General features: G+C 46.7%; 1 long non-coding RNA gene across 5 annotated transcripts; it reads left to right on the top strand.

Annotated features, from left to right (window-relative positions):
* The first annotated feature begins 7,261 nt into the window (after positions 1-7,261).
* Positions 7,262-123,091, top strand: LOC149126637 (uncharacterized). 5 transcript variants are annotated; one of them, XR_016234047.1, is made up of 6 exons: positions 7,276-7,334; positions 72,351-72,491; positions 72,576-72,665; positions 91,749-91,918; positions 105,240-105,394; positions 121,609-123,091. It is a non-coding gene; the product is annotated as an uncharacterized LOC149126637 (long non-coding RNA). The 5 variants fall into 5 exon arrangements; XR_016234048.1 differs by lacking the exon at positions 72,351-72,491 and having other exon boundaries at positions 7,262-7,334; XR_016234046.1 differs by lacking the exon at positions 91,749-91,918.
* The last annotated feature ends 941 nt before the right edge of the window (positions 123,092-124,032 follow it).

Here is a 124,032-nt window from a genome sequence, read left to right as displayed (position 1 = left end):
TTCTGAGAATAAAATCTGCCTCTTATTGAGCGCACACTCTGTGCACTGTCTCACAGCCCTACAACAGTCCCCTCCCCATCACTGGTTTTGCTGTGACCATCCTATAGTGAGGAATGTGAAGAATGGAAAATTCAGAAACGTGTTGGAGGACATTGAGATAAGAAGGCTCCCATGGGGCGATTCATATAGCTCACACAGAAGTTCTCGACAAAGACAAGAAGGGGCAAGTGGAGAGTTTGGTAAGTGGCTTTAAAGGAAGGACCCAGGGCTGCAGGTGAAAGAGACAGAGGGGCTGTTTCGAGGAGAGATAGGGAGCGTGGGGGAAGACTACAGATCCTTCCCCGACTGTCCCAGCCCCCAGCTGTCTTCCGTGCGGTCACCTGATTTCTGCTTCCGTGGTGCTGAGCAGGAGCTGAGCTATTTCAGAAAAAAAAAAAATAATGTAGTCAAGAGCCTTCCAGCAAAGCGCAGCGAGGACTCAGCAGAGGGCGGCTGGAGATGAGTCAGCCCCAGAGTCCGCCCCCAAGGCGGTTTCACAGTCTGGTAGGGAAGCAAATGGCAAATGCATGGGTGTTTGCTTTTCAAAAAAGTTCACCGAAAAGGCACAGGGTACAGGTTACAGGGGAGCGTAAGCCCCGCACACACACTCGCTCCTGTGGTCTGAGAATCTCCAGTGTCCCAGTGCCCTGCTCAGCAGTCGCTGGCGGGCGGCCAGCGTGGGAGTTGGTCCCTGGCTGGCTTGGGGAGTTGAGGCACAGACCACCCACTGGGGCTCAGGATCCCCTCTGCTGCCCTCAGCTGCCCCGCTCCTCTTGGGTCTCTTCCTGGTCCCTATACACGGCTTTTGCCCCCCCCCCCCCCCCCCCAAGTCAGCCGTAGAAGCAGCGAGGGTCAGAGGCCCGTGCGATTTGTGGGAGAGAATGTTGCACTGGGAACAGGGCACTTCCAACCTCAGCTTTTCCCCCAGGATGGGGAATGGGCGCCCTGTAGAGATCTATGGGCCCCACAGCGGCGCACTTGGTAGGCCACATTCCCGCCCGGTCAGTGGAACGTGACTCAGCAATAAAAAGGAACGAGCTGTTGATGGACGTGTGTATGTAGTAATCCGAGTGACTCTCAGATAATTAGGGCAAGCAAAAGCAGCCGGAGAAAAAGAATAGCCCGTACTGTACGAGTCCATTTATGTAAAAGCCGGGGAAGTGAGAACTAATCTACAGTGACAGAAAGCAGAGCAGTGTTTGCCTGGCAAGCGGGAGAGGGGAGGGCGGGAGGGATTAGGAAGGGCCACAGAGAAACGCGCAGGGGTGATGGACACGCTCATTATCACAGCCGTGGCGCTGGTTTCGTGGGTGTATACATATGTCAAGAATTAGGAAATCGTGCACTTTCAATATGTGCAATTTATTGTACGTCAATTACACCTTAATAAGGTTGTTAAAAATGTTTTTAAATGTATATGCATTTGACCCAGTAATTCCATTTCTAGTAACCCACCTAAGGAAATGATTGAAGAAGTGCACGGTTTATGTTCCAGATTGTCAGCACACTGTTTAGAAGAGTGGGGGAAAAAAAAAAAGGAAAACAAGGTGGAGATTCTATGAGAGGGGATAGTTAAACAGAAATTAATGCTTAAATAAATTCCAGATGATGGTGGAATACTCTGTATGCTTTCAAAATAACAAAATGTTATTTGCTGTCGTGGAGAAAATTTTTGCCAGGTAGTGTTTGTCAAACAGTACAACCTTGTGATAGCAATATGTTACAAAATACGCATGCAGAAGAAAGACCAGATTATTGGTGTGAAATATCTGTAGCAGTCATTTCTTTCTTGTGTGTGTGTGTGTGTGCGAGAGAGAGAAAGAGAGAGAGAGAGAGAGAGAGAGAGAGAGAGAGAAGAGCACTCCCATTCACTGGTTTACTTCCCAAATGCCTGCAACTTCCAGACCTGGGGGACCAAATCTAGGAGCTAGGGACTCAGTTCAGCTCCCCCACGTAGGTGGCAGGAGCCCAGTGACTTGAGCCATCACCACTGCCTCTCAGGGTCTGCATTAACAGGAAGCTGAAGTCAGGAGTTGGAGCTGGGTGTCAATCCCACGCCCACCAGTATGGGATGCGGGAATCTCAACAAGTGTATTAGCTGACAGGCCAAACACCCACCCTCCCTCCAACGGTAGTCATTTCTAGGTGATGGGTGAGGTCATAGGCAATTTAAATCTTACTTCTTTTGTGTATTATTCAAATTTTCTATTTTTGCAAAGTATAACGACCTAAAGCAGTAAAATATTTTTCTTTGCTTGCTTTTTTCTTTTTCTTTCTTTTTCGTGAAGGCCCCACAGCCTCTGGGTTTTGTTCAGAGGTTTCAGGGGATTTGCTTATTCTTATTGTCTCCATTTCCATTGCCAAGTAGATGCTTCAAAGATGCCCATGCACCCAACCACCTGCCTGCATCTGGGGCTTCCCAATCTTGCCCGGAACCCTGGGACTCCTTCTTAGCTGCAGGATTAACTTGCACAAAGGGATCCTTGCTCGGCTGTGCTGACAGCAGCAATGACTGATAAAGGATGCTTGTGGCCAGATCATAGGGGTTCTGGACATCAGGGAAGGAGGCAAACATTTTTTTTTTTTGACAGGCAGAGTGGACAGTGAGAGAGAGAGACAGAGAGAAAGGTCTTCCTTTGCCGTTGGTTCACCCTCCAATGGCCGCCGCGGCCTGCGCGCTGCGGCCGGCGCACTGCGCTGATCCGATGGCAGGAGCCAGGAGCCAGGTGCTTTTCCTGGTCTCCCATGGGGTGCAGGGCCCAAGCACCTGGGCCATCCTCCACTGCACTCCCTGGCCACAGCAGAGAGCTGGCCTGGAAGAGGGGCAACCGGGACAGAATCCGGCGCCCCAACCGGGACTAGAACCCGGTGTGCCAGCGCCGCTAGGCGGAGGATTAGCCTAGTGAGCCGCGGCGCCGGCCAACAAACATTTTTTTAAAAAAAATATTTATTTTATTTATTTGAAAGACAGGGTTGCAGAGAGAAGTAGATCCAGAGAAAGAGAGAGAGAGAGCGCTCTTCCACCTGCTCGTTCACTCCCTAAATGACCACAATGGTCAGAGCTGAGCTGATCAGAAGCTAGGAACCAGGAGCTTCTTCCGGTTCTCCCATGTGGGTGCAGGAGTCCAAGGAGCTGGGCCATCTTCTACTGCTTTCCCAGGCCATAGCAGAGAGCTGAATCAAAAGTGGAGCAGCCAGGACTTGAACCAGCACCCATAAAGGATGCCCATGGGACTCCCATGTGGGTGCAGGAGTCCAAGGAGTTGGGCCATCTTCTACTGCTTTCCCAGGCCATAGCAGAGAGCTGAATCAGAAGTGAAGCAGCCAGGACTCGAACCAGCGCCCATAAAGGATGCCGGCACTGCAGGAGGCAAACCTGGATCTCCTTTGTTCTTCCCCAGTTCTGTTCCTTCTGCTTAAGTGCAGTGCTTAAGACACTCAGAAAGCAAAACATTGCCACATGGCCTGGCCCAAGCCGCGTGCCTATTACTTGTACTCATAGGCAGGGGAGATTGGCCTGACTTCTCCCAATCTCCTTTATAAAAAATCTTCCCTCTCTCAGCAACAGCAGCCAAGGAAGACTTAGAGAAGCGCCCTTATCTGCATGCGTGTTGAAAGCAAGTATCTTGCTTTGGCCTGGGTGTGCCACTCTCTGGGTTGCTGGTTGTCCCTGGTGATGTTGATCTCTGGTCTAGAGTGATCAGTGGAAACCAGGAGGCCTAACTGGCACTCAGCAAACACACCTGCTCGATCTGCCAAGGATGACAGGGTTGAAGAGCTGAGCTGCCTTGGCTCAGATGGCTGAAGCTGGAAGATGGTTGCAGAAAGAACACTGGGATCAACCAAGCCCAGGAAGGTCCAGGAGCTGAAGGCTGCAGTGTCCAACTAGACGGAGAGAGGGCTGCAGTGGCAAACCCAGGTGTAGACCACTGGTGGCCCTGAGTGCATGGAGGGGCTGTAGCAGGATGCACACCTGTGTATCCTCCAAGAGGCTCTGACTGCCCTTCCCCAAAATGGGCTAGGGACACTCGTTCTGCAGGGTTCACTCATTCATTTATGCACTGAACACTGATTGAGCTCACACTGTGCCAAACACTGGGCTGGGGCCCAAAGACACAACAGATACATTAGACATGGTCCTAGTTCAAGTTCTGTAGGGTTCTTGCCCATCAGCTGGCTGGAAGTCCAGGGGAATCATGTATATTTATGGCTATTCTCAATGACACATTGGAGATGCTAAAAAATGCTTCTGTCAGGAGGTACCTTTCTCTGAAGGGAGGAGAGAACTTCAATTTTGCTTATGGCCCTGTCTAAATAATGATGGAGTTTGTAGACTCAAAAGGCTTCCATAGCCTTGGCAGCTCATGACAAGAGCCTCAGGTGATTACTGACGTCATAAATAAGAGTGTCAGTTGTTAAATCAACAACAGGAGTCACTGTGCACTTGCTCCCCATGTAGGACCTCTGTCCTTAATAAATTGTACTATGAGAATTAACAGTAAAACTAGTCTTCAAACAGTACTTTATACTTTGTGTGTCTGTGTGGGTGCAAACTGTTGAAATCTTTATTTAGTATACAGTTGGTCTTCTGTATATAAAGAGAATTGAAAATGAATCTTAATGAAGAATGGGATGGGAGAGGGAGTATGAGGTGGGATGGGAGTGAGGGTGAGAGGACGGGCATGGGGGGGAAGAACCACTATAATCCAAAAATTGTACCTATGAAATTTATATTTATTAAATAAAAGCTTTTTAAAAAATGCTTCTGTTGTCCCTGAGGCCAGGACTCCTGCAAGGGGATGATGTTTAGGCCTGATGGCTGGACCTGTGGCTTCCAGAAAAGGAAGTCTGGGCACTAGCTCTGGGCCACTAGCCAGTGAGGGATTCTCCACAAAGAGGCCTTGATTCTGATTCACCTGCCTGGTGGCACAGGTGTGCCTGAGGTCAGGGTCAGCACAGGGAAAGAGATGTGTGGAACCCAGGTTGTCAATGGAAAAAAGTTTTAAGTGACTACTGGAAGCAAAGAATCTTGAATATTTGGTAAACTGTGCATATTCACATGAACAGATGTTTGTGTTGTATATTGTGAGCTTACAGAGACAGCATTTATTACAAGCCTATTCAGGGGCTAGGCACTGGCTTAGAGTTGCAAAGAGACTAACTAATCATGAAACATGGTTCTCTAGAACCTTGCAGTCTGATGGGAAGAAAGGAAGGCACATAAGCAAAGCAAGGAATGGCTTTCAGGGCCCGGTTAGTACACGGGGGGTTTAGAATGGGTGAGAGAAGTTTGATGTGAAGAGGGTGAGAAGAGGGAAAACATCTCACAGTAGATGAATGGATGTGGAGTCTTAGCTCAGCCTTGTAGATTGTGCCTCAGGGATGTTAACGGACGGTGAACAGACAGGGGCTGGGAAGTGAAACGTGTTGTTGGGTGGCATCCATGCATCGATGCATGCATGACTGCATCATGCATTCCTCCCTCTATGCATCCATCCTGCACTCACACATCATCCATGCATCATCTGTGCATCCGTGCGTGTGTGCATCCATCCATGCCTTTATGCACTCCTTATTCATCGTGCGTCCATGTACCCATGCAGCCATCCATCCTTCCATCGAGCCATACATACATGAATCCATCCAGGCATCATGCATGCATCCATGCACATATCCATCCACCCATGCAACTCAGATCCTTACTAGGTGCCTGCTAATGCTAGGCCTTATTCTAAACTGTATTGTTGTTTTCAGTGATTAACAGGACAGAAAATAACCCTTGCCTTGTAATTTATGCTCTAAAAGAAGAATATTAGAAAGAACTCCTCAATATGTTATATGTAGCTACGGTTCTCAAAGTTTTGGTCTCAAAACCTCTTTATACTTTTAGAAATTATTGAGGACCTCAAAGAGCTTTTGCTAATGTAAGTTACAGCTGTTGATATTTATAGTACTGGAAATTAGAACTGAGAAATTAAAATACACATGAATTTTTAAGAAAACAAGATTTGTACTTATTTAGTACAAATATGTTTGGTGAGAAGTGTTATTTTTTAAGAACAAACAAAAGCATAAAGAAGTCACTTTTTTAAAAAAAAACCTTCATAGCTCTCTTGAATTTGTAAGGAGACAGAATTCTCAAAACTGCCTCTGCATTCAACATGGGCTGACACATTGCTTTGGCTAAAGTTGATGAAGAAATTGGTCCTCACACAGACATCTGAGTGGCAGGGGAAGACTTTCAATCATTTTTTCCTTTAATTGTTGACATGCTTTGCTATTCCACCTCACCAGAATGCTGCAAGTAGTAGTTCGCTGCAATGTGAAAGTATGAACTCTGTTTCGTTCAAATCTAGTGGTCTGTCTTGCACTTTGAATGAGTTTTTACTGGAAGGGTTGGGTTCACCAGCTTTTGCAGATCTTCCACATGGTAATTTCTTTAGTTTTGTTATCCAATTATATTAATGTCACGCATTGCATCAGAAAAGACTGTAAGTATTGAGAAGTAACAGATCCACGTTTTCAAACTCTTTTACTCAAAGCCTGCATCACATCTTTAGCAACAGATACCATCAGTTGGTTTCCAGAAAACACCTGTCAAACCCATGAGTCTGGGTAAGCATGACTTGTTTGTCAGCAACCGTTCTTGCAGGGACAAATAAAACGTCCCACGAATACAGCAGGTAGTTCAGCTTGCAACTCACACAAGCACCCAAGTCCTTTTCCTAGACAGCAATACTACTTGGGTGGGTGGCCAAAGGGCTTTATGCATATTTCTCAGAGTATTAAAAAATCAGTATTCAAAGGTCCAGATGTAATGAAGTTAATAATTAGTACAGTTCATTCAGACATTCTTTATATCAAAAAACAGTGCCTTTTTTTTTCTTTTTTAAATAGTGAGTGTGTGGGAGCGAGGGAACGCTTGGTGCCGCTGGCTTGGTTTATGCGAAGGTGAGAGCAGCTTACTCACCAGTGCATCTGCACCAGCGGAGCAAACGTCAGCACAGTGGAAAAGGGCCGCAGACACGTTGGTGTTGTTATGAAAACAGTGCTGACAGGTCTCAGAGACGTTGAGAATTAGCACAGCACGCTCTGTATTGACTCAGTTGAAATGGCAATAGAGCAATTTAGAGAGATGTGGTCAGGGCGAGGTGTAGGAGAACAAGGGAGGAGGGTCACAATTCAAATTGGGTGGTCAAGGAAGTCTTCGACAGGTGACATTAAAGGAGGTGAGACAGTGAGCCCTTGCCATCCCGGGGAACAGCAGTCGAGGAAGCAAGTGCAAAGGCCCTAAGGTAGGAGTGTACTTGGGGTATTCAAGGGACGACACCAAGGCCAACGTGGCTGGACAGGTGGGCAACAGAGAGTGGGAGAAAAGGAGGTTGCAGAGGTGACAAGGGCCAGACCGGGTGTGCAGAGCCCTGCAGGTCATTGTAGCGGATGCAAGCTTGAATTTCGAGTTAGCTGGAGACTCCCTGAAGGGGTCTATGTCGAGGACGACATGATTTGCTTCCACAGCAGAAGGAGATAAAGCTGACATTAAGGGTAATGTCAGATTCTGTGTTTCCAAGGTCGGTACAGTTGTCTCTGAATAATTCCCGGGTCACAGTAAGTGTTTAAAAGAATGGACACCTATCCAGCCTATTATTTAAACTGTTGGTTAAGATGGCTGCATCCCACATCAGAGTGCCTGGGTTTGGTATCTGGATCTGGCTCCTGACTCCAGCTTTCTGATAATGCAGGCACCTGGAAGGAGGGATGATGGCCTAAGTAATTGAGTCCTTGCCACCTGTGTGGGAGACCTGGGTTGCATTTCCAGATCCTGGCTTTGGCCCTCCCCACTGCTGTGGCAGGCATTTGGGAGGAGAACTAGCAGATGGGACAGTCTCTGTCTAGCTGGCTCACTCTGTCTCTCAAAGTCAATCCATCAACCAAATTTAAAAGCATATCCTGTGTTCTAATTCTTGTCTCACTAGGGCAGCACTAGCCAGCTTTTGCTATGGTAGCAAACAGCCCCAGTAACTCAGTGGTTCAAATGCATGAACATTTATTTATGGTTTCTGTTGCTTGATTGCTGTGTTGTCTCTGCTCTGGTGGAGTGGGGAGGGGAGAACAAATTTTCGGGAACAGTAAGACGATCTAAAAGGGCCACTCCGAGGGAGAGGTGTGGTCTGAATCAGCTAATTATAGCCCTACCTGAATTAGCACATTTGACTAAGTTTTTGCTTACGGGGCCCGACAAAGGCCATCTTACAAGAAAGCTGCTGGCAGAGTTGAGTCATCGGCTTGGGTGCACAAAGAACAAATGCATCATCCTCCTTCTGAGAGTCATTCCAAGAGAAGGGCCACGAAACTGTGGCCTTTTCACCCCAGCAGTCCAGAGCTTATCTCAGGGCTGTTCGACCCTGGTTGAAAGCACTGCGTTGTGGGCCCCAGAGCAGAGGCAGCCACTGGGCTCAGGGAGAGAGTCTTGGGCCCCAGAGGTCCTTCCACCACCAATATCAGAATCCTTTGGTGGGGAAGAGGATATCACTGTTTCCTGGATCCCACGCTAGGAATCTTTGGAGGTTGGGCCTGGGATGTCTCCAGGTCTTTTTTCTTCTTTTTTCTTTTTTCTTTTTTTTTTTTTTTTGACAGGCAGAGTGGACAGTGAGAGAGAGAGACAGAGAGAAAGGTCTTCCTTTGCCGTTGGTTCACCCTCCAATGGCCGCTGCGGCTGGCGCGCTGCACTGATCCGATGGCAGGAGCCAGGTTCTTCTCCTGGTCTTCCATGGGGTGCAGGGCCCAAGCACTTGGGCCATCCTCCACTGCACTCCCGGGCCACAGCAAAGAGCTGGCCTGGAAGAGGGGCAACCGGGACAGAATCCAGTGCCCTGACCGGGACTAGAACCTGGTGTGCCGGCGCCGCAGGCGGAGGATTAGCCTGTTGAGCCACGGTGCCAGCCGCAGGCCTTTTTTCAATGCTGCCTAAAGATAAGAAGCATCTTAGTGATATACAGGGAGAGAGTGAGCTCTATCACAGTAGCCTGGCTTCTCTGCCCTGCCTTTGTTCTAGTCCCTGGGAACACTTGGAGCTCAGCTCCTGGGGCTGGTGCATTGTACAGCCACGGGCTGATCTGAGCTGTGGGTAAGGTGACTTTGAAGTCTGGGGCACTGTCTTCCTTTGAGGTTACAGCCATGACCCAGCCAGGCTGCCAGGAGTCCTGGCCATCCTCTCACTTGCTCACCTGACTCACCCGAAGTTGGCTGACTGTGTAGCCAACAGTGAAAGGAAGAATCTCACAGATAGTGAGTGCCACCCTTCCCCAGCCTGCACCCTTGAACCTTGAACTCAGTCTCTGCTTTTGAGAAATACTTCCTTTACAAACCTCCCAACCACCAAGACCTGCCCCCTGGACCAGGTCCACATCTGCTGGGTGATTTTTGTAGCACCAGAGCCATTGCCTCGTGACCACTTCAGGTGACAAAAAAAATGGATCATAGTCTCCCCGCCCCCACCCTCCCACACACACAGGTGGGAGTTTCTTCAGGTCTCATCAAGTTCAGGCAGCTTAGGGACACCTCCAGTGAGGCCCCCTTTGTGATCTAGGGTGATTTATAGCAGTACTAAAATGTCTCACAAAAGACAAATTAATACTCAGACGCCTTTTCAGCACCTCTTTGAGAGAGATTTTGACCTGGGGCCAAGATGTGGGAGGCAAGCTGTTCCCCTCCAGCCCTGTTGGGTGGCAGCCTTGGGGATCACACCCAGCTTGGCCTGAAGTCCCCCGGGCTTCATAATCAGTCCCTGCTTTTCCTCGGGGTCTGTCTCAGTCTTTGCTTCTCAAGTTTGATTTGTGTGACTTCATTGTTCCTTAATCAAACAATCACCATGAGCGCAGCCTGGGTTTGAACGAGAGGATGAGAGTTTTGGGACATTTTGCACATCCTGGGTTGGAGCCAGTTTTGCTTTTGCTCCTTGCCGGATCTCGTCAGTGATGCCAGATCCTTCTCCTTTGGCGGCATTGTAACAGTAGCTTACTGAAACCCCAGAGAAGTGCTTGAGGTTTAAAATTAGAACTGTCGAGACTCTCTCTCTCCTTCAGGAAAGAGAAAATAAGACTCTAGCCTGTTAGCAGAGAGGATTCTGGAGGGCGCAGCAAGGGGAATATGGGGCAAGTGAGTACAAGCGTAGGTGTGGAAGGGCTAACTTTCGAAGCTTGCAGCAGGCAAAGCAGTGCTTTTGATCAGAGAAACGTCGCTTTGTGGGACAGCGACAGGAACGCTTCTACAAGGAAATAGGAAATGTGCTGGTTTCTGTTAGGGACTCCTCCCAACCCCCACCTCCCTGCCAAGTGGTTGGTTTAGGAACAGGTCTGTTATCTGCACATGAACAGAAGTTTTACCAAGTTTTCTTCAAAATGTGTGCCCGCCCAGAGCTTGCTTTGTCCAGAAGCAGGGGCTATCAGTCATGCATTTTCTATTTCAGTATGTCTGGGGAGTGGTTGGGTACCTGGGGTTTACATAAGGGCACAGGCAGTCCTAGTGCAACAGGTCTTGTGTTTGGGAACCTCTAAGCTAGGACATCAAGAAGGTTGAGATTTCAGGTCATGGACTTGGCTCTGCTGGTCTACTCTGACTTCCCATCCTGGGGTTTTCCCTTCAACAAATGATCATGACCCTGGACTCAGAAACTCTTCTTCTATGCCTCTGTCCTAGGCAAGGTGTCCCCAGAATGATATGTGTTATTTTGTACCAGAAGTTATTTTCTATCATAATTTGTACATGGGTAATGTTAAAATACAAATGTCTTCCAAGAGCAGCAATGGTTAAATGATTGCAGTGACTCTTAACAGAATTCTTGTTAAGTCTGTATGATCCTAAGGGAAATGTCTTTGTGATAACAGAAAACAAGGTACAGAAGATGACATCCAGGTTAAGTGGGGAAAGTCCCGCAATGGTGCATAGACATAGAAACACAACAGAATATTAACTGAGATTGCCTTTTGATGGGGATACTTGGATATTTTTGTTTGTTTCTTCATTTTCTTTAATGATCATTTATTGCTTTGATATTATGTCATACACAGATGTGTCTCTATCCACACACAGGCATTGATATATGTTTCAAAAGCAAAACTGTGGGTGCTGTAGATCTGGTATTGAAATAGGACCTGGTGCAACCGTATGAGTGGTTAACACCAACCGTATCCCTCTGATGAGAGAGCAAGGGAGCAACGCCGGTGAGGTGGGCCTTGCAGGTAGCATGGAAGCGGTGTCATCGTGGACCAGGAGAGGCCTGGTGTGTACCCAGCAGTGAGGCCCACTTCTCCTGCACAGACACAGGCCGGTGCCATTTCTGAACATCGCAGGGCTGGGATTTGGTCTGTTTGATCCATGAGCTCTAAATTGCCGAGGCTGCTCCAGCTCCAGGGAAAACCTAGGACAATGATGCCGAGGGCACCCCCCCCCCACAAGCATAGAAAGCCCCCTGGGGACGCAGGAGCCCCGCATGCAGTCAGCTCATAGGCCCCCAAGCTTCTCAGCTGCATCAGCATGAGTGATCCTTGCTCCTTAGGAGAGTAACAGAGGAGCTTTCGCACCAATTCTGTCTGCTTGAAGCTCTGAGTTGGAAAGAACTGAAAATCTGGGGATTTAAACAACAAGCAAACAAACAAAACCCCACGTCAGTGGGCTGCCTTTGACCCGGCTGGGGGCAGGTGGGTGTCCTGTGGCTGGTAGGACTCTCCTGAGCTGGCCCTGGGCGTCCCAGCAGGTTCTGTCTGCCCTGCTCCGCGCCCTGAGTCATCAGGACTTCTCCCCGGCAGGAGCTGCTCCCCTCTGCAGCTTCACCTGCCCTGGGGAGCATCCTGGCAGAGCTCTCCTGCTTTTCCCAGCCAACCCTTCTGAACACGATCACCGGGGCGAAACTCCTCCACCCCCACAACTAGGTGTGCTGACAGCCCCTTGATCTGCTTTGGTATTCTCTCAGAACAGGGCAGAAGTTAAAAAAAAAAAAAATAACAACACCAGCTGCTGGGTTCTCAAATTATCTGTCCCTTGGCTTGCTGGCAATTTCTTACTGACTCTTAGTGCCTGGTTCAAAACCTGTGCTGTGTAGAATAATAGCCACTGGCCGCAAAGGGCTGTTTAATTTAATGAAAATCAGGTAAAATTTAAAGTTCAGTTCCCAAGCTGAACTAGCCGTGCTCCAAGTGCTCAACATGGTGGATAGATGATAGAGCATGTGGAATGTCTCCATCATTGTGGAAAGTTCTCCTGAGTTATAGTACAATTTCCTTTATCTTCTTTTGAATTTATTTTTATTTATTCGAAAGGCGGTGTTACAGAGACAGGAGGAGAGACAGAGAGACTGTCCACGCTCTGGTTCACTCCGCAAATGGCCACAACAGCCGGGGCTGGGCCAGGTTGAAGCCAGGAACCAGGAGCTTCTACTGGGTCTCCCACAGCTGAGTCTCGAACAGGCATTCATATGGGATGCAGGTGTTGCAGGGGGAGGCTTAACCCTCTATGCCTTGGCACCGGTCGCACAATTTCTTTCATCTATATTTTCCCATTACGTGGGAAATTTAAAATAGCAAATTAAGGGCACAGGGGATGATGACAATTACAACCTGACGTGAAAGGAGGACATGGACTGAGTGGAAGGCAAACACTCATCCATGTTTTCAATCATTCGGCAAGAGCTTATTGAGCAAGCACTACACGCCAGGCCCTGGCCTAGCTGCTGCACACAAAATCTGTGCCCTGGTGAAGTCTCTGAGTCAGTGGGACTCAGCCCTTGGAGGGTAATTAGCGTAGGGCTCACTGGTCTTGTTTTCTTCGATAGCCTATGAAGGCCTCACCAGCTAGCAATTCATTCTAAGGATCTCTATTTATCCTGAGCCATCAAGAATTGTTAATATACTCTGGGAAGGCAACAAGTATGTCTGCTTCAGAAGGGATACTGTCCACGTAGCTAAAGGAGCTACTTTCAATTATCTCAATAAAAAATCTGGGTTGCCTACTCTTTCTACTTTCTAAGCTGAATACCTGTGATTTTATACTCATATGTAGTCATTAAAAGTACCCATTTTTATGGGCTGCTTTTGGCGAAGGAGTTGCCTCTCTTTCTAGGCCTTTTCATGCCCACAGAGCTGGTCCTTGCAGTTCTGTCCCTTGACACCATACACCTCTGAGTAAGTCATCTGAACTTTTCCTGTGCTTCAGTCAGAAGGCGTGGAAGAAACAGAACTACTGCAGACGTAGCTGCGGGTGGCAAACGTGCTATAAACAAAAGGCGTCAGAGGCTTTCAGTAGCAAGTGAGGACCAGGTGGGAATTGAGGCATCTGTGCAATTTCTCTTCCCTCACTGTCCCCTGCCCGAACTTACAGTGAATTACTTTCTTTCCCTTGATAACTGGTGATGAAATGGAAGCCAAGCAGTACTAAGCTGAAATAGTTGCTTACAGAAAGAATTGAAATTTTGATAGCAAATGACTTGTGTCACAACAGGTGAGGAAGAAGTTAAAAGTCTTTGTAAAAGACTCCAAGGCTTGGAATACATAATTCTTTCAGGTGATGGTGGGGGTTTTGGGGGGGGGAAGAAAAGGGAGATACTCATCTCAAGTGCTTCTAAAAAGTGTAGGTCAAAATTGGGGCAGAAATCCTTAATTTAAAGATGATATCAGAGACAGAGCCCAAGAGCATCAGTCGATAGGAGACAGCATGATGCAGTCGGAGAAAACACAGCTCTTGGAGCCAGACCAGTGTGGGTCAAATTGTAGCTCCCATGCTCATCAGCTGAGACGACCTAGCTCAGGAACTTAAGCCCTGTGTGTTGTAGTTTACTTCTCTGGGAAATAAAGAGGAATAATGGAACCTATCGTGCAGGGCTCTTGCAAGTGCTCAGTGAAAGAATTCGTGTGGGGCAGCTGGCAGATAACAGTAGGCACTTGCATTAGATAGGGGAACACTTGCTGTTATAATAGCTAAATGGAAATTTCCAGTGGTTTAAGGCAGTTAAGGTTTGTTTCTTGTCCATGTAATGGGCTAAAGGGGAAAAGCAGGAGGCTCCCTTCCATGTGATCCAGGCTGGGTCCCTGGGTGAATTCTCCACCCACCGGAACCTCAAACTCCTCTGCTTCCGGGTGGCAGAAATGGAGGAGGCAGTGGCAAAGCCTTATTTATTTCTTGAAGGCCCTCACCGTAGAGGTGAGACTTAGCCACTTTGATGGATGGGAACTACTTAGATGGCCTCACCCAAGTACAAGAACTGGGAAACATAGGCAGAGTGTAGCAGCTGACTCTTAGCAGTAGGCCTACCCTGCCGTGTCTAGTCCACAGCCAGCCATTTGCCCGTAATGCTTGCGAGTGGTAACTGTTTTTACGTTATTTGGTATGAAACAACGGTCAAGGGCGCAGTGATTAGGTTGGATAGTGAAGCTAAGTATGCTATAAAATGCTGAAGGAAGGGGCGGAGAATTCAAAACCCAGAGGACAAAGCTAGAGCAAAGTAGCTTCTAAGATTCAGTAGTGCTTTGGATCGTATTTTATTTGGCCATCTTTGAGACCAAAGAGTGTCACGCTTTCGTTAATCCAGCAAGCAAATATTTATTATACTGATTATGTGCAAGACACTGGGCTAGGCATGGGGCGTGGGCTGGGAAGAAGGCACAAGGAGGAGAAAAGCTTGGCTCTTGCCTTCAAAGAGTTTATATTCTGGATGGGAAGGGAGGATGTGCCGATCTTCAAAGAACCACAAAGGCAGGCAGTTTGGGCAGTGCCCCAAGAAGAACAAAGTACTGTGGGATTTGAGGTGGGGGGATGGACGGTCTGCCTCCAGCATGACTCAGCTCCCTGAGAACATTCCAGCACTCAGAGTGTGAGCCTGCCTTTGTCTACTTGTCCCTTGACACCACCTCTACATGTGCCACAAAGCCCCCTCGCTTGCTTTCTCAGCTCTCCTGCCTGCTCTGGGCCTGCCCTCCACAGCTTGGGACTTTCCTTTTTTGCCTCCAGGCCTTGGGGGTGTCCCTCTTGCCTGCAGGAACTGGGCTTCCAGACTGCACTTCTGGCCCTGGGTCTCTTCTCATGGACGCTCTCAAGAGCTCCACTCCAGTGGGCTGCACTGCCTAAGTGCAGCCCAGTGTCCCAGATGCCAGTCCATCTGCTTGGTTCTTTTCCATCTTGGGGTTGGCAAGGAAGGTCGCCACTTAGTGGATAAAACTGCGTTTGGCGTAAGCCTTGAAGGATGCACAGAATTCGGTTCTGTAGAAACATCTCTGCAAAGCCCGACTCAACAAAAATGTCCTTTGTCACCATTAACTCGATTTAGCTGGCATCTTTCTGTCTGTGCTTTTGGAAAGTCCTTGATGCCAGGCATCTCGCTGATTGCCAAAGATGCCGGGATGAACAAGACACAGCAGCTCCTGTGACGTCGATAAGATAGCTGCTGTCACACCCATTTAATGCACGAGGGAGACAGGAGCTTTCTCTATGGTTAATCACCCGACAAGCTGCCCAGGCCCAAAATGCCACCAGCTTTCCAGCGAAGCAGCTGAGTTACCAGCATACGCTCTATTGCAGTAGATATACTACCTTTCTAGAATACTTGCAGTGTAGCAGACCATTCTTGAGGGCTGTAAAACCTTCATCAGTCAAGGAAATAAACCTTGTGATCACTCTTGGCTGTGTCCGTGAGAGATGGAGCTAAGGAGTGCCTGGCCGCGCGGTGCCCTCATGCTGCCAGGGATCAGAGAGCGTAAAGGAGTCCCCACCCCATTTACTCAGAAACAGACGTTGGCTATGATTGTCGGGGGACAAGGATCCACTCCCCAGGCTTCTGTAATCCTCATCTGCGGAGGAGGCAAGACCCGAAACACCTGGTGAAAGTGTGCCTTGCTCCCGTTAGTTGAAACTGACATTTAATTTCAGTTCTACTATTACTCTTTTCCCTTCAGATTCTCAGGGTGGAGTGGCGGGTTGGAGGGGGCCTCCTGGCGAGCAGGTGTCACTGCCGAGGGAGGGGGGATGTAAGGAGAGGGAGGGATTTTTGAGCACAGCGCTTTGATGGCCCAGAAGGAACAGGTTGTCCTGAAATACAAGGGGTGACTTTGAAAATGAGGGTGCTGGAGGTGAGAGGGCGGGGTGGAGCCACAGACATAGGACAGGAAGCGGGGAGCAAGGGCGGGGCCTTGGAGCGCTGTGTTCACTGTGAGGCAGTGACAAGGCCTCACGTAGCCGCAAACCGTCGGCAGGAAACAACAGCCACCCCGAGTAGCCATGGACTGGGGAAAGAATTTGGAGGAATGCCGTCTGCCATGGAAAGTGAGCAAGTGCACGGTTATCCCAGGACCCAGAACCTGCCCCTTGTGCAGAAACCCGACCTTGGCCTGCTTTGAAAAGAGGTGGCGTGTTCCTGTTTGGGACCAGCTGCGCCCACGTTGCCACTGGGCATTGGGCTTGGGGGTGTGAAAGCATCTCTCTCCATTCTGGCCAGGAGCACTCTTCTAAAATGCTGCTTTTCTTAAATACTCCATATTTTTAAAGGTACCAGGATCTATATTTGAAATTAGAAAAATAAAGAAGCAAGAAAACTGTTCAGCAGAGAGGCAGATGCCATAACTGAGCAGGACTTACCCCGCTGGCCTGGAGTTCCATCTGCAGCCAATGTGGGCAGGACAATGGCACAGCAAGGAGCAAAGCTCCAGGAAGCTGACTTTAGGCTAGACTAAAGGCACAGGACATGGAGACGGGGCCCCTGTTCAAGGCAGTGTGGGACGTGCTGTGAGCCCAGAATGTGCAGAGGACTCAGTTTCCTGGTTCTCTTCTCATCCGCCCTAGCAGAGAGGGGTGGTGGCAAGTAGGGTGCTGGGTGCTGAGTGGAGCCCCTAGGATTGAGGCAAGGAAGAAATGAGGGCATCCACTCATGGCGCATCTACCGGGGGACTTCAGGAAGTACTTGGAGAGGCCAGCACTGTGGTGTAGTGTGTAAAGCCGCCGCCTGCAGTGCCAGCATCCCATATGGGCACTGGTTGAGTCCTGGCTGCTCCACTTCTGATCCAGCTCTCTGCTATAGCCTGGGAAAGCAGAAGATTGTCCAAGTCCTTGGGCCCCTGTGCCTGTGTGGGAGGCCCAGAAAAAGCTCTTGGCTCCTGGCTTCGGATCAGCCCAACTCTGGCTATCTGGGGAGTGAACCAGCAGATGGAAGACCTCTCTCTCTTTCTCTCTCTCTGCCTGTCTGTAACTCTGCCTTTCAAACAAGCAAACAAACAAATAAATCTTAAAAAAAAAAAAAAGAGAGAGAAAGTCGTTGGAAAGAATGGAATTAAAACATAACTTGATTGTGGTGCCAAAAAAAAAAAAAAAAAGAAGAAGTTTTGAAGTCCATGCCCAGTTCTTCTTCTTCTTCTTCTTCTTCTTCTTCTTCTTCTTCTTCTTCTTCTTCTTCTTCTTCTTCTTCTTCTTCTTCTTCTTCTTCTTCTTTTTGTTTTAGACAGGCAGAGTTAGACAGTGATTGAGAGAGAGACAGAAAGAAAGGTCTTCCTTCCATTGGTTCACCCCCAAATGGCCACTATGGCTGGCACGCCGCACCGATCCGAAGCCAGGAGCCAGGTGCTTCCTCCTGGTCTCCCATGCGGGTGCAGGGCCCAAGCACTTGGACCATCCTCTACTGCACTCCCAGGCCACAGCAGAGAGCTGGCCTGGAAGAGGGGCAACCGGGACAGAATCTGGCGCCCCGACCGGTACTAGAACCCGGTGTGCCGGCGCCGCAGGAGGAGGATTAGCCTAGTAAGCTGGGGCACCGGCTGGTCCATGCCCAGTTCTTTAAATGAACTTTATGAAGACTCCTTAAGTCTTTTCTTCCTGTGTGCCCAGCAGTAGGGACAGCAGAGAACAAAACAGGCCAAATCTCCCACCTGCCCGCAGCCTGCCTGCTTCGAAAAGATGCTGAACTTTCCTGTTGGGAAATCAAGCTGGACTCCTGTGGCTGTTGGAGGCTGGGATCCGCTCAGCTCTCCCTGAACCCACGGACTAGTAGCAGTAGTGGCCTATCAGATGTTGGCTTCCAGGGAGAAAAACGTAGCCCGAATGGGGCTTAGGAAGTGCAGGGTGGCTGTCGGGGAAGGACACAGGGCAGCCGGAGCCCTGGCTCTCAGGGGAGCAGTGCCCCTGGGAATGCCAGGTGGTATCTGGGAGCTGCAGAAGGGGCCAGGAGTGGCAGGGGCGGAGGCCAGGGAGGGGCAAATTCTCCACGCTGGAACCCTGGGCTTTCCTGTAAGCCAGCCGGAGCTTCTGCAGGCAGGCAGAGCCGCGCACGATCAGACCTGAGTGAGCCCAGCCTGCACTGGGTGGGATTTAGGTGGTATGAAAATCTCTTCACACTCTGGCGAGCGCACAGCACTTCATAAATGTTAGCGCTTGCTGTTCTTAAGCTTATTAAAACACGGTGCAGCCTGGGCGTTCCAGAGGGGCAAATGGTTTTCCCGCAACGTGTGTGCTACGCCTTTGCTGTGCCAGCGTCTCCAGCCCCAGTTTGCATGGAACGCGGGCGAGTCAGGTGGTTTAACCGGCTCGTGGATTCCTAGCAACTAGATGAGCAGGTGCTGTGCCCTCGGGACTGATGGCCTCGTAGGTGGAAAAAGTACTGAGCGTCCGCTAGGTGTCGGGTGCTGATGTGGACACAGGTAATAAACCCAGAAAGGCGCGTGACTGATGCGGTCGTCGCCCTCACAGCTGGCCCTCAATTCAAATCAGCCCCTCTTGGGCGTGTGAGAGTGACGTGATAGGATGAGGCAAGCAGTTATCCCAGTCTAGCAGGGGTAAGGGAAGTGAATGATGACCACTGGACGCTCCACAGTGCATCGCAGGGGGCCTCACCTGGAAGGAGACAAGAGAAAGGGGAAGGTGTGCAGCAGAACAGTGATGGAATAGGGTCCTTGGGGAGATGCAAAGGCCCTGTGGCAGGAAAGAGGGCATGGACACCCTGTGCAAAAAAAGAGCTGAGAGCTTGGGCAGAGGGATGGGATGAGCAGAAGAGGGGGGCAGGGCAGTGAGGCTGAGCCACTTGAGTTGTGGGGATTTGAGCCTTTACTCTGAGTTCAATGGGCAGTGTAAAACATTCTGCCTGAATGTGGAGGGTGGCCTTGAAGGGGACAAGAGTGGGCTAAGGAGTCCTGACTGTTGGGAGTGGCCTGCAGCATTGGCCTGGTCAAATTGCCACATGGTAAGTCTTGGGGAATTCCTTCAATGTCACCTCCATCCCCAGGGCCTCCTGGTCAGCATCCTTGCTTTGGCCTTAGTCCCGTTAAGGTGCCCTTGTCAGTTCACTCCCATCGGCACTGATGCCATGAACCCTTGACAGAAAGGCCACAGGGACTGGGCTCACACCTGGCCTGGGGTCTCACTGTGTTCACTTCCCATCTCTGGGGCTCAGGTGAGTGTCACAAGTCCTCATCTCCTGAAATGGGAGGGTGGTTTGGGAGAAGTAATTGAAACCATGATTGAAAGGTCTGTGCCAGTGGTAGAGGCAGGCGACTGAACACAAGCTGGTTGCAGACTGCTCTTCAAATGACTCGTTCGCTAGTGACAGCCAGTCTCCGCGGTCAGCTTTCTAGTCCTCCAGAGCATTGGAAGGAGCAGGCAAAGGCGAAGGTGTGCGATGGGAAAGCCTTGACCTTGACCTGGGGGGCTCAACAGCCCACCTGCGCCTGAGAAGTGAAAATATGGGCGACTGAGTGAAAGGCACTGCACGAATGTGAGGTAGAGCCAAGAGGAAGGAGAGGGGATTCTCTTCCCGTGTAAACTCGTCTCCAAGGTGAATGAGCGCTTATTGTAAAAGGAACAAAGCCCATCAGAATCTTGAACACAGAAATGGTCCCTAAGTGTGGTAAGATGGGGTCCTCTATTTCCGCTTGCAGGGCCTGACTGTAGCTTGAATGTTTGCAGACACGGACTTGCCCCATCACTCATTCTTACCTCTTAGGGTAGTGGGATTACCTACCGGTGACGCAGCCTGGGTCGGTCCCTGTGTCCATGGCTTTCACAGGAGACTACCAATTTCTGCACTTGGTTTGTGAGTTGGGAACCAACTCTGGTTTTCCAGTTACATGTGGTGTTTCAATCGTTCCTCTCAAGTGTCCAGATCCTATTGTGTGTCCCAGCAGCTCTGAAATATATTATCTTGAGAATTTCCATTCAAACTCCTACCATTCTAATTTCAAAATCCTTCTTCAACACACACACACACACACACACACATGAACCTCAAACATTTCATCTCATGAAGTTGCAGAGAATGAAGATGTGGTTCAGAAATGATTGCAAATCAGACAGTAAGAAAAAAAAAATCAGACAGTAAGAGCCACATGTGGATATGTCAAAACTCGTAGCGCTCCCAAGGTTTGCCAGCCGCTGTGTGCGTATAAAGCATTGGCTTCCGCTACTGAACACGAGCATGGTGTGGTGCTATGTGTGCCCCGCTATCCCCTCCTAGAACATGCCCCTCAGGCCAGATATTCCATCCTGACGTCCCCTGGCCCCCGCGCTTGTCGGCAACATGAGCAGACTGCAAGGTCTCTCGGCGAATTGTGAGATATGAGTCACCACTCTATTTGTCCAGCAATTACTAAAAATTGCAAAATTTGTATCAAGATGGAAACCAGAACTCTGAGTGTCACCTCACAGGGAGCCCTGGCACTCTCAGGACAGACTCTCTGCTTTACCCAGCTCTCGACCCCAGTCACGCTACGCCTCTGTGAGGGAATTACCCCGCCACTTAGTGCTCCATCCAGAACACTGCCTGTCCCCAGGGCCTTTCAAACAGTCCTTACGAGTGCCTGGCTGTGGCCTGATCTCTCGTTTCTCCAGGAGGTAGGGATCTGGGTGATCCTGGAGGCGCTGTCTCACTCCCCTCCCTCCCACTCGGGACCGGAAGTCCAGCCCTCCTTCCACGTGTGTCTGCCAGACCGCATCCCTGGCCCGCAGCTGCAGTCTCCCTTGTCCTCAGTGCCATTCTCGTAACAACGGCTGAACGTGTCTTTACCATTATTTTTTATTAGAGAGGTGAAGAGACAGAGAACTCCTATTTGTTTGTTTACTCCCCGGCTGCCCATAATGGCCAGAGCTGACCTGGGGCTGGACTGGGGCTGCAGCCAGGAGCTGGGATCATTGTCCAGGTGTCCCCTCTGGATGGCAAGAAACCAGTGACTTGAGCCATCACTGTCCACTGCAAGGGTCTTCACTTGGGGGAAGCAGAAGCTAGGAGCCAGAGAGGGGAATTCAAGCCAGGCACGTGTATGTGCGAGGCTGAATGCCTGCACCCAGAACTGGTGTCTGAGAATGGATGCCTATTACTGCACTGATCTCCTACTCCTTCCAAGGAAGTCCTGGCTTAAAGTGATCTTCGATAGACAGTGTCTCAACCCAGTGGCTTCAGCTCTGTTTCCTGGAGCCCTATACTTCCATGGATGCATCTGAGAGTCCCCTGTGAACCTTGGTACCCCTGCCCTCTGGCCTCAACAAGGCCCGGTCGGTCAGCCTTTCTATGCCTTCAATGTCGGGGCCACACAGTGGGGGTCGGTGAGAGGGTGCGTTCTGGATCCCCACCACTCAGGCTGGAACTGTGGCTCCAACACCGATCAGCTGTAGGAGGTTGGGCAGGTCACTTAACTTCTCTGTGCTTAGCACTGTCGTCTGCAAAACATTAACAATGGCAACTCTTGGAGGGTAGCTGCTAAAACATGTGGTGCACGGTAACTTGGAAACCATATCCCAATGTGTTCTCACGATCCATAGGGTTCTGTACAAGATTTCATTGGAAAGAGGGTTTCCTCCGCTTAAAAAAAAAAAAAAAGGAAAAACAAATAAATAAAACCCCCGAACTCCTACTACCTTCCCTCAAAATCTGAATAGCTTCTTGGAAATCTGCCACCGAGGGCAGGTTTCTTGGCGCCTCTCAAATCCTAAGTGTGGGGTGAGCTGGCCTCTGTTCCGCCTGCAGACTTGATCACCCAGCACATTCATTTGGCAGAGCTGCTGACTTAGGGGAGAGAGTTAAATGCAATGCATGGGGCATTTTATTCATTGTTTTATCCTATGAGATTTTTTTTTTCAAGTTGTTATTATGAAACTTAATGTTATTAGGCTGTAGCCGTCGTGAGTGTCCAGTGAGCGGCCGTTGGCTCACAGTGTGTTAGGGCCGTGTGAGGACATGTTTCCGGATTTTCAAGGCGAGAGATCAGAAGTGGTCATCAAAGAACGCCGTGGCGTCTGCTTTAGCAGAGCGCAATAGAGACTGGACACATGGCCTTGCCATCAGTGTTCAAGGATCAGGGAGCTGAGCATCATGGAATGCCCCCTGGTCTTTCCAGATCCCACAAGAGCCACCTCAGTTTCTAATTCGGTGAAATTGCACCATGACTTTGTGCATTTTGAACCCAGGTGTGATAAGCACTTACAGGAACTGCGGGTGTGGGCTTAGGAATCCCGCCCTCCCTTGAAGCCCCTCGCTGGCCCCCACCCGGAAGCCTTTGCACTTGCTCTTGGCCTCGGGCTCTGTTCCCTGCACCTGCCTCTTCCTCCAGGTCCCCAGGAGCCCACCAACACTCTAGGCCATGCTGATTCTCCCGTCTCGGACCCTGACCTCGTGGCTCTAGGTGGAATCCCTCACACTTTTTTTTTTTAACTTTTATTTAATGAATATAAATTTCCAAAGTACAGCTTATGGATTACAATGGCTCCCCCCCCCCATAACGTCCCTCCAACCCGCAACCCTCCCCTTATCCACTCCCTCTCCCCTTCCATTCACATCAAGATTCATTTTCGATTCTCTTTATATACAGAAGATCAGTTTAGCATACATTAAGTAAAGATTTCAACAGTTTGCTCCCACACAGAAACATAAAGTGAAAAATACTGTTTGAGTACTAGTTATAGCATTAAATCTCAATGTACAGCACACTAAGGACAGAGATCCTACATGAGGAGTAAGTGCACAGTGACTCCTGTTGTTGACTTAACAAATTGACACTCTTGTTTATGGCATCAGTAATCACCCTAGGCTATTGTCATGAGCTGCCAAGGCTATGGAAGCCCCCTGAGTTCACTGACTGATCATTTTTAGACAAGGCCATGGTCAAAGTGGAAGTTCTCTCCTCCCTTCAGAGAAAGGTACCTCCTTCTTTGATGACCCATTCTTTCCACTGGGATCTCACTCGTGGAGATCTTTCATTTAGTTTTTTTTTTTCCCCCAGAGTGTCTTGGCTTTCCATGCCTGAAATACTCTCATGGGCATTTCAGCCGGATCCGCATGCCTTAAGGGCTGATTATGAGGCCAGAGTGCTGTTAGGACATTTGCCATTCTATGGGTCTGCTGTGTATCTCACTTCCCATGTTGGATCATTCTCTCCCTTTTTGATTCTATCAGCTAGTATTTGCAGACACTATTCTTGTTTGCCTTGGCTTGTCTCTCTCTGCTATGGGCTCACCTTGGCTGGTGCCTGAACCTTGTATTGTTGATTTCCCCTGCACCATGGTGAGGTCTTTGAAGGCTGGGCTTGCATTCAATTCATTAAGTCTCTGGGTCTTGACATGTGGCCTGGCACTCAGTAGGTGCTTACTGGAGATTTGTGACAGCAGAGTATTGGGCAACATCTTGACCTTCTGAGGCATGTGTCATGGTCAACTTCTTGAAAGCCTCCATCAAGAAAAATTACACTTTTTTTCCCTTCTTTTTAAAAAATTGAGCCTTTTGTTTAATTGGCACAGACTCATGTACTTATGACATGACAGAAGAACTCAGGTGCAGGAGCAATGGCTGGGGTTAGAGCCCTGGGAGCTGAGTGGCACTGAGTGGCACGGCTTGTACCAGCTAGAGCCTGACCAAGGAATGGGAGTGATAACTGAAGCCCAAGTCCCTCCTGACACAGAACTGATGGCCCCACATGTCCACAACACTCCCAGAGTTCCACTCTGATCCTCCAAGCACAACCCAAAGGACTCCAGCACACAAAATGTCAAGTCAGTCTAACATGAGGACAGATGGCAATCTTTGGGTGTCTGAATTCAGCTTGCCGGATGTCCCGTAGTAACACGTTGCTCTTGAACCTGAGATTCAGTTGATTTGTCAGTTGTTTAATACTCTGCCACGTGGCTCCATCTGTCCAACTCCAAAAAACCACAGGCTCTTTTGGGGAGAACCGGAAACAAATGATAGAGAATGCATATCCAAATCTCCCATGACATTTCTTTGTGGGTCAGGTTTGAGTCATTCCGGCATCAGAATTTTAATCTTATGCCAGGCATGATGCTAAGTGATTTTATGTAGATGATTTCATTCATTCCTTGCAATAAATCTGTACAAGTTGGTACCATCATGTTTTAGAGATGAGAAGATAGAGGTTGCGTGGGTCTAGGAGACTGGCTGGAGGTTATTCACTAGGAAAGAGACAGGGTTGGGATTCGAAATCAAGGTCTCAACCCAAGGCCTGGATGTTTGCTCACTCACCAGCACTGCTTATGAGCAGGGGGCATTTGTTTCGGCGGCTGCGCTCTCCAAACAGTTCAGAGCTTTCGAAAATATTTGGAGACTTCTCACTCAGATAGACCTTCAGCAAATACACCTTGTTTTGCTTGAGAATTTCCCAGTTGCTTACACCTTTGTCAATTCAGCTTGGAGACCCAACTTGGGGGAACCAGATTCCCCTCTGTCTACAACCCGCGTTTTCTGTGATGGCTTTGAGACTGGAGTTTAGCTCCCACACACAGCTTTACATGCAGGATGGGTGCCTCCCTTGTGACCCAGTGCTGTGACTGCCAGAGGTCTCTGTCCTTAGCACCCTCCTCTAGCTCTTCCCGGCTCACAAGGCAATGCTGGCTGGCAAGACTGCAGCCAGGCCTCTCTCTTGATGCCCTTAAACCATCAATGGGGCATTTGCAAGGAAAAGAGCCCCTCTGGGAAATCTCCTAGTGAAGCCGCAAAGGATGCTGGGCCCACCCGGCCCCGCCCTGCCTCCCCCCTGGGGGCCCACAGTGGGGCACTTTCTCTGCATCTCTGACTTCTAGGTTGCCTCTGATGAACTGCAGACAGAAATCACGGGAGCTGGAAATTCCGGGGAGCCTTTTGCTCTCGGTTGCTGTGCTGAGGCCGGGGAGTCTGAGTCTCGTTCTTAGAATAAGATGGTGACAGACTACGGATCCCAGCTGCCAATCAGCCTGCCCTGGGGCAGGAGGGTGTGAGAGTGCCATTGTCAGAATGAGGAGAAGAGGCAGTTCGGCAAGGGGATGGAAACTGGGTGCCTGTTTCCTTAAAAATTTCCTTCATTGCAGGGGGCACACGTGTAGGTTCTCAGGCCACCAAGAACATGGCGGGGGGGGGGGCGCCCTCTGCGACTCTGCTCTGAGAAGAGAGGGGAAAGGCAGAAGAGGGGAAAGCCCATCTGGGACAGGAGTGAATTCTGAGCTGGGCAAAAGTTGTGGATCTTGCCAGATTGCAACGTGGACAGCTGCTAAATAAGGCACCTGAGAAAATAGCTTCCATCTTGTAATTTGGAAATGGGAAGGGAAAATTCATTAGGGTTAAATGCACAGAGAGAGCACGGGGTGGGGGGAGGATTTCCTGTGCCCGTCCAGAGCTGTGACTCCTTGAGCCTCGGTACATGGAGGGGAGATGTGGGAGCCTGTGAGGATGAGAGGAGGGGGAGAGAGAGGAGAGAGAGAGAGAGTGGGAGAGAGAGAGAGAGAGAGAGAGAGAGAGAGATGCTTCCTCCCCTCTGCATTCTAGCACTGACACTGACAAGCAAGGCCAAGCCCGCCAGGACAGCGTCTCTGTGCAATATCCCCCTCTACTGGATTTAGCGTGGAAGACAGCGCCCCAGCAGCCCACAGTTGCCTTTGAGTTTCTTCTTGAGGCTACTTCTCTGCATTCAAACCCATATTGGAGCTTGCCCAAGGCAGCTTCCCCTGCCGCCTCCGTGACTCCTTTGATTAAGACAAGAATTCTCTAAATGCGCACAACCCCTAAAAGACAAGACACACATCCAAGGGCTATGCAGGAAACGATGGCAGGGGTGGTGCAGGCTGTAGGACTTGGGAAGCCCGGGCTGTTTCCCTCATGGTGGGGGTTGAGGACCAGAGGCATGGAGGTACCTGCTGAAGGCGCGCGGCACTGGGGCTGCTGTGTGTGGTGCCTTCTCCTGACTCCCACCACAGTGCTCTTTCTGCTATGACTGAGTGGTGAGAGCAGCTTCCGATCATGGAGACCATAAGGTTTGTCCCTGGCTAGGGTGGGAATCTCTGTGGTTCCAGCTGACCCCAGGGAATCCTCGGTGATGCACAGACCCCAAGTCCAGGCAGAGCCTGGGCGATATGAGAAGCACCTCTGCTTCCTGCCCAACCACAGGGCCAGCGACCCTTTGCTGCCCAAGCATCTAAAGCAGTCTGCTCTGTAGAGCTTTCTGCCACACTGGGATTGAGTTTCACCTGCACTGTCCAGTTGGTAGCTGCCAGCCACCTGTGGCCACTTAGCACTGGACACCTGACTAGTGTGACCGAGAAATTGTACATTTTGTTGAATTTAAATGTAAATAGCCACATGTGCCTAGGGGTGACCTGCACACAGCACAGGTCATAGAAGGGCATGTGACGTGTGTACATCTCCTGGCCCACAAGATAACGGCTTCCTGATTCGGTGTCATCTGATAGTTCCCAGGGCCGGGTGGAGAGCACAGAAACCGGGATGTGGCAGAACAAATTGGGCAGGCGGCACTGGAGCAGGAGGCAGGGTCACGGGGGTGGGAATCTCGTTTCTGTTCCAGAGTAGCCGTGTGGGCTTGGGAAGACCTAAATCCTGGGACTTTGTTTGCTCATCTGTAAAATGGGGAGGTTGAGAGGCACGAGATTAGCCTAGTGGTTAGGACACCTGCTGCTAATACTGGAGTGCCTGGGGCCAATGCCCAGCTCCGGCTCCTATCTCCAGCTGCCTGCTCACACACGCCCTGGGACACAGCGGCTCAAGTGCCGGAGTCCCACCCACTCAACATTGGGGACAAGGATTAAGTTCCTGTCTCCTAGCTTTGGCCCAGCCCAGCCCTGACCTACGTAGGCATTGGGGGGGGGGGCGGTGAACCATAGGATGGGAGTGCACTCTCTCTCTCCCTCAAATCAATCAATCAACCAATGTGGACAGGTTGTCTGATTCCTGCCTTTTTGCCACTGAGGTACTCTTTCTTTATCTCCTCCCCCCACTTAAACTCCTTTTTTAGACAACAATGTTTGTCTATGCCACAGCCAGCATTTATGCACAAATAATTTTGTTGACATTTGAAGCTACACATTGCTAATTAGAACTTGGATCCACACCGGCTCAGCAGAGAGCTCTCAGGGGGTTGATGTAATTTCACCTGAAAGCCAGGAAGCCTGCCTGGCGTCACCCGAGGCATCTCCCTGTGCTTTACGACAAAAGCATCGAGAACATCTCGAGGAGCCTGGGAGGACATGAAGGAGCCCAGGGCCCCAGGGGAAAGCGCAGGTGAGATGATCTCCAAGTCCCTTCCGGGGACTTTTTAGAGCACTTAGGCTTGACAGGTGAGGCAGGGTCTGCTCAGGAATCAGCAGACTGGTGCAGAACCTTCTGAGGCAATCTGGGCCTGGGGTGGTGCTGCGGGTGGGGGTGGTAAAATGCAGATGGGAACATCACGCAGGAGAGTGTGGTCAGATTTATCCTTTTGCAAGGGGGCACTGCTGGGAGATGGGAGGGCCGCCCAGTCCAGAGCTGGTATCCAGTGCGGACAGCCAGCAGACCCCATGCTGGGCTGCATGTCCTGTCTCCCCACTGGCTGCCGCCTCCACCAGCAAGGGCCATTTGCTGCCCAGTATGGGACTCTCTGTGGCTCATGGAGGTGCCACGGAGAGCACGTTGGGAGGAAACCCTGGGCAATGAGGCAGAACTTGTGGCAAATTTCCACAGGAAGCTCTAAGGAAGCCCCATGTCCCCTCAGGGCATCTTTGAGAGTGGGATGGTTCTTTTGAAGGACCAGCGGCACGGAGGTACCTGATTTTACATCTGCTGCGCCAACATCTGTGCAGCGGCTCCCTGTGCTCCTCCAGGGACGCTATGGCAGGAGGTATCAGAGCATCCCGCACACCAGGAAGCAAAGAGCCTGGGAGCCGAAGGACCAGCTTGAGGTAGTGTAGCTCAGTGGTGGCGGCTCTGGCGTTCACAGCCAGGGCAGTTGGGGATCTGGCCCAGGTGACATGACCAAAGCCCACGATTCACTGCCTCTAGTGAGGGGACACGAGCTGTGATGAACCTGGTCCTTCCTGCTCTGTCACTGGTGCCACTTTGCTCAGCGATGTTCCCTCCAGCTCAGCACCAAGAACCATCTCTCCTTGGTTCTCATGTCCTCTGTTCTCATGTCCTTTCCCTGTTGCTGCCAGTTAATGTGCATTGGTTTCTGTTCACGGAGCTTCCTCACACTGTCCAGTTGTATTCACAAGAACCCTGACAGGTAGGTGGGGTCAGACTCCTTGTTTCCTCTCCCCTCCCCTTACAGATGCATAAACTGGGGTCTGGGGGGAACCATGATGGTGCCACTGATTTCAGAACCGGGTTGGTTAAATAGAAAGGAACTTTCCTGATTGACACATTTATCTTTTTTTTTTTTTTTTTTTTGACAGGCAGAGTGGACAGTGAGAGAGAGAGACAGAGAGAAAGGTCTTCCTTTGCCGTTGGTTCACCCTCCAATGGCCGCCGCTGCAGCCGGCGCACCCGCTGATCCAATGGCAGGAGCCAGGATCCAGGTGCTTTTCCTGGTCTCCCATGGGGTGCAGGGCCCAAGCACCTGGGCCATCCTCCACTGCACTCCCTGGCCATAGCAGAGAGCTGGCCTGGAAGAGGGGCAACCGGGACAGAATCCAGCGCCCCGACCGGGACTAGAACCCGGTGTGCCGGCGCTGCAAGGTGGAGGATTAGCCTATTGAGCCACGGCGCCGGCTACATTTATCTTTTTAATTTCTGGATCTGAAGTACCCATCCTAGGAGGTCAGTACCCTTCTGAGACTTTCTGGTGATGGTGGTGGAGAAGAGATTTTTTTTTTATTCACTCTAGTTTCTGTAAAAAAAAAAAAAGACATTCCCAATCTCAGCAATTTTTGCAGAATTGACAGAGGTTTCAAGATCTCTAGATAGTTCAAAAGCCTTGTGAGAACAGGGTTTTCTCAGTGTATGTGTGTGTTGGTGTGCAGTGTCTGTGTCCGTGCATCCTTTGAGGGACCTCAGAGAGGTACAGTATCTGAAGGCCAAGAGCAAGCTTTGTGACGCTGCATTAGTCAAGCCAGCTGATACGCGGGAGAGTGCTTTGGAGGAGGGAGCACCCCAGGTCGGTGTGGGACTGCAGTGATGGTAACCCGGCTTGTGTGGCTGGGCACGGCCCCCGGAGCTGCATCTTTGTGTGTATTTTCTCACTTGCTTTTAAGTAGACATTAACTGAGCACCTACTATTTGCCAAAGGCCATCTCATGCACTTGCACAGTCATTATCCTTTTGAGTTGGGCTCGTGTTTAATTTGGGTTTTGTCTGGGGAGAGTACTTGAGCATCTGGAATGGGATTAAAACAATCATAGGCCTCTCTTTCCCCTGCTTAACGTTTCAGAATTTATTTCCCAGGAGATGGTGCGCAGTTGTTTGATTTTACGATTTATGATGATGGAGAGTTTTTTTTTTTTTTTTTAACATTAAATGCTTGCCAAGGAGGTGTGTTCTATGGAGAGTATACAGCAGGCTGGAATGAGTCTGCGGTGAGGGCTGCTTGGCGGGGGAGGGGCCGCGACATTAATACACTGAGATGATAGGGTGACGGGGGTGGGGAGCCTGGCCTCTGTTGGAAAGATATTAATAGGGATAATGCTTACATTCTTAGCTGAAGAAACTATTTGATCTCCTGAGCATAGCCCTGGTGTCTCTTATGATCTGTATTCAATGTAACCCCCCCCACCTCCACTCGGAAAGTCATTTGTCAAATCAGGCGGTTGGAAGTTTCTACAAAGTCAGGAGCCTAGAAAGAAAGGCAGGCATGGCCGGTCCAGCGGCAGCTGCACTGGGCTGCATTAAACGGGCCGGGAGAGGCTCTGCGGGCTGGGACCTTCATGGCCAGTCCAGAGCACCGGCATGCCATCTGCTGGGGTCTGAGGGTCATGGCCGTGGTGGGCACACATGGCAGTGGGAGAGGCGATTCATTTGACCTTGGTAAAGAGCCTATTGCATGCCAGGCCCAGAGTGAGACACTTGTCAGGCTACTTCTCACCTAATGTGAAAGGAACCTCAAACTGCCCTTAGGGTCCACTCTAAGCTGGGGTCAAACGGGGAAGATGGACAATTGCTCACTGCAATTTCGGGAGGACGTGCTTCTGAAAGACATGCTGGCCCAAGCTATCTTCCTCATTGGACTAAAGATCCCCAATTCCAGAATCAGATTGGAGGCATGAGCCACGGAGCCCTGTCAAAATGTCCCTGAAATACCCTTGGAGAGAAGAAAAGTCGCTGGTATCAGCACACAGCCGTTTATCCGGCTAATGGAAACCTTGGTGGTTGGTTTAATGGAAAGGGGTGGATACCTGCACGAGCTGCCTGGAGGTCCTACTAGGAGCTTGCGAGCTCCTACTCAGGTGGAGTCCAGGCAGTAGCCGGGAACTGTGTGCCAACCATGAAGGAGACAGGGAGGCTGATGATGTGTAGGATGGTGGTTTGCCCAGGACCGCTTCTGCTTCTAGGATGGTCCTGGCAGTCAGAGGAGAGAGGGGCAGAGGGGAAGAAAGCCCAGATCACTGCCCCCCACCCCCACCCAGTCCCTGCAACTGTCCTGCCAAGTTATACAAAGGGGGGTTTAGAAAAACTCAACAAGCATGGAAAGGGACAAAATCAGCTGGAGCTGGAAAGTAGGCTCCCCAAGGGAAACAAAAGGGTGTGAACAACAGGTCTGGTGGCTGGGCTCCCACGCAAAGATCGGGGGAACAGTCTGGACTAGGATCCCACAAGAGTGTCCTTGATGTTATCTGAAGTGCTTTGGATGAAATATCTGATTTCCTCTTCAAAACGACTTTTTTTGGGACAGGCATCTGACACAACATTTAGGATGCCAGTTGGGTATCTGGGTTCAAGTCCTGGCTCTAGCTCCTGAGTCCAGCTCCCTGCTAATGGATTGCCTCCTAGGGTATCCACAGTGACGGCTCAAGTCATTGGTTCCCTGTCACCCACATAGAAGACCTGGATTGAGTTACTGGCTCCTGGCTTCAGCCTGGGGTATCCATAGTGACGGCTCAAGTCATTGGTTCCCTGTCACCCACATAGAAGACCTGGATTGAGTTACCAGCTCCGGGCTTCAGCCTGGTGCAGGCCTGGGTGTTGTGGCCATTTGGAAAACGATCCAGTGGATGGGAGCTCTGTGACTGTCTCTCTGCCTCTCAGATTAAAAACAAAACAAATCAAATGACTACTTCAAGAAAACAGTTATTCCCCACATTTTACAATTGCACAAACTGAGTCCCAAGGATTTCCTGGCCCTCGGAATGAAGCAAGGCAGAGGGGGAAAGCACATGTTCACCGAGATGGCCAGATCTGAAGGAAGCAGGACCGAGAGAGAAACAGAAGTAGGCCTGGTATTGAGACCAGAGCAAAGCATCTCATGGGAGATACAGGATAAGCCATCAACAAAAAGCAACACAAGCACCATTGCCTGCTGGGAGCTTCACTTCCCGATGAGTGCAGAACCGGCAAGAGGGTCCTCACCCTCACCTCCCACCCAGACCTGGAGCTCCTGGGGGAGGTGCTCCCTCCTTCTAGTACTGGTTTGTAGGACACTCTTCCTCCCTGGGAAGGGGTGCGACTTTTCCACGGACACAGCCACAGGTGGAGTTTAGCACTAGACCTCGTGGGTGGCAGATGGTCATCCCCGGGGAAAATGGTTTCAATTTTTGGAAGTCAAACAAGGTTCAGAGAATAAAGTAAGTGTTTAACCTGACCTTCAGAGGGAGACATGACAAGGTCTGTTTTCTCGCATGGTCTGGAAATCAACCCAATTCCTAGAAAGGGATTCCAAAACCGTTTTGGCAGCAGCCTTGGAATAAACCTACAGAGCTTTGGGGACAGTGCTTATGTGCAGGAATGAGTTCTGATGTTTCAGCAAGCTATCAATTGTGTTACATTGTTTCCCAAATTACAAATAAGATCCAGGAGGCCAGAGCGGAGGTAGAGCGCAACTTTTGCTGGTGGAAATATTCCTCAATTTCATCCCTCAGCAACTCCATTCTCCCATGCACTGAACAAAGTCCTTGGAATCACCCCAATTCTCTCTTCCTGTCACTCTCCACATCCAGTCTGTCAGGATATCCTCCTGGCTCTGCCTTTAAAGTCTACCCAGGAGAAGACGGCTCTCCACAATACACATCCTCACCCTCCTCTCCCATCTGGGCACTCACAACAGCTGCCACCCTGTACTCCCTGCCTCCACCTTTGCTCCCCTGGTCTGTTCTCCGTGCTGCACCTGTGTGGCAAGCCTGGATGGCAACTTCCACTGGGACACGGGCCCAGGGTTCCAGTACAGCTGCCCCTCACTGGCCTGGTGACACTGGCAAAGCGGTTTTCCCCTGGGGCTGGGGGCTGAGGCCTCTTCCACCTCTGAGATCCTCGGTGCTCACTGATTCTGTAACTACCTGGCTTGTTCATAACAGTTAGCTGTAAGGAGGTTTGGGCACCACTTCTCTGGGTGCCTTTGAAATACAGATGATCCTTTGTGCTCTGCCTTGGAAGCGCTCCAGATTCCTGGGAGTGTGGTTTCTCTTGAGGTGAGCGTGTGCAGGTGGAGTGTGGGTGTGTGTCAGTTGTCATTGCCAGGAAGACGAGGAGAAGGGGAGCCCGGGAGGGGAGGAGACAACTGAGGCAGGGAGTCCGGGGGAGAGGACAGGAAGAAGAAACAGGTTACGACACATGGAAGATTCTTGAACTCCTGGAAAGGAAAAATTGTGAACCAGACTGAAGGATGCTCAGGCAGACTCGTTTGAGGAAGTAGGTGGCCAAGTTAGGAGCAGGTCCTGAGCGTGGATTTTGAGCTGACTTCTTTCAACAACTGGCAATCTCCAGTGAAGTTGAAGACAGGCATACATCACAGCCCAGCAATTCCATTCTGTCATGGACTGAACTTGTGTCTCCTCCCAAGTCCTAAGTTGAAGCCCTACCCACCCTCCTCCTCCACCTTGGCTTGGGATGGTATTTGGAGATGGGGGTCTCTGGGAAATAATTGGATTTGGATGAGGTCATGGTGGGGCCAGAGTTTGTGATGTAATAGTGACTCTGTAAGAAGAGAGAGCTTGCTGTCTTTCCCCTCTCCATGAGAGGACACAGAGAAAAAGTGACTGTCTACAAGCCAAGCAGACGACTGCTACCAGGAATCAGCCGTGCCGGCACCTTGATTTGGACTTGCAGCCTCCAAAACTGTGAGAAAGTAAGTTTCTGGTGTTTAAGCCACACAGTCCATTGGCAGTCCTGGCTGACTAGCCCTAGTATTTACAGCCTTGGGAAACTAACTCTTGCATGGATGCACCAAGAGGTAAGGGTATGGACAGCATTGCTATAGTAAAGAGTAGAGACACACTAAATAGCTGCCAACAGTGGAAGAGATAAACAAACCGTGGTAGCTGAATATAGTGGAATAAGAGATAGCAAGGAGCAGGTGTGTCTTCTTCCAGCGATCAACCCAGCTGCGCAGGTTTAGAATCAGGTATGGCTTAATAATCTGTCGTTATGCATATCTTTGTGTAAGTACGCATAGCACAGTTATTGAGAAAGCAGCCCACAGGGTTCGGGAGAGGGTTACCCTGGAGAGGAGGTGAGGGCGTGGGAATGGGGAGGACGCACAGGTGCACTCGCAGCATTCAGAAGGGCTCTGTGCTAGGCAGTGTGGCAGGGACATGAGCTTGCTTTGCTATTCTTTATATCTTCTATGGAGTGTGATGCGTATTATTATGTGTCTCCATGAAATATTTCATCATTAGAAAAACAACTTAAGCAATGAAACAAAACATAATAAAGGCACAAGTGCTGGATGTGGGCCAGCCTGGGCTCTGCTCCAGGCTTCGCTGCTTTGTTAACGAGGAATCTGAGCGAGGCTCTTCCTTCTGTGACTAAGGATACCTCCCAGTGGGGATGGGAAGGCAAAATTAGGGATCAAGTGAGAAGAGACTGCACACAGTAGGGGTGTCCTCATGGGGAGTGATGATGAGGAGGGTAAATGAGGAAGGCCTACAGAGCTTACAGGAGGCAGGTGTTTGGGGTAGTGGTTAAGATGTGGCTTGGAATGCCTGCATCCCATATCTAAGTACCCGAGTTTGAGTCCCAGTTTTACTCCTAAGATTCCAGTCTTCTTGCTATCGTGCACCCTCTAGGAGGCAGTAGGTGATGGCTCAAGTACTTGGGTCCCTGCCAGCCATGTGGGAGACCCAGATTGAGTGCCTGGCTTTGGACTGGCATAGCCCTGGCTGGTGTGGACATTTGAGGAGTGATGGATGGAAGATCTCTGTTTGTCTGTCTGTCTGTCTCTCTCTCTGTGTGTTTCTGCCTGTGAAATAAATAGCAATAAATTGTGGGGAGCAACTCGGACTAGACTAAGTTACTGGAATTAAGACTTATTCTATGCATCTGCTCTCCCACAATATGGCGCTGAGAAGGGAGTAAACAACTTCTACGCAGCTGCCTCTCGCCAACTTGAGTGATGACCTGCAGGAGCTGATCCTGCTCCTGATTGGAGGAGAGCAGCGTACTCGGCGTGTGGGTAGCAGAGTTGGGATTGGTGGAAGAGGAATATAAAGGAGGAGAGAGACAACATGCACCAGGAACATCTAAAGGGAACATCCGGATAACATCTGAGCAGCCCCCGAGAGAGCCGGCCGGCGGTGTGCCGCTCCCCCGCGGAAGTGGGGAAAGTGGCGGGGGGAATTGCCCTTCCACGGAGGTGGAAGGATCGGCAGCCAACCCGGGAAGAACCAGCAGCAAACCCGGGAAGTGCCAAGCAGACAAAAGAACAATGCAGGGTCCAGTGTCGTTCCTCCGTGAAGAGGGGGATTCTTCTTGGGATATGATAGGTCTTGCAAAATTTTTCAACAGTACTGATTGACTTGCACATGAAGATTTTTGTTGGTTGCAAACCATCACTCTCTTGGAGCTGACAGCTCTTTGAGTTCAGTGAGAACAGACAATTTTTAAAGAATGAGCAGCCTAAAAGGAGAGACAGTGAATCCCTTTAGCTCAACAGACCACAGCTGTGTGTGTGTGTGTGTGTGTGTGCAAAAAGCCTATTGAACAAGATCTGAGGTGCACTTTAAAAAGTTCATGGAAAATTGATGAACATTTTAATTTCATTTTCCACGAACTTTTTGAAGCCCCCTCTCATTTGATGGATGTATTGGGAGCCCTGGATCCCACAGTTGTGGTTAACATCATCTGTCTGGTGAAAATGTTTGCAAAAATTGGCCACACACGAGTCAACAGAGAAATCAGTAACCCACAGAGGATTCTTCTGAGTACAGTGTAATTAAGTTTGGAACTAATAACAATAAGATAACACATACACAAACGGAAATTTGACCACACTTCTAAATAGTTTGGAAATCCAAGAGAAAAATAATGTAAATCCTTGCAGAGTACTTTCAAAGTCTAGAAGAAGTGAGTGCTCTTTGCAGAGTTGGGGTTGGCCCTGGGGAACTTGGCCAGGTTGGTGATGTTTGCTCCAGTTCCTGGCCTTTTAGCATTCACCCCTTCATCCAGGCTTCAAGTGGCTGACTGTTGTCTTTAGACCAACATAAAATGTGTTTATTGCTTTTACCCTATTGCGTCCCTGTCCCACCCTGCATCACTCCCTTTTCCCATATAAGAATCTCTCCCAGCTGGCTGTCAGAGGCGGAAGGCTGGCTGTGTACCAAGTGCTGGCATTTGGGTGTCCACATGAGTAAGACATAGTTTGTGCTCATAAGCAGTGCCTGGCTGGAAGGCCGAATGGAATATTATTGCGTCTGTTTTACACACACACACACACACACACACACACACGGATGTAATATCTGCTACATTCATATATGAGGGGACTTCCAAAAATTCTTGGAAAATGCATATTAGGAAAAAACTATGCATCAATTTCAAGAATTTTTAACCCCCAAATAAACTTATCTTTTAGCTCCTTTTTCCCACAAATGTTTCTGGAGGACCCTGGTACAATCATGGGGTCATGGGGTGAATGACCTCACAGAAACCTCCAGAAAGAAAGACAGGGCAGAGTATACGTAGAGCGCAGTAGGGTATGCAAACTCAGCACAGTCAAGATCAATTTCAGGAGGAGTGGGGCTCTGAGGATAGGGTGGGGGGCGCCTCAGGAGAAGCCAAGGGGTGCCAACGGGACAGCCTGGGACCAGGCAGGAGGGACAGAGCCTGGGGAGACTGGGTGCAGCCCAGGTGCTCAGATGGGACAGGGACAGCCTTTCCTCTGGGGGCTGACACCAGAGGCCCTGGATCTTAAGGAGTCAGAGTCGGCGTGGCAGGTGAAAGGCGTTAAGAAAGGGTTTCAGGTGGGGAGGTGACTGGGACTGGAGCAGGCTGTCTTATGGAGCAATTGCTGGCAGCAGAGGGAAGAGGAGCAGGAGGGAAGAGAGCAGAGCAGTGGGGTGGCCAGCCAGCAGGCTGCTGCGATGCTCCGGGCGAGGGTGATGAAAACATGATAAATGGGTTCTGAGAGGCTGGAGACTGATACTCAATGTGTTATCCCTCCCAGGAATTTTGATATTTTGACAGAGGACACTATCTTAACCCAAAGGAATGAAATGCTAACGACGGCAAGTGCTTGGATGTCAACAGGCCAGCAGGAGAGAGGTTTGGGGGCAAGGGGTCTAAAAGGGGGTCTTTGGAGGACTTTTAAGTGGGTACCACATAGGTGGGGGCCACTACACAGCCTTCTACACTGTGCTTGTTTGTGAGCAGCATGAAGCTAAGTCCATGTGGCATAGTAAGTGCTATGAAAAGGGTTGTACTTGAGATTGCTTAAAAATGTAATTCAAATGGATTTGAAAAAGAAAGCTGTTTTTCTACATAGATAACCTAAGACCCAGGCTAAGCCCATTGACTCTAGCATGCACTGTGCCCCAGTCGGTCAACGTAATGACATGATGGGCAGGCACGTGGGCCCAGGCCCCGTCCAGGGCAGGAGGTGTGTCTTCTGAGTCAGCCACCAGGTGCTACAGACCAGAAGGGAGAGCTTTGAACCCTGGGGCACCCCAGTGCTGTCTTCCGGTCTGTGATCCAGACTCTTGTTGATGATCACTGACATCATACATAAGAGTGTTAACTTTTTTTAAAACTTTTATTTAGTAAATATAATTTCCAAAGTACAGTTTATGGATTACAATGACTTTTTCCCTCCCATAACTTCCCTCCCACTCGCACCCCTCCCATCTACTGCTCCCTCTCCCATTCCATTCACATCAAGATTCATTTTCAATTATCTTTATATACAGAAGATTGATTTAGTATATATTAAGTAAAGATTTCATCAGTTTGCACCCACACAGAACATAATGTGTAAAATATTGTTTCAGTACTAGTTATAGCATTAATTCACATTGGATAGCACATTAAGGACAGAGATCCCACATGAGGAGTAAGTACACAGTGACTCCTGTTGTTGACTTAACAATTTGACACTCTTGTTTATGGCGTCAGTAATCTCCCTAGGCTCTAGTCATGAGTTGCCAAGGCTATGGAAGCCTCTTGAGTTTGCTGACTTCGATCTTATTTAGACAAGGTCATAGTCAAAGTGGAAGTTCTCTCCTCCCTTCAGAGAAAGGTACTTCCTTCTTTGATGGCCCCTTCTTTCTTCTGGGATCTCACATGCAGAGATCTTTTAGTTTTTTTTTTTTTTTTTTTTTTTGCCAGAGTATCTTGGCTTTCCATGCCTAAAATATTCTCATGGGCTCTTTAGCCAGATCCGAATGCCTTAAGGGTTGATTCTGAGGCCAGAGTGCTGTTTAGGACATCTGCCATTCTATGAGTCTGCTGTGTATCCCACTTCCCATGTTGGATCATTCTCTCCCTTTTTTATTCTATCAGTTAGTATTCACAGACACTTGTCTTGTTTGTGTGATCCCTTTGACTCTTAGACCTATCAGTGTGATCAATTGTGAACTGAAATTGATCACTTGGACTAGTGAGATGGCATTGGCCACCTTGATGGGATTGTATTGGAATCCCCTGGCACATTTTTAACTCCACCATTTAGGGCAAGTCCGATTGACCATGTCCCAAATTGTACATCTCCTCCCTCTCCATAAGAGTGTTAATTGTTAAATCAACAACAGAAGTCACTGTACACTTGGCTCCCCATGTAGAACCGCTGTCCTTAATGAGTTGTACTATGAGAATTAACTACAAAACTTGTTCTCAAACAGTACTTTATACTTTGTGTGTGTGTAGGTGGTGGGTGGGAACAAACTATTGAAATCTTTACTTAGTTTGTATTTTGTATATAAAGTTAATTAAAAATGGATCTTTTTTTTATTTGACAGATAGAGTTAGGCAGTGAGAGAGAGACAGAGAGAAAGGTCTTCCTTTCATTGGTACCCCCCCCCTGCCCCCGCCAAATGGCTGCCATGGCTGTAGCTACACCCATCTGAAGCCAGGAGCCAAGAGCTTCCTCCTGGTTTCCCATGCGGGAGTAGGGACCCAAGCACCTGGGTCATCCTCCACTGCCTTCCCTGGCCATAGCAGAGAGCTGGACTGGAAGAGGAGCAATTGGGACTAGAACCCAGCACCCATATGGGATGCCAGTGCCGCAGGCAGAGGATTAACAAAGTGAGCCATGATGCCGGCCCCTAAAAATGAATCTTAATGAAGAATGGGATGGGAGAGGGAGTAGGAGGTAGGATGGGAATGGGGGAGAGGGGACGGATACGGGAGGAAGAACCACTATATTTCCAAAGTTGTAACTATGAAATTTGCATTCATTAAATTAAAGCTTTAATAAAAAAAAAGACTCTTACTGAAGCAGTGGTTCCAACCCTGAGCAATCATTTCCTGTCCCGGCCACTGCTCAGGCGAACAGAGGAGGTGTTTGGCAGACACAACGTTAGAGCTCATGGGATGAGCAGTCCTCCCTGTGTGTAAAGATGGCGCCTGGGTGGGGTTGCTTCTGTAGTCTTGGGGACAGGTTTTCCCAGGCCACTCAGGCTCTTACGTGGCTGCCTTGTTATCTACACACAGGCATTATTACAATGGCTGGTTCAATTTGGGGATAGGGTGAGGACATGTTTGTGGCTCTAGGCTATGATCCACTTGGGCAACGCAATATTCCTACACATGGCCTGCTGAGCAGGGTGTTTTGTGTGCCCTGGCACTGCTCTTCTAGACTCCTCCCCCAGCTGGCTTGGGGCACCTCTTCCCCATTCCTACATGCGTCTCTGAAAACACAAGTGTGAACAGGACAGCTGTGCCCAGAGTCAGCGCAACCCAGGAAGAAGGAAGCTCAGATTTCTCCTTTCACTGGAGAGCAGGGCCGCCAGCTGAGCACTGGCACCTGCATCTTGGATGCCCAAGCCTCAGGGCCCAGGCACTGGCAGGACCCGAGTGTGCTGCAAGCCCGGGTGATGATTCCCAAGCGGTTTCGTGCCTTCCTGCAGCTGTCTTGCCTCTGGCCTTAGCTTATCCTTGCAAAAATGGGCCTGTCCTCCAGCAGATAAGCAGATGTGACAGGAGATGGATGCTGTGGGTTGAGGCCTGGCTGCACCCCCATCCCTGAAGATTTCATTGCATCCTAGCCAAAAGCAGGATGCCCTCTGCAGTCCAGCCAGGGGGAGCGGTGGTGGCTGGCGCTGGTTCTCCAGAAGGCTGGAGCCTGGTGGAGGGAAGCAGACACCCTCAGAACCTGTGCTTAGCTCAAGTGGGAGGGCGGGTAGAGTCCGTGGAAGATGGCTCCCCAAGTTATGGCCAATGGTTTGAGAACTTCTGTGAAGATTCCAGACTGTTCTGGACTGGAATACTGATGATGATCATTTGAACTCCAGGGTTCTATCTCTTCTGTGAAGAGACTGACAGAAAACATTCAGCCTTCAAAAGCTGCTACTGTCACACATCCTAGCACCCCTACTCTCTTTATTTATTTATTTGAAAGGCAGGGAGAGACACGAAGTGAGCGTTCCCATCTGCTACTTCACTCTCCAAACGCCTCAACAACCCCTAACCGAGCCCAAAGCATGGATCCAGGAACACAATCCGCATCTCCCACGAGGGTGGCAAGAACCCAATTCCTCCCAGGGTCTGCATTATCTGGAAGTGGAAGTCATGTGTCAGAGCCAGAGCCAGAGCCAGGAGTTAAACCCAGGCACTCCAGATAGGACGTGGGCATCTTAACCGCTGGGCTAAAGGTCCACTTCCCATCCCCCACACCCGCTTCCTGCTTCAGTGTGGACTCAGAGCCGAGCCAGGCTTAGGTAGCACGTGTAAGGAAGATGAAATCCTGTGGCAGTACACCTTCCCCAGCACACTCAGCCTTAGAGGCGTGGGGCTCTCCCTCCTGCGCTTCCCCACCTTCCCAAGAGACTTAGACTCCTGCAGTACGAGGGACCCCAAGGAGACTCCTCAGCCTGGGGTTCTCTGAACATCCTTGTCCTCTGCTGAGGAGTGTGACCACTTTAGGTAGAGCAGATCCTGACTCCTGGACCGATTTTTATTTGCTTCCCTGCAAGTCAAGATTGTGATGAGCTTTATATACTGTGTATTATATAAACCATTTACAATGAATTTCTGAATATAAAATTAAGCTTTATAGGTATGGACTGAACGGCCTGTCCCTGGTCCCAAGGGCAATCATGAATCATTGAACATGACTTAGTATATAAGCCAGGCTTAGGACTTGGTGCTTTATACATATTTTACCACTTATTCTTCTCATCAACCCTGTTAAGATGGTAATGATAGTCCCATTTCACAGATAAGGAAATTGAGGTTTGAGGATGCTAAGTGGCTTGCTTTAGATACCATAGCTTGGAAAGGCTAAGATAGGATTAAACCCAGGACTACCAGATTTTGAAATGCATATATTTTCCAAGATTCCATGTGGCCTGGGGAGCTGTCAAACCCTATTAGGACACAGGTGGGTCTGACTCATCATTGCCAAGCTAGTCCCATGTGCCCCAGCCCCTTTTCAGATGTTATAGAAGCCTCAGGTTTTCTCCTGCATCCGAGTGGGCTTGTCAGAGTCTTACCCACTTGTTTAAGAGAGCTTGTGTGGCGCCATCACCCTGCTGCCTTCTCCAGAATTCCTTTTTCCTTTTTGCAAACATTGGCTCCATCCTGTCTGTGCCCCCAACACTCACTGCCTCCTGTTGTCCAATGGTGTGTGTGTAAGGTCCCCTGTGACTGCATGGCCTTGGCTTGTGTCATGCAACTTTCACCTTGGAGTTCCATCCTTTAGGAGCCCCCTATCCCTGGAGGTGTGGCCAGAGCGGGGGTTGGGAGGATGAGGAGAGCAAGTGGAGGCATGTGGGCAGGAGGAAAGCAATGTCTTAGGGTGGAACAAGATTCGGCCAAAAAGTGATGTCAGTCAGGGCCACTAGAGTCTGACTCGTTGAGATGTGAGGGAGAAAGAGGAGACTCCAGGTCCAGGAATGAGTCACACTAGGGGAGTTACTGGACAGCAGTTGGGATGATAGTGAAAGGTGAGGCAGAGGTGGAAGCCTGGGGGTGGGTACCAGGGCTCGTGCCTGTTGGTGGGTGAGAGAGGATGCTATTTGCAAGAGAGGAAAGCTTTCTCCCTGGTGGAAGGCAGGGGAGCAAAACAGTGCCACAGAAGAGCCGGTCTCTCCTCTGAAACCCCAAGGGATTTCATGACCCGGAATAGGCCAGCAGGCTCCAGAAGCAGTCCGGTCAATAGGGCTTGTAAGACCGTCAGGTGCTCTGCCCACTCCCTGGAGCATCGTACCACTTCCTGGACACAGACACCGTGCCTCTGGGAGGGGCCTGCTTCTAGTGTGGCAGGCAGGCGCCAGCATTCCTACTCAGTGTCAGCCTCGCTTTAGGGGAACAGGGGTGATATAATTATCCCTCTTTTGTGTATTGGGAGCCGCATGTGTCACGCTCTGGGAGGTAGGTCTGTGAGAGTGGGGCTCTGTTCCTACACGTGGAGTGTGCCTGGCGTGTGCCACACGGTGCTCAAGTCCTACGGGCCCCTGGAGTGGATCCCATGCCATTGTCATTTCCAATCGATATGTCGTCCACCTAAGCCAGGTTTTCCAAACTAGTATTGCAAAAGCCTCAGGAAAAATGTCTACATCTTCTTAACTTCAGGAAGCCCTTATCTTAAAGAGAAGCATCATAAACAGGACACTTGGGGACAGAAGCTGTCAGGTAGTGGTATAAAAGGAAAGACAAGGGGCCGGCGCCGTGGCTCATTTGGTTAATCTTCCGCCTGCGGTGCCGGCATCCCATATGGGCACTGGGTTCTAGTCCCGGTTGCTCCTCTTCCGTCCAGCTCTCTGCTGTGGCCAGGGAAGGCAGTGGAGGATGGCCCAGGTGCTTGGGTCCCTACTCCCGTGTGGGAGACCAGGAGGAATATCCTGACTCCCGGCTTCGGATCAGTGTAGCTCCGGCCATAGCGGCCATTTGTTGGGGGGGAGAGTGAACCAATGGAAGGAAGACCTTTCTCTCTGTCTCTCTCATTGTCTCTCTCTCTCTGTCAAATTAAAAAAAAAAAAAAAGGAAAGAAAAAAATAAACAGAATGTAGAGAGAAAGGAAAAACTGTTGAGAAGCAAACTTCTAGAACACAGGCTTGCGTGTCCATTTATGTATATCAGACGTCGAGGCGACTCTAAGGACGAGTGAAGCAGCAGAGCTGGCGCGGTGGCGTACTGGGTTGATCCTCTGCCTGCGGCACCGGCTTCCCATATGGGCGCCAGGTTCTAGTCCCTGTTGCTCCTCTTCCAGTCCAGCTCTCTGCTATGGCCTGGGAGGGCAGTGGAGGATGGCCCAAGTGCTTGGGCCCCTGCACCCACATGGGAGACCAGGAAGAGGCACCTGGCTCCTGGCTTCGGATGGCCGTAGCTCCGGCCGTTGTGGAGCTGAACCAATGGAAGGAAGACCTTTCTCTCTGTCTCTCTCTCTCACTCTCTGTAACTCTACTTGTCAAATAAATAAATAAATAAAAATCTTAAAAAAAAAAAAAAGCAGAGACGTGTGCAATGTGGCTGGTGGCAAAGCTGTGGGTTGAAGATGGGCTGACCCCAATCTTCTGCCTTTCATTAGTGATGGGAACTTAGGGCAGCTTTCTAAGCCCCCATGAATCTCAATTTTTCCAACTATGGGATGTAAAATAGACACAATGTATATAAAGTGTCCATCACAGTGGCTTCCTGGCATCCAATGGTCCTTAAGTAATTGGAATCCATTGTTATTTTTTCTTCTTCTTTTTTTTTTTTTTACCAAAAAGGAGGCAAACAGAGTGTTTTCCCTGTCCTCACATCACCACCACCATTATTGTAGGCAATTTTTCAAAACATAATTTATTTTCATTATATTTGAAAGGCATGCACATGTACACATACACACACACACACATACACAGAGAGAGAGAGAGAGAGAGGGAGGGAGGAATGGATGGAGAGCTCTTTCATCTACTGGTTCACTCCCCAGATGCCTGCTACCTTCTGCCTCCCCGAATGTACATTAGCAGGAAGCTGGATTGGAAGTGCAGTAGCTAAGACTTGGAACTTGGACCAGGCACTTTGACACGGGATGCGGGTGCGCCAAGTATGGGCTTAACCACTGTGCCATGTGCTTACCCTGTTCTAAGTTCTTTCCATGTATAAACTCATTTAATCCTTCCAGTGCTATCATAGGAACACAAGCAAAGAGAAGCACACAGAGACCCAGTCATGTGCCTCCTGCGACGTGGCGTCAGCTCAGGAAGAGCAGGTCACCTGCTGCTGTCAGGCCATGCCTCCTGCCTGAGCACAGGGTCAGCTTACACACGCCCTGGGAGGTGACCAGACAAGAAGGTGCGTAGCCTACCGCTGCCTTGGGGCTGGCAGAATGGATGTGAAAGAATCCAGCCTGAAAAGCAGCAAACAGGACACACTGTCAAGGTGGTGTGGTACGCTGGATTTCAGAAGATTTTCTAAAGTCTTCCTTTGAACAACGGGGAGCAGAGGAACCCCCACACTCCCCATCCGCCCAACCTTCTGTGTCCTCCGGCAGGCTCGTTGTCTTGTCCCAGTAACCACAGGCGAGACGCAGCACGCTTGCCATCCGTTAGCACTTGCACTACTGGAAATAAACACACAGAGGAAATCTCTGGTTAAAATGCATGCAATGTTCCTTTAAAATACACAAGCGCTTTCTAAGACAGTCACTGCACTTGGCAGCCGGGCGCTCGTGGCTCCAAATTAAACAAGAGCGTTGGTGAATTGAACCAATTCATGCACTTCATCCCAGTGTAAACGCATACACGAGTGTGGCTGTGGGTGTCCGTGTGCAGCCAGTGAGTGTTTACATGGTGAGAGTCGCCGATCTGATCCCTCCAGGGGAGCCTCCTCCCGTGGAGGAGCTCTGCACAGGGTGTGCTCACAGCAGGGGTTCTGGCTCCCTGGCTTCCTGTTCTGTCCTTCGCCTTCCTGCGGCTTTGGACTATGGCTGACGGTACGGGCACCAGATGCCCACAAACTGAAGACTAGGCAAAAGGGACCAACTTCAGTTGGGACTGTCCCTCTTTAAAAAAAAATTTTATTTATTTATTTCTTTGAAAGGCAGAGTGAGTGATAGAGAGAGAGGGAGAGACAGACATACAGAGAGAAAGTGAACACTGGTTCATTCCCTATATGGCTGCAACAGCTGGGATTGGGTCAGGCTGAAGCCAGGAGCCTAGAACTCCAACTTGGTCTCCCACATTGGCGGCAGAGGCCCAAGCACTGCACCTGAGCCATCTTCTGCTGCTTTCCCAGGTGCATTAGCAGGGAGCTGGACTGCAAGGGGAGCAGCCGGGACTCAAACCAGCGCTCATATGGAATGCTGGCATTGCAAGTGGAGGCATAACTCAGTGCATCACAATGCCAGCCCCCAGGCTGTCCTTTAGGAAAGTAGAGAGGACTGAGGACAAACTCCTGATGCAGGAACGTAATACTGCACAGAACCATCTCCCCTGACTCAGCTTCTGTCTTCCTATATCTCCACTTGACAGATGCAGAAGCTGTGGCACAGAGGGGTTAAACCACATTCCCAGAGTCCTGCAGGCTACAGTGGCAGATCTGGGAGTGACACTTGCAGCTGGCTGGAGCCAGTGTCCTCAGTCACCAGGTTTCCCTGTGCTGCTGCACTCTCTAGAGCTGGCACACTCAGGACTCCAGTTCTGAGGTTCCCTGTGATCAGAGCTGACTCCTCTACGCCATCGATGTGAACTTGACCAGGTTTCCTAGTGTTTCTGGGTCCCGGCTCCTCCTCTGTAAGACGGGGATAATATTATCCATGTTATGAATCCCAAAGGAATGTAATGAGGAGCAAATGATACAGAAAATGTATGTGAAGGACCTACACAGGTGAGGAGGGGTACTTACGAATTATGTGTTTGTTGCCCTTTGTGATGAATAAGCTTTTATGTGACCCACTTAATCTTCATGCTAACTTTTTGAGCTGAGCCTTCTCAGTTCTAACTCAAATAAAAACTTGATCCTCAAACACCAAAGATGACTTTCTTAAGGTCCAGGGCTTAAAGCAAGACCTTCTGATTTCCAGGCTAGGCCTCTTCTACAGGAGTTACTGGTGCTGGGTTCACAGGCTTTGTCGGGGGCATACTGTGTCCTTTATTTTTCTTATCTTGACATTTCCTCGACCACGTAGCACAGTGAATGGAAAAGGGAGAAGATTTAGCTTTCTTTTGACTGAGTGGATAATGAGGGATGGAGAAGAGACTTGGTCAACCAGAAACTTGGAGAAATGCAAGTTTTCTGATGAATCTAGACTCATCATGGAAGAAAGGCAAAAAATAGGCCTAAAGCCTCCCAGCTCACTCATTTTTTTCTCTGAAAGAGAAGTGAAGGCTTGTAAGCAAATCTTCCCTGCTGTCCTAAGGATCTAGTTATGAGGCTAGAATGGACCTCAGAACCCATGCTTCCTGGATGGATTCCCCCATCACCTTTAACCTCCGCTGGTGACAAACACCCAGGACAATTCTCCCTCTCTACTTTATTTATTTTTTGCATTTGAAATCAATCTGAACCAAACCACAAACAAGAATGTACCCTTTCCTAAGTATTATATCACTCAGTTTCCCGATTTGTGAAGGCACAAGTAGGGGCCAGCGCTGTGGCCTTGAGGGCTAAGCCACCACCTGCTGTGCTGGCATCCTATGTGGGCACCGGTTGGAGCCCAGCTGCTCCACTTCCACTTGGGCTCCCTGCCAATGTGCCTGGGAAAGCAGAGAAAGATGGCCTGAGTACTCTGGCTCCTGTACCCATGTGGGAGATCTGGAAGAAGCTCCTGGCTCCTGGCTTCTGTCTGTCCCAGCCTTGGCCTTTGTGGCCATTTGGGGAGTGAACCAGAAGATGGATGATCTCTTTCTCTCTCTCTCTCTCTCTCTCTGTCTCTCTCTCCCTCTCTCCCTCCTCCATCTGTATCTCTGCCTTTTAAATAAATAAATAAATAAATAAATCTTTAAAAAAATTATGAAGGACTAATTTCTAACTTTTTTTTTAAAAAAATGAAGCACAAATAACCTTGCTTTTTTCACTTAATCACACTCCTCATAGATTTTCCCATATCAATACACAGCATATCACGTTTTGTAATCCCTTTAAGGCATATGTATGCACACAAAATTATTCAATCTGTTCTCTATTGATAGAAGTTGTTGTTTGCTATCTTTTGATATTGAAAGCATTCTTATAATAAATATCCTTGAACAGAAAAAAGTAGCTGCTTCATATGTTGTACTGACAAATAAGTTAGTTCATATAAAGTACTTAGACCAGCATCACACACATAATACCCACTCCACAACTGATAGCTATTATTGTCTAATTTTTGTGAATTAAGTGATTATAATTGTTGGAAGAGGAGCTATTGAAATAACTGGGAGAGGAAATAAAGAACGAAAATACACAACCTATTAAAGGAATGTGTCAGTGATGATAAGGCTGACCTATGAGCAACAGCATGACCAAAGCAGAAGCACACCTTAGCTCAAGAAACTTGGAGGTGTCCCTTCATGATACCAGGAATCCAGGCGTCTTTGACCTTAGTCTTCCACTATGTTTGACTTCTCTAGGTTGTCTAATTGTCCCAGATGGCTGCTGGAGCTCTTGCCATTATATCTACATTCCAGCCTGTGGGGAGAAAGAAGAGTGGGGAGAAGGGCAGGGAGTCAATGGCACAACCTTGCTATTGAAGCCACTTCCAGCCAGTCGTATGCACCACTTTAATCCCAGTGGCAAGGACTGAGTTACACAGTCACATTTAATTGCAAGGGAGGTTGGGAAATGTGGTCTCTAACCTGGTATCTGGCTTCCCCACAAGAAATCGTGGATCTCGGTGCTGTGGGAGAAGGAGAGACCAGGAGCTGCAGGATGGTCCAACATCACGGCTGCCAGGGATTTGTGTACTCCCTAGAAAGGTAGTCTAGCCATCCGTGTTTCGGTAACGGGGTCTTTTGGGGCAGGCTCAGGGTTTGGGACTTGTGGCCCAGGATGAACCCTCCTCCTTCTCCCCAGCTCTGCGGTCCAGCCACCCCCACCCCGGCCCTGCACAGTGGGGTGTCTGCTGCGGTGGCATGGCCCCTGGCGGCTCTGCTGTGGCCCAAGGTGTGCCCGTGAAGAGCTGTGCTGTGCAGCACGTGTGGCTGTGGCTCTGTGCACGCGGCCCTGGTTGTCAAGGAGCGGCTTGGTTCAGCACTGAACCCAGGTCAGACTGTGAAAGTTTTGGCTGCTTTTCTTCGAGAGGAAACAAAGAGCTATGGCTTGTTCTCGGGTGTCACAAAGGCTTTTCTAACCACGTAATGTAGCCATTCTGGTTACTCAGAAATGTCTGGCAAACCACAGTCGCACTGATTGGGGCCTATCAGAATTCACTGGAGGGCCCCCTCCTACTCTGGACCCCATCTGACCCTCCGTCTCCCTCCACTGGGCCGTTCTACCCGCGGCAGGGATTTGGTCAGGATGCCTGCGAATTAATTGTTGGAAATCAAAGCAACCTGGAAAGCAGCGGTTCCTCCTACGTGCAGGATTCTCTCCTTGCTTGCCTCTCTGTCTCCCCTTCCCTCTCTTCTTCTGTTTGGAAATGCAAGTGACATGAGCTGGGGGTTATTGGGCCCCGGGTGAGCCACTCCTCAGCTTGAGACCTTGGAGGGGACAGGATGTGTGTGATGTGGACAGAAAAGGGGCAAGGGACAGAGAGGGGGAGGACCTGGGAGGGACGGCCAGGGTCCCGGCCACTGGGGAGGGGCTCCTTGTTTGTCAGAGGAGCTGAGCACATTGTGGTCTGTGGCTGAACCTTGCAAGAGGGGGCTTGGCTTCAGCACTATCCAGCTCCACTCCATAAACCCCCGCCTTCCTCTTGGGCTTTCGAAACCCAGGGGTCGGGCTGCTTCAAGCTTTGCCATCCTCGGTCGCCTGCAAGGGCCCAGCAGTCCCCAATCCCCCACACATTTCTTAACTCCCCCACCAGTAACTCCTCCAAAAACCCCGGGGCACCTTTGTGAGGACTGGGCTATACACGATGCACCAGTCTCTACTAAATGTGTTCACTTAACCAAACTGAGGGAAACAATGTGATTTGGGGATTATAAGACAAATGTTAGGATTTTTTTTTCTTCTTAAAAACTGAGTGGTAATGTTTGCATCAAGAGTTTGAGTCATGAACCCACCTAAGATCCTACAGATGGTAAGTTGTGGAGGTGAGACTCCACTCCACACTCTCTGCTGGGTCTTGGCTCTGGCCCCATGGGGATTTCAGAAAGGCCAACAAGGTGAGATGGGTCTTTCAGGGTAGGCCCTGCCCCACCCTCAAAGTCTGATCTGCTCTTCCAGCTCAGGCAGTGGGATGTGATGAATGTGGGGGCTTGGCGGGGTGAAGGGAGCGCGCAGTTCAAGTTGAGTCCGGTTAGGGGAAATCACAGAACTCTGGGGGTGACCTGGGGGCAAGTCTTGTAGGAGAAATTGGAATGAGGCTGGAGCAACCTTTCCACCTCTTTCTTCTCCTCGACTCAACCCGAAAGTACGTCAAATAATGTGGTTTCAGCTCCGTTTAGCTTCTTTCAACCTGAAAGTCAAAACTTTTCTCCAAAGGAGGGAAGCCTGCATGAACTGAAACTAAAATAAGTTAACTCAGACCCCTGTGAACTGAAACCGTTGAATTTCACACAGCTCTGCTTCATTTTTCTCTGCTCCCTCCCCCCACGCCCACCCCAGACCATATTCATTCAGGAACAAGTCAGATTCAGATGTTTTTCCAATCTCCAGGCACACAAAACCATGTAGACACCCAATGATGTTCTAGAACAGCCTGGCTCAGAGAGGCAAGGAGTTACTCAGGGCTCAGGGTGCACTGGGACAGACACGGGGAGCAACCGAAAGGGTGGGGGGCTTCCACACAGAGGGCTCGGCAGATGCCCTGGGAACCTGGGCAACTGCAAGGCCTTCTGGGGATGGCAAGAAAGTGTCTGCTTTCCTTCTTGCCCTTACTTTATTTATTTGAGAGAGATTGAGAGAGAGAGAGAGAGATGTCCCATCAGCTGCCTGGCACCTGGGCTGAAGCTGGGAGCCTGGAACTCAATCCAGGTCTCCCATGTGAGTGAAAGGGACCTGATCACTTGAGCCATCACCACTTCCTCTCAGGGTCTACACTAGCAGAAAACTGGAGTCGGGAGCTGGAGCTGGGAATTGGGTTCTGGGATGTGGGTCCGCCAAGCGCTGGCTCCGCCCCCTCTCAAGAGTCTTTTCCTTCCCATGGAGAGACCGAGACATCAGATTCACCCCCAAGACAGCCAGTTGGAGGGCCTGCCCCAGTGAGATTAAAGGAAGAGCCCAAGATGCACAGGGCTCATCTGCCCCTGAGAAAACCAGTGGGTGACCACGGAATGCGATTGGAGGTCTCCATGCAGTGTCTGATCACCAGATGTCCCTCCCGTAACCCCGAATGCCCACCGTCGGCATTGCAGAGGGATCATTGACTCCAGGAGGTGAACTGAAGGTGGAAGCCCTGCTTATGGCATGAGCAGCCCTCTGTCTCCTTGGGGCTACATGAGTCGAAAAGAATAATTTTACCGGACAGAAAAATGGGCCAAGTAGAAACTCTTTTTGTCATTTGGATGCATTTCATAGCCACTTTTTAAACTTACTTGTGTTGTCTGTCTACTCAAGAGGCTAGAGAGGGGTCTGAGGGGAGAAAGAAATCAAATGGAAGGGGAAGACTATTTAACTGTGTCTGTTTTGCCAAGATGCTTCCATGAGTGTCAGCTCAAATAGTTTTCCCAATAAAGGTTACCAATGACTGTCCTGAAATTCAGAGACAAGCCCAGGGTTGACTGCTTAGAAAGCGGCTGAGAAGGGAATCACACTCGCAGTTCTTGGAGTTTAAAGTCTGTATTTTGGGGGCAGGTGTTGTGGCCTAGCCCTGGTTCAATCCCTGCTACTCCACACTTAGGATCCCGTCTCCTGCTAATGCACCTGGGAGGCAGCAGATGATGGCCCAAGTATTTGAGTTCCTGCCGCTCACGTGGGGCATCCAAATGGAGTTCCTGGCTCCTGGATTCCCAGCTTCAGCCTAGTCTAGCCCTGGCTGTTGTGCGCATTTATGGAGTGAACCAGTGGATGGAAGATACTCTCTCTGGCTTTGTCACCCTTCCTTTCAGATATATAAATAAATCTTTTTTGAAAATCTGTACTCTTTCCACAATGCCTTTTTTTAAAAAGATTTATTTATTTATATGAAAGTCATAGTTACACAGAGAGAGAAGGAGAGGCAGAGAGAGAGGGAGAGAGGGGGAGAGAGAGAGAGAGAGAGATCTTCGATCTACTGGTTCACTCCCCAGTTGGCCGCAATGGCTGGAGCTGAGCCGATCCAAAGCCAGGAGCCAGGAGCTTCTTCCAGGTGTCCCACACAGGTGCATAGGCCCAAGGACTTGGACCATCCTCCACTGCTTTCCCAGGCCATAGCAGAGAGCTGGATCAGAAGTTGGAGCAGCCAGGTCTCGAACCAGTGGCCATATGGGATGCCGGCACTGCGGGTGGTGGCTTAACCCACTATGCCACAGTGCCAGCCCCAATGCCTTCTTTCTAATGGGAGCGATTTTCAAGATAGCCTACAACAATCTGCCGTTTTATGGAAGAGCAAGCTGTGGTCAGGGTGACGAACAGCTAATTGGTGTCAAAGTTGGAAATGACCACACTTCTTGATTCCTAGAGCAGGATTCTTATCACCGTGCTACCTGCTTGCATCAAAGAGAATCAAAAGGCAATTAGCAGTATCAGTGTGGGTTTGGGGTGGAGAGGAGGTGGTTCATGTTTCAGATGTTGTCATTGGAAAATTACGAGCCTTCTTGCCACAGATTTTCATTAGTATAAGCAGAATTCTTCTCCACAGTGCTGAGGAAATGAAGCCAGCACAGCAGAGGGGCTGGTGGTGTGGCACAACAGGCAAAGCCACCAACTGCAATGCTGGCATCCCATTTGGGTGCCAGTTCGAGTCCCAGCTGCTCCACTTCCAATCCAGCTCCCTGCTAATGGCCTGGGGAAAGCAGGGGAAGATGGCCCAAGTGCCTGGGCTCCTGCCATCCATGTGGGAGACCCAGATGAAGCTCCTGGCTCCTGGCTGTGGCCTGACCCAGCGCTGGCTGTTGTGGCCATCTGGGGAGCGAACCAGTGGATGGAAAATCTCTGTCTGTCTCTCCCCCTCTTTCTGTAGCTCTGACTTTCAAAATGAGTAAGTAAATCTTTTTTTTTTTTTTTTTTAAGAAGCTAGCATAGTGAGTTCTGGAATACCTTGTGAGTGAGACTCTGAAGGAAGACAGCTACGGCCCCGGTGAGCCTGCAATGCAAACAGGAGCGCCTCAGCTGAATCTCAGCAAGAGTCTTTCATGAACTTCTTTGCCTTTCAGCTCACCTTCAGCTGAGTCAAAGTGCTTTAAAATGAACTTAATTATCATAATTCAGGCTGTGCATTAAGACGCTGGCTTTGTCAGGTGCCGTCTTGCAGAATTTCAGTGGCCTGGCTGGGCTGGACTGCAGCTGGGTCGCTGCTTCTGCTGGGCTGTAACCCACGTGACCGTTAATGCAGGCATAATTCACAGAGCATTAGGCGAGAGGGGAACTTCTAGACGCGCCCTTGCGACCCCGAGCTTCTGTGATTTAAGGCGTGTATACGTGTGCGATATCACATGCCCGTGTGTATTTATACATAAAATATAGATACCTTCATACTCCTGCACCCAAACGATTATAGGCTTTTCTTTATTTCTTTTTCAGAGTCAAGGATTTCATAGAAATGCGACATTATTTGGGGGGGTGAAGCGGGGGTGGGGGGAGCAGGTTTCTTGCCCCTTCCACAGCCCGGTGGAAATCTCGCTTGGAACAATCCGTCTTCTGTGAAGCACTCCCCACAGAAAGTTGTGGAAATAAATCTTCCCTCTCACCACTGGGGCTGGAGTCAAACCGAGCAGAGCACAGAGGATTTGGGAGGATTGACACTCCAAGGAAGAAGGGAAAGTGTCCCGAAAGCCGGATGCGCCAGGAGGGGGTGGGGGAGGCCCCAGCAGAGCTCTGGGCTGGCGTCTGCCCTGTGGCACAGCACGGGTGTGAGTGAAGGCAGAAAGGGCTACAGAGGAGCCCCGTCATAAATCTCCGGCTCTTGCCTCTCCTAGCACCGCAAAAGGGGACATGGGGCTCTGCTTGTCTTAACCCCTCTGCTTCACGGGTGAGGGGAAACCCGCAGGCAGGCCTGGAGCCAGCTGCAGCCAGGGCTGGGGTGTGCACCGGGCAGGCAGGGCAGCAGGCTCCTCAATGGGGGGTCTTGGAGACACCCGGTGCTGTCCAGCTGCTCACATCCATCCTCGCAAACCCACTTGTTCCTGACTGTTCCAGCTAGAAGTGAGGTGGGAGAGGCAGCTGGCTGCATAGGATCCTTGGTGAATTCAGACAAGCTTGGAAATACTGTTTGTTCTACTGGATGCATTTCAAAGCCACCCTCTCAACCAGGCCTGCGCTGATCACTGTAGTAAGTGGCACCTGCTCCCAGAATGACCCTGGTCTCCAACTGGCTTTTATTTATTTATTTTACTCTGGGAACGCAGGTCTCCTGTGGACACACTCATTCATTCGCTTATTTATGAAGCGATGTCCCCATTTCTGCGTGAGGTCCTCGGGTCGGGATGCCTGTCTGTTTTGCTCACGGAGGCAGGCCAAGCTCCGGGACAGATGGTGCATAGTAGGTGCTCATTCAATGTTTGCGGATTCAGGAATGAAGGAAAGTGCACCAAGTGCTCACCACTAACCCTGAACACGGCCCCTGGAGGCAGCTTCTATTATGGTCTCCGCTCCCTGCGTTAGGAAATCAAGGCTTAGCAAATGGAAGCGACTGCCAGAAGCTGTGAGAGCAGCCTGAAGGGCTAGTTCCCCAAAGGTCACTGGCAAAGGCGCAAAGGCAGGCGGTCGTCCCCCGCCCTCCTCGTTCTCACCCCTTCTGTGGTCAAGGCTTGGGCTTCCAGAAATTTCTTTGAAGGAAGCCCTGCACTCTGCGGTTCTTGAGGCTCCTTCTGGCCTTGCTGTGGGTTCCTGCAACCTGACGTTCCAAACGGAGGCATTTGCTAATTTCCTGAAGAAAGCTCCAGGAAGTCTTGTCCTTGGGTAAAAGCTGTTCACAGTAGGTGAGAAAAGGGGAAGTCTTCAGACCACCACACACGTGGAGGTTTCGTTTTCAGCGTTGTGCGGAGCTGACAAATAAACCGATCTGGCTTGGCTCTGCCTCCCGCCCCCCTGCCTCTCCCCTTGACCAGATTCATGTGAATGTTTTGGTTAACTTTATCCCCTCCTGTGTTATTGTTGTTGTACCACATATTAATGTGGGGCTTCTGTAGCCGAGAGGAACACGGTTGAGTTACAGTAACAAGCTGCAAGCTGAAGGAAGGCGCTGCGGTCTCTGGCTGGTCCAGACCCAGATCTACACCCTCACATCTGGACAAGAGATCATGTGACAGCTGGAAAAGCCAGAAACATATCCTGGTTACCATAAAAAATGGGTTCTGTTAAATTAAAAAGCTTTAAAGACTGGCTCAGCTGCTTTGGGTTCTTTCTTCCTCTCTCTCTTTTTTCATTGTTCTGGAATGTGTTGTAAGATTTGTGATTGCTGACGACTTCATTTAATATTGTGAACCCATCTCTCCTCCTTGTGAGTTTGTTTGCATGTTTTTTTTTTTTTTCCTGAAGTCTGGCCAGCCCTTCTCCACTTTCTTAACTTAGCCTGATGACTTTGGGATGTGTACTTGGTGTCCTGTCAATCAATACTCTAGAATCAGAAGGGAACCTTCATCATCCCACCCACCTCTACCTTCTCGCCAGCTCTTCCCTAGAGTTCCCCCCACAAAAACATTTTCAAAATATTGGCTACAGCATGACTTCCTTTTACAATCTAGGAAAAAAAAAAGGCCCTGTAGGATAGCACACTTTGAAATACTATTGGTGAAAAGAAGTGTCATGGTTCTCTTTGGATAGAATCCAGAGCAGATTGGATCAAAAATTTCTTGGGATGAGTGGATATTGAAGACCAAAGCATGGTTAAGACTCTATTCCTGCAACTCTGAAAAAAAATCTATTTTATTTTTCTTACGCAAATAAAGCATTCTTGTGTTGCCCACTGGATATATCTTTCTCCCTGATTTACCAAGATTGCAGAAACCAGAATTAAACACGGCGCCCATTCCAAACCCAAACTTCTGAAAGAGAGACTGACACTGGAAGCGAGCATGTGATAAAAAGACAAGATAGGAAAACAGTGCCAGATTCCTCTTTTCAAGAGTAAACAGTCAATGAGGCTGTGTGTTCCCGCCTGGCATCTGCGCTATCCACTGGAGATGCTTCATCTTTTAATTTAGGAAAAGGTCAGAGAAACAATATGGTAAGATACCACCAGCTTTGGGTTTCCTAAACTATGTGAAATCATCTTGTGCTAACATTTCATTAGTTCAGTGTCTCTGTTTCTCCTCTTTCGATTGCAGTCTTCCGGTGAGCAAGGGCCTTTTGCTTGTCTGGCTCACTGTTGAGCCCTCGTGTCTGGAACGAAGTCTGGCATAACACGGTCACCCAGCCTCAGGGTGGGGATTGGTGTTGCTCCTCCAGATCCACTCCCTTCCCGTCCACCCTGTGCCCTGCCTTGGAGCTGCCTGGTAGGAACCGTGTCAATGGGCTCCCTTGCCCTTCCTCTGCCTCCCCTTAGGATGCAGCCAATGCAGGAGACAGTAGGAGCAAACCAGTGTGTAGATTGGCCGAGTCTCTCTTCTGAAGCCAGCTCTTCACTGGCTCAGGGAAGGCCATGTGGGCAATGCATCTCCTCTGCTTCTAGTCCAGAATACCACATTATTATTATCTATTACTTTGTAATAGAATCTTTATTAAACTCATAAAATGACCTCTATTGTAGTCATCTGCTTCCTTCATTGTCTCTGACCTGCTGGGATTCTGAATGACAAAATTAAGATTTGTTGAATAAATGAATGAATGAAACTTCCCTCTACTAATCCACACTGCTGGACAATTGCAGTAAGTAGGTTCCAAAGCCATTTCCTCCCATAGTCAGGGATTTAGAGACATAGCTGTCACTAGTACTTCAAGGCTGTGAGCATGTGTTGGGGTTTTTCTCCAGCAGAAACCCAAACCTGCTCCAACTCCATTCTTAACTTGGTTGATTTCTCTTGTGATTCATCGTATAAACCAACAAAGCAGTTTGCTGCATTTAGAGGCCAACCATTGAATCACCTCCATTCAATAATGCATTTATTTATTCATCATTCAATAAAAAACTGAAGAAGCACCCACTATGTTCTATGGATCTAGGGATGGACATTTCACTTCATCTTGCATGCAATCTAGTAGATTCCTAGAGTTTGACATTCCACAGAATTCCAAAGCAGTGTGGGATTGATGAGAAAATGCACCAAGGTGATTTACTAATGTCTCCATGAGCAGAGGAGCAGAAGCACAAATGACTAGTGTTTGCCATCCCTGCATTAGATGAGCAAAAAATAACACAAAGCAAAATAAGACAAAAACACCAGCAACAAGATTATTTTGCCTCTGGTTTTGTCCCTTCATGTTAAAACCACATGCTTGCTCAAAACCTGGTGCAAACACAGGTTCAAACACACCCAAATGGTTATCTGATCGTACAAAGGTATTATTGACCCCACTGACACCTATTTTCATTATTTACACTCTAGATTAGACGTGTTAGGCTACAAAACACAAATTAAGTGGAAAATTTCTAATCTACTCTCCTGGTGTATATAAATCATGGACTGCAATGAATAGATAGCCCCCAAACTTAATTAAGATAGAGATTTGCCATCAAGTCTGGGGTCAAAGGCATCCGCTCTGAAAACCTTTCTCTCCAGGCCTTGCTTCCTGGTTTTTCTTAATAAGGTAAACACACATTAGGAAAATTATTGTCCACAGCCTTCTTATTCCTGATTACTGTCCATTTTGGTTCTTCATCCAGCGCAACTCATGACACTGGATTTGACATGCAGATTTCCTTGAAATGAATTTCCTGTGTCTTGGGCATGCATTCTTCTGGGATCGAGTTTTCTGATATCCTTTGCTTGGCCCCTAATCCTTTTCTTGAACCCTGTTTATTTTCTACTGCCTCACTCAGCAGCCCTGGGAAAATCAGTCACCCTACTTGGACCCCAGAAGAAGGGATTAGATAGTCAGAGCTAATACAGATGCTTTTCTGCTGACCATGGGGTTACATCCCAATGAACTCATAGAAAGTAGAAAACATCTTAAGTCAAAAATGCATTTAGTACAACTAACATAGCAAACATTCTAGCTGAGCAACACAGTTCACAGTCGAGCATCGTGAGCATGTAGCTGACTGGGAGCTTCCACTGTCCAGCAGCACGAGGGAATATGGTGCCACATACTGCTAGCCCAGGGAAAGACCAAAGTATGGCTCAGCATTCTAGGTATGGTTTCCACTGAGTGTGAGTTGATCCTGCACTATTGTAAAGCCAAACACTTGCAAGTTGAACCATTCTGAAGTCAGGGGCACTCCATATCTATGGAGTGCTTACTATGTGCCATGCTTTGTACAAAATATACGTTAGTAAGTGCTTTGCATTGAGGGTCAGAAAAAATTTTTGGAAAAGACCAAGCAGTAAATATTTTCAGGTTGGCAGGGCCTAAGATCTGTCACGGTTACTCAACTTCATCATCATAGCGTGTTGACAGTTACAGGTGCTACAACACACATACAGGTGTTGCTATGTCCCCAAAAAACTGTATTTATAAAAACAGGAGGAGGGGGGTGAGAGGATCCACAGGCTATAGTTTGTCATCTCTGCTTCACTGGAATTGCTCCCACTTAATTTGTGAAACAATTCCGAGAGGGTCTAGCTAACTAGATCCAGTTGGTTTCCTGAGGTCACCGAAACAGGAAGCTGTAGTGCCAGGATTCAAATGCTGTCCACTGGGCTTGGCTTTAACACACTCTTCTTTCAAGCTTCTAAAAGCACCAAACACTGACCCCTTCTCCCCACACAGGGACCTCCTGGGACTCTCGGCCTCCCAGTCTGAGTTCTATCAACTCTCTCCTCTCCTTTTCCTTCTCTCCAAAAAGTTGAGCTTCTCAGGCGTTCATTTCCTCTTCACTCGCAAGTCTGTCCTCAGCATTGAGTTTGGCATTAACCCGAGCAAGTCCTAAATCCTCTTACATTCTAATGATTAAGTCCTCTGCCAGACTGGGGTTTCTCTCGGTCTACATACAATTGGAATGAAATCACCAGATGAAACCCGAGAGTTCACATTTGAACAATGTCTGTTCAATAAAAATGTTGACTTGCCCGTGGCTTTGAGCTTGAACCTTGGTTCCACTGTTAATTTGCCAGGTGACCTTAGGTGATCAAAATCTCCTGGTTTCTTATCTACCAATGGTAGAGACAAGCTCCGAAGTTTGTTGTGAGGACTTGCCAATAAAAGCATTGTGCAGCTCAGCAGTGCGAGCTGCCAAGCCAGGCCTGGTCCCTTTGTACACCGCTTCTCGCTGCTTTTTTTTTTTTTTTTTTTTTTTTTTGACAGGCAGAGTGGACAGTGAGAGAGAGAGACAGAGAGAGAAAGGTCTTCCTTTGCCGTTGGATCACCCTCCAATGGCCGCCACAGCCGGTGCGCTGCGGCCAGCGCACCGCGCTGATCCGATGACAGGAGCCAGGTACTTCTCCTGGTCTCCCATGGGGTGCAGGGCCCAAGCACCTGGGCCATCCTCCACTGCACTCCCTGGCCATAGCAGAGAGCTGGCCTGGAAGAGGGGCAACCGGGACAGAATCCGGCGCCCCAACCGGGACTAGAACCCGGTGTGCCGGCGCCGCAAGGCGGAGGATTAGCCTATTGAGCCACGGCGCCGGCTCTCTCGCTGCTTTTCTAAGAACAGTCCTTTGCTAGGAATGGGTCATCCTGTGACTTGGCTTGCCTAGTTGTGATGCATGGCTGTGACAGCACTTTACGCAGAGTCGGGGTAGCGTTTTGCATCTGGTGGCTACTCTGTCACAGATGAGCAGCACGACTTCATGTCATACTGTGGCCAGAGCGCAGCACAAGCTGTGTGGTGGGGAGCACCGGCCTCAAACTGGACTCCTTGTCAGCTACGCTGAGTTCAGTTCCAGCAGAAGTGAGCTCATGGATCCACCCTCTTGGGCTGGCATTTATTGGGTGCCGGCTCTGTGCCAGGACCTGCGCAGGGCCTGGAGACTGTGGTGGTGAGCAACACCACAGACACTCAGCGTCTTGTCACCCAGGATTATAACCACACAAGTGCTGCAAGTGCCACCAGCTGGCAAGTGCCACCAGCGCGTAGGACAAAGAAGGACCCTGGCTGGGGTGAGGAGGGCTCAGGGAAGTTCTCCTTGGAAGCACCTTCATCCTCCTCCTTCCACCACACCTGGCTTACATGAAGCAGCCCAGGAGAGAAGTTGGGTGTCCTGAGGAAGTGAGCCTAGGGTGCTATAAGGGTCTTGGGGGTATGAGCTAAAGCCAGAGAGGTAAGCAGAGGTGAGACCAGGTGGTACCAGGCACAAGATGGGGGACATTGTTTTCCCCCAAAGATAATAGAAAGCTATTAAAAGGTGATAATTAGGGGGTGACATGATCTCAGAGCGGCTAGGACTAATGTGGGCTCCAAAGGACATTATCTTAAGGTTTTCATTTGGCCCAAACCAACTTTCCTAGCCTTCTCATCCTCTGTCTCTAGTCTTGAAAAGAGGCATCTATGCCATACCCCTGGCTCTCTCCTGCAACCTACAGGGTGGTTCTTTCTGCTCCTCGGTCCTTCTCCACACCCTGCCTTCCTGCAGAACTGGCTCACTATTCACCTCTTCCATGAAGCCCTCTTGGCTGATCTGCACCACGTTATAGCAGGTGGCCAACACTATAGGCAAACACGAAGAGGAAAGGTCTGAATTCTCCCAATCTCGCTCCAGCCTTTCCTGCTAGAATCCCTTCCTTTTATTTCCTCTAAGTTTGCTCACAACTTAACTTGTATTGTCTCTCACCAAGACATCACCTGCAGGCCATTAAATACCACGCTTGGTCATCCAAATTCTCCCCATCCCTGACGACGGATCCCAGAACCTCTCCTTGCCGGAGCCTTCCTTGGTCACCCTGTGGGAAGAGATTCTGACCCATTCCTCGTTTCAAGGATCATGCACTTGATTATTGTTAGTTAATGAGATAAGAGCAAACAAAACCAGCCAGTCAAGCTTTGCATGAGCATCCAATGTGTTTTCTAATCTGACAAGGGCAGGGACCGTGTTTTGTGACCCCCACTAGTTTCCTCTTCTTCACTGACCACAGCGTCCTGTAGGTGTTCAATGAATTTGTGTTTTTTGATTTTTCTTGGTCTGGGCATGACATGCTCATTTGCATTCCTGGCTTAGTAGAAGATAAGAGACTTCTAGCCTTGTCACCTGAAGTCCTTCTCCTGCCTGGTTGTCCTACCCTGAAACTTAGCTCTGTCACTTCCCTGCTGAGAGCCATGGCCCTGGCTCTTCATTGGCCTTTTAATAAAATCTCAGCTGAGTAGCACAGCTTGGTCCCACATCTGTAGCCATTGTTTTACTGATGACCATGGACTCAGTGATGTAAAGCAATGCACACTTGGTAGTTCACAGTCTCTTTGAGTCAGGAGCCTGACCCACAAACTTAAGTTGGTTCTGTGTTTCAAGGTCCTACTGAAATGTGATGAAGCTATGGCTGAGGTCTCATCAGAGGCCCAGAAGAGGAAGACTCCACATCTCCCTCAGACAGAATTTATTTCATTAGCAGAATTTATTTCACTGTGTTACAGAGTGAGGCCTTCCTTGGCTCCCAGAGATTTCTGGTTGTTTCTTGACATGTGGGCTTCCACTTGATGAAGTTGCTTTCTCACGACCAGCAAGGGAAAGACAGACTCTAGGGCAAATCTTCTAGGAGTCTCACGTAAAGGAATAGGGTCTTGGGGTTGACACAGCACCACTTGTGCCATATTATATTGGTCAGAAATAAGTCATAATTTCCTCCCACTGCCAAAAAGAGAGGGTTATTATAAGGGCATGAACACCAGGAGCCAGGGCTCTAGGATCTGCCTGCTACAGACTGTATCTTCCTCCACTGCCTCTGAAGAGTGACACCAAACATTGCCAGCTCTGTAATCATACCATGTCCTTTCACATCCCTAGGAATTTACAGACGCATTAGTTTCTGACTCAAATGAGCTGCCCTACTGTATCTCTTCCAATAACTCTTGCTAAGTGTCTTCTACCTTACAGAAGCACAGTCATTCCCTTTTTTTTGTGATATCTGTGTTTTCTGGACTCACATCCACAACCATGCTCATTGTGCAATGGAGTATGTTACCTGTCCATCTCTGCTGTGTCAGACTGTAATACCCTTGACATTGGGGCCTATGTTTTCCTCTTCTCTATGTCCAGTGCTAGCACCTGGTACTTGATTAACACTCTTGCAGGAACGGTGAAAGGTGATTTATCTAATAGGAAATGGCCACTACTCTGAAAAGGAGGCCTCTAAACCTTTTGTTTTCACATGCTCTGAGTAAATTTTAGAAAAGGCATTTACCCTTTCAGGTGTTTATGAGCTGATATCTATATTAGTCCTTTTTAATCAGTTTTAACGCTGCTGAAACAAACATACTCTAATGGCACTTTGGCTGCAGGTTATCTCTGCCTCTGCCCCACATGCAATCTTTTCTCTGGGATTTAGACCAAAGGAGCACAGACTGCTGGGGACACGAATGAAAATATGCATTTGCTTCTTTATTTTAAAGAGATGGTGAAGTTAGAGAGAGAGAGAGAGAGAGAGAGAGAAGACGATCTCATCTGCTAGCTCACTCTCCAAATGCTGGTAGTTGCAGGAGCTGGGCCAGGCCAAATCCAGGAGCTAGGAACTCAATCTGGGTCTCCCACATGGGTGGCAGGGATCCAATTACTTGTGCCATTACTTGCTGTCTCTGGGGTGTGCATCTGCAGGAAGCTCGAACTGAGATCAGAGCCAGGACTGGGTCCCAGGGACTCCAGAATGGAATTTGGGTATCCTAAGGGGCATCTTAACTGCTGAGTCAAATGCCAGGACCTACCATTCTTACAGCTGCCAGGAGAGAGAGCTCTGTGGAACCATATTGTGTCCTGCAAAGCCCTGCACAACCATGGTTGACATTCTTTTTTTTTTTAAGTTTTATTTTATTTATTTGAAAGACAGAATTACAGAGAGTCGTAGAGACAGAGAGAGAGGTCTTCCATCCACTGGTTCACTCCCCAGATGGCTGCAACTGCTGGAGCTGCGCCAATCCGAAGCCAGGAGCCAGAAGCTTCTTCCGGGTCTCCCACATGGGTGCAGGGGCCCAAGAACTTGGGCCATCTTCTACTACTTTCCCAGGCCATAGCAGGGAGCTGGATTGGAAGTGGAGTAGCCGGGACTAGAACCGGCACCCATATGGGTTGCTGGCGCTTCAGGCCAGGGCTTTAACCTGCCGCGCCACAGCATTGACCCCAGGTTCACATTCAATAAATAGGCCACAGCAAGCCATCTGACCAAGCCTAGCCCGAAGAGAGTCTTCTTACAAAGACAGCAGCAGATAATTGGAAACAAAATGTATTTCACAACATTTAAAATTAATCATATTTAATAGTTGCTAATGTTGTAATATCTGCATATTATGCATTTGCTTTCTACATACTTTTTGCCATTACCTTAAAACTCAGTTAGGGACAATGTCCAGTTGTAGTAAACCCCTTGGCAAAAGTGACTCACTTGGTCAGACACGTGCATCAAATCAGCCTTAGTTTTTCTAAAAAGGAAATCTGACTTGAATTTCCAACTCAAATACATTTATTGATGCATTCCCATGGCAACAATCCATTTGTAATTCATAGGTAGACAGACACACGGTTAAATGCACGGAACTTTGACAATAGTTGATTTCTTGGAAGAAATAAGATTCTTCCCCTTCAATAATTCTTACTAAATTCCTCATTGATTTGCTGTCCAGGGACTCCTTCCAGGAGCATTGGATTCTTGAATTGTTCCCTTGTTCGGTATCTCAGAACTTTCAATCACCAAGCTAATGTCCCAAAGTAAGTTCTGGGTGCACAAGACATATGCCACACTTTGTCAAGTAGGAAAATGGTGACTAGGAAAGGGGAAGTAGAAGGGCAGAAGCGTCACATTGTGGGTGCTGAGATTAACAACATTTGTGGCCGTTGAGGATTTGGAAAATGATTCTCTGAAACAATTCACATCTGAACACCCTTCTAAGACATCTTTGGGTCCCCACAGAGCTGTGCACTCCTAGTTTGAAGACTGTTTCTGTAAGACTGGGATACTCTACATGTAGGAGGAAGTGAAAAATAAACCGAAGGATGCCAGCAAGAAAAAGGATCAGGGAGAAGGAAGTGGAGTGTCGAAGCTTACAGATGGGGTGTGGAAGGTGAGAAGTACAAGCTTTCCCCGGATGAGGTTGGCAGGGAGATGGATGACATGAAGTCTGCTCCTCCAGGGTAGAGAAAGATTCCAGGGGTGCATCCCAGTGTGTGGGGTAAGCAAAAGAGGAAAGTGTCTTGCTTGGACACTGGCCCATGAAGGATGAATATGTTGGTGCCAGTTTGAGGAAACATCACGTACGTGGTCTCTCCAGCTGATTTCAGAGGAAGTTTTGGGAATCATTGGTTTCATCTGCTCGTCACCAGGGTGATTAATACACGCTTCGTGGCGTGCGCGCGCACACACGCACACACACAGACTAATGAAGCCCGCATGCCTGACATAAGATGCGGATCACAAAGCTCTGGAAATACTTTTCTAGGCTATTTCCTGTCCTTGCTCCTACCACTCCATCATTCACTTCTTTTTCTTCCTTTCTTCACTTCTCTTCCTCTTTTCCTGTGTTCTGCCCGTTCCCGCTCTTCCCTTTTCGTTCCCATTCTAACCCCCAAACACTTTATTCTCCCTCAGGGTTTCAATCAGCAATGGACAGTGATTTTGAGGAAATGAGCACACTCTGTACTCCACCTCCGAAAGGCCCAGGAAGCCTTTTGTTGTGGGAAGAGCATCTTTTGTTGGGAGGATGAATCCAGAAGGCGATATCTCTAGCCAGGAAACTCTCCAGCTAGGGGCACATCATCAAGGGTTCACTTAGGGTCTTTAACCAAGTCTACATGCTTGCATGGAATTGTGAGACGGTCAAACGGGGAAAGAAACTTGAGACCATCTCATCCAAAATGCTTGGTTCACAAAAGGAGGAAACTGAGGTCAGACAGGGAAGAAAGATTTGGCCAAAGTCCCATAGAACTGGAGATATTTTCACCTTAATTCCACTATATATGAGAGAGGTTGGGACTCATGTGTCAATAGTCTAGAGAAATCCACTTATAAATATGCACAGCTGGGGCCAGTGCTGTGGCACAGCAGGTAAAACAGCCTCCTGCAATGCCAGCATGCCATATGGGCACTGGTTCGAGTCCTGGCTGCTCTACTTCCAATCCAGCTCCCTGCTATGGCCTGGGAAAGTAGTAGAAGATGGCCCAAGTTCTTGGGCCCCTGCACCAGTGTGGGAGACCCAGAAGAAACTCTTGGCTCCTGGCTTTGGATCGGCACAGCTCTGGCCATTGCAGCCAATTGGGGAGTGAACCAGCAGATGAAAGTCCTCTCTATCTCTCTGCCTCTCCTCTCTCTGTGTAACTCTGCCTTTCAAATAAGTAATCTTTGAAAAAAAAAAATGCACAGTTGATCAAATGCTCATGTATGTATGTAACAGCTACAGCAAATATAGTAGACAAAGTGTGACATGTTATTCTTTACCTTCTTTTTGTTGGGTTTTTGGCTGAAGACGGCTGCTGTTTACATAAGAGTGGGATACCTATGCTACCTCTGTAACTCACCTGCCCATTGGCAACTGTGTGGCTGTTCCAAACTAGAAGGGACTTAGGGCCTCACATAGCGATCCACGTCTGAGCAGGCTGATGTCAGGCCCAAGGCACGTATCTCTCATGGAAATCTGATATAGTTGATATTAGGATTATCCAACATGACCTCTCAGGACATGTATGCTGGCAGTGAGCTGATCTGAGTTCTGATCCATCCCTGCCACAGTTTTCTCTGAATGCTTTGGGAAAGCCCTTTCCCTAGGCTTCTGTTTCAGTTTTAGCCTGCGACTAACATTCAGAGAGTTGTTGTGAGAGGTGAATGGGACGGGTGGAAATGCAGATGACAGGTGGTTAGGTGCTGCGATAACACAGGGATTGTCCTGTCTATCACCGCCTTCATGCCTTCATGCCTTGGGCAGTTGAGAGTTGTTTTTCTCTAAGTGAGAAATGTCTTTGAAACACACATCCCCATTGCTCTGCGACCTGTGCCAGGAAAGAGAGAATTTCTGAGAGGCTCCTCATGGCTGAAGTACTACCAACCTGTCCCGCTGCTCTTCACCCCTGCATCACTTCTGTTTTTACCCTCAGCACTGACCGCTCCTTGCCTGGACGTATGCATTTGCTTCTTCTCTCTCTCCTCTACTTGAAGGTAAGGTGCGCCGGGGCAGCGGCTTTGGCAGTTCTGCTCATTGGCCTGGTTCCCAGGGCCCAGAAGAAACAGTCCACGGCACACACAGCGTGTTCAATAACAGTTGGTTGACAGAATGGGAGTCTGATGTGGCTGTAACAGCAACAGGCGATGGGGGTGATGCTGATGGCTTTGACAGTCCACAAGTCAGATTTTGAGGCCTGAACGGATGATTTGAGTAACCGGAAGTCTCTGAGCACTTTTGGCAGCATTTCCCCCCTAAATGTACAGTAATATAAAAGAGGAGAGATAGGGATCCGTCTTCTCCCAGTGAGGTGTGTACTTGCTGGCACCCACCCAGGTGTGAGGCAAAGATGACCCTGTGGGGGAGGAACAGCTCATTTGTTTTATTTTAAATTTATTTACTGATGTAATTTTAGAGCGAGAGCGCCCCATCCATTGGTTCAGTCTCCAAACGCCAGCAATGGCTGGGTCTGGGCCAGGGGCCAGGGCCAGGCAGAACTCAATCCAGGTCTCGCAAGGCGTTGGGGGGCGGGGAGCAGGCACCCAGGTACTTGAACCATCACCTGCTGCCCCCCAGGGTGTGCATGAGCGAGAAGCAGGATCGGAAGGGGAGCTATGTCTCTTAGTGTGTGTGTGTGAGGAAAAGGCAGCCGAGAGGCAAGGAGATGAGGCGGCCAGGCGGTGCGCGGACCCCTGGGATGCCTCTCCTGGCAGGGAGTTTACCGCACAGCGAGCGCCTGCGGCGGGAGCCCGGACTGAAACGCCCCAAGCGGCACCGCAACTGCGAGGAGAACGGAGGCAGGAGGGCAACGCCGGCGCTGCCGCTGTGCGCCTGTCCCGCGCCGCCGTCCGCGCGCGGCCCGGCCCGGCCCGCCCTTTAGCAGCTCCGCCTCGGTTTCTGTCCCGAGACCCGGGGTCCGCCTGGGCCCGGAAATCTCAGGCCCGGAAGCTGTGGGTCCGCGGGACTGGGCCCGCGCCTGCGGTCTTCAGAGGCAGCGGCGGGTGCTGAGCGCCGAATGAGGCCGGGCTCTCTAGCGCCCCCGCAGGCTGTGCGGGGAGCCACAGGCGTCCCCGCGCGCCCACCGCGCGGGCTTGGGGAGGCTTCTTGGCCCGTGGTCGTGGGATCCCCGACCCCTGCAGAGTCCTCCCGCCTCGAAGCGGTGCGGCCGGCGTCGGGGTCTTTCAAGTTTTCTGTGAAGTCCCGAGCCAGCTGCGTTTCTCCCCAGGATGCCTTGTCCCGCCAGCCAAGTCATGCTCGGTGGAGGGCAGGAGATGGATAATTTTACACAGGCATTTGCAAACGACGGCTTGACCTGACTCTGCAAGTAGGTGTTGATGGCAGAAACTCCCAGGCATCTGCTCCCATCCCTTTGGCACCCTCCGCCCCCAGCATCTGCTCCACACCTTTCGTGTTCGCAGGCTCCTTTGAGTTTCGGTCTGCCCTGGGGTTCAGGGAAATCCAGAGCTGGCGGGGTGGGGGCGGGGGCTGGCAGCCGCAGGGTGCCTTGGGGTTCCTTCTGCCCTGGGCAGGCGTCGGGTTAGGGGCTCAGGGCGGAGTGGCATTTGCAGTAGCCTGCACCAGAAGTCGCCACCGTGTGTGAAGAGGACCACACACCCACTGCTGTTTGCTTTTGTAATGTGTTCCCTCCGTGCTGCTCTCCCCCACCCCCCAACCAAAACCTCACATTAGACTCAGTGTTATGCTACATCCAGGGGAGTTTTTCTTGGCACAATCATGGATTTGTCTGTATTTTTGACGTGGGCCACAAAACCATTGTTCTCAAAGACAGTGAAAAGGGCAAAAGGAGTAATTGGGACCCGGACCTCCTGCATTCCACCTGCTGCTGCCCTCCCTGCCTCTGTGCCCACAGCCCCACAGCCCGCCTGCCCTCCTCCAGACCCCTTCCAGAATTGTGTTATTAGATGAGGAGAAACAGCCCATCATAAAGGACACAATTGTGATGTGCTTTATTCTGACTTTTTTTTTTTTTTCTCCTTCTCTCAGTGGTCTCAGAAGAACTACTAGCTTGGACCAGGATTCTTTAGACTCCAAAAGTGCTCAGACTGTGAATGTCAAAAGCCTGGGCTTTAAAGCATACAGCTTCTTTCCTTCTTCTACCAAGCCCCTTTTCCTCGTTTTTGGTCAATGATTTTGTTGACTAGCTGCCTTTCCAAAACTCGTCCAAGTTGAGTGAATTGTCCTCAACATCAGATGTAAAATTTAGATTCTGAGACCCTCAAAAACAAACCTTCAGCACCTCACAGCAATGTACAGAATGAATCCCAAAGAGTTAGCCAGCCTGCCATCTAAGTTTAGATCGTGCACTGCATAAGAAAAGTACACTATTCTCTGAATAGCCATACTGAGGCCTTGCAAGAAGGAACGCATTCAAAGTGCTTCACAGTATAACTGCAAGCAACTCTTCTCCTCTGTGTTCCCTAACCCTATAGCTATACCTTTACCCTTGGCCTCTGGTCTCATTGCCTTTAATTTTTCAAAGTTATTATTTATGAGAGAGAGAAAGCAGATGAGAATATGAATACTTGTAATGGTCAAGGCTAGGCCTATAGGCTTGGCCAAAGCCAGGAGCCAGGAACTCAGTGTGGGTCTCCCACATGGCTGGCAGGGACTCTATGACTTTAGCTATCATCTGCTGTCTCCCAGGGCGTGCATCAGCAAGAAGCTAGAATTGAGTGAAGCTAGGACTCAAACCTAGGCACTCCAAAATGGGACACAGGTGTCTCAAGTGGCACCTTACTTGCTAGACTGAATGTTCGCCTCTCACTGCTTTTAAATATTCCATGACATTCCTACATATGGGCCTTTGCACACACTCTTCACTCTTCCCTGAGTATGAGGAGAACCGCTTCTTCGTCTCTGCTGAGCTGAGTCTTTTACTTAAGCCTTCACAACCTGTCTTAAGCTCCATCTTCTCCAAGACATCTTGCCTGCCCACACCACCTGGAAGCCATCTCTTTCTGTAGCACTTGTTAGTAGACTCCAAGGGATACACCACACACAGTTGGAATCTTAGTTTTCTTCCCATGCACTCAGTATCTGTCATTACATTGTGTCCATTTGAAGACAGATCCAGTGTTTAATATTTCTTCAGTTTCTCACAGCACCTGACACAGAGCCTGATACTTGGAATGTGCTCAATATGTTGTTGATTCACAGCCTACAATTGTGGATCTGGCTGGTTGGTCCACGTTGCTTTGTAAAGAACCAACTTGCCCTCTCTCCCACCCCCTTGCTCTTTTATTCCAGTTCCTGGAATTTCATAATGACAGAGATGATTCCAGAAAGCTGACACAGGCCATTTCCTCTAAACAAACCCATGTTTTTGTATGAATAGCTGTGGAGGTTTCTATAAAAGAAACACTGTGTTTGAGTTCTACCGATCACATTTCTAATAATAATAAAAATGAAAATAACACAATAGCCATTTAATTAGTGCTTAGTATGTACATGGAATGCATATTAATTATATCTTATTTAAGCTTCAGAAAACCAACCAGGTGGATATCAATATTTCCCTAGTTTTAAAGATGAATAAATATAAAGCAATTGGTGTCAAGTCACAGAGCTGGTTAGTGGAGGCCCCAGGTATTGAAACCAGTCTTCAGAAGCTCAATTAAGCACCTTGCTGGTATGTAGGATTTACCACGTCTGGTCAATGCCACATTTCAAGGGCACTTGATGGTAAGGCACTCTGTGGGTTCAGGGGCCTTGGTCCTCATGGCGTGTCCACCAGAAACTAGTAACAAGCCTTGTCTTTAAAATTAAGGGATTGGACTAAGTGCCTTCCTAGTCTAAGAACTAATGCAACTACAAAATAAGCAAAGTCATGGCCTTTGGTCTCAGGAATTTAAAATGTTGTTGGGGAGGGAAGATACTGACGGGAGTAGAGGAAGAGCTAGCTAAGGTAGAATATTTGCCAGGCAGGTGAATGGCGGAGCTCCGAGAATGGCCAGAGAGGCTGGCTGTGTTCTCTGCAGGTAGGGCGAGCATGGCTTTGTCACCCAAAGGCTGCCTTTCCTTCAAAGACCGTGAGCTTGACCACCAGAACCAGGTGGGAGGAGGTGTGCAGGAGCGGTGGGGCAGATCACAACCCTGGGCTGTGTATCAGCCAGGCCATTCTGACCCTTCAACAAGATGTTTCTTGAGCAAATTTTTTGGAATTTTGGTGGGCTCTGACCTGCAGTTTTCACTTCCAAAATAACTTGACTTTTCTAAAGTGGTAATTTCATTTTCATGATAATACTAAACTGAAGCCACATGATCTCTAATTGGAAGCAGGTCTTGGGCCGCAACGTTGCCAAGAAGCAGTAAGAAACATGCTTATTCTACTACTTTGCTTCAGGCACTCAGCATTTTTGAATGCCTGGGCAGAAATATAGTTTTTTAAATAAAGCCAATCCCTGAGAGAGGAGGGGGGTGGATAGGAGAAAGGCAGGATGGGTAGGGGTGGTTGAAATGGTGGAGAGACTTTTCTCTTGCGTCCAAAGAGAGGAAAAGAATACGGTTGATTTTTGCACTGAAATGTCCCTGTCTGTCTCTGCCATCCTTTGGTATTGGTGAAATCGGGGTGTGTCCCGTGGGTCTTGGGGTCAGGGTGGGAGTGTCGCTCAGGCTTTCTCGGCTCTCAGATCGGCGTTCTGATTTCCTTCTGCCAGCACAGGCTCGGGCCAGCTTCATGGAGGGAGTGGGGAATTCTTCCTCCGTCTATTTTTCTTTCCCACATCACTTCACTTGTTCTATTAATTGTATCCTGATGAGAGATGCATTAAGTCCTCCTCCAGTGCCCGTTGGAAGATTGTTTTCATAAGTCTCTCGCAGAGGGAGGCAAGCAAGCAGACTTGCCTCCTCTTTTTCTTCTCAGAAAACAGCAGAAATTGTCCCAGAAAGGCCCCCAGAAAACATTGACGTGAAGGAAATCTTTTAATGACCTTTTTTTTTTTAAAGAAGCCAAACAAATCCCTCTCTGAAAGCAAAAATTATATAACAGATTAAATGCATATCAGGACTTTCTGACGGAAGCCAAAGCTGTTTTCTAAATACAGTTGGGAGCCCAGTAATCACACGGTGTTTTTTGAGACTTTTCCTTTCCTGCTGCCCTCCGTTTCCTGCAAGGCATCATTTTAGACAAATTTGCTGCAGGGGACTCTGGGTTCTGTGGCTCTGTCCCACCCTGTCAATTAGCATCCTTCTAAGTGCTGCTCTGGGCCTGTCCCAGCTGCCAGCCCTGTGGGTTTCCTCCTCCCAGTGGCAGCAGCCTGGCCCCTTCTCTGTACCCTGCTCCTGCCGTCCATCCCTGTTTGGCTCTGCCGTGCCCAGCCTTGGCTCTTTTCTGCCAGGGCCACCCCTTGGTTGGCCTGTGCTGGAAGAAACCCTACCATGATTCTTACTCTCCTTTTCCCACTGTGCACACAGTAGGAAAGGAAAGACAGGAAAGGAGGTGTTGAGGGAGGGAGCAAGAAAGGGGCAGAGTGTTGAGGAAAAGAGAAAGTTCTAGATTTCAGCTTCCACTGTTGCCTATTAAAAAAAAAAAAAAAACCCACAGTACCCTGGGTTGGGAAAGGGTAACCCAAAGCTTGGGTTGCAGGAGAAAGTTTTGAGGGGGAAACTATTTAGAAATGCAACCACAATGCCTCAAGATAGATGTGACTCAGTGACTTCCCAAAACATGGATTTCAGATAAATATCACATTATGTCCTTCTTGTACTTTTCACTAGGTTTTCATAAAGTGGTCACTGACGTTTTTAATTTAAACCCCGCTGTGTCGCACACCCACTGCAGTTTCCAGGGAAGGTATGCAGGTGGTGAAGGTCTGCTGGGGACATTTGCTTTCTCCTTGTGTCCCCAAGGATTGCTAGGCCCTGAAGCCTTGGGAAGCCAGAACATCTGGTCCATTTCAGCAGTGTATTCACAAGTTCAGCCAGTCATCTGGATGTTTTGTCTATGCAGTGCCAAACATCTGGGTTGACATTTTTTTTTTTTTATAAACCAGACTTACTAGATGTTTTGGCATTGTGTAGACAGGAATTCAGTTTTTTAATAGTTATTTCTCTACTCACTTGTGAGTCTTTGTAACCTGTCCTGCAGAACAATAGAGGACACATGGAGATCTATTTTATTTATTTATTTTTGCTGATGCATATTTCTTGATAACCCTGTGTTTGTACAACCATTGGAAAGTGGACAGTTTTGCCAATTGCTTTTTGGGGCGAGTTTCTACACAACCTTCAATAATGTTTGATTGCTTTATGTTTTGGAGGCATCCACATAATTCTAAGTCAGTGGTTTGACTACTTTGCTTTTTTTTTTCATAGCCTAAATTGACCAAAATAATATGGTGTGTTGATCTTAGATGTTCTGAATTCATTTTAAGAGCATTAGAATTTTAATGATTTTACCAAGAGCTTAAACACAGAGAATTGAATATTCTTGAAAATGACCTATGAGGATTAGGTTATTTCTGGATATTTATGCTTATCCTGCCCAGTAAGACTGTAAACTCCTGAGTAGAGACCATTTCAAAAAAGCTTTGTTATTTAATTGACTGAAGATGTTGAGATTGGTGATGATAAGGGCGGATAGAATGCAGGTTTAATTTTTTTCAGGTTACTTACAGTTATCTTAAAAATTTATTTATTCAAGAGGTAGAAAAAAAGTGAGTGAAAGATACAGATTGACAGAGGGATAGAGTGTTCCCATCTGCGAGTTTGCTCCACAGACGCCCACAATGGTTGGGGCTGGCTAGGACTACAGCCAGGAATTCAATCCTGGTCTCCCACGTGAGTGGCAGGAGCCCAGCTACTTGAACCATCACCACTGCCTCCCAGGGACTGAGTTGGAGAAGCCGAAATCAGGAGCTAGAGCTGGGGATTGAAACCAGGTATTCCAATATGAAATGCAGGTATCTTAACCAGCATCTTAACTGCTAGGCAAAACTCCTATCCCACTTCAGTTAGTTTATACTGTTTATCTTTCTTTTATAGGTTCTACACTGTAAGTAAATAAGATTGCTGTGATCTTTCACTTTGAAAATTCCCTGTGTTTCAAGGAACCAAAGGCAGGTGTTAAGAGTTTGACTATAGAGCTGGGGAGTGGTCAAGAAGCAGGAGGTCAAAAGCGACCAGGTACTGATCCTGTGCAAATAGCTGGAATTGCAATGGTTGATGTTGGGAAAGCTGAGGCTGACTAAACCTGTTTTTGTGTTCTAGATATGTTGCCCTGTTGGAAACCAGGTACATTTAAAGGTCCAGAAAAGGGAGTATGCTTCAGGTCTTGGGATCCCCTTTGTTAACTCAAAGGTAAGTCTTGAGACTGTGTGGTTCCATATAATAAATGATACTCATGATGCTGGTAATGATTTCCTCTTGTTAAAAATATCAGATATTCAGTTGTTTCTGAAGCTTATTTCGTTCTTTTCCTATCATCTATATTACAATATAGGAGTATGTGATCCAAAACTAGGAGAAAAAATTAGTCAACATGAATAACCCCAGATAACAGAGTTTTGAAAAAGGTAGACAAGAAGTTAAAAACTTCTATCTTAAATTCGGTCAGAGATTTAAAGGAAAGTATGAGAGTGATGAAGAAACAAATGGGACCCCTATAAAGAAATGGAAATGACATATAAAGAAGAATCAAATGAAAAAAAAAACTAGAGCTGAAAAATGTACTATCAGAAGTGAAAAATCCCATAGAAAGGCTTAGCAATAGATTGGGCACTGAAAAATTAAAGTGTAATGAGCTTGAAGATGGGGAGATAAACTATCTGAAATGGAGCTCACAGAAAGAAGAAATAAGCAAAACAAAGAAACAATAAAAAAACCTAATCAGTAATCTGCTGGACAATATAAAGTTGTTCAACATGTGTGTACTTAGAATCTCAGAAGAAAAAAAGACAGAATGGGACAGAAAAATATTTTTTTAAAAAAAGGCTGAAAATTTAAAAAAAATTAATGAGACATGTAATTCTGATCCCAAAAGCGCAATGATTTCTAAGCAGAAAAGCACAAGTTAACCATATCTTAATCAAGATTTTGAAAACCTAAGCTAAAGAGAAAAATTATAAAAGAAAAAGACAACTTTTTTTAAAATTTTTTAAAATTTTTATTTTTTATTTTTATTTTTTGACAGGCAGAGTGGACAGTGAGAGAGAGAGACAGAGAGAAAGGTCTTCCTTTGCCGTTGGTTCACCCTCCAATGGCCACCACGGCTGGCACGCTGTGGCCGGCGCACCGCGCTGATCCGATGGCAGGAGCCAGGTACTTCTCCTGGTCTCCCATGGGGTGCAGGGCCCAAGCACTTGGGCCATCCTCCATTGCACTCCCGGGCCACAGCAGAGAGCTGGCCTGGAAGAGGGGTAACTGGGACAGAATCCAGCGCCCCGACTGGAACTAGAACCCCATGTGCCGGCGCCACAAGGTGGAGGATTAGCCTAGTGAGCCGCGGCGCTGGCCAAGACAACTTATAAGAAGGGGAAATATGATAAAATTGAATGCTGTGTTCTCTTTAGAAACAACACTAGAGAAATTATCTTTAAAGTGCTGAGATAAACAACAAAAAATTCAACTAAGAAGTATTTATCCTGAAAAAAATGCAAAAGTATCTTTCAAAGATTAGGTTTAAATAAAAAGATTTTTTACATAAGTAGAAGCTCAGATAATTTATTACCACCAAATCAGCACTAGAAGAAAAGCTGAAGACCTTTAATCAGGAGTAAAATGATACCAGGTAGAACCTCAGAACCATAGATGAAATAACGAGATACAGAAATGCTAAATTAACAGCAAATGTAAAAGCCCCACCCTTGTTTCTTTAAAGACTTTTTCTTTAAAGTGTTTAAAGCCAAAAATAGAATGTGTTTGGGAGATAATAACATACAAAAAAATTAAAACACATGATTTCAAAGTATAAGAGGCAGATTGATGGAAATACATAAAATAAAATATTATTATTATTGACAGGCAGAGTGGACAGTGAGAGAGACAGGGAGAAAGGTCTTCCTTTGCCGTTGGTTCACCCTCCAATGGCCACTGCGGCTGGTGTGCTGCGGCTGGTGCGCTGTGGCCGGCACACCGCGCTGATCACAAGGCAGGAGCCAGGTGCTTCTCCTGGTCTCCCATGGGGTGCAGGGCCCAAGCACTTGGGCCATCCTCCACTGCCCTCCCGGGCCACAGCAGAGAGCTGGCCTGGAAGAGGGGCAACCGGGACAGAATCCGGCGCCCCGACCGGGACTAGAACCCAGGGTGCCAGCGCTGCAGGTTGAGGATTATCCTGTTGAGCCGCAGCACTGGCCCTAAAATATTATTTTTTGACAGGCTGTGATAAATTTAAGTTGGAGATCTTAACTGAAACAAAACAAAACAAAGCACAAAGTGATAGATGATATAGATGAAAAGTTAACTCATAAGATTAAAAAAAAAAATAGAAAAAACTGCTCAAATTCCCAAACAGAAAAAAGTAAGGAAACAAAAAAAGAAAGAAAGAAAGAAAGAAAACAGTAGAGCAGATAAGACAAATAAATGAATAGGAAAGACAATGAACTTAAATCCAACAACACCAATGACTATATTAGTGTAAGTGAACCAAACATTTCATTTAAAAAGTATAATTTGCCAGATTGGGCTGGCGCCGCGGCTCACTAGGCTAATCTTCCCCCTTGCGGCGCCGGCACACTGGGTTCTAGTCCCTGTCGGGGCGCCGGATTCTGTCCCGGTTGCCCCTCTTCCAGGCCAGCTCTCTGCTGTGGCCCGGGAGTGCAGTGGAGGATGGCCCAAGTGCTTGGGCCCTGCACCCCATGGGAGACCAGGATAAGTACCTGGCTCCTGCCATTGGATCAGCGCGGTGCGCCGGCCAGCTGCGGTGGCCATTGGAGGGTGAACCAACGGCAAAGGAAGACCTTTCTCTCTGTCTCTCTCTCTCTCTGTCCACTCTGCCTGTCAAAAAATAAAAATAAATAAATAAATAAATAAAAATTTGCCAGATTGGATTAAAAAGCGAGATTCACATATGTGTTGACTGTAAATGTCAAACACATACAATTAGAAATACTAATATAAAAAATATACCATGTACACACTAGCCATGAGAAAGTTGGTAGGAATATATTAATATAAGAAAAGATATATTTAATAATAAGGGATATTTCTGGGGGACAAAAAGTATGTTCCATTAACACTGTCAAGTAACTTGATCTAATTGACAATAACAAAATATTTCCCCAAAAAACTTCAAAGAACAAAATCTTTTCAAGTAACTGAAACTTTAGTTAAGCTAAATTTTATTCTGAGCCACAAAGCAGGGCTCAATATATATCAGGGGACTGACATAATACAGAGTATATGTTCTGATTTCTGTGGAAGTTAGCTAGAAATAAATTATTAAGAATGTAGTTGAAAAATACTAAATGCTTGAAAATTAATCAGCATGAATCTGGGGATGAAAGAAGAAAAATATTTTGAGCTGAATTATAGTGAAAATGCAGTATCAGCATTTGTGGATACAGCTAACGTAGTGCTTAGAAGGAATGTATAGCTTTAGATGCCTGTCTGAGGAAAGAAGAAAGGTGTGAAATCAATTATCTAACCTTTCATTTTTCGGGTTAGAAAATGAGCAGATTCAATCCAAAATGGGTGAAATGAAAGAAAGAATAAGATTATGAGCAGAAATCAGTGAAGTAGATAATGGATGCCTAAATAGAGTATCAACAACATTAGGAACTAATTGCTTGAAAAACATCACCAAAGTTGCTAAACCTCTAGATCTAGACTGATGAAGATAAAAGGAGAAAAATCACAAAATTTTGGTATCAGGAATGAAACAGACAGAATTTATCATTGCATATTCTAAGACCCTGAAAAGAAAATAATGAAATATTATGAGCAATTTGTACTAATCAATTTTATAACAGAGGTTAAATCAGTATATGCAAGATACAAATTACCCAGATGGGCACAGGAAGAACTAGAAAATCCGAATAGCTCAGTGTCATGCTTACAAGCTTTCTAGAGTGCTTCTCCTGTTGACCAGGTTTTAGTAATCCTATGAGAGATCTCTTTCCCATTGAAGACAACTAAAAACTCTAGACTATTCAGAGGAAGCAACTTCCTGAGGACTCTGGAGAGAAAACAATTTCAGGAATATTGATAAGGAAACAAGTGACCTCACCCACTCCCAGTGTCATGGCCTGCACTCGAGGATGAGGGTGACCTGAGTCAAGGGAATTGTTCAGTGGGAGAAAAAGCTATCACCTTCCTTTTTCTGGCCAAAGAGGAAAGGGGCCTGTGTGAGCATAAGAATACGGGTAAACCCCCCTTTCTTTCTTCATTTACTTATATTTTTTCCATCCCGAGCCTCCCTGGAGGACGGCCCATTCTGTGAAGCTGCACTATCACAAGGATAGATGGTGAACCTAAAATTCAAAGAGAAACTCCAGAAATGAGAAAGTGGGCTCCCAGGATCCAATATGTGTGGAGAAAATCTATTTTTTTCTCCTTTCTCCTGAGATAGCTCCAGTCATGTAAAACAGCGTGACAGCACAAGAAGCTATAACTCTGAGGGAAATGCACATTTATGGACAGAAGAACTTGGAGGAGGAGTGTCTAGGAGGTAGAAGGTCTGGAAGAAATGTCTTTCTTTCTTTCTTTCTTTCTTTCTTTCTTTCTTTCTTTCTTTCTTTCTTTCTTTCTTTCTTTCTTTCTTACAGGCAGAGTGGAGAGTGAGAGAGAGAGACAGAGAGAAAGGTCTTCCTTTACCATTGATTCACCCTCCAATGGCCACTGCGGCCGGCACACCACGCTGATCCGAAGGCAGGAGCCAGGTGCTTCTCCTAGTCTCCCATGCGGGTGCAGGGCCCAAGCACTTGGGCCATCCTCCACTGCCCTCCCAGGCCACAGCAGAGAGCTGGCCTGGAAGAGGGGCAACTGGGACAGAATCTGGTGCTCCGACCGACACTAGAACCCAGGGTGCCAGCACCGCAGGTGGAGGATTAGCCTATTGAGCCGTGGTGCCAGCTGGAGTAAATTTCTAATAGGAGAGTCCTGAAAGAGAAAATCACCACTTTCCATATATGAACGTGGAGAAGTTCCAGTTGCACCCTGAGCTATGCATGTGCGGGTAAGAGCAATGTCCTTGAGAACTGAACTAAGATATAAAATGTCCAAGTGCATGTCTAGGCCCTGAGTGGTACAAACATAAACCAGAGAGAAAAGGCTATGAACACTGAGTTACCATTGAAACCAGCTCCCATAGAAAACCAGGGCTGACTGTGGTCCCAAGCTAAACTAAATGACTGTCTAATAAAACAAACAGAAGGTGAAAATTTTTCAAAGAATTTTAACTGTATTCAGAGTATCAGAACATCATATTCAAATTTCCAAAATGCAAACCAGAATTATTTGTCATGCAGAAAACCATGAAAATGAGACTACTTTCCTAAGGAATTGCCACGCTTGAGGTGACCTGGATCTTAGAGTTACCAGACGAAGATTTGAAAGCAACTAGTAGAGTCATGCTTTTAGGATAAAGGTGGACAGTTTTGAAATGAAGATGAAAAGAGGAGTTCTCAATTGAAAAACACAAACTAAAAATAAAATCAGTACGCATTTTAGAAATAGGATATGCAATTTCTGGATTAAAAATTTCATTGTTGGGCTCAGTAGAAGAATGAAGATGACAGAGAAAAAAAGATCATGAACTTGAAGACAGTATGATAGAAATTATCTGGTCTGAAGACTGAGAAAAAGATGGAAAAAAATGAAGAGTGTAGAGGACCTCTAGGACAGCACCAAAAGGTCTAGCATTTATGTCAATGGAGTTTCAGAAGATAAGATCATTTGATTGGTACAAAACATTTCAATCATAAAGTGTGAACACTTCCAAAAATTTGTCAAAAAACAAAGGTACGGATTCAAGAGCTTTGACTATATAAACCAAAAGAAAAAGACCCAAATACATCATCATCAAATTTCTGATGACTAAAAACAAGGAAGAAAAATATCCAAGGCATACAGAGAAAAGCACCATATACAGGGACACAAAAATTTGAATGACACTGAATCTGTCATTAGAAACAAAGGAGACAAAAAGACAGTGGAACAATACTTTGAAAATTCTGAAACAAAGGAACTGTCAAGTCAGAATTCTAAATTCAAAACAAAAATCTGTCTAGAGTATCCAGATGAAATAAAGACATGCTTATGTGATGGAAAACTAAGAGAATTTTGTTAGTAAAAAATTATGCTAATGGGAATTCTTCAAGAAGAAAATGCAAGAAGTTAATGGAAAGTGTTTAGTATGAAAAAACTACATGGAATGCAAAATTTTTTAAGCTAAAATAAGCTTACTTTTTAAATTCCATTTCCTATGATTTTTTTAAGCCTCTTTATAAAGTGGTAAAGCATCTACATTTTACCTGAAAGCTCTATATCTTTTTATCTATTTATAGGGTAAAAGGTTAAACTTGTAATTTCTGGTTTTTTTTAAAGATTTATTTATTTATTTGAAAGTCAGAGTTACACAGAGAGAGCAGAGGCAGAGAGAGAGCGAGAGAGAGAGCGAGAGAGAGAGAGCAGTCTTCCATCTGATGATCTGATGGTTCAATCACCAATTGACTGCAACGGCTGGAGCTGCGCTGATCTGAAGCCAGGAGCCAGGAGCTTCTTTCCGAGTCTCCCATGTGGGTGCAGGGGCCCAAGGACCAGGGCCATCCTCTGCTGCTTTCCCAGACCATAGCAGAGAGCTGGATTGGAATTGGAGCAGCCGGGTCTTGAACCGGCGCCCATATGGGATGCCAGCGCTTCAGGCCAGTTGTGCCACAGCGCCAGCTCTTTAAACGTGTAATTTCGAGAGCATCTGCTAAAAGAGTATGATGAGATACAGACAAAAAAATTAATAGATAAATTATCCAAATAATCTAAAACTAGACAGGAAGGCTAGGGGAAAAATCGGAAGACAAACAGAAAATAATAGGGTAGAGAGCATCTTCCCACAGTTATCTATGAGCTGCTGGTGGAAATTTTCCTCTCCCTGAAGAAATCTTGCCTTCACTTCTGGCGCCATTGCTATTGCCCTGGCAGTTACCATGACAAGAACTGGGTTTAGCCCAGTGTCGTGATAGAGTCTTATCCCAAGTCCGCACTATCAGAGCAAAGCTAGTGCTCCAGGTCCCTGAAGAAATATGTATCTTGGTGGACAATGTCCCTTGGATTTTTTTTTATGGTCAGGCTGAAGACAGGTTCTGTGTTTTCTATGAGACTCCAGCTAAAAATATCCAGTGTTACATATGTATACAAAGCTCTATGTGATATTCCAAGCGTGTTTTAGCACCAGTGAGAGGCTTCATTTCATTGGGAGACATCATGTTTCTCTTTTGGCGTTGGCTGCTAGGAATCTACAAGCTGAACTTGGTTTTCAAAGGCTTTTACTTTTACATCTCAGGCATTTAACAAAACAACATCCCCTCTCATTAAATTTTTTACAATCCCTCTTTTTAGTTCTCTAAGAGGCCTTTTACTGCACTACAAGATTGCAAGCTCAGGGCTTCAAGTTCCAACATATGCAGTACATAAGGAAAGAATATCTGCTACTAAGAAAATAGTACTAGGAGCCTAGGGAATATTATCCATATTAAACATTTATTGAATATGAATAAATAATATAAATCAAACCCTTTGTAATGAAATGCTAAAACATCCTACTAGTTAAATAAAATACAGGTTTATAAGGTGTTCATGGGCAATATTTCCAGGTAGATGCCTTGGTTTTGGTTTTCTTTTTCACACAAACACCAACAGATGCAGCTAAGTTCCACATAGAAGCTGTGTTCATATTCTTCACAGACGGGATACTGGCAGGAGACTGTAGGAATCACTTCTACCTGAGTGACCAGCGACTATTCTTTAGGGCTGCATGACCATGGAGATTTAGGAAACAGAGCAGCTCTCTCAGGATAATTCTCCTCCGAGCTGAATTGCATGGAATGAGTACCAATGCTATTGCTTTCTGTATCTTTTTTCACAACTCTAAAGACATAGCCAAAACGCTGGATTTGAGGCTGTGTGTTTTTCTTCCCCTTTTACCAAGTATTAGAGTTCCTCAGGGGATGTCCTCTGAAATTTAAAGGCTTGGACCAATCTTACTGTTGGACATCAGCCCCCAGATTAGATCTCTTTGCCTCATTCCCAAGGTCCAATAATAATAGCTAAGCCTCAGAGTCAGAAGTGGTTTTTGCCATGTTGAGGTAACAGCAAAATATCTGGAGTGACTGGAGTGGGATTCATAAAGAGGATAGTGAGAATTGGGAGTGGTGACCAAGTATCTTAGACCAGTCCTTCCAAGTTTGGATGCTCTTTGATTGAAGTAGTGAGCTCTTGGATGTTGTTCCGGACAGTGTATACATATACTTTTAAAGATTTATTTATCAGAGAGAGAGAGAGAGAGAGAGATATTTTTACACCTGCTGGTTCACTCCCTAACTGGCTGCAATGGCTGGGGCTGGGCCAAGGTGAAACCAGGAGCCAGGAACTCCTTCTGGATCTCCCACGTAGGTGGCAGGGGCCCAAGTACTTGGGCCATTTCTGCTGCTTTACCAGGTGCATTGGCATGATGCTGGCTTGGAAGTGGAACATCCAGGATCTGAACCAGTGTGCTGATATGGGGTGCTGGCATCTCAGGGGGCAGCTTAGCCCTCTGCTTCCAGGGCAGTGTACATTTTAAATTGTTCATGCTGACCATTCCAAAATGAGCTTAGGGTATAAAGAAAGCCAAGAAGAGAGCTCTTCCAGTGGTTCAGGTTGGGTTGATGGTGTCCTGGACTGGGCTGGAGGCCTTTGATGATGAGAAGTGATCTGACTTAGGCAGAATTCACATTTAGAAGATGGACTGGATGTGACAGTGGTGGAGGTGGGTGGGGTAAGGAAAAGAGGAGCAGGCTGTTTCCTCTCTCTTCCTTGGCTTCTTTATTTTTCATTCATTCACCTAGATAGTATTTACTGAGCATCTCCTATGGGCCAGGCTCTGAGATAGGTACTGCAATAAAAAGATCAGCAAAATCCAGACACAATCCTTGGCCTTACGGTGTGTGCAGGACAATGGGGAAGGGAGATTAATCAATTAATAAAAAATGCAAGGGAAATTTTCTTTTGGTTATCGCTATAAAGGAGAGGTACTACAGAGGGGTATGACTAGTGGACTGAAGAGCGTTTCCTGAAGAAGAGATGCTTGAGTTACAAGGCCACAGAGTTACTGAGCAAGGACAAGAAGCCAAGATTTTCCAGGTACAGGGAGAAAAGTATGGAAAGTCAGGATGACAGGAGAAAGCAGGAAAGAACAGGGCACTGAAAGGGTCCAGGGTGCATGTAGGGGAACCTAGGGCCAGGCCAGATTACAAACTATAAGAAGGAGTTCTGGCTCTATCTTAAGAAAAAAGAGAAGTCATTTACAGATTTTCGATTCTAACAGGATCAGATGTTTGTATAGAAACCGAGTTGGGTAGAGGCCAATGTGTGGATGCAGGTGGACCCTGGGTAGACAACACACAAAATTTTGCTGAATATCACCCGTTACCATGGAAATGAAGGTGCAAATCACAATTATCTGTACTTCCCACCCACTAAAATGGCTAAAAATAAAAAATACCATCTATACCAAGTGTTGGTGAGGATGTGGAGTAATCAGCAGTCACATATAACCTGGCTGTCAGGAGTGATAAGCAGGGTACTATCACATATTAGTCTACTGGGGCTGTGTAACCAAGAACCAGAGCCTGGGTGGCTTAAGCAACAGAAACTTATTTCCTCCTGATTCTGTAAGCTGGACGTCCAAGAGGGAGCAGGTGGTTTCTTCTTGGCTTGTAGATGACCATTTTCTCTGCCCTGTGTGTTCACATAGTCTTCGCTTTATGTGTGTCTGTGTCCTAATCTCTTTCTACAAGCATCTGTCAGATGAAGACACACTCTAACAACCTCATATTAATTCAATTACCTCTCTAAGTACATCCAAACATAGTTACTGAAGTACTGGCGGTTACAACTTCAACACAAAATTTTGTAGGGACACAATTCAGCCTGTAATTGACTACTCTGAAAAATAGTTTGGTGGTTTCTGATAGCTTAAACATATCCCTACCTTGTGACTCAGTAATTCCACTTTTTTTTTTTTTTTTTTGACAGGTAGAGTGGACAGTGAGAGAGAGAGGTCTTCCTTCTGTTGGTTCACCCCCCAAATGGCCACAACGGCCGGCGCACTGCAGCCGGCGCACCGTGCTGATCCGATGGCAGGAGCCAGGTACTTATCCTGGTCTCCCATGGGGTGCAGGGCCCAACTACTTGGGGCATCCTCCACTGCACTCCCTGGCCACAGCAGAGAGCTGGCCTGGAAGAGGGGCAACCGGGACAGAATCCGGTGCCACGACCGGGACTAGAACCTGGTGTGCCGGCGCCGCAAGGTGGAGGATTAGCCTAGTGAGCCGCGGCGCCGGCCGAGTAATTCCACTTTTAAGTATCATAATGAAATCACATTACTTTCCCCCAAATGTCTTGTATAATCTTACAAATACTATATGAGGGTATTTCAAAAAAAGCCCATGGAAATGGAGTTAAATGTAGATCTATTTTGGTGCAGAAACAAAAATCCCTTATATAAGAGGGATCCTCAGAAGATTCAAGGAAAATGGGGATTATGAAATAATCACATGTGGATTTCAAAATATTTTGCCCCAAAATAAACTTCTCTTGTAAGTCCATTTCTCCATGGACTATTTGAAGTACCCTTTTAGTAAAAGAATCTAGATCACAAAAGAGTAAATACTCTGCGATTCCATTTGTATAAAGTTCTAGTACTAATTTTGTACTAAAGTTAATGTACTGGGATTGACTGCGGAACAGTGGTTGTTTCTGATGGGGTGCTTCAAAAACGTTCATGGAAAACAGAGTTGAAAGATAAGTGAGTGAAAAAAATTGTTGAAATCCATGCATTATGAGGGTCTTGAAAGCAATTGTGAAAAATGCATATTATGAAAAATGGCATGGATTTCACAATTTTTTTCACCCTCTTTTAGTTCTGTTCTTCCATGAATCTTTCGAGCACTGTCATCTGCCATCCTGTGTCACCGGTAGAGTTTGTGCTTTTCTGATGGAGCCTTGGCTAAGGCAGGATTTGGGATGTTGGCATAGGGGCTAGCCAGGGCAGTATGGACACGAGGGGGCACACATGGGGTGGGACCCATTTCTAGAAGAATGAGTGTTGTGAGAGCACTTGAATTTGATGACAAGTGAGTAGAGTTTATTTTCTGGCTCTCCTGTTTCCTTGCTGTGTGACCTTGGCTTTGACACCTGCTCCAGGTGTGCCTAGGTCTGCAGCAAAATATAGGTCATAATATCTCTTCCCTCTCCCTTCCTGACCTGGAGGGGTCTCCAAAATGTCACTTGTGATTGGGATGGTTTCCTTCCTCCTCTCTGGGAGTGTGGTTTCACACAAGAAGGGGCCGGGGAGTGGGTGGCTAGGCCTTTCCTGGTCTGTTTTTGGATCCTTTCTAGACCTTTAAGTACAAGAGGAAAAGTTAAAATAGGGGCTAAATGGAAAAATGAGGATCTCAAGGCAACAGGAAACTTGATGTGCTGTGGGATTTCATTTCTCATGTGCAAAGCACATTTTCTTCAACCTATCATTTTTGAAATAAATGATCCACAATCATTTAATGTGAATGCATCCCAGACCTGGGTTGGGCCCATGTAATTTGGAATCAAAAATGACTGACGGGTTGACAGAAAAGTTCTGCCAATAAATTACATACATCCTGTTAGTACAGCTTCATACCTAAAAATATCTTCAGAGACTAGAGGGAAGCTGGCAAAGGCTATAGATTGACTGAAAAAAAAATCAACCATAAAAACTAAGCAAAATTATATCCACATTCCCCAAGCTGTAGTTAAAATTAATTTGCTTTTAGACCAAAGTCAAATATGCCAGTGCAACATATAGTTCATTGAATCAATTCAGTAAAATGTTAATTCAAATTATATTTTTGGTGTTTCTGTCGACGCAGTATTCAGATAGGATTTGTGTTTTCTTTTTAACAGAAGGGCTGTGTATTACCCTCCTATAGAGGTGGGCTGCATGTAATTCCATGAAGTGTTTTTTCCTTCAGGAAGAAAAGCTGGGTGATAGCCATAAAGATAGCAGCATTCTAGTTCCGGGCAATCAAATTTGTTTATTTGCTTCAATTTTTCCATCCCAAAAGCAGGACTTTTAATTCCTGTAATACCAGCTGCTTATTGCTCTGTCGCTGGAAGTCACTTGCACACAATTGGACATGGCGCAATTGCCTACAGGAAGCAATTTGGGGCTTTCAACTTTGGAATTGTCTTCCACCTCCCTGATGGAAGCCCAGCATCTGGTTGCAAAGGAGCTTAAGGCCAGTGCAGTCTGGGCTGACACTGGGAAGCCCATTCCTCAGCTACTGCTCCCCATCACTGTTGCCAGTTCAGGTCAGGAAAAGCTAAATAATTTGTTTAACCCTATCCCCTCTCCCCACCTTGAGGGAAAACTCCTATAAGCTCACTGTAAACACAATTACGCCATGTGGGGCTTTCATTAATCTAGTACAAACCACAGGCTGACATACACTGGGCAGGATTTGCTTTATTTTTTTTCTTAGCTCATTTTCAGCACCAGCTTATCCTCACACTTCCTACCCAGAGGTGGTTATTTGTACAGTGTGAGTTTGGAGGAAGAGAGAAGTCACCAGAGCCAATCCTTGTTATTGCAGACGATGATCTGGGATTCTTAGGATAGGATTTGAGGGGTCTCAAAGTTCATTATGAAGTGCTGAAAACTCATTTTATAAATAGGGGACTGAGTCCCAGAGGTCACTCTGCCAGTGACTGGTGTTCATTCATTAACCCAGCATTTATTAGACACTCACTTTATCAGACGCTAAGGTAGACACAGGAATGCCACTGTGAACAGGAGACAAATGGTATCTACCTTGAGAACCCAGAATCTAATGGTCTTGACCTGGTGCTCTTTCTGCTGTGTAGCCCTACAGGCTCACACATGAGCTACAGACAGCCACAGCTTTCGGTGGGGAAAAAGGGTTTATTAAGCTCTTGACCATAGCCCATAATAACAAAGACACTAACGTGTCATCTCAGTGCATAAAGAATATTTATATATAGGATAAAGGGTATATACATATATAACTAAACAAAAGCATTCCTCTATACATAAAATTTTCAGAAACAACATGTTCAGTTTCATTCTTTTTCATTATTTGATTTTGCTTTTTGAAAATGCTGACTGTGTGACCCTCTGCTTTAGGAGGTAAAGGGTTGGTTTGTAGAGGAGCATTCCCTGAAGCTTAAGGGTGTGGTGACATTGGTGGAATTGTGATTTAATGAAGGTTTTCAAGGATTTGAAGGATTATGGTGTGGAGGATGAGGAACCAGCTGCTCTTGCTTGCTTGAGGCGCTGGGGACCAAACTGGAGGAAGTGGGCTTAGATAGTAATGGCTGTGATTTAGAGTAGACAGAGAGGCTAGAGGCAAAGGCTGCCAACAGACGTTGACAAAGCCGCTTCCTGGGAAAATGCCATTTGTTGGAAATGGAAGTGGGGAAGGATGACAAGCCCCCACAGATCCTACAGTGTGGGGGCTTGGGGACTTATGGAGGAAAGGGATCAGGCTCATTGGAAAGTGGCCATGTGGCCTTGGCTACAGTGGGAGTGGAGCACACACCCCAGAAAAGCATGGCACATACGCTTAAGACTCAAGGATCTAGCCTCTGGGGGAACTCCTCCCCTTCCAGAATCTGTAATCCAACCCTTTAGGCAACCCATCTTTTCTCAGTGAAGTAGAAGAGGGACAAGGGAATACAGCTTTATCCACAACCACAGGTTGATTCCTTTGAGTTCTCTACAAAGGAATTGGAGGTGTTTACTTGTACAGGAAAAAGCTAAGAAGAGCAAAAGAGTGTCTCCAAATATAAAAAAAGAAGTCCCATGGAAGAGTGAGTAGATTTTCTGTATGCTTCTTTGGATGACAGAATTAGAACCAATGGGTGGTAAAAAGAAATGTGCCTTAGTGCAAGTAAGAAAGAACTTTCTAAGAAATAAATGCTACCTAAACCTGTAAGTGAGATCCAGATTATCAAGAACATTTAAGGAATAGTTGCTTCATCTGCTTACTCACCAAGCTTGGTTAAGTTCCTACTATGTGCGTGTACTATGCAACTCAGGAATATGTGATTCCTGGAGATGTTGTAGAGAAATTCTAGACTGATTAAGAAATAGGATTTGGTATCTTCTTAGGTTTCTAAGATCCTGTTTGCGATTGCCAGGATGCCCAATACTCAGGAGGAAGATTTGTGATGCAATGGGGACACCTCTGAGTAGTATTTTCATGACTACTAGAAGCAAAGACTGTCACTGACAGAAATGATTAATATGCTAGACTCATGTAGGTAGTTTTGGAAGACCAAGAACCTACCTTGCAGTGTTTATCTTTAAGGCTTCCCTGTCATTCGAAAGATAAAGTCTGTGCTGCTTAAACTGTCCAGTTGGTTTACCCAGCTGTTGCCCTATCATCTTATTGCTGCCATCTGGTGATCTCCATGCTAGTCTGCCTGGACTGCTCATTCCCCTCTGATGCTGCTGTTGATATTCACCCTTCCAGCTTTCTGCAAGTCTTTCTTTTCCTCTCCACTGTGCCTCTCATGTCTACCATGCAAAATCCTTCTCTGTGAAGCCTTCCCTGCCCTGTCTCATCCACTCTCCATCTTTCTGCCTATTGCAAGTCTCTCTGTATTAGTTACCTGGGATTCTTTCCTTCCTTCCTCCCTCCCTCCCTCCCTCCCTCTCCTCCCCTCCCCTCCCCTCCCTCCCTCCCTCCCTCCCTCCCTCCCTCCTTCCCTCCCTCCCTTCCTTCTTTCCTTTTTTAAAAGATTTATTTATTTGAAAGGTGAAATTACAGAGAGGGAAGGGCAGACAGAGACAAATCTTCCATCCTATGGTTCACTCTCCCAAATGGCCACTACAGCCAGGGCTGGGCTGGGCCAAAGCCAGGAGCCAATAGCTTCATCTGGGTTTCCTGTGTGGGTGCAGGGTCCCAAGTATTTGAGCCATTTTCTGCTGCTTTCCCAGATGCATTAGCAGGGAGCTGGAATGAAAGTGGAGAAGAGGAGACTTGAATCGGCACCCATATAGGATGCCGGCACTGCAGACTGGGCCATTAACCCATTACGCCCATTGTCTGATGGCATCTCTTGTATAGATGTTTAATTTGGAGCACATGTAAAATTTACCTTACCAACTAGGATCCCTTGTGATCTTGCCACACATTCTTACTCATTATATTCTACTTTATCATATCCTCTTTTTCCACAGGCCAAAGCAGGCTTCAATTGGTAGGAAGTTGGCCTCAAGTGAGCAAGATCTTCCCCCATCCACTCTTGTTGAAACACAGTCACAGCCAAGGCCTGTTATTTACATGAATGGAGAAAGCCTTGGAGATAGCAATGCTGAAAATGTTTCAGGATGTTTGTGGCAGGCTTATATTTCACATGAGTTTTGAACCATAAGGTTCTTGTATTTTATTTATTTACAAAGCTTGTATAGCATTTACCATGTGTCAAGCACTGACCACTAGGGTCTATTAGCCTTTTAAGGAGCATGTGCTTTCTTGTTTTTATTTTCTTTCTCTTGGCCTACTGCTATGTCACCACATGTCATTTGCTGATTTAAATTTGTGTGATTATTAATGATCTGGAATTCTGGAAGGGTTGTAGGATCCTCTGGGGCAGACTGCTGTTGTCTCATGGGTTTGTAGCTGTCTAGAATGAGCTAGCATGACTCTCTGACTTCTCCAGTAAGACTTCTAGGGTTTCTCCACAATCCACTTCCTTTTACAGTTCTTTTAGCTCCATTCTTTTTCACAGAGGTCTCTACTTTTCTTCTTCTTGAGTCATTTCAGAACTTTGACCTAAGGTCTTCACCTTGCAGAAGCCTTTTATCCAGTGGTTGAGTTAAGGAAAGGCCTTAAGAAAATTCTCAGAAGGAACATGTCTCCTTGGAGGGCTGTGCCCTACATGGACATGTGGTTTGATATGTGGTCACAACACAGAGAAAATCAGGTTTCTTTCAGAATCATGGGAGTTTAAGAGTAGTTTATTATTAAATGCTTACCTTATATGACCCTCCTTTCCCCATCCTACCCTGCACACACACACACACACACACACACACACTGGGATTTTAAACATTTTATGTAGCTATACATAAGTTAGGATAAGATAGAGAAAGCATCTCAGAAATGGAAATTAAAACCTCATCTTCTGAAAACATTATTTTCTTAACAAATAGCTTTAAGAGGATAGGATTTTGGGATTTCAGTGCTGTGACCTTAGCAAATAATCTCTGCATTTTAAACATGGGGAAACTGAGGCCCAAAGGGTCTACATCCTTCACCTGAGGCCACCTGCTTCACTCATGGAAGAAGGAGGCTTAGACTTTGATGAAAGTGTCTCCCATGTCCTGGTTGGTTACTCTCAAAGGCAGTGATGACAAATCCCCATAGGGCAAGCATAATCCTTTTTCTCCTCAGGCTGAGCACCAATGGTCATGCTCCGCAGAAAATTGTTGGTTGACTGCTGTTTTATTTGGATGCACTAACCCTGGGATTTGCTTTGAAATTGATTGGCCCTGACTGTTTCCTAGTATCACAAATAGGCAAAGGCTGAATGTATTCTGTTGTTATTCAAATTGCATGGTTTTACGAAAGGCTTATTAGATGGAAAGCTTGGGAAACCAAATAGGCTGGATCTTTCAAAGAAGTTTTAAAAAAGGAAAAAAAAAAGTTTTCCAGATGACAAAAAATGTAATGATTGCTAGGGATTGACGTTGTGTATCCAAACAGAACATTGAAAGCACCAAGAGAGCTTATAGAGAGACCATGTTTACCAGCTCTTTCCATGAGTGGTTGCAATTAGATTTGTTTCTGCAAACATAAATGACTGCTGAAGATAGACATGGCCGTGTGCTAGCAGGAGCCCTAGATGGATATAGAGGAGTATAAAAGCTGGTCCTGGCCTCCAGGCATTGGCAGAGTAATGGGGGGACTGCAAAGACACTTGAGCAATGATTTCCAGAGCCATGCTCCTCATTGAGGAAGGACAACTTTTCCTCAGGAAACACTCACCATTCTTTAGTCAGATATATGAAGAGCTGTGATCACCTTAAATCAAATTATCAAAGTTATCTAAATTTTTTCCTAACCTTTCTTGAATGTATTTATGACATCTATTGAACTCTTGTTAGAACAAGTTCTGTGTACTTCCTGTGGCTAAGTGTGAACATCACAGCTGTGATGCATCCTTTAAGAATATGTGGTTTTATTAATAGAGTATACTTTTTGTCAGTCACCAGAATTCTTTCCAGAAGCTTCTATGGATGAGAGGAAGGAAAGAAGCCATCAGGGAAAATCCACGGCCACCTTGTTTTCCCCTTTGTCGCTTTGTAGATATTGGTAACATCCCTTCCAAGTGTTCCCAACTGAAGAGTTTCCTACCTCTGTAATTATTTCAGCCTCCTCTGCCTCTTGATATTCTCTCTGGTCTCTATTTTCTCCCTCCCTCTATTTCATTCCCTTCATTTTTTTGTTTCTTTTCCTCTGTTTTCCCTCTTTGTTTCCTGTGTTGCCTTGCCCAGGTCATTAGATATTTTTAGGATGAGAGAATGAGAACAATGCTAATTATACCAGTTGGGTTGCAAGTTGGATACAATGTTCATCATTTTAAAAAAACAATCATGCAGATGATGTGCCTGGAATTTTACTGAGTGGCCCTGGCCACTCACTGGGATAACATCTTCAGGGAATAGCCTATAGAGTCTCCTGCATTCCTTTCTTGCAATCAGTTGCTTGTGGGGATGCCAGTTGGTTATGGATCTACTGGATGCCAAGTGTTTCTTTCTGTTGTTAGGAGTCCAGCATTTATACAGAAATTCTTGCATATTTGGACTTATTTTCTTTCCACTTCCCACACCTGTTGGTTGTCTGATTAGGTGCACAAATAAATTGTTCCAGTTCCCCCTTATGCGAATGGATTATTTCCAAACTCTTTTATTAAGACTCCTGAGTCCAAAGCTTAAATTCTTTTTGTTGGACTCTTAGTGTGTTAGAGCAGGAGGTGCCTCAGCATTTAGTATACTGGTATTGGCTTTTTTTTTTTTTTCAGTTGGGCAAGCCTTCAACCAGATTTTAAACCTTGAATAGAAGCTCATACAGGTACACTAGTTCATGTATGCAAACCAATTAAACCACATGTACTAGTATGTGTGTGGGGTGGGGAGGGAGAAAGAGAGAGAGAGAGAGAGAGAATGCTCATTCTGACAGATGATCCCAGAGTAAGTGTAAGATGAGAGAGTTGATTTTGCTTTTCCTTGTTTGGTTTCAATCCTTCTGTACTTTTCACAGTGTACGTTTGGATGATTTAATTTTTTAAAATAAAACTTACTTGAAAGGCAGAGAGAGATATAGAGAAACAGTGAAATCTCCCATCTGCTGGCTCACTCCCCAAATATCCATCACAGCCAGGGCTGGGTCAGTTGGAAGCTTGGAGCCTGGATCTCAATCTATGTCTCCCTTTGGGTGGCAGAGCTCAAACCACCTGAACGATCACCTGTTGCTTCCCAGGGTGTGCATTAACAGGAAGCTGGAATGGAGAGTGGAGTTGGGACTCAGACCCAGACACTCGGATAGGGATTGGATTGTAGGCATCTCAAGTGGTAACTTAACCTGCTGTGCCAAATGCCTGCTCCTAGGGTTTTTAAAGGGTAATTTTAATTCTGTGTACTTTTCTTTATGAGCCAATCCTAGGATCTTACAAGTGAAGCTGTTTGCATTGAGTTAGAAATTAGCACTTACATCCTCATTCTCTATGCCTTTCCCCTCCTCTGTAACACACATACCAAAGGGCATAGTTTGTAGGCGAGTGAGCTAGACTAATTCCATTTTACATACAAGGAAACCTAGACTTAGAGACAGGTGTTGACTTGCCCAAGGTCACAGGGCTGGTTAGGAGGAGCTAGAAACCAGATTTCTACTTCTTGATACCCAAGGTCAGTGCTCTGGAAAGAAAATATTGCCTCCCCCCTCCCCCCAACACACACACTCCTTTTGGTTTAAAATCCCCTCTAGCACCTTGTAAATATTTATTGTCCATGTCTGGTGCCACTTAGTTCAAGCTGAGAGCAAATTTCCTATAGAACTATTGCCAAAGATCTTCTCTTAACATCTGCCTACTTGATAGCGTCTAAATGATCACTCCCCACCCCATCTTTCCATCATCCCATGCATGAACATTTAGATTGTTCTTTGCCAACCTCCCTCCTCACAGAATGAGCACCACTTCTAGAATGCATTGAATACTGGAGTCTATCTGGTGCGTGGCTGTGTACTCACTATCACTAACCACCGCTGGATTTAAGGAGCTATTTACAATGGACCTGATACTGTGCTGGGCTCATTATACAACCGTATTAGTCAATTCTTACAACAACGTCTGAGGTAGGTACTCTTTTCCATTTTCCGGATGAGGAAATGAGGCTTGGAGGGACCGCACAGCAAGCCACAGAGTTGGACTCTGAGCTGGGTTTGTTGGAACCCAAAGCCTGTGTGTTAGACCTCCGGGCTTTCCTGACCTGCAGTCATTTGGAGCCAGGACTTCCTTCCACCATCGGTGCCCACATTTATTGTATGAACTATTTATGGCGGAACTATAATCATTAGGGGAAGGTGTGCAGCGGGCTGTTGCTTTAAGAAGCCAGGCTAACATGATTTTCAGGCCTTTTATAAAGCAAAGACTATGGATGAACTTGTTCATCAAATTCTGAAATACTAGGGCAAGCAGGCAGTTTGGAAGCTTGAGGTGAGTTTAGGGAAAACAAGGAAATAATACTTCTCCTAGCACGTAATAAAGTTATGGAACTCATTACCCTGAGAGGCTGTACAGACAGGAAATGTAAATGGATTAAAAAAGAGTTTGGACAAATTTATGAATGACAGAGTCATAAAAGGCTTCTAACAGAAGCTGGAATATACGAGGTGTGACTATAAAGCAATGAAAATCTTTTTTTTTAACAAACACCAGAACTTGTATATCCGAATAAATATATATTTTTCCTTCAAAGCAGTTGCCTTGGGAGAATGCTAATGCTAGGTTATTTTCATATTGCTTGCTCCCAATGTTTTAGGAAACCTTTTTTGAAACCCATAGAAATGGAAAGGATTAAGAACCCTCCTCCTTTACCATAGGAAACTGAAACCTAAAGTAGTTAAATAACTGGCTCACAGTCTCCCGGAGCTAGTTCTGGGGTTAGAGTCTCAAAGGCCTGACTCAGACTTGCCCTTTGCTGTCCCCTGACACACGTTTCTTTAGAGTCTCTGGCTAATTCTTTGGGATGCCCTAGTGGTGGATGGGTTTACCCTTCATGGATGGGTTTCTAGAACAGCCCAAACTGATTCAGATTTAAGGTGGATGATTAAGATGTGTGTTCAAGCTATATATGAAGGTACTTCTAAAAGTTCATGAGAAAATGGAATTAGGGGATGGCGCTGTGGCACAGCAGGTTAAGCAGTATTCTGCAATGCCAGAATTCCATATGGGCACTGGTTCGAGTCCTGGCTGCTGCACTGTCCATCCAGCTCTCTTCTAATGAGCCTGGGAGAGCAGTGGAGGATGGCCCAAGTTCTTGGGGCCCTTACACCCATGTGGGAGACCCAGAGGAAGGTCGGTTGTGGCCATCTAGGGAGTGAACCAGCAGGACGCTCTCTCTCTCTCTCTCTCTCTCTCTCTAATCTCCCCCATCTCTCTGAAACTCTTTCAAATAAATAAAACAAATCATTTTAAAAAATGGAATTAAAAGATAAGTTTATGTTGGTGCAAAAAAATTTTGAAACCTATGCGTAGTTTCTTTCATAATACACGTTTTCCATGAACTTTTTGAAGACCCCTTGTATTAATATTCTTTAATCAAAATCTATGAAGCTTTTTTTGTCTTTTTCTTTTTTTAAAGGAAGAAGCAGTAAGACCATCTTTGCTACCTGTAAACTGACTTTCTGTTATCCCCCTTCAGCCGTCCCTGAGTGTAGTACCCTTCCACTTTTAGATCACTTCCATGAACAGGCCTTTGAGCTGGTCCACTTTAGTGAAAAATAAGCCCCTCTGGAGCAACTGGAGATGGATTTAGAACTCCCAGAACTCTTGGAAAGAACATTTGTGCATATCTCTGAGTCAAAGATATTTTGAATAATAAAACAGGAGAGAAAAGACTTGAAAAAGCAGGTTTAAAACCCGAGTGTATACTAGTCGAACAATACCCTATACCTTGTGTGGTTGTGTGAGTGCAGCCTGTTGAAATCCCTGCTTAGTATATACTAAGTTGATCTTCAGTATATGAAGGTAATTGAAAATGAAACGTGATGAAGGGCGGGATGGGAGAAGGAGTGGGAGAGGGGAGGGCCACAGGAGGGAGGGAGGTTGGGGGGGGGAAGCCACAACAATACAAAAGTTGCATTTTATATTCTACTTAAAACTATTGGTTGAACTCTGTAATTAATACACAATTACTCTTAGGTGTTTAATTAATGCTATAACTAGTACTCAAATAGTATTTTACACTTTGTGTTTCTGTGTGGGAGCAAAATGTGGAAATCTTTACTTAATATACGCTAAATTGATCTGTATATAAAGATAATTGAAAATTAATCTTGATGTGAAGGGAAGGGGAGAGGGAGTGGGAGAGGGGAGCGTTGTGGGTGGGAGGGAAGTTATGGGGGGGAGGAAGCTATTGCAATCCATAAGCTGTACTTTGGAAATTTATGCTCATTAAATAAAAAAAAAAAAAAAAACCTGAGTATAGACCACTGTTGCCAATGAGAAGATAAAAAAAGAACTGCAGGGGCCAGTGTTTGGTACAGAAATTAAGACACCACTTGGGGCACCCACATCCTCCTTTATCAGAGTGCCCGAGTTTGAGTCTGAGCTCAGCTTCCAATTCTAGTTCCCTGCTAATGTAAACCCTGTGAGGCAGCAGGTGACGGCTACAGTAGTTGGGTCACTGTCATACCTGTGGGCGACTGGGATTGAGTTCCTGGCTCCCAGCTTTGGCCCAGCCCAGTCCTGACTATTGCAGGCATTTGGGGAGTGAAGCTGTGAATGGGAATTTCTTTCTGTCTATCTGTCTTTCAGTGCATTTCAAGTAGATAAAGTAAATTTAAAAACAAAAGAGAAACAGGTGATCATTGTGGCACAGCAGGTCAAACTACACTTGGGATGCCTGCATCCCATATCTCCCATATTGGAGCACTGGTTCTAGTTCTGGTTGCTTCATTTATGATCCAGCTCCCTGCTAATATGCCTGGGAAGCAGCAAATGATGGCTCAAGTACTTGGGAGACCCATGTGGGAGACCTGGATAGAGTTCCTGGCTCCTGACTTTGCCTGGCCCAGCCCTGAATGCTGCAGCCTTTTGGGGGTGAGCCAATGGATGGAAGATGTGTTTCCCTCTCTGTCATCCTGCCTTCCAAATGAACAAATTAATTTAAAAAATCTTAAATGAGGGAGAGAGAGAACTGCAGAGCTCAGATGAAAAAGAAGGGAGATGGCTGTGATTTCTTCAGAGCTAACAAATGTGGATCCTTGGGTGGATCTCGAGTTGCTACTGAAGACAGCAGGTCACTGGGAGCCTAATGGTTTGTGTTCATTCATGCCCTGCCAGTTGAATTCACTTTGATCACTAAATATCCTTTTCTGTCGAATTTCCAAGAAAAATCGGGAGGAGGGGAAGGAGTGGGTACATAGAAATCTCAAGGTCTATGAGGAATTTTAGGTGACTTTTGCTTAGGCTTGGAAACGTTGCTTCCCCAAATGGATTTGCAGCCTTGAACCAAAGCTAACAAAGAAAAGACAAACATGTCACTGAAAGTAACATGTTGACATGTGTTGATGTCTCAGCCAAAATTTATAACATAACCCAGAAGGAACACTTGAGAAGCTTGGCCATGCCTCCTGATTAATGACATGTTTCTGGGGGAATTCTGGTAGGAGATAGCCCAGGGGAGTCAAGGCCAGCATGGAAAGCTGCAAACAGGCGCTCTGGGTCCTATGACTGAGTTCCTTAAAAAAAAAGTAATCTTAGTGATCTTGAAGTACAAGACTTGGACTGGATAGAAATGGAAAAGAAGGATTGTCACATATGGTGAAATTTTTGGAGGAGAAGCAGTAAGAAGGAGAAGGATCTATATCTGCTTGTTTACAAACACATGCATAAAACTGAAAACACTTGTATAGGTATTCTAATCTGTACGGTCTGTGAAGGGTTGGTCAACTCTGTAGTGTGAAATGAAGATGTGGCCATTCAATTATTGTGTTCACTGTGCATTTACATAGATGGCCTGTCTCTCTGTCTCTCTCTCTCTCTCTCTCACACACACACACATTGCATGACCCTCAGCAAAATTATTATGTCTTTTTAACCTAAGAAACGAAGAGGTGGGAGTCAAGCCTTATCTCTAGGAGTGACGTTGTTAATAGTAGGAAACGGCTTGTTCTGAAAACGCCCACAATTCTGCTTAATCTCATCTGGGATCCAACTCAACCCCACAGAACCAAGTAGATTTTCCAGAGATAGAGAAGTTCAAAACAGACCTCAGAATACTATTTTTAAAAAATGAAGGGAGGGGGGGTTGGCGCTGTGGTATAGCAGGTAAAGCTGCTGCCTGCAGTACTGGCATCCCATATGGGTGTTGGTTCGAGACCTAGATGCTCCATTTCCATTCCAGCTCCCTGCTAATACACCTGGGAAAGCAGTGGAAAATGGTCCAAGACCTTGGACCCCTGCACCCATGTGGGAGACCAGAGGAAGCTCCTGGCTGCTGGCTTCGGATCAGCACAGCTCTGGCTGTTGTGGCCATTTGGAAAATGAACCAGCAGATGCAAAACCTCTCTCTCTCTCTCTCTCTCTCTCTCTCTGTCTCTAACTCTCTTGGTAACTATGTCTCAAATAAATAAAATAAATATTTTTAAAAAATTAAGGGGGCTGGCACTGTGGTGTAGTGGGTTGAGTCACCGCCTGCAGTGCCGGCATCCCATATGGGTGCTGATTGGAGTCCCAGCTGTTCCACTTCTGATCCAGCTCCCTGCTAATGTACCTGGGAAAGCAGTGGAAGATGACCCAAGTGCTTGGTCCTTTGCACCCTTGTGGGAGACCTGGATGAAGCTCCTGGCTTTGGTCTTACCCAGCTCTGGCCGTTGAGGCCATTTGGGGCATAAACCAGCAGATGGAAGACTCTCCCTCTCTCCCTCTGCCTTTCCCTCTCTGTAACTCCACCTTTTAAATAAATAAATAAATCTTTTAAAAGATGTTTATTTATTTGAAAGGTGTGTGTGTGGAGAGGGGGGAGACACACACACAAATGGAGGGGGTGAGAAGAAGGAAGGGAGAGAGAGGGAGAAAGAGAGAGAGAAAGAGAGAAATATTTCACTCACTGGTTCACTCCCCAAATGCCTGCAACAGACAGGGCTGGTCCAGGATGAAGCCAGTCTGGAACACCATCCGGGTCACATGGGTGGCAGGGACCCAAGTACTTGGACCATCACCAGCTGCCTCCCAGGTGTGTTAGCAGGAAGCTGGACTAGAAGCAGAAGAGCCGGGACACAAATCAGCACTCTGATACAGGATGTGGGTGTTTCTAGTGGCAGCTTCACCCTCTCTGTCACTATTCCCATCCCACAGAATGCTATTTTGAAACCACTGGATTCCAGGGATGAGAGCATGATGGCCTTTTCAGCTTCGTGGTAGGACTGCTGGGCAGTGTTGCTACCTGCAACTGTGCTATCTTGTGGGGACACAGTGTCGGAGGGCTCAACTTCTTCCGAAGTGTGGTGAATGGTGAAGGTGTTGGTAAGGCTGCTGCATCCTTATTGTCTTTACTTAGGAAAGGAAGAACTTTCTGGCTTATTTTATTTTATTTATTTATTTATGTATTTATTTTACCTATCTCTGTGCCACTGATCACCAGACTGGACACACATTTCTTACTCCTCCTTGGCAGCTGTGTCTGGGTCCATGGTGACTAAGACCGGTAAGTCTGTGTCATAATTAGACCACAGTGGACCCAAAGCCGCACTGAGTAGGAGAAGGAATGTCCATCCAGCCCATTTCCACTCACTTCTCTCCAAACCTCGGGCTCTGGCTGCTTGCTTCTCAGCTTGGGATACAATACATCTCCTTAAAGGTGACAAATATTATTTATTTTAAATAAAGGCATTCATTTTCAATCAGGGTACATGCTTAAAATTGGAAAAAAAAAAACAACCTTAGATACCACGAAACAAGAGACAGTCAACACTTGTCAGACTTGAAGGGGCAGAGAAAACACCAGCATCATTTGATCTGTGAGTAACCTCCGGGCTAGGACAACAAGAGAACTCCAGATTCCGGTCTCTGGTGTGTTTGTTGAGTGAGTTGATGACTAACTGTGGAAGCTTGTTGTCCCTTAACAAAGTAAAACAAAATCTTTGCCCTACCATTTCTACAGAGTTGGGTAGCAAGTCATCTCTGGCTCATTCTGTCGCCTTCTTGAGGGTGGACTGAAGGAACACTGGCTTTGTGTGTTCAGATTTCAGAGGAAAGCTCCCTGCATACAGCACAATGAGGGGGAAAAACCCAGAGGACTTGGGCAGGAACCAGAGAGCCTGAGAAGCTTTAATGAAGAATTTGCGACCTGGGGATACTCTCAAAGGCCAGGTCACACACTTCTCTGAGGTCTGCTCCCTGCCCCCACCTCAAGAGCTTCCCCACTCCCTAAGCAACAGATCATGCCCACATAATTAAATAACTTAAAAGAAAATGAAATGTAGGAACTGCTCCCATGGATCCATTTGCCTGATTTTTATGTAATGCTAAAAAATGACATCCGGCCCATTTAAAATCCATGTAGGTTTCAAAAAAAAAAATGGCACCTCTCATTCTTTTCCTTGAAGAATCGGTTCTGACTTCTTTTCCTTTAACAAGAAACATTTTTTAAAAAGATTTATTTGTTATTTATTTGAAAAACAGAGAGAGAGAGAGAGAGAGAGAGAGAGAGAGATATTTCATCCACTGGTTCACTCCCCAAATGTCTGCAGCGGCCAAGGCAGGGCCAGGCTGAAGCCAGGAACCAGGAACTCTACCTGGGTCTCCCATACAGGTGATAGGGCTCCAAACTTCCACTGCTTTCCCAGGTGCATTAGCAGAGAGCTAGATCAGAAGCAGAGCATCTGGGACTTGAACCAATGGTCCCATATGGGATGCTGGATTCTCAAGTGGTAGCTTAACCTGCTGCACCCCAAAGCCAGCCCCAACAAGAATCATTTTTGGTAGCCATTCTTCAGGCTGATCCTACACAGCAAGTTGTTGGGGTATAACAGGAGAATGAAGCAGGGTGTGTAGAGGGATTTGTTCAGGCTGCTTCATGGTCCTGGACGCTCAAAGTAGATCGAGTCCTGGGTAGGAGCAGGGGAGGAAGATGGGTAAGTGGATGATGTCTTGTCTGTGCATCTCAACCGCAAGTCCTGAATGAAGGCCAAGGCAGTGAAGTCAAAGACAAGTACTCAGAGAACAAAGCATGGCTTTGGATTCCTGGAACAGTCACTGTCTAGTGCTCTGAATTTGGGCCAGTCATTTAATCTCTCTGGAGTCCAGCTCCTTCATGCATCAAATGGGGATAATAGTGGGTACTAAGACAATTTGACTCTGTGTTTTTGTATCCATGGTAGAGATTTTGACAATCACACCAAATCTTATGATGCTGAAAGAAGATCATCAAAATTTGAGCTTTAAAAACACATTCAACCCTCACATATTCAACCAGCTGCAGGTTGAAAATACTAAAAAAGTTGTGTGTACACTGAACATGGAGGGATTTTTCAGTCATTATTTCCTCAATAATACATATAACAGCTATTTCCATAGCATCTACATTGTACTAAGTATTATAAGTAATCTGCAGATGATCACAGTATATAGGAGAATATGGTTTTATGCAAAGCCTACTCCATTTTATGTAAAATATTTGCACGTCCTTGAATTTTGCCATCAGCTGGAGTCCTAGAATCCATATCCATTGGCTGCATATGTTTGTATCTGTGATGTTCAGATACCTTAGAATGACCTACTATTACCATTAATTATCACCTGGAGTGGGACCTGGGGAGGAATTATTAAAATTTTCTTCTTTTATTGTTGTTTTATTTAATTTGCTGCAAGAAGCATTTATTACTTTCATTTTTAAGGAGAGCTAAAAGTAAACATTAAAATCCATTTTTACAGTATGAGTCTTAGAAAATTATCACATAAGCTCTGAAGAAGACAACATCACACCTTCCTGACTCCTACCTGAGCCTCATCTTAGAGATGAGAGGAGGCTGAGGATAGGATGGGGCTCAGGGTTGAGGTCAGGGACAGAGTGAAGTTCAAGGGTGGACTGAAGGCTACAGAGAACATGCAATATTCAATTCTGTGATTTCTGAGCTTTATCAAAAGGGACCTCATTAAAATGCACTTTTTTGGTTAATTAATTCCATAGGTTTTGGGAGAGGCTTTTAAAATAATTCTTCTTTTTTTTTTTTTCCATTTGAAAGGCAGGCAGACAGAGAGAGAGAGAGAGAGGGAGAGAGAGAGAGAGAATACACAGAGAGAGAGAGAGGGCACACAGAGATTTGGTTCACTCTAGAACACCCACAATAGCTAGGGCTGGGCCAGGCCGAAGCCAGGAGCCAGGAACTCAATCTGGGCCTCCCACACAGGTGGCGCTGGCCAACCAGTTAAACCATCACCTGCTGCCTCTCAGGGTGCACAGCATCAGGAAGCTGGATGTAGGAGCAGACCCAGGACCCACGTGGTATCCCATCTGCTAACCAAATGCTTGTTACAGAGATTTAAATGAGAGAATGTCTGCAAAAGAGCTCAGCACATGACAGATATGGAATTGCCCCCCTTCCCTCTTCCCTCCCTTCCTCCCACCCTCTCTCCTTCCCTCCCTCTATCCCTCCCTTCCTCCCACACTCCCTTCCTCCCTATAGCTAGTTTCAGAGCCAATACTCTTAACCCCAAGCCATATGGCCTCTAAACTTAACATCTTAAAAACTGAACCTCCTTCCTTCTGTGATGTGGCAGGACTGGCACTAATTTTCATGACATCTGCAGGTGTCAGGCCCATAGCCCTCATTCAGCTAAAGGCTTGTGTTAGTTGAGTCTTCCCCCATCACGTCAAGGGCCCTCTTGTTCAGTATCTTTCAGGTTTATTGATTCTTCCCCCATTTTGAGTCTTTAGCTAATCATTCACTTGTCCCCAGTGAAGAGAGCGTAGACCCCTGTCCAGGATTCCAGGAGCCCAAGACAGGGATGAGCTTGAGGCTCCCAAGGAAACGTTGGCAAACCATAGGAGCTTAAGAGCGGCATTTTATAGGAGGGGACAGGAAATCAAGGGGAAGAAGCCCAGCTGGCTGAGAACCCTGTGCTGGCCTTGTGCATCTGAGCTGCCCTTTGGCTTCAGGTCTGACCGGTCACTTGGGAATAGGCTGTTGGGAAATTCACATCCTGTGGTTATTTCAGTATTTTAATTACCCAGGTAGAACAGAGATTTTCTCCCTCTCCGCAGCTCTATGGAGGAATAGATCCTTTAAAAACACATAAGAAATAGACTTAAAAAAAAAAAAAAAAAGAACCCAGACCCTTTTTGGAGGGTTTGTAGCTGTCGCTTTCTGAGATCTTCCAGGAACCTGAAGCCTTCTCCATAAGGCAGGAGTTCTGAGGTTCCCCCTAGGATGGCGCTGGGGCTAGGTGCTGGGCAGGGGCAGAAGGTCCCAGAGACTGGGTTCCAGGCGGCAGAAGAGGACGGCATCCACGCTGTCACAGCCCATGCCAGAGCTGTGTCTCATCTGGACGTTTCCGTCAGCTCCCTACATGAACAGCGCACTTCTCAGCGTCATCCCTCTTGCGCTTTTTCAAACTTCACAGCCTGTCTCTCCAGGTTGCCTGGGATGGAGCCACACACTGGGGATACCTCCTGGGGTGGAAGCAGAAGCAGAGCCCACTGTGCTGGTGTGAGCTGTGTGCCCAGAGGTCCACCTTGGCCTGAGTCCCTGTTCCTTGCGGTGGGGCGGGTCTCAGGCCCTAGACATTTGTGGTACACATGTGACTTATCTGCCAACACACACAATCACACCATCCCTTAATTAGAAACTCTCTCTTTATACCAGGGAAAGCTTCTATTGCTTGTCATCAAAAACATACTTGTTCCGTGGCCTTAACACACATACACACACACACACACACACAAATTGCCAATTATTCCCCATTCGTAGACTCTGGCAAGACACAGGGAGAGCTGTTTGCTTTCCTTTAGGCCAAATTAAGACTCGCCTTTTATGGCAACTTACTTGTGGGAGTAATTTTCCAGCTCATTTAATTAAGCTAATTGATTCAGCAATGCTGTCAAGGGGTTACACAGGGCTGGGTGCTTGGGGCAAATTACTCCTCTACTCCCAGACCTCGCTTTGAGCAACAGCCTGCTTTGTTGTCCTGTCTTCAAACCCAGCTTGGCAATTTTGTACCTGGTGAGTCTTTGTGGCACACAGGTAAGTGCATGTGGAGAGCCACTCTGTATTAAGTGCTTTGAAAGGGCTGGGTGCTGAGCCCAGGCGAGTGGTTTTATCCAAGGAACAATGACCTGCAGAGGCATGAGAGTGAATGGTAGTAACGGGGTGGGTGGGGACAGGGCCTGGAGCAGCTCCCTGTGCAGCCAAGGCTGGCCTGCTCTGCAGCAGGCAGTGCAGATTTGTCAGGGGACAATCTATAGCCCATGTTCTAGAACACCCAGTGCATGGACCCTGAACTGGTTTTAGGAAAAATTACAGGGGTGTTCCAAAATTTACGGAGGAATGGAAATGAAAGGTTAATTGATTTCAGGGCAAAAATTTTTGAAATCCCTGCCTAGTTTTCTGACACCATGCATTTATCCACCAACTTTTTGAAGGCACCTCTAGGTGTGGATTTCAAAACTTGTTTTTCACCAAAATCAATGTATCTTTTATTTTGAGTTTCCATGAACTTTTTGAAGTATTCTTGCAAAGGGGTTGTAGGAACGTAGATCTTGTGAAATTGCAAAATGGGTTTCTTGCCTCTCTTCTGATACACAGAAGTCTCATGGGGCATTGGGGCAGTGGTGGGAGTGAGTAAAGGGATGGGGACAGAACTGAAAGGAAACGTTGAGGAGTCAGTGGTCACCGAGGCTACGCTACGGCCAGGCACTGTCTGTATCTCTTCTTTTAATCCTCATTAAAACCTAACAGGACAGGTCCCATTGCTGTCCTCAAATGCAGAAGAGAAAACGGAAGCGTGAGAGGTTATGGCTCAACATGTACCTGGCCCAGGATTTGACAGCTGGTAAGCCTGGAGTCAGGACTCACAGCCCGTGTTTGAACCTGGCTCCAGGAAAAACTTCTGGTGCAGAACACAATGACAAGTTCATAGGCTTCTACCTCTGCATTGATATGCAAACTTCCTCATGCTAAGTTAGTGAGGAAAATGAGACTGTGTGTGTGTTGGTCTAAGCCGGGCTCGCAAGCTTGTCTGTCGAGGGCCAGGTATTAAAAGTTTTTGGCTTTGTGGGGCACGTACAGTTTCTGCTGGGAATACTCAGCTCTGCCTTCTCACACAAAAGCAGCCCCAGACAGTGTGTAAACAAGTGGGTGTGGCTGTGTTCCAATAAATCTTTATTTACAAAATAGTCACTAGCCAGATGTGGCTCATAGGCTGGAGTTTAGCAAGCTATGGCCTAAAAGATGGCATTTGCATGGGCGTACACCATTAAAAACTGGCCTGAAATCTTCAAAGGCGAGCCAAGCCTATGATCCTTCTATTTTCCTTATCATCTAAATGCATTCAGGTTTTCATGCTCAAGCTCTTTCTTTTAATTTATTTGAGAGGTAGAGTTACAGAGAGAGAGAGAGGGAGAGACAGAGAGAAAGGTCTTCCATCCCCTGGTTCACTCTCCAAATGTTTGCAATGGCTGGAGATGAGCTGAAGCCAGGAACCAGGAGCTTCTTCCTGGTCTCTCACTGGGGTGCAGAGTCCCCAAGGACTTGGGCCATCTTCCACTGCTTTCCCAGGCCATAAGCAGAGAGCTGGATCAGAAGAGGAACAGCCGGGACTCAAAACAGCGCTCATATGGGCAGAGGCAGAGGCTTAGCCCACTATGCCACAGCACTGGCCTCACAAAGTGATTTCTTGAGGCTCATTCTCTCCTTCTGTTTTCTTCTTCCAGGTGAGAATTCAGTGCCTTGTGTAAGCCTGAATTTCTCATTTTTCCAACTTAAAAGCAAGGGTGGTCAGGCCACCCAGGGCCTTGGTGAATGGTGGGTGAGAGTCAGAGCCCTCTCCAGTAAACAGCGTGGACTGTTTATTGTGTTTTTGAGGCAGGGAGGCCTCAGGGAAATTCTGGGAGGCTGAGTTGGCAGAGACACATGGTGGGCTGTGGCCCGTTGTCACCGACCGATGGCAAATGCGCCCTCCCTCTGTGCTCCACGAGGAACACTTCTGTAATAATTTTCCTGTCCTCATTAAGTTCGAGTTTGCAAGGAGGCTTCTGAAAGCCAAGTTAAATACGCTGAGGCTTTATGTCTGAGATTCAGGGCGCTGCCACCCAGGCAGGCGAAATGCCTGGCATGAGAGTGTCTCCCACGGAACAAGGTCGGGGGGTGGGAAGCTCTCCTCCTAGAGAAACTGGCATAACTCAGCCCATATTTCAGTCCAGACAATATCATCTTAGAAGGAAAAACAAGCTACAGTTCAGAGGCAACAGCAACAAAAGATAACGTGTGACAATTTAAAGAAATAAAAAATGTAATTTCAAAATGTGAAGGGGGAGACAGGGAAGAAGGTGCTGCTTCTTTCTTTATATGTCTTTTTGATTTCTCTTCATTGTACAGATCATATTTTTGTAGAAAACTGTCAAATATAAGCTTGTTTTAAAAAACATACTAGGGAGGCTGGTGCTGTGGCACAGTGGGTTAAAGCCTGGCCTGAAGCGCTGGCATGCCATATGGGTGCCGGTTCGTGTCCCAGCTGCTCCTCTTTCGATCCAGCTCTCTGCTATGGCCTGGGAAAGCAGTAGAAGATGGTCCAAGTCCTTGGGCCCCTGCACCTGTGTGGAAGACCTGGAAGAAGCTCCTGGCTCCTGGCTTTGGATTGGCGCAGCTCTGGCTGTTACGGTCATTTGGGGAGTGAACCATCGGATGGAAGACCTCTTTCTCTCTCTGCCTCTCCTTCTCTCTCTGTGTAACTCTGACTTTCAAATAAATAAATAAATAAATCTTAAAAAAAAATAAAAAGCATACTAAATGATAAGGTAGCGGCCTCACCCTCTAAAATGAAGAAGGGACATTTCCTTATGTGGTGCTGATAGTCATTTTTAACAGAGTGAGGGGTCCATGGCTGTGTCATCCAAGTGGTCAGAAGAATGGCGGATGGTTGCAGGTAGGTCCGCCCCGCTTCATGCAGGTGCCTCTGCTGGTTATGAAGATGTCAGTCCCGGAGGTGCCTGCAGACACGTGCTTCACGATGGCTGTGGATGCCTGGGGACAACCTGGATTGGGAAAGGAGCTGAGAGGCCCTGAGCGAGAGGGCAGCTGAGAGTCTGTACCGTGTATCTGACATGCTGCAGAGACAGGCTATAGACTTTCCAGGCTGCTCCTGTATTTAGGAATCTTCTTGCCTTTTACCTTCTTTCTTCTGTCTCCCTTCTTCCCAATCATACTCTATTTCCCTGCTTTGTTTTCCCTGTAGGTGCCATTATGCAACCATGAGAAAGAGAGAAGGCAATGCCAAGATAACCCTGTGGACAAGGGCCACCATTCTGACTGCAACTTGAGAATCACCAAGGTTGCAAATGGAGGCTTCTCATTAGGAATAAAAGATGTTATGGATCAACATTGGTGCAGGTTTGTTTTAGGCTGAATTATAAAGAAGGGCATTATTCTAAGATTTAAAATCCTCAATGCATTACATAGGAAACTTGATTGACAAGGCTATAACAATGCCTCTAAGGAGAATTTTCTTTTCCTTTTCTGTTTTAAAATGTTTTCTTATTGAGAGATAGAGAGAGGGAGAGAGATCTTCCAGCTGCTAGCTCATTCCCTAAATGCAATGAGCCAGGAACCCAATTCAGGTGTCCCATGTGGGTGGCCCAGATCCAAGTATTTGAGCCATCACCTGCTGCTTCCCATGGTACGTATAGCAGGTAGTAATGGGACTTGAATCCAGGCACTCCAATATAGGATGTTGGCATCTTAACCACTATGCCAGATACTTGGCCCCATTTTTCCTTTTCTTAGGAAGACTATTCCAGGTTCACATGTAAAAAGTAACTTTAAAAAAAAAAAAGATCCTTGAATTTGTTAAATTGTTGTCCATTCCACAGGTATTTATTGAATACTCCCCATCTGACAGACATTGTGTTAGACCCGAGTGTGAAAAGGGATACAAGGTACCCTTCCTGCTCTCAAGGAACTTCTTGAATGATTTGTGTCCCACTATGGCATAAATGTACCTGGAAAACCTATCTCTTCTTCTGTCTTTGGAAGTTTCTACTGAGAGGATGAGCATGCATCTGGGTTGACTCAGAACAGTCCTGGTTCATGCCTCTTGTCCCTGGGGGATTATTAGTGACTCCACCTTTCTGTTTCCAAGGTGCCTCAGCTTGGTTGGAGTGATGATTCAGACTCTGTAACCGTAGGCCCACATTCATAAATAGGCCCATGAAGACATGTATTTACCCAATGACTTGCTTCTTTGTCCATAGCTGGTAGTGAGCCTCTGTCCAAAGCAGAACCAATCAATTTCCTCTCTTGAAAATTTGTCCTGAGACCCAGAGGTCAAGCCACATAGGATTGAGCAGTGGAAATGAAATCTGTTGGAGTGGTGGCTGCGTCTGTTACAGGAACAACCTAAAGGCACGTTTGCAAGTCATCATCATGGGAGCAAGGCAACCAAAGTCTTCAGGGAGAAACCAGGAGGGAGAAGGAGATTTTTTTTTTTATTAATGGCTCAGGCATTACCCTTGGGCTTGCCAAGAAGTATGGCCTCTACTACTTCCCACCCTTTATTCCAAGCAGTTATCAGGAAGCAGCTGGGAGTGGGGTAAAGCTGCCTATTTGAAAGAGTGCCCTGAGCCCCCTCACACCCTTCTCCCTTCTCCTTTTCAGGAGGCTTCTGCTGTCTCTGAATTCAAAAACTAGAGACTGCAAGGGAAGCCTTCCTAAGTGTTCATGTAGACACAGGATGCAACCATAGAAGCTGAACATTTTACCCTTGGTTATGATGTCTGATCACCAGGATTGAAAATCCGTATCTTGGTCACTAGAGCAGCAGAAAGAACTCTGGGGATACATTATGTGGTATGCCACCAGGCAGGGATGAGGACTTTCTCTCTATAGTTACTGCTTCCTGAGAGTATGTAAAATGGGCCCTGTGTATGCCATGGGCCCCAGAATTGGAGTTAAGAAAGATAATTTTGATTTGGAGCAACAGTCTTTCTAGAGACCAAAGTAGTTTGGGCTATCAGAGCAATTAGATGAATCCATTGACTGGAAGACAAGTGAGGTACATTCTTAGTCTCTCAAGGGGCCACCTGTGCCCAGGGGAACTTCCCTAAACTGAGCGCCCCATCACCAAAGCTGATGGAACCACCTCAAGGCTGAGTTCATAGATAATGGACTGAGTCAGTTGTTATAACTCACTCAGGTGAAGCCTGAAAAAATCTGAACTCTCACTGTAAGCAATTCACATGAGATGCATGCCTTCTATCCTGCACTGGCCACCTCAACACAGGAGTGAGGAAAAGGAAGACAGAGGCGTATGAGGGCAGACCGTACCCCATCCCTGGATAGGTCACTTGAGCCCCAAGGGCAGCTGGGGAGATGAAAAGAGAAGAACTTCCCATTGAATACAGAATTGGAGATCACTTATGGTTTGGATATGATTTGAGTGAGTGTTCAGAGAATCCTTGTGTTTGAAGCTGGATATGAAAGGTGGTTGTATCTTTAAGAGGTGCAGCCTAGTGAGACATGATTGAAGGCATCACCCTTGGAAGGAATTGATCTAGTTCTCATGAGAGTGAGTTGTTACAAAAAGAGCAAGCCCGGCCTCTCGCTTATCTCTGGCTCTACGGTCTGCTCCCACTGCTGTGATGCCATTTGGCATAGGGCCCTCACCAGAGCCAAGCCAATGCTGGCACCATGTGCTTGAACCAGCAGAATTGTGAGCTAAACAAACCTCTTCTCTTTATAAAGTAGTCAGCCTCAGCTATTTCTTTATATCCATGGAAAATGGAGTAATGCCGAGATTTAGAGTTGATAGCCCTGACTTGTGCAGAACTGAGACTGCATTGATAATTAAGGGTGACAGGAAAGGTATGCTCTAGCCTCAGATGTTGTTAAAAATGCCTTCACCCAGGCAAGAAGGGCAATTCAACAGAGCCCAGTTGACAGAAGGTATTCTATAAAGGAAGCAGTTCCGTGTTTATCCTTCAGGGAATCATCACACCAATTGGTGAAGAATGTTAGATGTTCCCTCAAACTCAGCCACCACCTTCCCTGCAAAACTTAGGACCACAGCACAGTTTAGCTTTTGTTTCCCTGCCTCCTTCTACCTGGGTTCTACCATGCTGCTCATGTCCAGTGGAAATGGATCAAAAAAAGTGGGCAAAGCCAAGTGCCTAACTTTATCAGTGCTTGCTCACGTTCCTGAAGGTGGCGGAAGATGAGAAAGATGAGAAAAGCAGCTGCCTTACTCCTTGGTGGGAGTAATAATGAAAGGAGTTTGAGAAACACTAATCTAAGGAAGAAAAATAGAAAAGAGAGCCCCTTAACTTAAAATGCTGGACAATGTTTTTCCACTTTCATAGGCATATATAAATTCCTGCCTTGATGACTCATGTGAGAGAATCAGATTTATAGATGGCCTCTGTTTCCAAGTGGAGATTTGCCTCTGTTTCTGGCTTCCCTGGAGGTCTTGGATCCAGAGAAGGAGACTAGGCACACCAAACCTTGCCTGTTTTTTCCAGGCCACTTAAATATTATACAGACATTGGGCTAGAAGGAGCAGCTTCCAAGTTTCATCTCTCACAGTTGCCTTAACCTAGCCTGTTAGCAATGTTCAAGGCCTATGGCTATTTTTAGGACCTAGCATCGAATTAATGTGGAAGTTGATGAAAAGAATTTATTCCACACCTATAAAAATGGAGAATGAGTTCTAAGATTGTAGCAAGGCAAATTAAGCTAATATGAGCATTTCTGGGTTATGAGTGCTACATTCCAACAACAGCTTGATATGGTCTCCCTTACTGCTCTTCTGCATGCTTATGGATGCAGGTATAATTAACCAGCTGCATTGTTTTCCAGTAGCACTGTTGGCCAATGAATGATTGTCCATCACTGGGTCTTACAGACAGCAAGGTTGGCATGGTGTGCCCCTCATTTTTCTTTCTCTAACCTGATGTGTCCACAACACAGTCTTCTTTGGAACACTGGCTACCCCATGATTTGTACTAGCATCACAGTCCTGTGATCTTTGCCTGGATAAGTGTCCATCAAAGCCAGCCAGTCTGGGTAACTTCTCCAGCAGGTGAGGACGTGTAGTGAGGTCAGGGAAAGGACGCTTTAGGTCAAATTTAGAGAGAACACAACTGGTTTGCATTAATAATCCTTGATTTTTGTACATTCTAAGAATGCAGAGCTATTACAATATTTGAAAATCAATGAACACAATTTCTCTATATTAACAGTCCACAGGAAAAGGATCACCTGAGAATATCAACTGTCCCAATGAAAGCATTTGGCAAAGTTTAACAACCATTCATGATGAACTTGTAGGAAAAAAAAGCAGAGTAGGATTTAAAAACAGGATAATAAAGATTATCTGCAGGGGCCGGCACTGTGGCTCAGTGGGTTGATCCTCTGCCTGTGGTGCCAGCATCGCATATGGGCGCCGGTTCTAGTCCTGGCTGCTCCTCTTCCGATCCAGCTCTCTGCTGTGGCCTGGGAAAGCAGTGGAGGATGGCCCAAGTCTTTGGGCCCCTGCACCCGCATGGGAGACCTGGAAGAAGCTCCTGGATCCTGGCTTCGGATGGGTGCAGCTCCGGCCTTTGCAGCCATTTTGGGAGTGAACCAACGGAGGGAGGATCTTTCTCTCTGTCTCTCCCTCTCACTGTCTGTAACTCTACCTCTCAAATAAATAAATAAAATCTTAAAAAAAAAAAGATTATCTGCAAAAACCCTACGGGGCCTTATCTGAATGGCAAAAGACAAGATAGTAAAGATGTCAGTCCTCCCCAAATTGATAGGCAGGTTTAACTCAATTCCTGTCAAAATCCTAGAAAGGAAAAGAATGAGCATAATTAAAACAATTTTGAAAAATAAGACCAGACCGGGAGTGCACCTGATTGAAAGATTCACAGCCACACATGCCGTGGGCTGCTGGTGGTGTGACAGACACATACACTGCAGGAACGGAATAGAGAACCTGGAATTAGACCCATGCAAATATGCTTGACTTATTTTTTTTTAACTTTTATTTAATGAATATAAATTTCCAAAGTACGATTTATGGATTACAATGGCTTCCCCCCCATACCGTGCCTCCCACCCACAACCCTCCCCTTTCCCACTCCCTCTCCCCTTCCATTCACATCAACATTCATTTTCGATTATCTTAATATACAGAAGATCAGCTTAGTATACATTAAGTAAGGATTTCAACAGTTTGCTCCCAAACAGAAACATAAAGTGAACAATAATAGATGATTTTTTTAAAATGATGATGCTTGACTTATTTTTGACAAAGCTGCAAAAGCCATCCAGAGGAGGAAGGGCAGCCTTTCCAATGAATGAAACTGGGGCACTGGCCATCTAGAGAGCACTTTTCCCCTGCAGAATAACCTTGACTTACACAAAAGTTAACTCAAAATGGAGGATGAACTTCAACATTAAGCCTAAAATTATAAAGCAGACATAATGTCTTCAGGATATAGGATTAGTAAAGAATTTTTAAATTTTACACCAAAAGTGTAATCTGTAAAATAGTAAGTGATGGCCGGCGCCGCGGCTCAATAGGCTAATCCTCCACCTTGTGGCGCCGGCACACCGGTTCTAGTCCTGGTCGGGGCGCCAGATTCTGTCCTGGTTGCCCCTCTTCCAGGCCAGCTCTCTGCTATGGCCCGGGAGTGCAGTGGAGGATGGCCCAAGTGCTTGGGCCCTGCACCCCATGGGAGACCAGGAAAAAAAGCACCTGGCTCCTGGCTTCAGATCAGCACGATGCGCCGGCCGCAGCGCACCCACAGCGGCCATTGAAGGGTGAACCAACCTTTCTCTCTGTCTCTCTCATTGTCCACTTTGCCTGTCAAAAAAAAAAAAAAAAAAGAGTAAGTGATAACTTCATTAAAATTCCAAATTTTGCTCACCGAAAGACTCTGTTAAGAGGCTACAGAGAAGGGGAAACTTACGAATGACATATCTGACAAAGACATAGTATCTGGACTATGTAAAGAACTCTGTAAAGTCAGCAGTAATACACAAACAACACATGGGCAGAATACACACACACACACACACACACACACACACACATATATATATATATGAAGAGAACTTTCACCAACAAGATATACAGACCGTAGAGAAGCACATGAAAAGTTTGCTCAGCAGTCATTAGCCACTGGGAAAATTAAAATTAAAGCAACTAAACACCTATCAAAATGGTTAAAAAAAAAAGTATTGACATAGCCAAATTTGGAGAGGGTGTGAGGAAACTGGATCACTCATACATTAATGGCCTGGATGTAAAATGATGGAGCTACAAAAGTTTGGAAGTTTCTTAAGAAACCAATCATTCCACTCATCAGTTACACCTTTGGGAATTTATCCCAGAGATAGAAAAATTTGTGTTCACACAAAAATCTATATACCAGTGTTTATAAAAGCTTTATTCAAAATAGTCAAGACCTAAGAGTGACCCCAGTGCAACAGATGAACACTTTAAAAAAATCAATCTGAGGGCCGGTACAGAGGCATAGTAGGTAAAGCTGCCGCCTGCAGTGCCAGCATCACTTATGGGTGCCGGTTCAAGTTCCATCTGCTCTACTTCCAATCCAGCTCTCTGCTACAGCCTAGGAAAGCAGTGCAAGGTGGAATAAGTTCTTGGGCCCCTGCACCCACATGGGGCACTGGCCCAGCCCCGGCCACTGTGGCTATTTGGGAGTGAACCAGAAGATGAAAGACCTCTCTCTCTCTCTCTGTGTCTGTCTCTGCCTGTCTGTAACTTTGCCTTTCAAATAAATAAATATTTATTTACATAAATATATTTTTTAAAAAATCTGTTGTGTGTCTGTATCATGGAGTATCACAGCAATGAAACAGAAGAAATTATTGATCCACTGGACTTAGATGAATCTCCAGAGAAGTATGCTGAGATATAAATGCTGACTCCCGAAGACTGCATAGTGTGTGGTTGTGAGATGATTTGTAGGCAGGTGGAGGAGCTGTTGGACAGCTCCAAGAGACCCTCAAAGACTGCTGATTGGTAAGTGGTTTGTCACCTGGGGGGTGACTTGCAGTGGGACAGCTGTGGCCAGCCCTGCATAACACACTGGCTGCACCTGTGTGACAATCTCGTTCTGTGCACCATCCAAGCTGCCTTGATTTGTGTGCACCAACCTAAGCCTCCCTTTCTGTGTGCCGTCCAGGCCCACCTTCCAGGAACCGCCATGCCCCCACCCTCCCTACTGCAAACCATAGGTTTCACAATATGCTAGCTGGAAGAATCCAATATACCTACAGGATGTGTTCCCTGCCTCCTGACCTTTAGGTTACTATAATAAAATCACCATGGGGGCACTCCCACTCGCATCATGCACCATGAGACTTCCGGTATTTCCAGAAAAAGGCAGAGATTGGAGCAGTGCTTGAGCCTCGCCCAAAATCTGTCCAGTTAGGCTCTACCCCAGCCAACACCAGCTATGAACCCCAAAGTGTATAAAGAGAAGGACCCATGTGGTCAAGGGGGGCTTTGCTTTGCTTTGTTGTTGTTTATTTTTCCCCTTGTAGACAAGGTTTTATTAATTTATTTTTCTTGTTTGGGGGTCTTTTGCATTTTGGCTGTTTGTTCATGCGACTTTGTCTCTGGAGCAGGCCTGACTTATTTCCTGAGTGTGCACTTTGGTTTTACTCTAAATAAATCCTGCTTTCCCATACACACTTTCCACTTTGAATTGTTTCGTGCTAGGAAGCAAAAACGTGGAATAAGCCAAGCCGGACAGCCTGCAGCCCACACAGTATTTGTATGATATTCTTGAAATGACGAAGTTATAGAAATAGCAAACTAGCATCTGCCAGGTAGTGAAGAGGATTGGGGGCGAGAGGTAAGTGAAAGGGAGCGATGCTGTGATAAAAATGCCCCGCTTGCTTCTTGAATGTGTCACTCACTGTCGGTGTCCTAGCTGTGACCCTGTGTATTTTTGCAAGTTGTTTCCCCTGAGGGGTGACTGGATGAAGTGTAAGGGTACCTCTCTCTCTTTTTTTTTTTTTTTTTTCACCATGGCCTGTGAATCTGCAATTATATCAAAGTAAAACATTCAACTTTAAAAGAAGAGTATTTGATGAAAAGTAAAGTTTCATCTGTCATTGTCTCTTAGCTATCCAATCCTTTTATCCAAAGGCGATTTTCCTATTTATCTACTCTGAATAGTATTTGAATATACAAACTTAGACAGGAGTATACATATGGTATTTCACCATAGTTTCAGTTTGCATTAATCTTCTTATGAGTGGAATATCTTTTTTATAAAAGTGAATATATTCTTTTTCCTGTGAATTGTTCTTATCTTTCACCTGTTTTTCTATTTGAGTCAAGTCATTTTTTCTATTTAATTTGTAGGAACTTCACTGTATTTGAGGAAATTAGCTTTTTATGATATGAGTTGCAATTTTTTTTCCAATTTGCCTGCAATTACTTTACTTCCCTAGGGTTATTTTTTTCCATGCAGAAATTTTAAAAATGCAATTTGTCAAGTTAACTAATCTTCATTTTTCTGAGTCATACCTAGAATGACCCTGTCTCCTCTAAAATTCTTAGCGTTAATTTCCCCACATTGCTTTTATTACTTTTATGATTTCATTTTTTCCTTAGGGATCCAGGCTCTGTCTTTTCTTTTGGTAGCATGTGTATTGTGTGGGCCTTGGTCCTTTTGATCACAACATGATGTTAGCCTCTAGCATCAAGTCCATGTTCTGAAAAGTAGATAGGAGAAGAGCAAAAGGATGAAGCAATCAGACATTGAAAAGTCTACTCAGAGAGTTGCAATGATCAATTTCTGCTTACACACACTGGCTAGGACTGGGCCATATGAGCACTCTTTTTAAAATATTTATTTATCTATCTATCTATCTAAAGAGAGAGAGAGAGAGATCTTCCACTGATGGCTCATTCTCCAAATGCTAGAACAAGCTGAATCCAGGATCCAGAAACTCAATCCTGGTGTCCCATGTGGGTGGCAAGGACCCAACTACTTGAGTCATCACCTGCTGACTCCCAGAGTGCACATTAGCAGGAAACTAGAATTGGAAGAAAAGCTGAGAAATGAACCCAGGTTCTTTTTTTTTTTTTAATTTTTTTTTTATTTTTTTGACAGGCAGAGTGGACAGTGAGAGAGAGAGAGAGAGAGAGAGAAAGGTCTTCCTTTTGCCATTGGTTCACCCTCCAATGGCCGCCATGGCTGGCGCGCTGCAGCCGGCACACCGCGCTGATTCGAAGGCAGGAGCCAGGTACTTATCCTGGTCTCCCATGGGGTGCAGGGCCCAAGCACTTGGGCCATCCTCCTCTGCACTCCCGGGCCACAGCAGAGAGCTGGCCTGGAAGAGGGGCAACCGGGACAGAATCCAGCACCCCAACCAGGACTAGAACCCGGTGTGCCGGCGCTGCAAGGCGGAGGATTAGCCTAGTGAGCCGCGGCGCCAGCCAAACCCAGGTTCTTTGATATGGAATGTGAGTGCACCAAGCAGTGTCAACTGTGCCAAACATTCACCACCACAGGACCATTCTTAGCTTTAAGGGTGTCTGGCATCAGGAAAAATTTTATCTGGGTACATTAGTGCCTCTTCACCACCAAGAAATTGAGCTTCTCTTAGGAAAAGAAGCTAGCAGTAATATTTGGCAAGAAACTGCCCACAGCCCACAGCCTCCTTACATGATATGCAGGTGCATTCTCTGAGTCCCTTGCTTGTCTCGTTTGTGTACGAGGGGAATCTTCAAAAAGTTCATGAGAAATGCAGATCATGAAAAAACCATGTGTGGGTTTCCAATGTTTTTGCACCAAAATAAAGCCTTTAATTCCATTTTTAATGAACACTTTGAAGGCTGCTGGCATTCGCATTGCTTAACTGACTTCTTTTAGGTACCATTAGCTACAAAGGGTTTGATGTGAATTTGATCCAAATTATCTTATGAGAGTGTCTTTTTCTCTTAAAAGCCTTTATATCTTACTTTTTAAAATTCTGATCAATCTCCTATTCCTATGTGGGACCTTCTTAGGCATTCTTCTGAGGGCTCATGGGCCCCTTCCAATCTGAAGATTCCTCCTTTTTTCAGGGAGTTTTTTTTTTCTTCCTTGTCTCTGCTCTCTTCATTAAAACTCCTATTGCATATATATGCCTCTTACCTTTCTTATCATATTTTCCATCTCTTTGTCGTACTGCTCCTCATTCTGAGAAGTTTGTTCAGTTACAGATTCTGGACCACCACCTTGGTTTTCAGGCTACTTTGTTCTATAATTGATATATTTTATTTTAAAACTACTTTTTTTTTATTTCCAGGAACTCTTGTTTCTTAAATGTTTCTTGTTCTGTACCAACCTGTTCTTGGCTTCTACTGCATTGTCATCTTAATTTTCTAGGAATACCAATTTTACCTTTAAAAATATCATTTGGGTTCTGCTGCTGTGGCGTAATGGGTAAAGCAGCTGCCTGGAGTGCCGGCATCACATATGGGTGCTGGTTCGAGTCCTAGCTGCTCCACTTCTGATCCAGCTCTCTGCTATGGCCTGGGAAAGCAATAGAGGAAGGCCCAGGTCCTTGGACCCCTGCACCCATGCGGGAGACCCGGAAGAAACTCCTGGCTCCTGGCTTCGGTTTGGCACGGCTCTGGCCATTGCGGCTAATTGGGGAGTGAACCAGCGGAATGGAAAACCTCTCTCTCCCTGCCTCTGCCTCTCTCTAACTTTGCCTTTCAAATAAAATAAATAAATCTTTAAAAACTATCATTTGTATTCTCTGCATAGAGAATTACAGAGTGAGAGGGAGAGACAGATGGAGAGAGGGAGAGAGATCTTCCATCTGCTAGTTCATTTCCCAATAGACTGCAGTGGCAGGGGCCACTTGAATCATCTCCCACTGCTTTCCTAGGCTCATTAGCAGGGAGCTGAATCGGAAGTGGAGCAGCCAGGACTTGAATCAGCAATCACATAGGTTGCTGGCATTGCAGGTGGTGGCTTAACTCACTACATCACAATGCCAGCCCCCAAACTGAATTCTTCATTTATTGGATCCTGCTCTTTTATGGGATCAGTCTTTCTTCAATGTTGGATAAGCTTTAGTCATAGGCTTTCCTGGTTTTTGTGCAGAGCTGTTTGCCCAATGGGCTCTCCCATAACCAGGGCAACAGGCTGCTTCTCTGATGTAGTGAGCAGAGCATGAGCTTTCATTCAGAGTTCATGGGCATGAAGAAGCTTGGAGAACCCATGGAGGGTGAATTCAGGTGGGCTTCAGGCTAGGGGTGTTGTCCTTCGGTGTATTTTACTCCTGGTTGGAGCTGTCTTTTTATTTCCCTAACAATCTCATTGGTGGTAATGGTTATAACTTCCAAAAGATTTCTTTAATGTGGTTTCAGCCACAATTCTGGGTCCTTCCCAGACAGAAAACCTATTTCCTGTAAATGCCAACTCTCAGGTTTTATTCTTGGACCAAAAGGTGCCAGCAGATGGAAGTCTCTAGAGACTGGGAGAGAGGCTTCACTGGCTCAGCTGTTTGGAAAGCCGTTTAAAGATAATAAATAGGCCGATGATTGCTAAAGACCCCTGACAGAATGTGAGGGCTGCGTAAAATGACTGATGCTCATAATTAGAACCATCACGACTCATTGTTTACAATTTACACTATGTAGAGAATTTTCTGTTGAAGAAGTTAGAGTAGTGTGTATTTTCTTTTAGAAACTTTTATGATCTCATTAAAAATATAACTTTAAATGCAAGAGTTTTATTTATTTGGGGAATATACTGACAATATGGCAAAGAAATGAGGTATTAATCTGGCTGCAGATGTGTGCATGTGTCACTTGGTCAGCAATCAGGCTCATGCTCTAAAGACCCATTAGATGCTCAGCTCTGAGCCAAGTGTGATGGACAAGGCCTAAGAAACATACCACCATACCACCCTGAATGCATCGGATCTCTTCTGATCTCGGAACTAAGCGGGCTCAGGCCTGGTTAGTACTTGGATGGGAGAAGCAGAGGAGAGGAACAGGGGCTTCTCAGCCGTGCACTTTTTATAATCTGCTTGTGCTCTCGCTGTTCAGAGTTCTGTTTCTATTTCTTTTATGGACTTCTTCCTTTGGGTAAGACTGTTTGCCTTCCTGAGACAGTCAGGTATATTTTTCTTTTGAGGAGCAAGTGCATAACTTGTTTTCAACTTTGGAATTATCACTATCCCAAATATACAGTTTGAATTATCAGTAGAAATGCACATATACCCCAAGTAATGAAATGTTCAGTAGTTGTTTCTTCATTGATATCGTTAGTCTAAAAAAACCTTGATGCAAAAATAGATATATAGCCTAATTCACTACACTTCTTCATTGTGGTGGGATTTTTGTGTGCATACTAAACATTGTGCCCTAGTTATGTGGATCATATGACCATAGAAATAGATGTATTTATAAAAAGTCATGAGTGCTTATTGATAAAATTTATGACTCAAGTTTTTGTCCTATTTCAAAAGCTGGTATTTTCCCCCAAATTTTATCAATAATTTTAGCTCTTTTTATTTTCCCTAACCTACATTTATTAATATTATTGAAAAATAAAACTTTTTTTTAACTCATGTAAAACATGTATATTTTTAAAAATATATACCATTTTCTTCTCAAGCAACTGAAGCTCATTGGATTTTTTTTCCTTTCTGTCACCAGCTCACAAGGTTGAAGTCTGGAAATCTTTTATAAATCTTTCACTGTATAAGGTTTCAATAGGGACACATGGTGGCCTGCAATTAGAATAATTCTGTGAGAGTTTATTTGCAAGGTCTAATTACACAGGTGCAGGCAGCGGCAGGCAGAGGAACCCACAGGAAGGTTTGGGAACAAGGTCTGGAAGCAGCAGAGGCATTACCACCGCTAGACCCCTAGGAGGGGATGGAGTGTGAAGGGGAAGGACGTTGTCAGAACCAGAAAGCAGGAGGACTCTGAGAGGAAGAGTGAGAGAGAGCAGCCCAGGGACACCTTACAGGGAGAGAGGGGTAGTTCAGGTAATAAGTTCCCAGGATACCTCACGTAAGTCAGGTAGACTAGTTACTCAGAATTCACTCTCTTCCTTCTCTGCGACGCCATGGCCCAGTGGGAAGTAGAAGACCCGGGAGTCTGTTGATGGAATCTATGCACACATCAGCCTCCTGGGGTGGAGACCAGCTGGAGATGGACACGAAGGATAAGCCAGATAGACAGGACGTTCATGGCCAGGGTGTGTGTGTGTGTGTGTGTGTGTGTGCGTGCATGTGTGTACACCAGGGAACATGTATATGTATAATAAAGCATCCAAGATGATCTTCCAAGGATGGAGGCTTCCCTAGTTCTCATTTAATCAAAGAGAATTCTGTTTGACCCACAAGAAAGAGATCCTAAAGATTATAAATATATTTAGGATAAAAAATACAATGTAGGAGTCACTGACAGTGAGATGTGTGGATGGGGTCTTAGAACAGCTCTCAAGTCTTCCATGTGTTAGGTGGTGAAGTGACTTCCATGAGTCACTGTGCTAAGTAGAGGCCATCCTAGATCAGGCCCCAGTCCTCCTGGCTGCCCCTTTCCCATTGCCGCCTCTGCAGTTCTCTGAGTTCTATTGACTTCCTAAGGTATTGAATTCCATGGATTCTAGTTAGTCTTCCCTTTAATATACACAGTGCATGTGCTTCCACTCTGCGAGAGAAGCCTCTGGTTTCATCCTCTGCCAGCCTTGGATCAGGGATAACACTTAAAAAAATCTTTTTTTTTTTTTTTTTTTAGAATCAGAGTTACAAAGAGAGGGAGAGAGAGAATGAGAGAGATATTCCATCCATTGGTTCACTCCCCAGATGGCTGCAATGGCCAGGGGTGGGCCAGGTTGAAACCAGGTGCTTCTTGCAGCTCTCCCATGTGGGTTTCAGGCACCCAAATCCTTGGGCCATCTGTCCATTGGCTTTTCCCAGGCCAGTTGCAGGGAGCTATATCAGAAATGGAGCAGCCAGGTCACAAACTGGCACCCATATGGAATGCTTGCGTCCCAGGTGGCAGCTTTGCCTGCTGTGCCAAAACACTGGCCCAGGTTAGAGCACTTTCTTATATATAAAACTCCCTCCTCCTACCAAGCTAACTCAAGCTACAGAGCATTTCTACAATGAGGAATGTAGATTCTACTGGAAATTTAGACAAGAAACAATGCAAATCCTCCTTAAATATCTATGATCTACCCCAAAGTTACCCATAAGCTATAAAAATTCCCTTCATCATGTGGCCATCGATATGTGAAAGATCAGAATTTTGAGGATGGTAACCTGGGACTCAGTTTATTAAAGATCTTCCAGTTCCTAGGATATACTCTCTGTAAGAGGTGGAGGGCAGAAACGAAAAAGTAAATGCTGTTTTCCTGTCATACATACCACAAGTCCATCACAATTTGTGAGAAGCAAGGGGGATTTTGCATGTTGTGGGAGGGGTGTGGGGAGATGCCGTATCCCCACCGAGGAGAGGATGGAGTTGGAGAGCTACAGCACCCTCAAGGAAGGGCCAACTGGAAATGGGAGTCAGCACTGGCCCGAGGAGGAGGGGGAGTGAGAGGAGCATGCGGGGGCTGGCCCCAAGTGAGGGAGCTGGCATCCTCTTGGGTGTGGAATAGGGATTCAGGTGGTTTTTTTTTTTTTTTTTTAAATTCAAGGAAGGAGCACCCCATCAGGTTGGAAAATCTGTGGCCATCCAGGAGTATAACTCAGCTAACACAAACTCTGCCTTCTTTACGTTTTAAAAAAATGCAAATCAACCCTCAAGTGCAAGTCTTCAAGAACAGAACTTGGCAGTGCGCTGGGGCCCCCACCTACATAGGCTCTCATACATATGTTCTAAAGAACTGAGTTCTGCTTTCTTAATGTCCAAAATTGTTAGAGCACGCGTCCCTGCTTGCATACTTACTGGACAGATGCCACTTCCCACACGTCACTCGGGTGTTTCTGAGTTTTGCGGCAGTCTGCGTTCAGATCAGACCAGCAGGGTTTCTGGTTTCTTATCTTGCCTCTGGCTCATGTGCAGTGAGCTCACGTTGCCTCTGCTTTCCCATTGGGGTGTCCGCTGGTGATGAGCTCACTCCAGCCTCAGAATGGAGCCCTCGAGTTCGCAGGGCCAGGCCTGCTCGCTTTTGACCTCCCAGCTGGTGCTGGAACGCCAGACACACCCATTCGTGTCTGTGGGCCATCACAACGCTGCCCGCACCCTGGCTGCCCAAAAATGGCCACATTGCTGTTGCTACCGGCTCCTTCCACCTTCCCAGGGACAGCTCATCCTCACTTCTAGAGTGGATCCAGGGATCCATGTCTCAGAGTCTGGGCACAGTGAATGCCTAGCCTCTGAGAGAACCAGGAAAATCCTCCTTCCGAGTCCAAAGATTCGACTTCATGTCTTCCATGGTCCTACCTGCTTCCCAGTGAGTGTATCAGATCCCCTCAAAATAAAAATTCCGCTTAGATACACCAAACTGGGGTCTTCTCACATTGTTCCAAGAAAATAATAACAAAATAGCCCTCACCTGGTATGTGTCACACGGTCTGAGTTACCTTACCTTCTCCATGGTCACCTTGGTCAAGCTTGCTAGAGACGGTCATTCATTGTTCACTGGGACAACAGTGGTTGGAGCTGTCTCCACAGTGACTTACTGCAAGCCTTCTCACGCAGCTCTCTTCCTTCCAGTCCCCTCCAGAGTCTTTCAAAGTTTTCCCTTGCTTTGCAAACCATTCATCTTTCTCTATTCCACTAGGTCTAGAGACCTTCTGAGTTTTGTTGATATAGATATGCATATTTTTCAGACATTTCTTTTTTATTATTATTATTTATTTTAATTTTTTTGACAGGCAGAGTGGACAGTGAGAGAGAGAGACAGAGAGAAAGGTCTTCCTTTTGCCATCGGTTCACCCTCCAATGGCCGCCGTGGCTGGCGCGCTGTGGCCAGCGCACCACGCTGATCTGAAGGCAGGAGCCAGGTGCTTCTCCTGGTCTCCCATGCGGGTTCAGGGCCCAAGCACTTGGGCCATCCTCCACTGCACTCCCTGGCCACAGCAGAGAGCTGGCCTGAAAGAGGGGCAACCGGGACAGAATCCGGCGCCCCGACCAGGACTTGAACCCGTGTGCCAGCGCCGCTAGGCGGAGGATTAGCCTGTTGAGCTGCGGCGCCAGCCTCAGACATTTCTTGTGTCCTAGTTACTGCTCCTGGACTACAGTTTGCTCCTTCACCAGAGAGACCTCATGAACTCATCTTACTAGTGTAACATGCGTCCAATGGCCCATGTCTTCAAGCTGCCCAGAGAGAAACAAACATGGAGGAAGATCAGAGTCTCTGCTTGTGAGGGCTGCTAAAGATTTGTCTTAATTCCAAATGGCAGGAATAAGATCCATCTTGGCAGGGTGTCTTAGGAAGCTACAATAAACCAGAAGCGGTGTATTTGTGTAGATTTTACAGGGTTTCTGCGAGAAACCATAAATGGGTGTTTATTTTTAATCCCCCGCACAAGGGTCATTTTAATTAAAGTCTTAAGTTAAAGGGAGTTGGTGAGTTTATCAACCTCACATCTGACCTAATGTATCTTCTGTTTCTTTGCAGGGCCATGAAATTCTTCATGCTCTGGGATTTTTGTTTTTCTGAAGCCTTTGACACAGAGCTTTCATTGAGAAGAGGAAATGAAGAAAGAAACTGGTTCCAAGTGCCAGGAGTAGCCCCACCCTAGGGGAGCAGTTTGTGCGAGCAGAAAGCTGCTGAGATGCCAGGGGGTACAGGGGGCGTCAAGAGCGGGAGCACGAAGCCACTGACAGGCATCCTGTCTGCTTGTATCCCATTTTCTGGTTCAACTTGTCTCAAATGCAATCCGGTGCAAGCGTTTTCACTGTGTCCATCATGGAACCAAGTTGAAAAATCACCTGGGGGACAAAGATGATTATGAAAAATGAGAAGACATTGGGCCAGAGTTGATCCGAGCTTCATGATTTCTTAGTTTCAAGTTGAATTCAAACCTTTGGGAATCAGCTTTTTTTTTCTTTTCTCTTTCTATTGGCAAACCGCAACATCCTATTTGTAAGGAAAGAACTTTAAGAAAGACTTCTTGGCCATCAAATAGCTGTTAGAAAACAACAGTATGATGAGTTAAGTATAAATGAATCAGAAACATGTGGATTAGATTTACCTCGAAGAACATGTGGGAAAGGACACAGGCAGTCACATGTAGGGTTTTTTTTTTTTTTTCTCTTCTCTAGGTGCAAGATAGGTTTAGGGAGTTCATCAGCTTCCAACACCAGGAGGATGCAGTTGGTCCTGGGTATATTTTTGTCATTGCTGTGATTGTTATTATTATTGATTGTGATGTGGCCTCTTGGTATTTCACATTGTTTCTTTTTCTATTATGCTTATTGACCAGTCTGTCTCTCTCAAGCCAATTTCCCAGCACCATGAAGTGTTAGTGGCAAGTCTGGGGTGAGGACCCAGAACTTACGCTTGCTTTGCCACAGAATGAGACTTTCTCTTTCCAAATGCGTGAGAGGAGAAGATGTAAAAAGTCAGTCACCCTTTCCTTCAAAAAGGTTTCCCTGAGATATTGTGGGAGGCTCTCTAACATAAAAATGACCTTTATTCTGACTCAAGAAAACTGGTGACTGCCTGAAGTACTAAGGAAGTAAAAGGGAATTTCAAGGGATAAGCAGTGTTTGATGGACATATTGGCAGTTCCATTGAATGATGTTTAATAATTTCCCCGTCCTCCCACATTCATCCACCACCAAATCTTCAAACCTTCCTGTAGCTATGTTCTTATTCCTTCCATTCTTTCAATGGAGAAAATGTCCTTTACTCTACCAAAGGCCAATCTTTCTACCATGCTCTATACTTGAGCTGTCCAGTGTGGCAGCCATCAGCCCTGTGTGGCTTACTGAGCACTTGAAATGCATCTAGACTGCATTTAAATGTGCTGTAAATGTAAAACACTTAGTGTGAAAACGAGTGAAAAATATCTCATTAATTAATGTTAGTAAGCTTATATTAGCTACATGTTGAAATGACTGAATTTTTAATATACAGTGTGAAATGAAATATATTATTGGAATTAGTTTCATTCCTTGTCATATGTTTTCTAATGTGGTTACTAGGACACTTAAAAGTACATAAGTGGCTTATGTTATATTGTGGACTCAATGGTCCCCAGGGTCTCTGAGATATTACTCTTCTAATAATCTAATTCATATCTTCAACTCATCACTTTTGTCTGGATCATTATAATAGCCTCCCACTTGTGCAAATGACTCTCCAAACAAAAGCAAACCAATACTCTCCCTGGACCCCATCACTCTTAGCTTCCACTGTATCCTGTTTACATCATTAGCCAAGCTTCTGGAAAGTGTTGCCTATGTCATTAGTCAGCTCTTCCTGCATCCTTCAGACCTCATGTGGAATATCACCAAAATCTATTATTGCTAATATGGTATACGGCCTCCCTGATGCAAAATCCAGAGGAAACTTATTTCTGGACTGTCTCTGACATGTTTGACATAATTGATCACTCTCTGCTTCTCAGAACTCTCTTCCCCTGGCCCCCTTCTAGGATGCATGCCTCCCCTCCCGCACTCCCTGGCCATTTTATCTGACTCTTTTATTGGACTTACATCTTTTCATTACCTCTAGATGCAGGAGTACCTTTGACACTTATCCTGGTCATTTTCTTACTATTTATTCTTTCCCTATACAACCTGCTCTAAGGATTCTAAATATCATTTGTGTTGACAACTCCCAATCTCAAGGCATTTGTGATAGACCTGGAAGTACCCAAACTTCTCTTCTGTACTCCAAATCCACACCTAAGTGCCCAAGTGACAGTGAACTCTTTTTTTTTTTTTTTTGACAAGCGGAGTGGACAGTGAGAGAGAGAGAGACAGTGAGAGAGAGAGACAGAGAGAAAGGTCTTCCTTTTCCATTGGTTCACCCTCCAATGACCGCTGCGGCCAGCGTGCTGCGACCGGTGCATGGCACTGATCTGAAGCCAGG

This window comes from Oryctolagus cuniculus, chromosome 5 (genome assembly GCF_051225735.1).
Source record: "Oryctolagus cuniculus isolate XC-2025 breed Fujian yellow rabbit chromosome 5, ASM5122573v1, whole genome shotgun sequence".
Taxonomy (NCBI): domain Eukaryota; kingdom Metazoa; phylum Chordata; class Mammalia; order Lagomorpha; family Leporidae; genus Oryctolagus; species Oryctolagus cuniculus.
The sequence above is the reverse complement of the archived record's forward strand: the minus strand, read 5'-3'. Positions and strand labels throughout refer to the sequence as shown.